At 43.5% G+C, this 104,454-nt stretch overlaps 3 protein-coding genes and 1 pseudogene across 3 annotated transcripts; 1 reads left to right on the top strand and 3 right to left on the bottom strand.

The window, feature by feature from the left end:
• Positions 1-6,305: 6,305 nt before the first annotated feature.
• Positions 6,306-7,560, bottom strand: LOC142662953 (antiviral innate immune response effector IFIT1-like; annotated as a pseudogene).
• Positions 7,561-24,699: 17,139 nt separating this feature from the next.
• LOC142663836 (interferon-induced protein with tetratricopeptide repeats 5-like) lies at positions 24,700-29,940 on the bottom strand. Its single transcript, XM_075842666.1, has 2 exons — positions 29,861-29,940; positions 24,700-27,147 (listed from the first exon to the last, which is right to left on the bottom strand). Exons 1-2 carry the CDS (start codon positions 29,863-29,865, stop codon positions 25,692-25,694), a joined length of 1,461 nt encoding a protein of 486 aa, XP_075698781.1. The 5' UTR covers positions 29,866-29,940; the 3' UTR covers positions 24,700-25,691.
• Positions 29,941-50,829: 20,889 nt separating this feature from the next.
• LOC142663835 (interferon-induced protein with tetratricopeptide repeats 5-like) lies at positions 50,830-56,647 on the bottom strand. The gene is made up of 2 exons (XM_075842665.1): positions 56,502-56,647; positions 50,830-53,002 (listed from the first exon to the last, which is right to left on the bottom strand). The coding sequence occupies exons 1-2, from the start codon at positions 56,504-56,506 to the stop codon at positions 51,556-51,558; spliced, it is 1,452 nt and encodes a 483-aa protein (XP_075698780.1). The 5' UTR covers positions 56,507-56,647; the 3' UTR covers positions 50,830-51,555.
• Positions 56,648-94,571: 37,924 nt separating this feature from the next.
• Positions 94,572-95,865, top strand: CH25H (cholesterol 25-hydroxylase). Its single transcript, XM_075842664.1, has one exon. The coding sequence runs from the start codon at positions 94,616-94,618 to the stop codon at positions 95,450-95,452; it is 837 nt and encodes a 278-aa protein (XP_075698779.1). The 5' UTR covers positions 94,572-94,615; the 3' UTR covers positions 95,453-95,865.
• Positions 95,866-104,454: the final 8,589 nt, after the last annotated feature.

The raw sequence follows: 104,454 nt of genomic DNA, 5'->3' as shown, positions 1-104,454 counted from the left end.
TACAAAAAGAAGAACGTAGTAAAATTATCTTCATGCATGACAATGCACCATCTCATGCTGCAAAGAATACCTCTGTGTCATTGGCTGCTATGGGCATAAAAGGAGAGAAACTCATGGTGTGGCCCACATGTTCTCCTGCCCTCAACCCTATTGAGAACCTTTGGAGCATCCTCAAGCAAAATAGCTATGAGGGTGGGAGGCAGTTCACATCAAAACAGAAGCTCTGGGAGGCTATTCTGACATCCTGCAAAGATATTCAAGCAGAAACTGTCCAAATACTCACAAATTCAATGGATGCAAGAATTGTGAAGGTGATATCAAAGAAGGGGTCCTATGTTAACATGTAACTTGGCCTGTAAAGTTTTTTTTGATTGAAAGAGCTTTTGATTTCTGTAAATATGACCTCCTGATGCTGCAAATTCAAAAAATTGCCATTTTAGTTCTCGTTACAACCTTTCAAATGTTTTGATCTCTGTTGTGCATAATAATGTGAAACAGAGCATTTTTAGTTTTTTACTTCTAAAAAAAAAATCTGTTATCATTAGGAGATTTGTTAGATAAAATTTGCATTAAACTCCAATGGTTGATGGCTTGAAGATTATACTGACTGTCATTTGCATTGACTATTTAGGAAAATCAGCGAAAAATAACATTTGCATAATAATTTGGAACGCGGTGTATGTATGGAGCTATTCTCTGCTACTTACCAACAAAATGAGGTGACCAGGTCTTGCTACAACCTTTTTTCATTGGTACATTTTTGATCTATGAAGTTCATCATCTAACCTTCTGTCACATGTGATATTACACAGTTTTGCATTTCCATGTCTAATTCCATATAGGTCACCTAGCGTGTTTGCTATTGCATATGTTTTCTTAAAGCACACTGCCATTCCTGAACAATTTTTCTGTGTGGCAGGACGCATTATCCTGCTGAAAGAGACCACTGCTCTTAGGGAATACCATTACCATGAAGGTGTGTACTTGGTCTGCAACAATGTTAAGGTAGGTGGTACATGAATGCCTGGACCCAGCAGGACATTGCCTACAGCATCACACTACCTTCTTCCTATAATACATCCTGGTGCCATCTCTTCCCCAGTTAAAGAGCACCTTTCACCTGCCCATACATGTGCAGCTGAGTGCAGCATGTCTTAGGCAGGGCTGCACAAACCCTGGGGCACTTTACATTTTTTTCCTACCCTCCTCCGTTATTTATATATCGGTGCCGTTATATTTGGCGACCGATATTTAAATAGCCTCCCGAACTGTCAAGGAGGGCATGTAATTGGCAAGGGGGCATGTAACATTGCTGTGACACTGTCCAATCAGCTATGGACAGTGCCATAGCAAGAGCTGGAGGGAGGTGCGCAGGTGCGCGCAGATCGGAGCTGTGCGCGCGCACGCACTCACTCTTCAGCTCTCGGCAGACAAGACTGTGTGATCTCTCGCGATAGATCACATAGTCTTGTCCTTGTCTGCCGAGAGCTGAAGAGTGAGTGAGAGCGTGCGCACACACACTCTCCCTTCTCCAGCTCTTGCTGTGGCTTTTTTATATTACCCAATGTTGTACATATCTCTGTCTTGTACCAACACTTTGTAATGCATTTCAATGTTAATCTGTATATTATACATCCTGTATTTGTTTATGGAATCTTTATATTATACTAAATTACATGTATATGTTTCTCTAGTGCCCGATGAAGGTCTCACGATCAAAACGTTGTACATATAGCCACTGGCATTACGATAAAAAAATCTAAATAAATTCACTTTACCTTTCCAAGAGTGTGCCAAATACAATTCTTTCTATTTCTTCAACTGGGTTGGAACCCTATTCTGAGCACCTGAGAAAAACTAGTGCTATCTGAACAACTCCACACTTGCTGTGGCACAGTCCGTAGCTGATTAGACAGTGTCACAGCAATGTTACACACCCCCTTGCCAATTACATGCCCCATTGACAGTTCAGGGGGTTATTTAAATATCGGGTGCAAAATATATCGCCACCGATATCTAAATAACGGAGGAGGGTAGGAAAATGTTTTAAAGAGTTGTGTAGCCCTGCCTAATACATGCTGCACTCAACTGCAAATGTGTGGGCAGGTGAAAGGTTCTCTTTAAGCGATGCACATGGTCCAGTTCCTCTGGTGGGCCCAAGCAACCTCAGTCCAAAGATGGTGATCATAGGTTATTAATATTATTACTTTATTTTTATTTTAATACACGTTAATGGAAATTTCAATTGACATGTCAGTAAATACTATTTGTATAAACATCACATTCCTATGCAAGAGCCTGACAATTATACATAAATGAGTGGCGCTAAATAGAAGCGGTCTGTTACAGATTTTGCAGAAAGTTCCTACTACTGTGTCAGACACTGATGAATGTAATGCTCCCTCCCTCTTTAAAAGGAGGTTTTCAGCAGCAGCAGCGGCAGCAGCAGCGGCAGCAGCAGGGGGATAACATAATACACAGACCGCATAGTGTAATAGAACAAAATACATACCTCAGATAACCCCTTGGTAACTGCTAATATTCATTGAATTTGCAGTAGGGGGATACATTATTCCATATATTATGAAAAGGTAATTTCACACAAAATACTGAACTGTCAGCAGTTTTGAGCCCCCAATACTGCTGAAAGTGCCATATACAGGACGGGAAGAGCAGCATAGCTACCCCTGTGGTGTTGGTCATGCAAGTTGCATCACGGAGATATCTACATTCTAATGGAAGGTAGGTGCTGAGAGATTTCAGTGAAGACAGTCCGGAGCACTGAACATGAGCACAGTCCCGAGGACTGTGTAGGTTTCACGGTCATGGTGAAATAATGAACAGCCTCCTCTTGTAGATAGTGCCACACAGCCCCCTGTAGATAGTGCCTACACACCCTCTTTGTAGATACTGCCACACAGTCCCCTGTAGATAGTGCCAAACACCCCTTATAGATACTGCCACACAGCCCCCTTGTAGATAGTGCCACACAGCCCCCTTGTAGATAGTACCACACACCCACATGTAGATAGTGTCACACACTGCCCCTTGCAAATAGTGCCAAACAGCCCCCTGTAGATAGTGCCACACAGCCCCCCTCTTGTAGACAGTGCTACACCCCCCTTGTAGATACTGCCATAATAACCCTCTAGTAGATAGTGCCAGACACCCCTCTGTAGATAGTGCCACACTCCCCCTAGTAGATAGTGGCACACACACCCCTAGTAGATAGTGCCATACCCCCTTGTAGATACTGCCACACTTACCCCCTAGTAGTTAGTGCCAGACAGCCCCACACATACACATCCTGTAGATATTGCCACACTTACCGCCTAGTAGATAGTGCCAGACAGCCCCCTTGTAGACAGTGCCACAAAGCCCCCTGTAGATAGTGCCAAACACTCGCCTTGTAGATACTGCCACACAGCCCCTTTGTAGATAGTACCACAAAGCCCGCTGTAGCTATTGCCACACAGCCCCCCTCTTGTAGACAGTGCCACACACTCCCCTTGAAGATACTGCCATACTCGCCGCCTAGTAGATAGTGCCAGACACACCCCTGTAGATCTAGCCAAACTCCCCCTAGTAGTGCAACACACATCCTTGTAGATAAAGCCACACAGCCGTCTAGTAAATAGTGCCAGACACCCCACTTGTAGATAGTGCCACACACACACCCCTGTAGATATTGCCACACTCACCCCTAGTAGATAGTGCCACACCCCCCTTGTAGATACTGCCACACTTACCCCCTAGTAGATAGTGCCAGACAGCCCTCTTGTAGATAGTGCCACACAGCCCCCTGTAGATAGTGCCAAACACCCCCTTGTAGACACTGCCACACATCCCACTTGAAGATCTAGGAGCGGAATCCTCAGCCAGAGGGTCGGCAACGCTCTGGCCAGTGATTCCGCTCCTGGAGGAGCCCCTAACGTCACTGTCCATATATGGATAGTGACATCAGGGGCTTCTCTAGGAATAGAATCCCCAGCCAGAGCGTTGCCAACGCTCTAGCCAGGAATTGCTCACCTGGAGGAGCCCCTAACGTCATTGTCCATATATGGACAGTGACATCAGAGGCTACCTCTAGGAGCGGAATCCCCGGCCAAAGTGTCTGCAACACACTGGCCGGGGCTTCCGCTTCTAGAGGGAGCCCCGGGAAGAGCGTCGGCGCCCCCTACCTTCCTGCTAGTTGTGTCTGGATCACATGACCCACCTGCCCCCCAGCTACATAGAAAAGAGGGGGTTCCATAGCAAAGATTAAAATGCTACTGCCATTTAGATGCTAATTTTTACCATCCAGGACAGAAGGGCCTCTAAGCCCTTTTTATGACCCATAGGCCAATTTCCTACCCCCTGTCGAGAGAGGACTCCTGCACAGGTTCTTTCCACCCAATAACAAATGGTATAGGATCACCCAGAACTGGTCCCGACTCTCCAAGTGCCCCATAGCATTCACATGGTTTGTCTCCATGGTATGTACGGCCCTGCAGGTTAGTTACACTGCTCTCCTCAAACTTTATATAATACTCTCATCAGTTTTGAAAGCTCAAAACTGCAGACATATACCTTTTAAATTAATTTGTTGCTTTATCCTTTGCTTGGCAAGTGTTACATGTTTTCATGAGGAAGTCTTTCATAAAATCTACTATGTTCACACACCATTTGTACAATCAAACATCTCATAAAAGTCAACTTGTATGGGATATCCCACTTATCACCAAGCTCTTATTCACGAGTAGGTTTCAGTGATTTCCATTAAAGGGGTTGTCTCATGAAGACAACGCCTGTTCATATGCCATATTGGGGTATATGGACGTCATAAAGCCGAAATAGAGAGCTGCTCTCAAAGAGTTGGTCCTGCTCTGATGGACATGAGCTGTCCACGAATTACATGGACGGCCATTCATTTGAATGGCCATCATGTAATATTACATTTCCCCTGCAGCTGCCGTGTTAACACAACCCTCATTAATTGTTTAAGAAGAGTAACCATGCAGGTACATTAGTGATCAACACAATATGGAAGATTTACTATTCAAAATGTGCTAGAATTCTATACTTTTTCCTAAAAATAAAAATATATACGCAATTCACCTTACCACAACAAAAAAGAAAGATGTTTACAACATTTTTATATCTCCTATTACCCTGTTTCAAATTTTTCTTTTCATTAGTGTACGTTCTCAGCGTTTCTTCCCTTCCTTTTCAAACTGTTTCTTCACAGCAGTGTCATGACGCATGCCGGTATATCTGGTAACAACTTCTTGCCCTATTAGCCCAGCATTCACTTCGTCCTTCTCGTGAATGCGCTTCATCTTGCCACCAATCAAATTCCTGTATTCTTAAAATACCTGCTCCTGTCTGCCGATGTTAAATCGGTCCTGCAATGATATGTCCAATCCCCTTAGCCACATCTCTCAATTTGTCCTCATTACTGTTTGCTCCCAGTGTTCCCCTGTGCCCCTGTGTCCAATTGCCATGCCCTACTTCTCATCACAGCTTCGCGCATCTCCTTTCCCGCCAGCTCAATAACCCACACTACCATCCTGTTATGCCACCATCCCCCTAAATCCCTACTCCTGTCTGCCCCAACACTCCCCTTTGCCCAATTGGCATGCCCCACTCCCCACTCCTGGGCTAGAAAGCGCTAAAAGGCTGTAATCATGCGCACCAGATACTAAAAAGACATAGCCAACGTAGGCTCCGACTCAGGGACGCGCGTGGATCAAACACGTCTCCCCTTGTTTTGATAAGGCTACAATAACCGTACACCATGTTCCAGGAGACGGTGTAGGGATTTCACTTAGCAACCAGCAAGTGCTGCTGCATTGCAGAGCGGGAAAAGCTGCAGCCATACAGGCATTGAGGATGAAATTGCACTATGATGATGGCAAAACAATAGTTCCAAAATGAACTGGTTTATAATGCACTATATGAATATGCATAAAAAAAACCTGTATTTACACTTTAAGTGAGAGCAATGGCAAGATATTTTCTACATAGTAAGCAATTCTACACCAATCCATTGTTGTTTTAGGGATTTTTCTGTATGAACATCTGTCGGGATTATGTTGCGTAGTGTCACAACCATGTAGCATAGCCCCATAGGGCATTCTGAAGAGCTATTGCAGAGCATAGCTGCCGGCCACAATAAAACAAAAAGGTGAATAATATACAGTATTAGTAATGTGATAATACTGTGATATATTGCATATTATGAGGAGAAATGCAAAAAATAACATATAAAGCTGCTTGGTATAGTTGCTATAAGCCTCCGTCACACACTAGTTTTTAGGAGAACATTACACAGAACATTCCTCATCCTCATGCTCATCTTGCTTGGTCTGCGGGGCTTGTTCGTGGTTGTCACTTTCTCTTATGTTCTCCTTTTCATCTTGGTGGATAAAGTCCAGCAATTCAAAGCAGCATTGTCTGATGGGTTCCTACGAATAATCTCTTTATCAAGGCTCTCACACTGCCCCATGGCCTATTTCCTAAAGACAGTGAGACATTTTATCTTGACGACTTCCTTGAAGTGCCTGATTGCCTCAATTTGGCTATTTCTTCTACAAAGTTCATGCTGTGCCCAAACCAAATGAAGCTCTTGTTTCTCTTCCAGTGTTACATTTTCCATTTTCATAGTTTTGTAAAGGGTTTCTTCAGCCTTTTGGTATTGATTCCCTATCCCATATATACACGCTAGTGCAATGTATGCAATCACAAAGGTGTTTTTTAATATTCCACAGCCTTTTCTAAGTGAAATATTGCTCTGGAAACTGCATCTGAAATGGCCTGTGTATAGCTCCTGGTGGACTGAAAATGTAACGCTGATCTTTTTGCACTTTCTTTTAAAGCCATCATCTTTTTCTTGTAACACATGCCAAGCTGGTGATGAAGATGACGGGATGTAGGTTTATACGTGTGGCTTCATTAAGTCATGCCTTCCCTTCTGTTAAACTTTGCAACATAGCGAAGAAGATATGAAAATTCTGCTGTTTCTCGTAGAGCTTCCTCTATAAGCTCAAGTCCTTTTTTTGATTCATTCAGATCTTGATATTTTAAACCAAGGAGGACCTTGATCACAGTGTCTTTTGGGTTTACTTTTGAAGCATGGTGCAACAGAAGAAAGGATTCATCTAGGGGCTTTTTTAGACAGTTATAGCGTTCAAGTCTATACACGCCATGAGTAAGAACAAGTGATTTGTCTGAAACGCGTAGGCCTGTTATCTCATGCATTGACCCCTTTGTATATGGACTTTTTAATATATTTGGAATAAAGTTGGAATATTTCTTCCTTTTAAACCCAGCGCTGGATCAAGTGTCTCTTTTTCTACTTTGACCTTCAAGTCTATACACAGAGATGGCATAGCTTGAATTCAGCTCTACATTTTCTAGGTTCAGCTCTAAGGCTCTTTGAAAACAATCCTTAGCTCTTTCACTTTGTCTTCCATGGAAGGTTAACAGAGAAAATCCTTGTTCACTGAATACTTCAAAGAGCAAAACATTCTGCTTAATGTGGATTTCAAATATATTGCAGATTTCTTGCACCTTCTTAGGGTATGTTCACACGGCTGAAAATATTTAGGGCTGTTTTTTTGGGCCGTAAACGCCCCAAAAAATCGGAAACAGAGCGCCTCCAAACATCTGTCCATTGATTTCAATTTTTTTAATTTTTTTTCCATTAAAGTCAATAGTTTCCGCTGTGCGCCGATTTTGTCCTTCATGCAACAGTTCTAGAGCTTCCGGTGTTTTCGTTGTTCTGCTCCTATGACAGGGCAGAGAAACAGAAACATCAAACGCAGGTGTGAACGAAGCCTTGGCATCCTCCACCTGTAGACTATAAGGGTACCTGTTTAACGAAAATGGTCATGAGAGTTCATGACGTATATGTTAAATGGATACCATTATAGCCTATGGGTGAGGGATGCCATTATTAGCCATCTGTCATAGCCTATGTTTAACGTATATGTTGGGAGCTTTGTCAAACGTAGGCCAAAAAACATGAATTGAACAGCCCCTTATTTACTTTCAACGTCTTATAACGTCTGTCCCCAATTTGAATCCAGTCATACACTAATCGGCCAAGGCATTTCACATGATCATACCTTTTTTCTTTTTTTGCAGACCTGAAACAACGCTTGTGTTTTAAAATCAGAAGCACTATGGAACTGTGTTTTTTTATCCAGCAACTTTTGAGAAACCTCTTTCCAAGGAAGCAGTGTGCAGGGTCCTTGACAATAACTAACCCCCCTACCCTTCCCAGTGCTGGTTACAGTAGTAAGTATGGTTGAAAAAAAACTAACAAGTTCAACTCATTAAACTGCAAAGTTGATCCAGGGTACGGAAAAACAAATATTACACAGTTGCCAAAGTCAGAAGTTAGAGGGAAAACAAACAGCTTCTTGTCACATGTGACATCAGAATAAATCCCTGGTCATTAACCCGTTAAGCAATCTAGTACATATAATATGTAATATAAAATACATTAAAGGGGTTGCAGACCTTTTTTAAGAACATTGCACATATTACCTATTACAACATCCCATAGTGGAGACTTTTGATGCCTCATTGCTCTTATAATAAAATCCCTTTTATATTGGGGTTAAACCTTATTTCCTCTGAATGTCTGGATGTAAAAAAAATCCCTTTGTAAATCAGGACAGTAAGGAGATGTAATTTATTGGGCCCAACATCACTATTAGGAAATTGAAGCAAAGCAGCCACCGCATATTTATTACATATTGTTATACTTACCACCCATTTACATTGGAATTTTATCAAATATGAGAAAACAAAAATCATTTATGACCAAAAATCACAATGAACACTGGAGAGGAACAATGATGAGGTGGCTATGATGACTGGTCAAAAATAGGTAAATATGTGTTGTTCTATATTCTTTCTTTTGTATCAGAATAGGTCTTAAAATTACCTAAAATCCTCCGTTATGTTCATTTGTGTGTTGACAATAACTAGTAACTGAGAAACAGACATGCCAAAGAAAAAGGCAGCCATGTTTTTCTAATCCTGTACATCTACACCATCGTATAACACCTTTACTTGACATCCTTAGGTCCAAGATTTTAACGCAGCACAGATCGAAATATTCTGTTTTATATGAGTAAAAAAACATGCAAAATTGCTCTCCAACAGATAGAAGAAAAACTGTCTTTCCAGATGTTTTGCATGTTTTCTCGCAGGTTGCATTGCCCTAACTCTACTAACTGGATCTCTACAAGTAGAATCAGTATCTTCCGAGAGGTATGAGAAAAGCAAAAGTTTTTACATTAACACATCCCATAGGGAACATATAATGTGACTTGTTAATGGTAACACTGGAAAAAACGAAACATAAACAGAAATAACATAGCCTCGAGCATTTTTCACCTATCCACTGGATAGATGAAAAATGCTAGATAGGCGGGCATCCGACCGTTGGGACACCCCCCCCCCCCCCCGATTGCCAGAAAGCTGTTCGCAGGTGTTTGAATATAGCGGAGGTCTCGGCATGTGCAGTACCGCTCTATTCAAAGTCTATGGGGCTGACAGAAAGAGCCGAGCATAGTGGATAGGTAAAAAATTCTGGAGGCTGGAATGCCCCTTCAGTAAGCTATGCACAAATAAAAAGAAACAACTACATAACAAGTTTACCTCTGCTAAATATGTATTTGGAGGCATTAACCCCTTCCCCCTGCTTGCATTCTGGGCCCTAATGACCATTTTTTCAATTTTTCCATTGTCACATTCGAAGAGCTATAGCTTTTTTATTTTTGCGTCGACATAGCTGTATACGGTCTTGTTTTTTGTGCGACAAGTTGTACTTTTTTAATAGCACCATTTTGGGGTACATATAATTTATTTATTAACCTTTATTAACTTTTTTTTGGGGGGGATAGGAGAAAACCTGAAATTTCACCACTCTTTTTTTGCGTCCTAAATCTACGTTGTTTACCGTGTGGTATGAATAACACAACAACTTTATTCCACGGGTTATTACGATTGCAAAGATATCAAATTTGTATAGATTTTGTATGTTTTACTACTTACACAGTAAAAACACTTATTTTTCAAAATTATTCGTTCTTGCGTCTCCATATTTGAAGAGCCATAACTTTTTTATTGTTCCGCCGATGCGTGAGGGCTTTTTTTTTGCGGGACGACTTGTAGTTTTTATTGGTACCATTTGAGAGTAGATGCGACTTTTTGATCACTTTTTATCACATTTTTTTAAAGTCAGGATTAACAGAAAACAGCAATTTTTTATTGTGTTTTTTTTAATAGTAAAGCATTTTGTAAGGAGAAAAAGTGGGTTTTTCATTTTTTTTTTCACATTTTTTAAAATTAACTTTATTCAACTTTTTTTTTACTTTTATACTAGTCCCATGAGGGGACTTTAATATGCGATCATCTGATCGCTATTATAATAGCTTCCCTTGAAATTTTAATACATGTTCCTGCTGACCTCTGAGAATAAATCTGTGGACTTGAGTGCGGTGTTCTGCAGCCGCTGACACTCCGTACCCCCACAATCGTCATATATTGCACTATGCTAATCATTGTCAGCTACGGACATTAATTTTTTTAATTTCTGTGTAGTCTGTCTTTTGCTACAATGGCATAATAAATTTTGTTATTTTAATCCATTTATAGTTGGAAAACAGGGCTTATGTTGCCGGCAGGCATTCCTTTGTACTGAAACATAAGAAACACCCCAAAATTGGAAACGAAACCCCTCACGGAATTCATATCAGGGTATAGTGAGCATTTTGACCCCACAGGTGTTTCATAGAATCGGGTCCTTAAAATAAAAAATTACATTTTTGAATTAAAGTTTTTTTTACTCATTAGTCACATTCAGTGGATTCCCTTTTGGAGCGGAATCCCCGGCCAGAGCGTCGGCAACACTCTAGCAAGGTATTCCGCTCCTGGAGGAGCTCCTCTGCTCGCGAGTACTCCCCAGTCATAGGGCTACTTTAAGAGATGTGCCCTGTGAGGCCCTTGACATCACTGCCCATATGTGGACAGTGATGTCAGTGGGTCCTCCAGGAGCGAATCCCGTCATATTATTTCAGATCCCAAACTCAACACATAAATTGATTTCAGACCCCAGACTCATCCTCAATATTAATTTCAGAACCGAGACTGAGATTCCCCATCACAATACTGCACACAGTTCTCCAAGTCCAGCTCAGCAGCTCGGTAAATCGGCCGTAAATCTCAGAAAAGGATGTCCAGCACAGCACTGTCACCATTCCGATGCAGACAGACTACATTTCCCCAGGCCCTGTCGCCTCCATGATCTGCACATGTATATATTAATGCCGGCCTGTAGTAACATTACTTGCAAAAAGGTACGTTAGAATCGGAATTGATTATTACCAGATTAAAAAGAAAGATCTATAATTTATACTGACATAAAGAATGATGTGTTGTGACAGGCAAATGCCAAAGAGATCAATTAATTCTAAGGTCATCATCTGAATATACAATATATGTATGGAAGAGGAGCAAACGAGGTAGGGGGATCCATGATATACATAGATCCCTAACAGATGTACAATTACTGATGCACATACAAACTGTTAATCATATAAAACAGTTGTACGACGTATTTAGTGACCGTAGATGATAGATACATCTACACTCCTCTGTAATAACCGGAAACTGAAATAGGATCTTTAACTAGATAGTGGATCCTTTATTTACTAAGATCCCATGAAGAGGTTATATTGAACACAGAGTGTAGGACACGAAAACCCTTAATGTCCCACCAAAATACATGAGTTGTGTCACATACACACTCCTAGGACAGTGTGAGGGCTGGGAGGGAGTATCCTGCCCACTGGGGTCATTGAGATCCTGCATATGGGACTGTTACATTACCTCAGGATAATAGAGTTTAATTGTGCTAAGCCAGTTGGTCCTTTTTAATAAACTTTATATCCTATTAGTCCTTTAGGAGGTCAATAAATCATATTAAATACATTACCATATTTTATATATCATGGTTGCTGGGTTATATTGGACTGCCAGTGGATATTTCCAAGATGGCGTCAGAGACACTAATGTGCAATCACAATTTTGCAAGACGTCAATATATATATATAAAAATCACCGTTGGTAAGATTGGTTCCTTTGTTTAAGATAGCGCTGCCACACCTCATACTGTATATCCAGAATGCATGCGCAGATGGCTGATATATATTCACTGCACTGAGACCGCGTGTTCTACTTACCCCCTCACATCGAATTGGTGATTGATTTGGAACACTTTTAGTTAATGCTGAAACATCTGAGCAGCATGGAATATGCTCTGTTAACCCCTTAATGACACGGCCAGTTTTCATTTTTTTATTCTTCCAAAAGCCATAACTTTTAATTTTTTCCGTCGACATATGAGGGCTTGTTTTTTTGCGGGGCAAGTTGTAGGTTTTCATAACACCATTTAATGTACAGATGCAGCCTTCTTTATCTTGACTTTAAACCCATTAAATACACAGTGGCAAGAAACTTTATCTTGACTTTTTCAATTACTTTTTAATGGCTTTTGTTATGTAATATCAAGCTGCAGCAAGTTTTCAGAGTCAAGATAAAGATGACTAAATCCGTGCAATATAATGTACTGGAAAACAAAAACCCAAAAAATTGTGGGGTTAAATGGGCAAAAAAATGTGATTACGCCATTCTTTTGTGTTTCATTTTTATGGCATTCATCGTGCGGTAAAGTACATGTCCACTTCATTGTATGGGTTGATATGATTACAGCGATACCAAATTTATATGTTTTTTTTATGTTTTACCACTTTTACAAATAAAAATCTAATTGTTAAAAAAAACAATTGTTTTGTGTCGCCATATTCTGAGAGCTATAACTATTTTTTTTTTTCAGTCAATTGAGCGCTTTTAGGTATTATTTTCTGCGGGGCGAGCTGCAGGTTTTTATTGTTAACATTGTGGGTTACATGCAACTTTTTGATTACTTCTAATTCCATTGTTTTTGGGAGCTTAGGTGACCAAACAAACAGCAATTTTAGCGATGCCAGTGATGTTAACTTTATTTTTTTTAACATTACTCTAGGGACAAAATTTGAAAAGGTTTTTTTTTTAAACTTTTAATATATTTTTTTGATACATTAAAAAACTTAATTTAACTGTTTTATTAGTCGTCCTAGGGGACTTGAACCAGCGATCGTCAGATCGCTTGCACTATATACTGCAATACTAATGTATTGCACTATAAGTATAGTGATTAATAGGCGTACAAAGATGGTAGACCTGGAGTCCTTTATTAGGGCCCCAGGTTTCCATGACAATCATCGGCACCCTACGATATCGTTGCAAGGAAAGGGGCAATGTCATGTCAGAGGGGGTGGTCCCCCTAATTCTAACGCTTTAGATGCCACGGGTGTGATTGACCACTGCATCTAAGGGTTTAAACGGCAAAATCAAAGTGATCTTTGATTCCGCCTGTTGCAGTGAGGTGTCAGATGTATTACACAGCTGACACCCGATGAGTATGGAGTGAGCTCAACTCCATACCTCCTCATAACGGCTGCATGTCGTTAAGAGGTTAATAATATACTACAGACATGGTGCCAGCTGAAATATATGAAGAACTATATGAGGGAATAATTAAAGGGATTGATATTTTATGAACATTTTTTTAGTTTTTTTTAAATATATATTGGTTGCTGAGCTACCTTCTTATATAAAAGATACCACCGCAGCACTAAATTGCCTCGAAGGCCTGACCTTGGATGACAACCATCTGTTAGTGACGGCAGATGTAGAATCTCTGTCAATACGACACTCTGATGGTCTCATGGCAGTCTCCCTGGCCCTAAGAACAAGCAAGCTAGCTGAAGACTTATGTAAGGTCTTACTTGGACTGCTTGAATTTATTCTCAAACACAATTTTTTCATTTTTAAAGATCGATTTTTCTTGCAGATTCAGGGGATTGCCATGGGAGCCACCTGTGCCCCATCTTATGCAAATCTATTTTTGGGAGCATGGGAAAGAGAGATTTTTATGGTAGATCCACTACCTCAAACAGAAAAAATTCATAACTGGATGAGGTACATAGACGATGTCCTGTTCATATGGGAAGGAACTGATGCAGAACAAAATTCCATGATGAAGAAACTTAACGATAATAACATCAATGTTAAACATACACATAAATATGGACAGGAGATCAATTTCTTAGATATCAACATTCAGATGAGTACTGCGGGTAACATTGAGACAGATGTCTTTAGAAAGGCCACAGCGGTCAACTCCTTATTACATGCAAGAAAGAATGGATGCCTCCAGCTCACCTTAATTACGACATGGATAATTTGATCTCTGCGCACGGGTCTTCGTGTCGGCACACGGGAGTAGTAGACAAAACGAGAAAAGGGTAGATCCAGCGCTGATGGAATAGTATAAAAGGAAACTTTTTCCAAGTTTTAATTCAGTAGATTAAAATAGCGATCCATGGAAGAAATATGCTGAAAAAATATTGTCCTGTATTGCCAAGATAATGAGTGAAAATAGATGGCCTACGCGTTTCGAACAATATTTTTTCAGCATATTTCTTCCATGGATCGCTATTTTAATCTACTGAATTAAAACTTGGAAAAAGTTTCCTTTTATACTCTTCCATCAGCGCTGGATCTACCCTTTTCTCGTTTTGTCCTTATTACATGCATATTCCTCACACTTGCCCTCTACTATTAGGGCTATCCCTATTGGGCAGTTTTTGAGAATGAAGAGGATGTGCTCGACATCAAACAAATTTGAGAAACAAGCTGAGGATTTGAAAACAAGATTCCAAGAAAGAGGCTTTTCAAATCGAACTATCAAGAGAGGATATCGTAGAGCCAGAGCTAAATCTAGGGGAAGTTTATTATGCCCTAATAAGAACTATGTAAAGGAAAATCCACAGATCCGTATGACAAAAACTTATCATACACAATGTTCTTTTATGGTGGAAATATTTAGGCATCATTGGCCGGTTCTTCTATCTGACTCAACACTTAAAAAAATCTACCATCAACTCCACAACTAACAGCAAGAAGAGCACAAAATCTTAAAGACCATATGGTACATAGTCATTATGTCCCTCAAGTGACCAATTTTTTCAGTACAAAATGTCCCAAATGGGAATGTTTTACGTGTGGCTCATGTAAAGCCTGTGCTAATATTGAGAGTACTTTCGATTTTGAAGACTCAACACAGCAACATACATAAAAAATGACACAATATATTTCATGTAGTTCCGCCTTCATGATCTACTATGCAATCTGTCTATGTAAGAAAATTGACATTGGTCTCACCAAGGGAATTTAGAAAAAGAGTGCGGGAACATATAAGAGACATAGAAAATGCCAAAGAAGAAAAGCTAGAGATGAGCGAACTTATCAAAAGTTCGGTTCGGCTAGTTCGCCGAATTTCACAAAAAAGTTCGGTTCGGACCGAACTAGTTCTGACCGAACCTGTCACTTACGTGCGCCGAGCATGCTACTGTCCGGGGTGCTGATAGAGTTAATGGGCTGCACTAACTCTTTCAGCAACCTTCACAGTACATGCTCGGCGCGCGGAAAATACCATTTAAATGTAATAAAAAAATAAAAATTATACGTTCGTACTTACTTTCCTCCTGTCCGGCCTCCAGCGATGACGTTTCATCCCTTTCGCCGCTGCAGCCAATCACAGGCTGTAGTGGCGGTCACGCACGTCAGGATGACGCTTCATCCCACGTGACCGCCTCTGCAGCCAATCACAGGCTGCAGCGGCGACATGAATGAAACGTCATCGCTGGAGGCCGGACAGGAGGAAAGTAAGTATGAACGTATTATTATTATTTTTTGGCATGTATGTATGTTGGCATGTATGTATGTATGTATATCTGTGCATGTATGTTTGCATGTATGTTGGCATGTATGTATATATGTGCATGTTTGTATGTATATTTGCATGTATATATTTGCATGTATGTATGTTTGCATGTATGTATTTTTGCATGTATGTTGTCATGTATGTATGTATGTTGTCATGTATGTATATATGTGCATGTGTGTATGTATATTTGTATGTATGTATGTATGTTTGCATGTATGTTTGCATGAATGTATGTATATTTGCATGTGTGTATATATATATATATGTATGTATGTTGTCATGTATGTATGTATGTATGTTGTCATGTATGTATATATGTGCATGTATGTTGGCATGTATGTATATATGTGCATGTGTGTATGTATGTATATTTGCATGTATGTATGTTGTCATGTATGTATGTATATATGTGCATGTATGTTTGCATGTATGTTGGCATGTATGTATACATGTGCATGTTTGTATGTATATTTGCATGTATATATGTTTGCATGTGTGTATGTATGTTTGCATGTATGTATGTTTGCATGTATGTATGTTGTCATGTATGTTTGTATGTATGTTGTCATGTATGTATGTATATATGTGCATGTATGTATGTTTGCATGTTTTTATTTTTGCATGTATGTTTGCATGTATGTTTATATATATGTGCATGTATGTAATTATGTTTGCATGTATTTATGTTTGCATGTATATTTGTGCATGCTTGTATATATGTATCTTTGCATGTTTGTTTGTATGTATGTATGTTTTCATGTGTGTGTGTATGCATGTATGTATGATAGTTTGCATGTATATATGTGTGTATGTTTGCATGTATGTATATTTGCATGTATATATGTGCATGCTTGTATATATGTATGTATGTTTGTATATATGTATGTATATTTGTATATATGTATGTATGGCCATGTATGATACTGTCTGCTGGCGCCCTGTATCTAAGTCAACTTCACGGCAGGCTTCTATACATGGTATAACAGTCAGTATCACACATTAAACTGAATCTAAGCCTACAACATGTTTTATTTCATTATTTTATTTTTTTACAGGTTTGGTGTTTGGACTATGTCGGTTTCGAGGACTACTTCGATGACGGTTTTTTTTCTACAATAAAATGGTTAATGAGGGTTGTGTTGGGGGTGCTTTATTTCAATAAAATATTTTATCTATATCTTTGTCTTTTCAAATTTTATTATTACCACTTTAGTAATGGCCGCTGTCTGAGTGACAACATCCATTACTAATGCGAGGCTTAGTGTTAGCCGGTGCAGAGGCTAACACTAACCACCATTATTACCCCGGTACCCAAAACCACCAGGGGTGCCGGGAAGAGCCAGGTACGATCCAGTACCCGACCATCTGTTGTGATGGTCGGGCCCTGGGGCGGCCGCAGGCTGGTATTATGAGGCTGGGAAGGGCCAAAAACAGTGGACCTTCCCACCCTTGTAATGCTAGGCTGCTGCTGCTGTGTTGTATCTGGCTGGTTATAAAAGTGGGGGGGACCCCACGTCATTTTTTTAAATTATTTATTTATTTACATTTTTTTTTAAAAAAAGACATGGGGTTCCACCCAATTTATCATAACCAGCCACATACAACACAGTGTTATTAGCCTGGGAATGGACAAAACCAGTGGCCCTTCCCACCCATGTAATGCCAGACTGCTGCGGCCTTGTATATGGCTGGTTATTAAAAATGTGGGGGACCCGTCTATTGCTAAATTTGTTAAATTCCAAAAAAAAAACGACGTGGGGGTCCCCCCCATTTTTATAACCAGCCCGATACAACACAGCAGCAGCAGCCTAGCATTACAAGGGTGGGAAGGTCCACTGTTTTTGGCCCTTCCCAGCCTCATAATACCAGCCTACGGCCGCCCCAGGGCCCGACCATCACAACAGATGGTCGGGTACTGGATCGTACCAAGCTCTTCCCGGCACCCCTGGTGGTGGTGGGTACCGGGGTAATAATGGGTGGTTAGTGCTAGCCTCTGCACCGGCTAACACTAAGTACCGCCTTAATAATGGACGCTGTCAATCAGCCAACTGCCATTATCTAGGCACTAATAAAGTTTGAAAAAAAAAACACAAAGACAATTCTTTTTTATTGAAATAAGAAATCCCCAACAAAACCCTCGTTAACCATTTTATTAAAATTTGAAAAAACGCAGATCTACGCAGTAGTCCAACGAATCGTAGATGTAGTCCAATCGGTACATCAAAATCTGCAACAACATAAAAAAACAGTTATCAATGTGAACAATACCAATACTTCTACTCACCTACACACATATATACACGCACACACAAACAAACAACCATACACAGACACACACATATATACACAAACACAACAAGATATACACACACACATAAACAGACAAACACGCACATATACACAAACTCACACATATACAAACAAAAACACACATATCCAAACACACACACACACACAGATATACACACATACACGAACACATATACACAAACACATATACAAACAAAAACACATATACCCAAACACACATATACACAAACACATATACACAAACACACCCATATATACACACAAACACACACCCATATACACATACAAAAACACACACAAACATCTACACACAAACATATACACAAATACACCCATATATACACAAACATATACACAAAACACATATACACAAACACACCCATATATACACACACACACATATAAAAACAAAAACAGACAAAGTCACATACCCAAACACACATATATACACAAACACACACATACACAAACACGGTTTCTTTTAAATGCTGCTGGGGAACCCGCTCGATCCACTATATACGGCTGCGCTACAGTGCAGCATTTAAAAGAAACAGGATCCTGACCTGTCCATAGAGTTTAAGGCAGCACAGAGTATTTCAGGAGATGAGCGTGCAGATTCAGTGCTGCTGCGAACTCTGCTCTTACCATTACGTAGCTCTCAGTCTGTTACCTCTCCTCCACTCCTGTCCTCCAGAACACCTTCACATGATTGGCAAGTCACCACGTAATGGTAAGAGCAGAGTTCACAGCAGCACAGAGTATTTCAGGAGATGAGCGTGCGGATCTTGTGCGGGGTGGTGACTTGCCAATCACGTGAAGGTGTTATTGAGGACAGGAGTGGAGGAGAGGTAACAGACTGAGCTACGTAATGGTAAGAGCAGAGTTCACAGCAGCACTGAATCTGCACGCTCCTCTCCTGAAATACTCTGTGCTGCTGTGAACTCTGTTCTTACCATTACGTAGCTCAGTCTGTTACATCTCCTCCACTCCTGTCCTCTATAACACGTTCACATGATTGGCAAGTCACCACCACGCACAAGATCCGCACGCTCATCTCCTGAAATACTCTGTGCTGCTGTGAACTCTGCTCTTACCATTACGTGGTGACTTGCCAATCATGTGAAGGTGTTCTGGAGGACAGGAGTGGAGGAGAGGTAACAGACTGAGAGCTACGTAATGGTAAGAGCAGAGTTCACAACAGCACTGAATCTGCACGCTCATCTCCTGAAATACTCTGTGCTGCCTTAAACTCTGTGGACAGGTCAGGATCCTGTTTCTTTTAAATGCTGCACTGTAGCGTAGCCTTATATAGTGGATCGAGCGGGTTCCCTAGCAGCATTTAAAAGAAACAGGATCCTGACCTGTCCACAGAGTTTAAGGCAGCACAGATTATTTCAGGAGATGAGCACGGGCAGCCGTTCGTTTTTCCGAGCCGTGCTCCCATCATGCACACGACCGTAAAAACACCCGTTATTGCGGGTCGTAATTACGACCCGCAATAACGGGCTCATAGACTTCTGTTACCCACGGGTACCTTTCCGTATTCTCACGGGAAGGTGCCCGTGCCGTTAAAAAAATAGAACATGTTCTATTTTTCTATTTTACGGGCCGTGCTGCTATAATTATAATGACAGCACGGTTCGCAAAAGCGGCCGGCTGCCCGTGGCCGGCCGGCCGTGCTCGTAATTACGAGTCGTAATTACGAGCACGGCCCGTAAAATAAAAAAAATAGAACATGTTCTATCTTTTTAACGGCACGGGCACCTTCCCGTGAGAAAACGGGAAGGTACCCGTGGCTAACAGAAGTCTATGGGCCCGCTATTTCGGGTCGTAATTACGACCAGTGATAACGGGTGTTTTTATGGTCGTGTGCATGAGGCCCCGTAATGACGGGTGGCTACATGTGTGCACCCGTCATTACGGCAGCGTTGCTAGGCGACGTCAGTAAGGGTATGTGCACACACACTAATTACGTCCGTAATTGACGGACGTATTTCGGCCGCAAGTACCGGACCGAACACCCTGCAGGGAGCCGGGCTCCTAGCATCATATTTATGTACGATGCTAGGAGTCCCTGCCTCTCCGTGGAACTACTGTCCCTTACTGAAAACATGATTACAGTACGGGACAGTTGTCCTGCAGAGAGGCAGGGACTCCTAGCATCGTACATAAGTATGATGCTAGGAGCCCGGCTCCCTGCACTGTGTTCGGTCCGGTACTTGCGGCCGAAATACGTCCGTCATTTACGGACGTAATTAGTGTGTGTGCACATACACTAAATAGTCACTGTTCAGGGTGCTGAAAGAGTTAACTGATCGGCAGTAACTGTTTCAGTACCCTGGACAGTGACTACCGATCACAGTACCTGTAAAAAAAAAGACGTTCATACTTACCGAGAACTTTCTGCTTCCTCCAGTCCGGTCTCCTGGCCGTTGCCTTGGTGACGCGTCCCTCTCGACATCCGGCCCGACATTCCTTGATGACGATGCAGCCTTGTGAGCGCTGCAGCCAATCACAGGCTGCCGCGGCCTCTGCAGCCAATCACAGGCTGCAGAGGCCTCTGCAGCCAATCACAGGCTGCCGCGTCAGAAAAGGTCGGACTGGAGGAAGAAGAGGGACTCGTCAACAAGACAACGACCGGGTACGTATGAAATGCTTTTTATTTTATTTTTAATCAGCAGCCTCTTTTCTCTATCAGTGATTGATAGAGATAAGTGGCTGCCGATTTGTATAATGTTTTTGACCGGGTTCGGTCAAAACGGGTTCGGCCGAACCCGGTGAAGTTCGGATTCGCTGCGAACCGAACTTTACCGGAAGTTCGGACCGAAACCGGGTTCGGTTGTCCCGGTTCGCTCATCTCTAAAAAGGACCTTCTCAAACTTAAAACCTTGCCCAAACACTTTAAAATGTTCCATGGGTGCAACTCAAAACAGCTTAAATTCAGAGGAATAGATATGCTACACTTGGAATCCAGAGAGGGCAATGGAGGTAAGAGATTAGCCCAAATGGAAAGCAGATGGATCCACAAACTGGCGACTTTGACCCCACGGGGACATAATGAAAGTTTTGGGTTTAATGCCTTTCTTTGATATCTTCTTTTATGGCTGAAGGCTGCTATCTGTATTTTGATTTTAACTGTTATTCTTCTTTCTAGTTTTATTTATAGATGTATCATTCTCTTTCCATCTATGGGATGTGGATATCCATTGGAATGTCGGGATTTAGAAGAACACACAAACTACAACTTCTATATATTCAGGGGCTACTGCTGTATTATCGTAGTACTATCAATTCTTGCATGTTTGCACCATTTTCACTTTTATTGTCCTATATGCATATTGATTGTGAATCCATCAGGGTAGTTATGCACAAATGTAAAGTCGATGGCACCTAAGCACTTTATCTCATGGCTAGAAACAGACCGGTAGATCTGTGGTATATGCATTATATTAATATTTAAAGTACAGTGAAGTTTACCGCTCAGACGGCACTGGTAACAGTCCAATATCATTCATTATGGGCTCTCTCCCAGAAAAATGCAGTGGACAGTCCGCAATCCAATGAGGGTGTGGATGGTAATTCTTATCCTTGTAGTTCCACCAAGCTCCTTATCGTCTCTCTCCACATTCAAAGAACTCCTGGTAGGAAAAGGATCTTATGTCTCTAATAGATTGCTCCACGCCAAGTTTAATCCATACTCACAGAAGTAACAAGAAATAAAAGCATCAAGGTAAGTAAAAATCTTTAAAATTTCTAGGCGGCACGCCAAACACTCTCGCCCGACCCTGGGTTTCGCCTTTCCGGCTTCCTCTGGGCCATCTGATGCCCCAGAGGAAGCCGGAAAGGCGAAACCCAGGGTCGGGCGAGAGTGTTTGGCGTGCCGCCTAGAAATGTTAAAGATTTTTACTTACCTTGATGCTTTTATTTCTTGTTACTTCTGTGAGTATGGATTAAACTTGGCGTGGAGCAATCTTTTTGCAGAGGGTGTTGCACTATGTGTCTTCCTTTTTCCATCTATTAGAGACATAAGATCCTTTTCCTACCAGGAGTTCTTTGAATGTGGAGAGAGACGATAAGGAGCTTGGTGGAACTACAAGGATAAGAATTACCATCCACACCCTCATTGGATTGCGGACTGTCCACTGCATTTTTCTGGGAGAGAGCCCATACTGAATGATATTGGACTGTTACCAGTGCCGTCTGAGCGGTAAACTTCACTGTACTTTATATATGTTATTTAGGGTATTTGTTGGATCATACCCAATTTAGTTTTGCCTGCTCAGGTCTGAGAGAGATTTTGTGGGTATTTGAGCCAAGAGAAACCACCATTATATTAATATTTACATTCTATGTAAACAGTGGCTGAACGGCTTTGTTATATTATTTTTGCACTATTGATTTTTAAGGAGTCTAAATTCCTATAAAATGTCCTTTTTGTTTTTATTTTTTCACTTTCCTAATGCATCTGGAGATTATTTGGCATCAGCATAATTGGTCTTGTATATCACTTTTTGTGTTTTTTTAAATTCCTTAATAATCCTTCGCTGCTATCATAGTCATGTATATGTCTAATCCTTTTGTGTTTCATGATAATTTTTCATCACTAGTTCTCATGTACTATTTCATGTATTTGCATCACTTTGACACTTATAATCGCATACATATATTTTTAGAGATAATGTCCACTCAACTACTTTTTACCTGCCCCTTGCAAGTGCGCTTATCTCTTTAGTATGGTCCCTGGTCCCGGACTGCTGCTGCAACTTTGTGGGTGTGTGTGTGAGACACACCCCTCATCACAGACTGGTCCGGACGGGTCTGTGGGTGGTGTTCTTCCGTGCGCACGCGCAGTGCGGCGGTGGTTGTGGGACATATCGGGTAATCCATCTATCGAGATAAGCGCCCGTGAAGGCAAGAGGTTCATGTGATCGTGGTTTTGTTTATTTATATTATTATTCGAATCTCACTTATGTCTTTTTAATAATTATACTTTTCTTTCACATTAATACAAATTATGATACTTTTTTATGATAATGTATACAGATGTATATATATATATTTTTTAAAAACTGCCGGCCACCGTAGTGCGCATGCTGGTTCCCATTTCAATCACTTGATCCTGATGGCTGAAATTTTGTTCCTCACATCGGGGTCATGTGGCCGGATTTGGGATCCGTCATGCGCGGCGATGGTTTGGGCCGAGCTTCATACAAGGTCATGTGATTCTTCACAACATCCGCTTATCTAAACAATTAGTACAAATACCTGTCACCTGATAACATCTATAGTTATTTCTTATTGGCCAAAAGCCCCTATATCCACTCCCTCTGTATCCTTCTAGCCACGCCTCCTGAGGAATACTTAGTGAAACGTGCGTCGAGGCGCAGTGCACTCGCAGAAATCATTGTTTGCTTTATTTTTACTCATACATGATGCCTAAATAGATGTCCGATACATTACATAGGTGCTATCACATCTAGTACTTACTGTCTGTGTTTGGAATGTTTTTTCTTATACATAGTCTCAGTTACATATCCGGCACAGACTATTGGTCTAGCTCTTTATTGTTACAGTATCAGACATATACCGTGCCTTTCCCTTCTTTTGGGTATTGATATCACACGCTTAACAAAAAACGGCTGAAAATATGGAGCAGTTTTCAAGGGAAAAGTCAATGAAAAACGGCTCCAAAAACGGCTCAAGAAGTGACATGCACTTCTTATTCTGAGGCGTTTTTTAAATTTTCTGCCACATAAAAAATGCCCCGTGGGAACGGAACGCCGTTTTTCCCATTGAAATCAATGGGCAGATGTTTACAACCCAAAAAACGTCTGAAAATAGCCCGTTTGAACATACCCTAATGATATCACCTGTGTAATACATGACCTATTGGGGGTACCTAAGGAATTGAGAAACATTGCTATAGAAATTTGGAGTTGTTCAGATAGCACGAGCTTTCTCAGTGTGCCGAATACTTTTTTTCATTGCTATAGACAGTTAATCTTTTTAAGTGTTTTAAATTTATTACTTGTAAATATTTTATACTGTAAAATTCTGTACAAGATGGTGTCACACTCTAGATTATGAACAGATTAGTTATACATTTTCAATAAGAACAACAACGATGCCTTCATATCAAACTTAAAGTAACTTTGAACAGCATTATAAGTCCAGATATACCAAGGAATATGATAAAATAATGTATTTTCACTAATACGTATTAATCATTTTAAAGACTTTATTGATATAATCAGGAAATTTATAAAAATATTTAATACATTTGTGCAAATAATGTCAAGTAAAGTGCTGTCATTGTATATTAATTATGCTCTAATACTTGACTAATTCAGTACTATAATATTTACAGATGCTATCATCTAGTAAAATTGAGCATGTCAATGTAGCAGAGCTAAGTTTACTGCTTTGTTTATATATCTATATATATCTATATATATATATATATATATATATATATATATATATATATAAAAAAAGGGTATGGATTATAGTCCTATGGAAGACAAGATGAGTTGTGTGAAAAATAGATACATGCGTTTTTCTATAGTTTAACAATCATTCGGTGATTTGACGGATGTAGCTAAAATATCTTGAACAAGATTAATAACAAATTGATGATTAAAGGAGAAGCTAAGAAGTAATTTTGTTTTTAAAAAACGAAAAAAATCATTCCTTAGCCCTCATGCACTCGATCGTAAAAATTATCAGTATTTGCAGACCATAATACGGTCCGCAAATTCGGACCCGTCCGGTTCTATTGGCCACGGACACCTTTCCGTATCGCTGCGTATAGCTGTCCGTGCTGTAGAACCGTGTCGGAAATTATAGAGCATGTCCTAATTTTAGTTTTTTATGAAAATCAGCCTGCGACCGTCGGCGGCCGGTCATGCCCACAAACGCGTTCCGTGATTACGGGCACAGCCATATGCACGAGGCCTTAGGCAGTTGTAGACATATGTTAGATATATTCTGGGTTATATTCCTTCGCTCTGGAGGTTTCTGTAGATTTTCTTTTTCAATGCATGCTCTGTGCCCTGACCATTTAGATGTCTCCCCTTTTCTCTTCCCCCTCCGCTTTCCTCCTCATGCTATTTTACTTAAACACTGAGTAAGACACTGCAGCTTCATTGCCTCCTCTCCCCTGCTTTATGAGTAGTAAGATGGATTTTTTGAAAACACATGTTCTACTGATTTGCGAAAAAAAAGGTAAAATGTAATGTAAAAAGCTTTAAAATGTAAGTGCAGTTGCACACGACCGAGCGCCACTTGGGCCGGTTCTCGGCGGCACCAGATAGTTTTGACGGACCCATTCAATTTAGCGGTTGAATCGGGTCCATGAAAACTGACCCGACTCTGCGATCCGTGGAAAGATAGGACATGTCCTATATTTCCACGGATCACGGACGGGACCCGGCCAGCACACAACGGTCATGTGCATTAGGCATTAAGATAATTCTTCTACTTCACTTGTTTTTCATATCATCAACTTCAGCTCGCAGAGATCACTCAGATATTCCTCATTGTGAGGGTCATATCTCAAGGCTTTTTCATAGCAATCAATTGCATCATTTCTTTCCCCATTAATCTTATGGAGAAAACCAAACAAAGCAAAACCCTCAGCTTCATGATTGTTGCTCATAATCTTCTTTGAAGATATATTTTTTAGAGCATTTAGAGCCTTTTCACTGAATTCTCTCTCTTCCTTTGGTGAAGTTATTTGCACACACTTTTTATAGTAGTCGATGGCTTCAGATTCAGACCTCATGTGATATTCTTTGAAACTTCCATAACTGTAATAGATCTGCTGCTTCTCCTCATCTATAAGAGTGGTGAAAGCCAAAATTTTTTGAAACGTGTTCTCTGCTTTTTGATACTCCTTTGCTTCACTATACATATTTGCTAAATCTACATATGCATACACAAATGATGTTTTATACTCCAGTACCTTTTCAAAATGAAATATGGCATTTTGGATGAGGTCATTTACTTCCTTTGAGTCCATTCGTGTGCTATACATGTTCCTGTTTCTTAACTGTTTTTTGTAAATGAAATATTTAGACCTGTAACATAGGCCAATTTGGTGATGCAGAAATCCAGAAGTTGGGATGAGACCTACTGCAGTTTCCAGGTGAGACAGGGCTTTATCTATCATACTAGCTCTCCTGTAAAACTTTGCAACATAACGGAGCAAATATGGAAGGTTTGGGGCTTGTTCTATGGCCTTTTCAATATATTTTATTCCCTCATCAGTTCTGTGTAGGTTTTGTAGTGTCAACGCAAGAAGTGCCTTCAACACGGTATCATTTGGATTCTTCTCTACCGCAAGTTTCAAAAGCCCAAGCGATTTGCATCCTGAAGCAGGACATGTTCTGTCATTGAAATTTTCCAGTCTATAGACTGTTGTTGCATATCCACTGATCCACTCAGGATCTTCAGGCTCAAGCTCCATAGCTTTCTGAAAACATTGTTTTGCTTCTTCGTAAAATTTTCCACCAAGTATTAACAGTGACCAGCCTTTTTCACCATAGATTTCAGGTATATCAGATGTAACTTTTAGTCCTTTATAAATCTGCTCTACTTTATCTATATATTTTTGAGACTCTTCGTACTGCTTTAAGTAGTAGAACACCCATGCGTAATTTCCATAAGTCACCAAATATTTTTGATCAGTCCCATCAGGATTGTTCTCATTGATCATTTCTTCTGCCTTTTCCAAATTGGCAATAGATTTTGTATTGTCGCCTTTCAGGTGCATCGCATAGGCCAGTACATTGTACACCATGTATTTGTTCTTGGTGACAAGAAATGTCAACTGGTCATACAATCTGTCTACTAATTCACCGGGGTCTGTGTTATCTAAAGTAAGTTTCCAAGTAAAGTGGCATTTAAGTTGTAGCAAACGCATCTTCAATGCCCCATTTGATGGCCCGCTGTGATAGAAAACAAGAGAGGTGGTTTGTATTTGACTAAAAAAGTGATAACATATACAAACAAAAATGTATTATGTGTTATATATTGGTTACTAGAATTCTCCGCAACATATAATATGTAACTGGAACGTTCTTTGCATTACATGGCACGGTTGAAAAAAGACATACAGTTTGTCCATATTGTATGACATTTAGCCACTATATAGTCATATAACAATGTGTCTGTAACTTTAAGATGAACATAGGAAAACAAAACAGCATATACACTACATAATAAAAGAACTAAATTAACTCCCCATCATATCTAATGAATTGCTGTGCTAGAGAGTGCACCCTGGACGTCTGCTTCATGCCAATCACTGTCCATAGATGCCACCAAACTTCTAGACATTGGTGTTAATGTGCATTTTTAATCCAGTGACAGAATTTAAATATTTTATCTTATTAGAGGTACAGACCAACACCTTTGTATTTTACATCCTGATGAAAGGCTGTCTGTCCCTGCAGCTAGAAATATGGTTCTAGAACTGACAACTTTTAGTGCACAGTCACAAATGCTCCATTTTTTTTTTGCATTTTGGCCTCTGTAGTAAATTACACCAGCAACCAGACTGTAGAGAACAATATTTGACATTCCCTTTGTGAAATTTGGCTGAAAATTGCGCTGTGTTTAGGGCCCTAAATATTTAATAGAAAACATGACTTGGGCCACTTTCACGTGCCAGTATTTTGGTCAGTCTTTCGTGTTAGTATTTGTGAGCTAAAAGCAAGAGTGGGACCTACACGGCGTAAAACTATAATGGAAAGATTGGAACGTCTTCCGTGTTTTGATCCACTCCTTAATTTGGTTCACAAATTGTGATGCAAAATACGGACTAAAATACTGCCATGTGAAAGTGGCCTAACACTTGCAGTTTTTGTGGGGATTTGCCATGTTCTTTCTTGATTAATGAGGGAAGTTGCAGCATTCGGCAAAGTTCAGACAGGGTTTTTCTTTAGCATTTTGAAACGCCACTAAAACGCCTACAAAAACGCCTGTCTGAAACTTTGTTTTAATAATGCTATTTACATGCATTTTTAGTGGCGTTTTGTAAATAATGTATTTTTGTACATGCACATACCTTCCAACCTTCAACTTTCGCAAAGAGGGGCAACAGATGCGCCGCACGTCGCAGCAATTTTTTCCCTTTTAAGTTACACCTCTAACCCTGCCCAATCCCTACCCATACACACCTGGTTCAGCCCACACAGTATCATGCTCCCATAGTGCCTCTCCACAGTATAATGCCCCAAAAGAACCCACCACACATTATAATGCCCCTATAGCTGCCCCCACACAGTATAATACCCCCATAGATGCAACCATACAGTATAAAGCCAACACAGATGCCCCAATACAGTATAATGCCCACACAGATGCCCTCATACTGCATAGTGCCCCCATAGCTGCCCCCAAACAGTATAATGTCCCCATACAGTATAATGCCCACACAGATGCCCCTATATGGTATAATGCCACATCTATGGACAGTGATGTCAGGAATTCCCTCTAGGAGCGGAATCCCCATCCAGGGCATTGGCAACATTCTGGCCAGGGATTCCGCTCCAGGAGGAGCCCCTAACGTCACTGTCCATATATGAGCAGGCACATCAGGGGCTCCCTCTATGAGCGGAAACCCCGGCCAGAGTGTCTGCAACCTTCTGGCTGGGGATTCTGCTACACGAGGAGTGAATGGCGGAGCAGGGAGCGGATAGTTTCCTGCTCTGCCATAGTATTCAATGGTATCTGCATCCTGAGGAATGGAAAATAGAAAGAATTGATCCAGCGCTGTAGGAGTGTTTAAAAAGGAACGTATTCCTAAATTTATTGGTATAAAAAAAAAACTTTGTAAAATTGGATGAACAGGCAGACTTGGTAGCAAGGCAACAGCAAGTAGTTATTGTGAGCCTACGCGTTTCAAGCACTTCACGTGCTCTTAGTCATGGCTTGACTGAATGATAGCCATGACTAGGAGCACGTGAAGTGCTTGAAACGTGTAGGCTCACAATACCTACTTGCTGTTGCCTTGCTATCAAGTCTGCCTGTTCATCCAATTTTGCAAAGTTTTTTTTTTATACCAATAAATTTAGGAATACGTTCCTTTTTAAACACCTCTACAGCGCTGGATCAATTCTTTCTATTTTCCATTTCTATCTACTGTGGACCGTTACGGAGATCCGAGCGAAGCTGGCATGTCAGGCGTTGGACTTATGAGCTGGAGGTTTCCTCCCCCTACTTTGCATCCTGAGGACTCTGATACAATTGAATGTGGAAGTTTCCGGGACAAATCTTGGACAGTAATTTGTCGGGACTGTCTCTTTAAATTCAGGACTGTCCCGGCAAATTCGGGACTGTTGGCAACTATGGCAGTGTATCCGACCCGTAGGAACCCAGCCTAAAGGTCTAAAGCAAATTGATTCACTGTGATGGACCTATCATTTCTTGAATTAATGTGGTTCTCTGTTCCTGTGTTCTTTTCAATTGGAAAATCTTTTCTCATGTAACCTGCTATAATTATGACTTAGACTGAGATTTATTTCATATACATTACACATGAAACTTGGCATTAAGTTAAACCAAGTAAAATATAAAGCATGGTACTATTAGCATCTCAAATTGCTTTACATTAGAGGTTAATAAGGGAAACATTTAGAAAAATTTGAAAGTTTTTACCTCATTCTGTCAAATTTCCTTTCAGTCTCGTCTGTGAATTGAAGAGGAAGCTTTTGAAGTATAATACAGTGATCCTGACTCCATGCTTTTATAGCCAGATTATCCTTGGGGAGGCAAGTGCCATCCTCAGTCAGGGGAGGAGAGAAGGGAGAAATGATACTACTCAATGCCAGTATAAACAGAAACAGACTAGTGATATTCCGAAGAATAGAAACTGAAACCAGCTATGTAAGTAAACAGCAGGGGCATGGCTAGGGTCTCAAAAGATCAGGGCCACAAGCCCCGAGACATATATTTACCCCCGAAAAAGAAAAAAATATTTACATACATATCGGAGATAGCATATCTATAAGAGTAAGGCTCCTATAGCTACACCGCTGGATAGAATTGGATGCATCGCAGCAGACAGTATCATACATGATAGGCTTAGATACAAGGCCCCAGCAGACAGTATCACACATAATAGGCTTAGATACATGGCCCCAGCAGGCAGTATCACACATGATAGGCTTAGATACATGGCCCCAGCAGACAGTATCACACATAATAGCATACCTCCCAACCGTCCCGGATCCGGCGGGACAGTCCCGGTTTCTCACTGCTGTCCCGCCGTCCCGGGCGGTCTGCAAAATGTCTCGCTGGGCGCTGCATCAAAACAGCTGATCGCTGCTGACTGCAGCAACGATCAGAAGAAGGCAGGAGTCTTGCGGCGGTCTTCTCACTGGGATCGATGCCGGCCCAGGAGTGGACCATTCCAGTCACCTGACCTGTCACCTGACCTCACCGTCAGGTGACTGGACTGTTCCACTACCGGGCTGGCATCGGCACCAGTGAGAACGCCGCTGCAAGACTCCTGTCTTCTTCTGACGGTGAGTGATGTCAAAGCAGAGCGGAGAGTGGCAGCAGTAGGGATGGCTACCTCTACCGCTCTCTGCTCTGGCGGCAATGTGGCACCTACAGGGGAACTGTGTGTGGAGCTATCTACTTGGGGGCTGTGTGTGTAGCTATCTACAGGGGGGCTGTGTGTGGAGCTATCTACAGGGGACTGTGTGTGGAGCTATCTACAGGGGGGCAGTGTCTGGCGAAATGTACAGCGGGGCTGTGTGTGGCGCTATCTACAGGGTGGCTGTGTGTTGCGCTATGTACAGGGGGCTGTATCTGACACTATGTAGTGGGGGGCTGTGTGTGGCGCTATCTACAAGGGGGGCTGTGTCTGGTGCTATCTAAAGGGGGGCTGTGTCTGGCCCTATCTACAGGGGGCTGTGTCTGGAGCTATCTACAGGGGGGCTGTGTCTGGAGCTATCTACAGGGGGCTGTGTGTGGCGCTATCTACAGGGGGGCTGTGTGTGGCGCTATCTACAGGGGGGCTGTGTGTGGCGCTATCTACAGGGGGCCTGTGTGTGGCGCTATCTACAGGGGGGCTGTGTGTGGCGCTATCTACAGGGGGCTGTATCTGGAGCTATATACAGGGGGGCTGTGTCTGGAGCTATGTACAGGGGGGCTGTATCTGGAGCTATCTACAGGGGGGGCTGTGTGTGGCGCTATCTACAGGGGGGCTGTGTCTGGAGCTAACTACAGGGGGCTGTGTGTGGAGCTATCTACAGGGGGGCTGTGTGTGGAGCTATCTACAGGGGGACTGTATCTGGAGCTATCTACAGGGGGGGCTGTGTGGCGCTATCTACAGGTGGCTGTATCTGGAGCTATCTACAGGGGGGCTGTGTGTGGAGCTATCTACAGGGGGCTGTGTGTGGAGCTATCTACAGGGGGGCTGTGTGTGGAGCTATCTACAGGGGGGCTGTGTCTGGCGCTATCTACAGGGGGGCTTTGTCTGACGCTATCTACAAGGGGGCTCTGCTGGATGATTTTTCCATTGACCGGTAGCAGTTACACAACTGGGAAAAAAAAATCCCCATCATGTAACTCTGTTACCTGTCAATTGAAAAGTCATCCACCACAGGGTCTCCCTCTTGACTTTCATTGTTCTCAGCCTTTTGGTTTGTCCTGCAGTTGCTGCCGTGATGAGAAAATGTTATACCCAAGTTAGGAAAAGTAACTTAAAGACGACATAACCGGATCCATAATATCTGTGATATCCAGACAGTCCAGAGATCCGCAGTGAGAATGTGCGCATGTTATTTGCAGAAGGATCTGGCCGTGATTTGATGTGTTTATGCGGGATATTGAGCGTGGTTAGGGGCGTGGCTTAAAATGTCCTTCTTTTCCGAATTCAAAAGTTGGGAGGTATGATGATAGGCTTAGATTCATGGCCCAGCAGACAGTATCACACATGATAGACTTAGGACTCATTCAGAAGAACGTGAACCTCGTCTGTGTGCTGTGCGTTGAAACAACGCACAGCACGCGCCCCATATTCAGACATGTGTGAGTTTTCACACAGCGAGTGTCCGTTGCGTGAAACTCACTGAATGTCCTACACCGTGTTCCAAATTATTATACACATTGGATTTAAGTGTCATAAACATTTAATTATTCGTTTTTCAATTAAACTCATGGATGGTATTGTGTCTTAGGTCTCTTTGGATCATTGTAATCAATCTCAGACACCTGTGATAATTAGTTTGTTAGGTGTGCTCAATCAAAGGAAAACTACTTAAGAAGGGCGTTCCACATTATTAAGCAGGCCACAGGTTTCAAGCAATATGGGAAAGAAAAAGCATCGCTCTGTTGCCGAAAAGCGTGAAATAGTGCAATACCTTGGACAAGGTATGAAAACATTGGATATTTCAAGAAAACTTAAGCGTGATCATCGTACTGTGAAAAGATTTGTGGCTGATTCAGAGCACAGACGGGTTCGTTCAGATAAAGGCATAATGAGGAAGGTTTCTGGCAGACAAATTAATAGGATTAGGATAGCAGTAGCAAACAGGTATTTGAAGCCGCTGGTGCCTCTGGAGTTCCGCGAACCTCAAGGTGTAGGATCCTCTAGGGGTTTGCAAGTGTGCATAAAGCTATTATTCGGCCACCCCTAAACAATGCTCACAAGCAGAAACGAATGCAGTGGGCTCAGAAATACATGAAGACTAATTTTCAAACTGTGTTGTTTACTGATGAGTGCCGTGCAACCCTGGATGGTCAAGATGGATGGAGTAGTGGATGGTTGGTGAATTTAGGGTCCCTGACGGTGTGAAAATGACCTCTGCAAAGTACGTAGAGTTTATGACTGACATCTTTCTTCCGTGGTACAAAAAGAAGAACCGTGCCTTCCGTAGCAAAATTATCTTCATGCATGACAATGCACCATCTCATGCTGCAAAGAATACCTCTGTGTCTTTGGCTGCTATGGGCACAAAAGGAGATAAACTCATGGTGTGGCCCCCATGTTCCCCTGACCTCAACCCTATTGAGAACATTTGGAGCATCCTCAAGCAAAATATCTATGAGGGTGGGAGGCAGTTCACATCAAAACAGAAGCTCTGGGAGGCTATTCTGACATCCTGCAAAGATATTCAAGGAGAAACTGTCCAAATACTCACAAATTCAATGGATGCAAGAATTGTGAAGGTGATATCAAAGAAGGGGTCCTATGTTAACATGTAACTTGGCCTGTTAAGTTTTTTTTTATTGAAAGATCTTTTGATTTCTGTAAATATGACCTCCTGATGCTGCAAATTCAACAAATTACCATTTTAGTTCTCTTTACAACCTTTAAAATGTTTTGATCTCTGTTGTGCATAATAATTTGAAACGGAGCATTTTGAGTTTTTTACTTCTAAAAAAAAAATCTGTTATCATTAGGAGATTTGTTCAATAAAATTTGTATTATACTCTAACGGTTGATGGCTTGAAGATTATACTGACTGTCATTTGCATTGACTATTTAGGAAAATCAGCGAAAAATAACATTTGCATAATAATTTTGAATGCGGTGTATATTGATGTGTTTTCACGCACCTAGTCGTTGAAGGGTGTGAGAAAACCATGGACAGCACACAAACGCACATTCTGGTGTTGCCAGGGTCTTAAAAGATCTGGCTGTCTGCGTTTCACGCATTAATTACACTGAAAATAAAAAGCAAAAACAACTGCTTGCAAGTGTGTGAAAAACACATGCCACACACACAGATTTGCATGCGTTTTTTACACGTGTAAATCTGTCACGCTCGTATGAATTTAGCCTTAGATACAGGGCCCCAGCAGTAGGTATCCTTGTACTAACCCTGAGGGGCAAATTTGGCATTTCTGGGGCCCCAAGCAAAGTTATAGCTTGAGGCTCTAATCAAAGACACCTGTAGAGTTCCCCACACAATGCCCCTATATATAGCGTCACAAACCCATGTATGGTTACACACACACAGTCCCCACTCTGTATCATACATGACAGGCTTAGATACATGGCCCCAGCAGACAGTATCACACATGATAGGCTGAGATACATAGCCCATGGCCCGTGTATAGTATATACAGGGGTGGGCTATCTGTGGAGCACTATATACAGGGGTGGACTATCTAGTGGAGCACTATATACAGGGGAGGACTATATGTACAGGGGTGGGCTATCTGTGAAACACTATATACAGGGGTGGACTATATGTGGAGCACTATATACAGGGGTGGGCTATATCTACAGGGGGGCTACATACAGGGGTGGGTTATCTGTGGAGCACTATATACAGGGGTGGGATATATACAGGGGTGGGCTATCTGTGGAGCACTATATACAGGGGTGGGCTATATCTACAGTGTGTGTGTGTGTGTGTGTGTGTGTGTGTGGGACACGGTGTATGGTGCTATTATAATTAGAGCTGCAATGTATGTCACTATTATATTTAGGGGTGTAGTGTGTGGTATAATGAGAACTTTATCTTTATTTATAGGTGCAGAAATGTTGAAAAAGTGAGAAGCTGAAAACATGTGAGTGGCAAACTGCAGAAATGGGCTGTGATCGGGAGAAGTCATCATAGAGGTCTGGACCGGATGGAGAAAAAGAACTAGAATCTGAGACGTCAACGGTGAGTCACTTAATGTAAATGTTTATTCTGCCTCTAATCAGCACTGTAGTCACTGTATGATCTGCAGCGAGATGATTATGATAGGATTTATTTTTTGTGAAACACCATCTCCCAGCATATCCTTATCATTGTTCAGGCCATGCTGGGAGCTGTAGTGTAAAGGATCTGCCAGACACAGCTTCTGTGTCGACGCCCATGGTTAGTCAGTCTGCACCTGCTCCTAAGTCTGATAGAGTGACTCCTTCGTCTACCACTCATGCTGGGAGGCTGAGGAGTGGGAGAGCCTATCAGAGCCTGGCCAGACGGAGCTAGCTCCCGCCCTTTGTCTATTTATACCTTCATTTGCTGCTTCTCCTTTGCCTGTGATTCTGCTTGTTTCCTGGCTCTGCTGCTGCTGCTTCTACTATTTGTCCTATGCTTCATATTGGCCCTGGCTTTACTGACTACTCTCTTGCTCTGCGTTTGGTACCTCGTACACTCCTGGTTTGACTCGGCTCGTTCACGACTCTTGTTGCTCACAGTGCTGCCGTGGGCATCTGCCCCTTTTACCTTAGCTTCTTTGTACCCTTGTCTGTCTGTCTGTCGTGCACATAGTGAGAGTAGGGACCGTCGCCCAGTTGTACGCCGTCGCCTAGGACGGGCCGTTGCAAGTAGGCAGGGACTGAGTGGCTGGTAGATTAGGGCTCACCTGTCTGTCTCCCTACCCCGCCCATTACATAATCACAGGCCCATATACCTTTTCTACCCTGGTCCCTGACACAACTATGGACCCCCTTGAGACCCTGGCTCAGCAAATGCAGGGCCTCTCCCTACAGGTCCAAGCCCTGACTCAGAGGGGCAACCTGCATGATGCTACCCTGGTAGTGCCCCCCACCTCACCTCTTGAACGCCACCTCAAGTTGCCTGACTGGTTCACAGGGGACCGGAAGACTTTTTTCTCCTTTCGGGAGAGTTGTAGGCTCTATTTCCGTCTAAAGCCCCACTTCTCAGGTTCTGAGAGCCAGCGAGTGGGTATAATTATGTCCCGGCTTCAGGACGGGCCCCAAGAATGGGCCTTCTCCTTGGCTCCCGACGCCCCTGAGCTTTCCTCTGTTGACCTTTTTTTTTCTGCTCTCGGGCTCATATATGACGAGACTGACAAGACTGCCTTTGCCCAGAGTCAGCTGGTGACCTTACGTCAGGGTAAGAGACCCGTTGAGGAGTACTGTTCGGACTTTATGAAGTGGTGTGTAGCTTCTCGGTGGAATGACCCTGCCTTGAGGTGCCAGTTTAGATTGGGTCTGTCGAACGCCCTGAAGGACCTGTTAGTTAGCTATCCCTCTTCTGACTCTCTAGATCAGGTAATGGCTTTAGCGGTACATATTGACCGGCGTCTCAGGGAACGACGACTTGAACGTTTTTGTGCCTTCTCCTCTGGCTCCCCCATGATGGCTCCCGAGGTGCCGTTGCTTCGTTCTTCCACGGAAAACTCGGATGAACCTATGCAACTCGGGGCCTCCGTGTCTCCCCAACAACGTAGAGAGTTCCGCAGGAAGAATGGTCTCTGCTTCTACTGTGGGGATGACAAGCATCAAGTGAACAACTGTCCTAGGCGTAAGAATAAGCAGCCGGAAAACTTCCGCGCCTAGGTGACCATCGGGGAGGTCGCTTGGGCGCACAGGTATTTCCCGTGAATATGAAACCTAATAAGATCTTGCTTCCCTTTCAGGTCTCTTTTGGTGGTAAGTCTGCTACCGGCAATGCCTTCGTGGATTCAGGGTCTTCTGCTAATATTATGTCTGTGGAATTTGCTATGTCTCTAGCTATGCCATTGATTGAATTGCCTAAACCTGTCCCGGTAGTGGGTATCGACTCCACTCCTCTTGCTGGTGGTTATTTTACGCAGCATACCCCTGTTTTTGAACTCCTTGTTGGCTCCATGTATTTGGAGCAGTGCTCTGTACTGGTGATGCAGGGATTATCGTCTGATTTAGTTTTAGGCCTACCCTGGTTGCAGAGGCATAATCCCACGTTTAACTGGAATACCGGGGATCTTACCAAATGGGGTAATGAATGCATGACGTCATGTTTTTCTGTTAATTTTATTTCTATCCCTGAGGAGGTGAACACTCTACCTGAGTTTATTCAGGACTTCGCTGATGTTTCTTCTAAAAAGGCCTCCGAAGTGTTACCTCCTCATAGAGAGTACGATTGCGCAATCGATTTGGTACCAGGAGCTAAGCTCCCTAAGGGTAGGATATTTAATCTCTCTTGTCCCAAACGTGAAGCCATGAGAGAGTATATCCAGGAATGCCTGGCCAAGGGTTACATTCGCCCCTCTACTTCTCCGGTAGGTGCTGGCTTCTTCTTCGTAGGGAAGAAGGATGGTGGTCTTAGGCCGTGCATCGATTACCGAAACTTGAATAAGGTCACTGTAAGGAACCAGTATCCCTTTCCTTTGATTCCTGATCTCTTCAATCAGGTTCAGGGGGCCCAATGGTTCTCTAAGTTTGATCTACGGGGGGCTTATCACCTTATCCGCATCAAAGAGGAGGATGAGTGGAAGACTGCGTTTAACACACCCGAAGGTCATTTCGAATACCTCGTCATGCCCTTTGGGTTGTGTAATGCTCCCGCGGTCTTCCAGAATTTCATAAATGAGATTTTAAGAGACTACGTGGGGGTATTTCTTGTAGTATACCTTGATGACATACTGGTGTTTTCCAAGGACTGGTCCTCCCACATTGAGCATGTCAGGAAGGTGCTCCAGGTCCTTCGGGAAAACAAACTGTTTGCTAAATCCGAAAAATGTGTGGTTGGGGTGCAAGAGATACCATTTTTGGGTCAAATCCTCACTCCTCATGAATTTCGCATGGACCCTGCCAAGGTTCAGGCTGTGGCTGAATGGGTCCAACCTGCCTCCCTGAAGGCGTTACTGTGCTTCCTGGGGTTTGCTAATTATTATAGGAGATTTATTGCTAACTTCTCGGTCATCGCTAAGCCTCTTATGGATCTCAAAAACACCGAAAAAGGCCATACTTACAAATGGACACAGCCAGGTCTGAAACGCTGATGAAGGCGAGTGAGCAGGTGCTTTAAATAATAATAGCCACTCCCACTAGTCTTGAGGGGAGTGGTATGTGGTGCATGGGATGTGTAGTAAGAAATAATAAATGAATAGTGTATGTGCAAGTGTAATAATGTGAGTGAAATATAGGGGGCAGTAATGAGTGAAGTGCCTAAAAAATAAATGAATAATGGGATGCAAGTGTGTGAAACATGGAGGAATAGTGTGTAAGTCATGAGGCGCAACGTGACTAGCCAGGTAGAAGCCTATTTGTGACGCCTTGATAATTCATAGAGCGGGCTACCCTGCTTGCTAGGCCAAACAACAACACACCATGCTCTCCCAGCATCAAAGACCTGGCTGTGTCCAAAAGAAGCGAATATAAGTAATAATGAAAAATACCTGGGGTATTAGTGATCATTTTGGCCAAAAGGACGCAAGCTCGCAATCCACGACAAGGATCCCCAGACTTGCGAGTCCCTAACTGGAGCGAAAAGCTCCTGATGTACAGACAAAACAGATAAAAACAAGGACATTTATTCAAAAACACCGAAAAAGGCCATACTTACAAATGGACACAGCCAGGTCTGAAACGCTGATGAAGGCGAGTGAGCAGGTGCTTTAAATAATAATAGCCACTCCCACTAGTCTTGAGGGGAGTGGTATGTGGTGCATGGGATGTGTAGTAAGAAATAATAAATGAATAGTGTATGTGCAAGTGTAATAATGTGAGTGAAATATAGGGGGCAGTAATGAGTGAAGTGCCTAAAAAATAAATGAATAATGGGATGCAAGTGTGTGAAACATGGAGGAATAGTGTGTAAGTCATGAGGCGCAACGTGACTAGCCAGGTAGAAGCCTATTTGTGACGCCTTGATAATTCATAGAGCGGGCTACCCTGCTTGCTAGGCCAAACAACAACACACCATGCTCTCCCAGCATCAAAGACCTGGCTGTGTCCAAAAGAAGCGAATATAAGTAATAATGAAAAATACCTGGGGTATTAGTGATCATTTTGGCCAAAAGGACGCAAGCTCGCAATCCACGACAAGGATCCCCAGACTTGCGAGTCCCTAACTGGAGCGAAAAGCTCCTGATGTACAGACAAAACAGATAAAAACAAGGACATTTATTCAAAAACACCGAAAAAGGCCATACTTACAAATGGACACAGCCAGGTCTGAAACGCTGATGAAGGCGAGTGAGCAGGTGCTTTAAATAATAATAGCCACTCCCACTAGTCTTGAGGGGAGTGGTATGTGGTGCATGGGATGTGTAGTAAGAAATAATAAATGAATAGTGTATGTGCAAGTGTAATAATGTGAGTGAAATATAGGGGGCAGTAATGAGTGAAGTGCCTAAAAAATAAATGAATAATGGGATGCAAGTGTGTGAAACATGGAGGAATAGTGTGTAAGTCATGAGGCGCAACGTGACTAGCCAGGTAGAAGCCTATTTGTGACGCCTTGATAATTCATAGAGCGGGCTACCCTGCTTGCTAGGCCAAACAACAACACACCATGCTCTCCCAGCATCAAAGACCTGGCTGTGTCCAAAAGAAGCGAATATAAGTAATAATGAAAAATACCTGGGGTATTAGTGATCATTTTGGCCAAAAGGACGCAAGCTCGCAATCCACGACAAGGATCCCCAGACTTGCGAGTCCCTAACTGGAGCGAAAAGCTCCTGATGTACAGACAAAACAGATAAAAACAAGGACATTTATTCAAAAACACCGAAAAAGGCCATACTTACAAATGGACACAGCCAGGTCTGAAACGCTGATGAAGGCGAGTGAGCAGGTGCTTTAAATAATAATAGCCACTCCCACTAGTCTTGAGGGGAGTGGTATGTGGTGCATGGGATGTGTAGTAAGAAATAATAAATGAATAGTGTATGTGCAAGTGTAATAATGTGAGTGAAATATAGGGGGCAGTAATGAGTGAAGTGCCTAAAAAATAAATGAATAATGGGATGCAAGTGTGTGAAACATGGAGGAATAGTGTGTAAGTCATGAGGCGCAACGTGACTAGCCAGGTAGAAGCCTATTTGTGACGCCTTGATAATTCATAGAGCGGGCTACCCTGCTTGCTAGGCCAAACAACAACACACCATGCTCTCCCAGCATCAAAGACCTGGCTGTGTCCAAAAGAAGCGAATATAAGTAATAATGAAAAATACCTGGGGTATTAGTGATCATTTTGGCCAAAAGGACGCAAGCTCGCAATCCACGACAAGGATCCCCAGACTTGCGAGTCCCTAACTGGAGCGAAAAGCTCCTGATGTACAGACAAAACAGATAAAAACAAGGACATTTATTCAAAAACACCGAAAAAGGCCATACTTACAAATGGACACAGCCAGGTCTGAAACGCTGATGAAGGCGAGTGAGCAGGTGCTTTAAATAATAATAGCCACTCCCACTAGTCTTGAGGGGAGTGGTATGTGGTGCATGGGATGTGTAGTAAGAAATAATAAATGAATAGTGTATGTGCAAGTGTAATAATGTGAGTGAAATATAGGGGGCAGTAATGAGTGAAGTGCCTAAAAAATAAATGAATAATGGGATGCAAGTGTGTGAAACATGGAGGAATAGTGTGTAAGTCATGAGGCGCAACGTGACTAGCCAGGTAGAAGCCTATTTGTGACGCCTTGATAATTCATAGAGCGGGCTACCCTGCTTGCTAGGCCAAACAACAACACACCATGCTCTCCCAGCATCAAAGACCTGGCTGTGTCCAAAAGAAGCGAATATAAGTAATAATGAAAAATACCTGGGGTATTAGTGATCATTTTGGCCAAAAGGACGCAAGCTCGCAATCCACGACAAGGATCCCCAGACTTGCGAGTCCCTAACTGGAGCGAAAAGCTCCTGATGTACAGACAAAACAGATAAAAACAAGGACATTTATTCAAAAACACCGAAAAAGGCCATACTTACAAATGGACACAGCCAGGTCTGAAACGCTGATGAAGGCGAGTGAGCAGGTGCTTTAAATAATAATAGCCACTCCCACTAGTCTTGAGGGGAGTGGTATGTGGTGCATGGGATGTGTAGTAAGAAATAATAAATGAATAGTGTATGTGCAAGTGTAATAATGTGAGTGAAATATAGGGGGCAGTAATGAGTGAAGTGCCTAAAAAATAAATGAATAATGGGATGCAAGTGTGTGAAACATGGAGGAATAGTGTGTAAGTCATGAGGCGCAACGTGACTAGCCAGGTAGAAGCCTATTTGTGACGCCTTGATAATTCATAGAGCGGGCTACCCTGCTTGCTAGGCCAAACAACAACACACCATGCTCTCCCAGCATCAAAGACCTGGCTGTGTCCAAAAGAAGCGAATATAAGTAATAATGAAAAATACCTGGGGTATTAGTGATCATTTTGGCCAAAAGGACGCAAGCTCGCAATCCACGACAAGGATCCCCAGACTTGCGAGTCCCTAACTGGAGCGAAAAGCTCCTGATGTACAGACAAAACAGATAAAAACAAGGACATTTATTCAAAAACACCGAAAAAGGCCATACTTACAAATGGACACAGCCAGGTCTGAAACGCTGATGAAGGCGAGTGAGCAGGTGCTTTAAATAATAATAGCCACTCCCACTAGTCTTGAGGGGAGTGGTATGTGGTGCATGGGATGTGTAGTAAGAAATAATAAATGAATAGTGTATGTGCAAGTGTAATAATGTGAGTGAAATATAGGGGGCAGTAATGAGTGAAGTGCCTAAAAAATAAATGAATAATGGGATGCAAGTGTGTGAAACATGGAGGAATAGTGTGTAAGTCATGAGGCGCAACGTGACTAGCCAGGTAGAAGCCTATTTGTGACGCCTTGATAATTCATAGAGCGGGCTACCCTGCTTGCTAGGCCAAACAACAACACACCATGCTCTCCCAGCATCAAAGACCTGGCTGTGTCCAAAAGAAGCGAATATAAGTAATAATGAAAAATACCTGGGGTATTAGTGATCATTTTGGCCAAAAGGACGCAAGCTCGCAATCCACGACAAGGATCCCCAGACTTGCGAGTCCCTAACTGGAGCGAAAAGCTCCTGATGTACAGACAAAACAGATAAAAACAAGGACATTTATTCAAAAACACCGAAAAAGGCCATACTTACAAATGGACACAGCCAGGTCTGAAACGCTGATGAAGGCGAGTGAGCAGGTGCTTTAAATAATAATAGCCACTCCCACTAGTCTTGAGGGGAGTGGTATGTGGTGCATGGGATGTGTAGTAAGAAATAATAAATGAATAGTGTATGTGCAAGTGTAATAATGTGAGTGAAATATAGGGGGCAGTAATGAGTGAAGTGCCTAAAAAATAAATGAATAATGGGATGCAAGTGTGTGAAACATGGAGGAATAGTGTGTAAGTCATGAGGCGCAACGTGACTAGCCAGGTAGAAGCCTATTTGTGACGCCTTGATAATTCATAGAGCGGGCTACCCTGCTTGCTAGGCCAAACAACAACACACCATGCTCTCCCAGCATCAAAGACCTGGCTGTGTCCAAAAGAAGCGAATATAAGTAATAATGAAAAATACCTGGGGTATTAGTGATCATTTTGGCCAAAAGGACGCAAGCTCGCAATCCACGACAAGGATCCCCAGACTTGCGAGTCCCTAACTGGAGCGAAAAGCTCCTGATGTACAGACAAAACAGATAAAAACAAGGACATTTATTCAAAAACACCGAAAAAGGCCATACTTACAAATGGACACAGCCAGGTCTGAAACGCTGATGAAGGCGAGTGAGCAGGTGCTTTAAATAATAATAGCCACTCCCACTAGTCTTGAGGGGAGTGGTATGTGGTGCATGGGATGTGTAGTAAGAAATAATAAATGAATAGTGTATGTGCAAGTGTAATAATGTGACTGAAATATAGGGGGCAGTAATGAGTGAAGTGCCTAAAAAATAAATGAATAATGGGATGCAAGTGTGTGAAACATGGAGGAATAGTGTGTAAGTCATGAGGCGCAACGTGACTAGCCAGGTAGAAGCCTATTTGTGACGCCTTGATAATTCATAGAGCGGGCTACCCTGCTTGCTAGGCCAAACAACAACACACCATGCTCTCCCAGCATCAAAGACCTGGCTGTGTCCAAAAGAAGCGAATATAAGTAATAATGAAAAATACCTGGGGTATTAGTGATCATTTTGGCCAAAAGGACGCAAGCTCGCAATCCACGACAAGGATCCCCAGACTTGCGAGTCCCTAACTGGAGCGAAAAGCTCCTGATGTACAGACAAAACAGATAAAAACAAGGACATTTATTCAAAAACACCGAAAAAGGCCATACTTACAAATGGACACAGCCAGGTCTGAAACGCTGATGAAGGCGAGTGAGCAGGTGCTTTAAATAATAATAGCCACTCCCACTAGTCTTGAGGGGAGTGGTATGTGGTGCATGGGATGTGTAGTAAGAAATAATAAATGAATAGTGTATGTGCAAGTGTAATAATGTGAGTGAAATATAGGGGGCAGTAATGAGTGAAGTGCCTAAAAAATAAATGAATAATGGGATGCAAGTGTGTGAAACATGGAGGAATAGTGTGTAAGTCATGAGGCGCAACGTGACTAGCCAGGTAGAAGCCTATTTGTGACGCCTTGATAATTCATAGAGCGGGCTACCCTGCTTGCTAGGCCAAACAACAACACACCATGCTCTCCCAGCATCAAAGACCTGGCTGTGTCCAAAAGAAGCGAATATAAGTAATAATGAAAAATACCTGGGGTATTAGTGATCATTTTGGCCAAAAGGACGCAAGCTCGCAATCCACGACAAGGATCCCCAGACTTGCGAGTCCCTAACTGGAGCGAAAAGCTCCTGATGTACAGACAAAACAGATAAAAACAAGGACATTTATTCAAAAACACCGAAAAAGGCCATACTTACAAATGGACACAGCCAGGTCTGAAACGCTGATGAAGGCGAGTGAGCAGGTGCTTTAAATAATAATAGCCACTCCCACTAGTCTTGAGGGGAGTGGTATGTGGTGCATGGGATGTGTAGTAAGAAATAATAAATGAATAGTGTATGTGCAAGTGTAATAATGTGAGTGAAATATAGGGGGCAGTAATGAGTGAAGTGCCTAAAAAATAAATGAATAATGGGATGCAAGTGTGTGAAACATGGAGGAATAGTGTGTAAGTCATGAGGCGCAACGTGACTAGCCAGGTAGAAGCCTATTTGTGACGCCTTGATAATTCATAGAGCGGGCTACCCTGCTTGCTAGGCCAAACAACAACACACCATGCTCTCCCAGCATCAAAGACCTGGCTGTGTCCAAAAGAAGCGAATATAAGTAATAATGAAAAATACCTGGGGTATTAGTGATCATTTTGGCCAAAAGGACGCAAGCTCGCAATCCACGACAAGGATCCCCAGACTTGCGAGTCCCTAACTGGAGCGAAAAGCTCCTGATGTACAGACAAAACAGATAAAAACAAGGACATTTATTCAAAAACACCGAAAAAGGCCATACTTACAAATGGACACAGCCAGGTCTGAAACGCTGATGAAGGCGAGTGAGCAGGTGCTTTAAATAATAATAGCCACTCCCACTAGTCTTGAGGGGAGTGGTATGTGGTGCATGGGATGTGTAGTAAGAAATAATAAATGAATAGTGTATGTGCAAGTGTAATAATGTGAGTGAAATATAGGGGGCAGTAATGAGTGAAGTGCCTAAAAAATAAATGAATAATGGGATGCAAGTGTGTGAAACATGGAGGAATAGTGTGTAAGTCATGAGGCGCAACGTGACTAGCCAGGTAGAAGCCTATTTGTGACGCCTTGATAATTCATCAGCGTTTCAGACCTGGCTGTGTCCATTTGTAAGTATGGCCTTTTTCGGTGTTTTTGAATAAATGTCCTTGTTTTTATCTGTTTTGTCTGTACATCAGGAGCTTTTCGCTCCAGTTAGGGACTCGCAAGTCTGGGGATCCTTGTCGTGGATTGCGAGCTTGCGTCCTTTTGGCCAAAATGATCACTAATACCCCAGGTATTTTTCATTATTACTTATATTCGCTACTTTTGGACACAGCCAGGTCTTTGATGCTGGGAGAGCATGGTGTGTTGTTGTTTGGCCTAGCAAGCAGGGTAGCCCGCTCTATGAATTATCAAGGCGTCACAAATAGGCTTCTACCTGGCTAGTCACGTTGCGCCTCATGACTTACACACTATTCCTCCATGTTTCACACACTTGCATCCCATTATTCATTTATTTTTTAGGCACTTCACTCATTACTGCCCCCTATATTTCACTCACATTATTACACTTGCACATACACTATTCATTTATTATTTCTTACTACACATCCCATGCACCACATACCACTCCCCTCAAGACTAGTGGGAGTGGCTATTATTATTTAAAGCACCTGCTCACTCGCCTTCATCAGCGTTTCAGACCTGGCTGTGTCCATTTGTAAGTATGGCCTTTTTCGGTGTTTTTGAATAAATGTCCTTGTTTTTATCTGTTTTGTCTGTACATCAGGAGCTTTTCGCTCCAGTTAGGGACTCGCAAGTCTGGGGATCCTTGTCGTGGATTGCGAGCTTGCGTCCTTTTGGCCAAAATGATCACTAATACCCCAGGTATTTTTCATTATTACTTATATTCGCTTCTTTTGGACACAGCCAGGTCTTTGATGCTGGGAGAGCATGGTGTGTTGTTGTTTGGCCTAGCAAGCAGGGTAGCCCGCTCTATGAATTATCAAGGCGTCACAAATAGGCTTCTACCTGGCTAGTCACGTTGCGCCTCATGACTTACACACTATTCCTCCATGTTTCACACACTTGCATCCCATTATTCATTTATTTTTTAGGCACTTCACTCATTACTGCCCCCTATATTTCACTCACATTATTACACTTGCACATACACTATTCATTTATTATTTCTTACTACACATCCCATGCACCACATACCACTCCCCTCAAGACTAGTGGGAGTGGCTATTATTATTTAAAGCACCTGCTCACTCGCCTTCATCAGCGTTTCAGACCTGGCTGTGTCCATTTGTAAGTATGGCCTTTTTCGGTGTTTTTGAATAAATGTCCTTGTTTTTATCTGTTTTGTCTGTACATCAGGAGCTTTTCGCTCCAGTTAGGGACTCGCAAGTCTGGGGATCCTTGTCGTGGATTGCGAGCTTGCGTCCTTTTGGCCAAAATGATCACTAATACCCCAGGTATTTTTCATTATTACTTATATTCGCTTCTTTTGGACACAGCCAGGTCTTTGATGCTGGGAGAGCATGGTGTGTTGTTGTTTGGCCTAGCAAGCAGGGTAGCCCGCTCTATGAATTATCAAGGCGTCACAAATAGGCTTCTACCTGGCTAGTCACGTTGCGCCTCATGACTTACACACTATTCCTCCATGTTTCACACACTTGCATCCCATTATTCATTTATTTTTTAGGCACTTCACTCATTACTGCCCCCTATATTTCACTCACATTATTACACTTGCACATACACTATTCATTTATTATTTCTTACTACACATCCCATGCACCACATACCACTCCCCTCAAGACTAGTGGGAGTGGCTATTATTATTTAAAGCACCTGCTCACTCGCCTTCATCAGCGTTTCAGACCTGGCTGTGTCCATTTGTAAGTATGGCCTTTTTCGGTGTTTTTGAATAAATGTCCTTGTTTTTATCTGTTTTGTCTCTTATGGATCTCACTCGCAAAGGTGCAGATCTCCTCCACTGGCCTCCTGAGGCGGTCCAGGCTTTTGAGGTCCTTAAGAAGTGCTTTATCTCGGCCCCAGTGCTGATTCTGCCTAACCAAATGGAGCCGTTCATCGTGGAGGTTGACGCCTCCGAGGTGGGAGTGGGTGCTGTCTTGTCCCAGGGTACCAGGTCCCTCACCCATCTCCGTCCCTGTGCCTACTTCTCCAGGAATTTCTCACCCACTGAGAGTAACTATGACATTGGCAACCGCGAACTCTTAGCCATTAAATGGGCATTTGAAGAGTGGTGCCACTTCCTGGAGGGGGCTAGGCACCAGGTAACGGTCCTTACCGACCACAAGAATCTGGTTTTCCTAGAATCTGCCCGGAGGCTAAACCCGAGACAAGCTCGATGGGCATTATTTTTTACTAGATTCAACTTTTTGGTCACCTATAGGGCTGGGTCTAAAAATATTAAAGCTGATGCACTGTTGCGTAGGTTCATGGCCAGCCCTCCTTCGGAGGAAGATCCTGCTTGTGTTTTGCCCCCAGGTATAATCATTTCCTCTGTTGATTCTGACTTAGTCTCCGAAATTGCGGCTGATCAAGGTTCAGCTCCCGGGAACCTTCCTGAAAACAAGCTGTTTGTTCCCCTGCCATTCCGGCTAAGGGTACTCAGGGAGAATCATGACTCTGCACTATCTGGCCATCCAGGCATCCTGGGTACCAAGCACCTCATTGCCAGAAACTGTTGGTGGCCTGGGATGCTTAAAGACGTTAAGACCTACGTCGCCGCTTGTGAAATTTGTGCTAGGTCCAAGGCTCCCAGTTCCCGACCAGCGGGCTTACTATGTTAGTTGCCCATTCCCCAGAGACCTTGGACCCATATCTCCATGGATTTTATCACCGATATGCCTCCATCTCAAGGCAAGTCGGTGGTGTGGGTTGTAGTAGACTGCTTCAGTAAGATGTGCCATTTTGTGCCCCTCAAGAAACTACCCAATGCTAAGACGTTAGCTACCTTGTTTGTCAAACACATCCTGCGTCTCCATGGGGTTCCTGTCAATATTGTTTCTGACAGAGGGGTACAATTTGTTTCATTGTTTTGGAGAGCCTTCTGTAAGAAGTTATAGATTGATCTGTCCTTCTCCTCGACCTTCCATCCTGAAACTAATGGCCAAATTGAGAGGACTAATCAGTCTCTAGAACAATATTTAAGTTGTTTTATCTCTGACTGTCAATATGATTTGGTCTCCTTCATTTCCCTCGCTGAATTTTCCCTTAATAACCGGGTCAGTAACTCGTCAGGGGTCTCCCCCTTTTTCTGTAATTTTGGGTTTAATCCACAGTTCTCCTCCATTTCACCTGGTGGTTCCAACAATCCCGAGGTAGATGTCGTTCATCGGGAACTGTGCACAGTCTGGGCCCAGGTTCAGAAGAACCTAGAGGCGTCCCAGAGCATACAAAAGACTCAGGCAGATAGTAGATGTTCTGCAAACCCCTTGTTTGTGGGCGGGGATCTGTTGTGGCTGTTTTCTAAAAATTTGCGCCTTAAAGTCCCGTCCAAAATATTTGCTCCCCGGTATATAGGGCCGTACAAGGTCATTGAAGTCCTTAACTCTGTCTCCTTCCGACTGGATTTATCCTCATCTTTTCGAATACACGACGTGTTTCATGCCTCCCCCCTGAAACGCTGCTCCCCGTCCTTGGCTCCCTCGAGGAAACCTCCAGTCCCTGTTCTCACCGCTGTAGGGGTAGAATTCGAGGTGGCCAAGATTGTGGACAGCAGGATGGTCCAAGGCTCCCTCCAGTATCTGGTCCATTGGAGAGGATACGGGCCTGAGGAGAGGACTTGGGTACCTGCCCGGGATGTTCACGCTGGGGTATTGCTCAAGAGGTTCCATCTTCGGTTCCCCAATAAGCCAGGTCCACCTAGAAAGGGTCCAGTGGCCCCTCATAAAAGTGGGGGTACTGTAAAGGATCTGCCAGACACAGCTTCTGTGTCGACGCTCATGGTTAGTCAGTCTGCACCTGCTCCTATGTTTGATAGAGTGACTCCTTCGTCTACCACTCAGGCTGGGAGGCTGAGGAGTGGGAGAGCCTGTCACAGCCTGGCCAGACGGAGCTAGCTCCAGCCCTCTTCCTATTTATACCTTCATTTCCTGCTTCTCCTTTGCCTGTGATTCTGCTTGTTTTTACTGGCTCTGCTGCTGCTGCTGCTTGTACTATTTGTCCTCTGCTTCATATTGACCCTGGCTTTACTGACTACTCTCTTGCTCTGCGTTTGGTACCTCGTACACTCCTGGTTTGACTCGGCTCGTTCACGACTCTTGTTGCTCACGGTGTTGCCGTGGGCATCTGCCCCTTTTCCCTTAGCTTCTTTGTACCCTTGTCTGTCTGTCTGTCGTGCACATAGTGAGAGTAGGGACTGTCGCCCAGTTGTACGCCGTCGCCTAGGATGGGCCGTTGCAAGTAGGCAGGGACTCAGTGGTGGGTAGATTAGGGCTCACCTGTCTGTCTCCCTACCCTGCCCATTACATGTAGTTTTACGCCGTACAAACCTGTACAGCAGGGGTTGCACTAAATTGAGCTGTATTTGTGCTGGTGCTGTATATATGTACTGAGCTTGGTTCTGGGGCTGTATTTATGTACTGAGCTTGGTTCTGGTGTTGTGTATAGAACCATATTGCTTGTAAAATGTACAAATGTTTTTATGCTCGAGTTACATAAAAAGAAATGTGGAAAAGAAATGACACGTCATTGATTGGTAGAGAAAACAAACACGGTGAGGGGGAAGGAGATGTCGGGAAAGAGGTTGGGGGGGGGGCGCCAAACCGAATCTTTGCCCCGAGTGCTGGAGAACCTAGCTACGCCTCTGATATCTGACACCATTATATATATTATATGTACTTTTAAATCCTAATTGTGATTAACGTAATTACACAGCGAATATTGTTGCACTATGTGTATGTGTTTAATACACGATCACATTGCTTTTCCCATGAGGGACATTTATGACATATCCGCCGGAATAGCAGTGAATAGCTGTGGATATATCATAAATGTCTCTCAAGGGAAAACCCCTTTAAAGCAATTTTTCATTTATATCTTCTTGGAGTGCTGCTTCAACTTGGAGTTTTTTTCGCGCCTTTACTTTTAGCTGAAAAATAATTCCTTCAGAACTCTGTACATTTCTTGCATGTGTCGTGGTTGACAGGTGTCTGCCTTTCTGCGTATATACCCTGCATGGTCAAGGACTTGTCTGCTGAACTCACAGATTGTATTGCCCAGGTAATATATTGGGCAGCCGCATGTGGCCATATAAACCACTCCCTTGGTTATACAATTTGCAAATTCTCTCTTTCTCAGATCTTTGTCCGCGGTCAGAATTCCCCGTCAGTTCTGGAAAATACTTCTTATTTTCTTGTGTTTGTTGTCAAAAGTATCTTCGCCTCTGTTGTGTTTTTGGAAATCAGGAAGTTTGTTTTGTTTTGTGCCCTGCTCGTTCTATAGTATACGTTATAATTTTATAAAAAATGATGACGTTTTGGGCTAAGCATTATCAGCAACTGTTGAAGAAGCTTTCCCACTACATTTGTAACATATCATTAGTATGCAATAAAATCCATGTGTATGTCTGACAGTGGAGGTCTGACTGCTGGTATCCCCACCAATTCCAACAACTGACAAGGGCTCTGCTCTTTCCATATCTCCCATTAACTATAATAGAGATTATATAGTGGTCACCTATCCGTTACAAACAGGGGATACGGGAAACTAAACGTAATCGGATAAAGTCAAAGGCTGCGTGTGGAGTCCTTATAATGTTGATGACTATTTCTATACAACAGTGTGCTCCCCAACACATCATGATTTAGAGAAATCCTATAGAGAGAACACCTGTGGTCATTCCTGATGAACTGACAATAAGGCTATGTTCACACGCTTAAGAAAAAACGTCTGAAAATACGGAGTTATTTTCAAGGGAAAACAGCCTTTGATTTTCAGCCGTTTTTTTAAACAACATGCGTTTTTTGCGGCGTTTTTTACGACCGTTTTTGGAGCTGTTTTTATATTGAGTCAATGAAAAACGGCTCAAGAAGTGTTTGTAGGTGTTCAGCCCCTGCATTTTTAGCCATTTTTCAGGGTGTTTACGACCCGAAGAATGGCTGAAAATAGCCCGTGTGAACATACCATAACTTTGAACAGCATTATAAGTCCAGATATACCAAGGAATATGATAAAATAATGTATTTTCACTAATACGTATTGATCATTTTAAAGACTTTATTGATATAATCAGGAAATTTATAAAAACATTTAATACATTTGTGCAAATAATGTCAAAGCGCTCTCATTGTATATTAGTTATGCTCTAATACTTGGCTAATTCAGTACTATAATATTTACAGATGCTATCATGCAGTAAAATTGAGCATGTCAATGTAGCAGAGCTAAGTTTACTGCTTTGTTTATATATCTATATCTATATATGTAATTGTATGGATTATAGTCCTATGGAAGACATGAGTTGTGTGAAAAGTAAATACATACTTTTTTCTGTAAGTTAACAATCATTCTGTGATTTGACGGATGTAGCTACAATATCTTGAATAAGATTAATAACAAATCGATGATTAAAGGAGAAGGTAAGGCGTAAATTTTTTTTTTTAAACAACTAAAAAAAAACACTCCTTAGGCCCCATGCATACGACCGTAAAAATTCCCCGTAATTGCGGACCATAATACGGTCCGCAAATACGGAGCCCCGCCCGTTTGTATTGGGTGCGGACACTTTTCCGTATCACTACGATAGTTTTGGCGGACCCATTAAATCTAGCGGGGGAATCGGGTCCATGAAATCTGACCCGACCCTCCGATCCGTAGAAAGATTGGACATGTCCTATATCTCTACGGATGACGGACGGGACCCGGCCAGCACACAACAGTCATGTGCATTAGGCATTAAGATAATTCTTCTACTTCACTTGTTTTTCATATCATCAACTTCAGCTCGCAGAGATCACTCAGATATTCCTCATTGTGAGGGTCATATCTCAAGGCTTTTTCATAGCAATCAATTGCATCATTTCTTTCCCCATTAATCTTATGGACAAAACCAAGCAAAGCAAAACCCTCAGCTTCATGATTGTTGCTCATAATCTTCTTTGAAGCAATTCTTTTTAGAGCCTTTTCACTGAATTCTCTCTCTTCCTTTGGTGAAGTTATTTGCACACACTTTTTATAGTAGTCGATGGCTTCAGATTCAGACCTCATGTGATATTCTTTGAAACTTCCATAACTGTAATAGATCTGCTGCTTCTCCTCATCTATAAGAGTGGTGAAAGCCAAAATGTTTTGAAACGTGTGCTCTGCTTTTTGATACTCCTTTGCTTCACTATACGTATTAGCTAAATCTACATATGCATACACAAATGATGTTTTATACTCCAGTACCTTTTCAAAATGAAATATGGCATTTTGGATGAGGTCATTTACTTCTTTTGAGTCCATTCGTGTGCTATACATGTTCCTGTTTCTTAACTGTTTTTTGTAAATGAAATATTTAGACCTGTAACATAGGCCAATTTGGTGATGCAGAAATCCAGAAGTTGGGGTGAGACCTACTGCAGTTTCCAGGTGAGACAGGGCTTTATCTATCATCCTAGCTCTCCTGTAAAACTTTGCAACATAACGGAGCAAATATGGAAGGTTTGGGGCTTGTTCTATGGCCTCTTCAATATATTTTATTCCCTCATCAGTTCTGTGTAGGTTTTGTAGTGTCAACGCAAGAAGTGCCTTCAACACGGCATCATTTGGATTCTTCTCTACCGCAAGCTTTAAAAGCCCAAGCGATTTGCATCCTGAAGCAGGACATGTTCTGCCATTGAAATTTTCCAGTCTATAGACTGTTGTTGCATATCCACTGATCCACTCAGGATCTTCAGGCTCAAGCTCCATAGCTTTCTGAAAACATTGTTTTGCTTCTTCGTAAAATTTTCCACCAAATTTTAACAGTGACCAGCCTTTTTCACCATAGATTTCAGGTATATCAGATGTAACTTTTAGACCTTTATAAATCTGCTCTACTTTATCTATATATTTTTGAGAATCTTCGTACTGCTTTAAGTAGTAAAACACCCATGCGTAATTTCCATAAGTCACCAAACATTTTAGATCTGTCCCATCTGGATTGTTCTCATTGATCATTTCTTCTGCCTTTTCTAAATTGGCAATAGATTTTGTATTGTCGCCTTTCAGGTGCGTCACATAGGCCAGTACATTGTACACCATGTATTTGTTCTTGGTGACAAGAAATGTCAACTGGTCATACAATCTGTCTTCTAATTCATCAAGTTCTGTGTTATTTAAAATAAGTTTCCAAGTAAAGTGGCATTTAAGTTGTAGCAAATGCATCTTCAATGCCCCATTTGATGGCCCGCTGTGATAGAAAACAAGAGAGGTGATTTGTATTTGACTAAAAAAGTGATAACATATACAAACAAAAATGTATTATGTGTTATATATAGGTTACTAGAATTCTCTGCAACATATAATATGTAACTGGAACGTTCTTTGCATTACATGGCACGGAAAAAAGACATACAGTTTGTCCATATTGCATGACATCTAGCCACTATATAGTCATATAACAATGTGTCTGTAACTTTAAGATGAACATAGGAAAACAAAAACAGCGTATACACTACATAATAAAAGGACTAAATGAACTCCCCATCATATCTAATTAATTGCTGTGCTAGAGAGTGCACCCTGGACATCTGCTTCATGCCAATCACTGTCCATAGATGCCACCAAACTTCTAGAAATGGGTGTAAAATTTTTATTCCAGTAACAGCATTTAACCCCTTAATTTTAGACGTTAATGACCTAGGCATTTTTTACGTTTTTCCATCGTCTCATTCAAAGAGCTATACACTTTTAATTTTTCTGTCGACATAGCTGTATAAGGTCTTGTTTTTTGCGGGACAAGTTGTAATTTTTAATAGCACCATTTTGGGGTACATAGAATTTATTGATTAACTTTTATTAACATTTTTTTGGGGGGGAATAGAAAAAAAAAAGCAATTTTGCCACATTTTTTTGCGTCTTAAATTTACGCCGTTTACCGTGTGGTATAAATAACACAATAACTTTATTCAGCGGGTTGTTGCGATTGCAACGATACCAAATTTGTATAGTTTTTGTATGTTTTACTACTTACACAGTGAAAACACTTTTTTTTCAAAATTATTTGTTTTTGTGTCTCCATATTTGAAGAGCCGTAACGTTTTTATTTTTTTGCCGATGCATGTGTAGGAGGGCTTTTTTTTTGTGGGACGGCTTTTAGTTTTTATCGGTACAATTCTGGAGTAGATGCGACTTTTTGATCACTTTTTATCACATTTTTTTTACGGCTGGATTCAAAGAAAACAGCAATTTTTGCAAGTTTTCTTATTTTATTTTTTACGACGTTCACCATGCGGGTTAAATAATGTAATATATTTATAGTTGGGGCCGTTACGGACGCAGCGATACCAAATATGTGTAACTTTTTTACTTCATTTTGTTTGTTAATAATAAAGCAGTTTGTAAGGGGGATAAGTGGGTTTTTCATTTTTCTTTCACTTTTTATTAAACTTTTTTACTAGTCCCACTAGGGGACTTCACTTTGCGATTATCCAATCGCATTTATAATACACTGCAATACTTCTGTATTGCAGTGTATTACTGTCTGTCCGTGTAAAACGGACAGGCATCTGATAGGACATGACTCCGGCATGACCTAGCAGGCATTCACCACAGGCAGACCTGGGGGCCTTTATTAGGCCCCCGGCTGCCATCGGAGAAACAGACACTCGGCGATCTTATCGCTGGGTGTCAGTGGGATGAGAGGGAGCTCCCTCCCTCTCTCCAAAACCACTCAGATGCGATGCACGCTATTCAGCACCGCATCTGAGGGGTTAAACGGGTGAGATCGATACTTATATCGATCTCACCCGGCAGAGCAGGGACGCCCCCAGCCCTCAGCTACCTCTGGTAGCTGAGAGCAGGGAAATTTGACAGCTCCCTGCTCTGTTTACTTATTCCGATGCCGCGACGTAAAAAGTCTATGGCATCAGAATAAGGACCGTTAGTGACCGACGTAGAAACACGATGGGCCGGTCACTGACGGGTTAAATATTTTATCTTATTAGTGGTACAGACCAACACCTTTGTATTTTACATCCTGATGAAAGGCTGTCTGTCCCTGCAGCTAGAAATATGGTTCTAGAACTGACAACTTTTAGTGCAGTCACAAATGCTAAATTTTTTTTGCATTTTGGCCTCTGTAGTAAATTACATCAGGAACCAGATTGTAGAGAACAGGATTTTACATTCCCTTCGTGAAATTTGGCTGAAAATTGCGCTGTGTTTAGGGCCCTCTATAACATGACTTGGGCCACTTTCACGTACCAGTATTTTGGTCAGTCTTTCGTGTTAGTATTTGTGAGCTAAAAGCAGGAGTGGGACCTACACAGCGTAAAACTATAATGGAAAGATTGGAACGTCTTCCGTGTTTTGATCCACTCCTTGATTTGGTTCACAAATTGTGATGCAAAATACGGACTAAAATACTGCCATGTGAAAGTGGCCTAACACTTGCAGTTTTTGTGGGGATTTGCAATGTTCTTTCTTGATTAATGAGGGAAGTTGCAGCATTCGGCAAAGTTCAGACAGGGTTTTTTCTTTAGCACTTTGAAACGCCACTAAAATGCCTACAAAAACGCCTGTCTGAAACGTTGTTTTAATAATGCTATTCACATGCATTTTTAGTGGCGTGTTGTAAATAATGTATTTTTGTACATGCACATACCTTCCAACTTTCATCTTTCGCAAAGAGGGACAACAGATGTGCCGCGCGTCGCAGCAAGTTTTTCCCTTTTAAGCCACGCCTCTAACCCTGCCCAATTCCCGCCCATACACACCTGGTTCAGCCCACACAGTATCATGCTCCCATAGTGCCTCTACACAGTATAATGCCCCCATAGAAACCACCACACAGTATAATGCCCCCATAGATGCACCCATACAGTATAATGCCCCCATAGATGCACCCATACAGTATAAAGCCAACACAGATGCCCCAATACAGCATAATGCCCACACAGAAACTCTCATACTGCATAGTGCCCCCATAGCTGCCACCAAACAGTATATTGCCCCCATACAGTATAATGCCCACACAGATGCCCCTATATGGTATAAGCCACATCTATGGACAGTGATGTCAGGGATTCCCTCTAGGAGTGGAATCCCCGGCCAGGGCATTGGCAACACTCTGGCCAGGGATTACGCTCCAGGAGGAGCCCCTAACGTCACTGTCCATATATGAGCAGGCACATCAGGGGCTCCCTCGGCCAGAGTATCTGCAACCTTCTGGCTGGGGATTCCACTACACAAGAAGTGAATGGCAGAGCAGGGAGTGGATAGTTTCCTGCTCTGCCATAGTATTCAATGGTATCTGCATCTTGAGGACTCAGATACAATTGAATATCGTAGTTGCCGGGACACATCTGGGACAGTAATTTGCCGGGACTGTCTCTTTAAATTCGGGACTGTCCCTGCAAATTCGGGACTGTTGGCAACTATGGTAGTGTACCCGACCCGTAGGAACCCAGCCTAAAGGTCTGCAGCAAATTGATTCACTGTGATGGACCTATCATTTCTTAAATTAATGTAGTTCTCTGTTCCTGTGTTCTTTTCAATTGGAAAATCTTTTCTCATGTAACCTGCTATAATTATGACTTAGACTGAGATGTCTTTCAAATACATTACACATGAAACTTGGCATTAAGTTAAACCAAGTAAAATATAAAGCATGGTAATATTAGCATCTCAAATTGCTTTACATTAGAGGTTAATAAGGAAAACATTCAGAAAAATGTGAAAGTTTTTACCTCATTCTGTCAAATTTCCTTTCAGTCTCGTCTGTGAATTGAAGAGGAAGCTTTTGAAGTATAATACAGTGATCCTGACTCCATGCTTTTATAGTCAGATAATCCTTGGGGAGGCAAGTGCCATCCTCAGTCAGGGGAGGAGAGAAGGGAGAAATGATACTACTCAATGCCAGTATAAACAGAAACAGACTAGTGATATTCCGAAGAATAGAAACTGAAACCAGCTATGTAAGTAAACAGCAGGGGCGTTGCTAGGGTCTTAATAATCTCAGTTATTTTGTGTATTCATTATCTGCATTGAACTGTTTAGCATCTTCTAGTGAAAAATATTTGTAGCCCTAATACATTGAAGTTAAATGCAGGAGGCAGTCAGAGAAAATTGATACTTTAACCCCTTCCCGACATTTGACGTATGGGTACGCCATGGAAAGCTAGTGCTTCCCGCATCCATACGCCAAATGCGTGGCACCGGCTCAGAAGCTGACATCCGGCTGTAATGGCGGGGACCGTAATTATCTTCGATCCCCGCCATTAACCCCTTAAATGCAGAGCTCAAAAGCGATTGCTGCATTTAAGGGGTTTGTAGCTCATCGGAACCCCGGCAATAAAATTGCCGGGGTTCCGGTGGCTGCAATGGCAACCGGAGGCCTAATACTGGCCTCCCGGTCTGCCTAGCATGGAAGCCGTTCAGCACCCGCCCGGTGGCGGAGCCTGAACGGCTTTCGTAGCCGCCGGCAAGATGGCGCCGGCTCAGGAGCTGAGCCGGCGTCATCAGCGGTGGATGTCAGCTGTAAGTTACAGCTGACATTCACCTGTAAGGCAGGAACCAGAGCTAGCTCCGAACCCTGCCATTAACCCCTTCGATGCAACGATCGAAAGCGATCGCTGCATCTTAGCGGTTGCTAGCAGATCGCCAGCCCTGCCATGCAATCAGGGTTGCCGACTGCTGCTATGGCAACAGGAGACACAATAGCCTCCTGCTCTGCCATTACGGAAGTCGATTAGGCACCGCCGGGAGGAGAAGCCTAATCGGCTTGCTGTCAGTGAATAACTGACAGATCTAATACATTGCACTACGTAGGTAGTGCAATGTATTAGAAAAAAAAAATCTGACAGTTGGACCTTCAAGTCCCCTAGTGGGACTTGAAAAAAAGTGTAAAAAAAAGTATAAAAAAGTGTAAAAAAAAAGGTGAAAAAAGTAAAAGTTTGAAAACATAATAAAAGTTTCAAGTAATAAAATAAAACACAATCGCCCTGTTCCCTTATCAAGTCCTTTATTATTGAAAAAAAATAATAAACCATACGTATTTGGTAACTCCGCAACCGTAATGGCCTGAGCTATAAAAATATTATATTATTTATTGCATGCGGTGAACAGCGTAAAAAAAAAACGTAAAAACTATACCAGAATTTCTGTTTTTTGGTCACTTTGCCCTACAAATATTGGAATAAAAAGTGATCAAAAAGTCGCACGTATCCAAAAATGGTACCTATAAAAACTATAGCCCGTCTTGCAAAAAAAAAGGCCTCATACAGCTCTGTCGACGAAAAAGTTAAAAAGTTATGGTTCTCACAACTTGGCGACAGAAAAAAAGTAATTTTATTGTGCAAAACATTGTAAAACGTAAAAAAGTGCCATAAATTAGGTATCGCCGGAATCGGACTGACCCGCAGAATAATGTTAACACGTAATTTATAACGCGTGGTGAATGCTGTATAAAAAAAACCAAAAAAAAACTATGCCAGAATTGCAGTTTTTTGGTCACCTGACCTCCCAAAAAAATATGATAAAAAGTGATCAAAAAGTCCCCCAAAATGGTACCAATAATAACTACTGCTCGTCCCACAAAAAGCACCTCTCATACCACTACGTCTATGAAAAAATTAAATTAGTTAAGGAAATAAAAAAATATGCAGTTTATCCTGTTTCAAGAGGCGATTTATCAATGCCCTAAAATTAAGGAACCAGGAAGGGGAGGGCCCAAACATATCTGCTGGATGCGAGGGTGCCCGTATTATACCAGGGTAACACTTCCCAGCAAAATTCCCCAAACTGCAAAGGTGCGGAGTGTGGAGCAAAAGGGGGATAAGAAATTACACCATTTATCAGTGCGACACCGGCCTGTGCAGTATTTTATTGTTTTTTTACCCCATTATTATACCACCTTCCTATGCCCCTGATATACTCTGCCCAGCTTACATGTACCCCCACAACATAAACTATAATACCAGTAATACTCAAACAAAACTACTACCAAGCAATATCCGCCCTCCAAAAGCCAAATGGCGCTCCCTCCCCTCTGAACCCTACAGCGTGCCCAAACAGCAGTTTGCTTCCATATATATGGCATCACCATACCCGGGAGTACCCTTTTAACAATTTTTGGGTGTGTGTCTCCAGTGGCACAAGCTGGGCACAACATATTTGCCACTGAAATGGCATATATATGGAAAATATTATTTTTTAATTTACACCATCCGCAGCGCAATCATTTATGGAAAAGGCCTGTGGGGTGAAAATGCTCACTACACCCCTTAATAAATGCCTTGAGGGGTGTAGTTTACAAAATGCGGTCACTTTCTTTTTATTACTTCACATCTGTGTCCTGCAATTGTGAACCAATACTTTGTAAATCGCCAAATTAGGCCTCAATTTTACGTGGTACTCTTTTGCTCCTGAGCCCTGTCAAATGTCCAGGCAAAAGATTAGGGCCACATGTAGGGTGTTTCTAAAACCGGGAAACACCGCATAATAATAAGAGAGCTGTAAAGGATCTGCCAGGCACAGCTTCTGTGTCAACGCCCATAGGTAATCAGTCTGCACCTGCTTCTATGTCTGTGAGACTGACTCCATCTTCCACCACCCAGGATGGCAGGCTTAGGAGTGGGAGATCTATATGATTATCTTTTCTATAGATATCTGCATTTGTTACCACATCACAGGATGTTTTTAGTATGGTAGCATATATATTGGATTATTCACGCAGCTCCTCCATACTCTCCTTTTTAACTGTGTGCTATATTGTTTTTATATTTTGATGGCCAATGTGTTATGTATATTTCAATAAAGTTTATTTTATATTGTCATGGTACATGACTTGTGCTATGTGTGTTTCATTTTCTGGATATACTAGTAGTCTTCACAGTCTGGTATAGGTATTGATATTTGCTTTATGATTTGTGTGGACGCATTATTGTTTGGCACATGCCAATGGTCTATACTCGTATAGGTATTCATCATTAGGAGTGGGAGAGCCTATCACAGCCTGGCCAGACGGAGCTAGCTCCCGCCCTCTGTCTATTTATACCTGCCTTTCCTGTTCCTCCTTGCTTGTGATTCTTCTCGTTTGGTTTACTGGCCCTGCTGCAGCTTCTTGAACTATTTGTCCCTGCTTGATACTGACCCTGGCTTACTGACTACTCTCCTGCTCTGCGTTTGGTACCTCGTACACTCCTGGTTTGACTCGGCTTGTTCACTACTCTCCTGCTCTGCGTTTAGTACCTCGTAGACTCCTGGTTTGACTCGGCTCGTTCACCACTCTTGTTGCTGACGGTGTTGCCGTGGGCAACTGCCCCATTTCCCTTAGCTTCTGTGTACCCTTGTCTGTTTGTCTGTCGTGCACTTATTGAGCGTAGGGACCGTCGCCCAGTTGTACCCCGTCGCCTAGGGCGGGTCGTTGCAAGTAGGCAGGGACTGAGTGGCGGGTAGATTAGGGCTCACTTGTCTGTTTCCCTACCCCCATCATTACAAGAGCTGTCTTGTTATGGTGGCACAAGCTAGGCACCACATATTGGCATATCTATGGGAAAAAAAAACATTTTCACTCTGCAACATCGAGTGCACACTAATTTCTACAAATCACCTGCGGGGTTAACATGCTCACTACACCCCTAGGTGAATGCATAGAGGAGTGTAGTTTACAAAATGTGGTCACTTCTGGGGGTTTTCCACTGTTTTGGTACCACAGGCGCCCAGAAACCAATTCAGCAAAATCTGCACTCCAAAAGCCAAGTGGCACTCCTTCCCTTCTGAGCCCTACTGTGTGCCCAAACAGCCGTTTATGACCACATATGGGGTATTGCCGTCCTCTGGAGAATTTGCTTTACAAATGTTGGGTTCTTTTTTTCCTTTATTTGTTGAGAAATTATTTTTTTTTTTTAGCTAAAGCGACATCTTATTGAAGAAAAGGGATTGTTTTTATTTTTACTGCCCAATTCTAATGAATACTATGAAACACCTGTGGGGTCAAAATGCTCACTACACCCTTAGATGAATTCTTCAAGGGTTGTAGTTTCCTAAATGGAGTACATTTTTGGGCGTTTTTTTCTGTTTTGGTCCCTCGGGGGCTTTGCAAATGCTACATGGCCTCCGCAAACCATTCCTGTTAAATTTGAGCTCCAAAAGCCAAATGGCGCTCTTTCCCTTCTGAGTCCTGCCGTGTTTCCAAAAAGCCGTTTATGACTAAATGTGGGGTATTGTTCTACTCGGGAGAAATTGCGTGACAAATTTTGCGGTGCTTTTTCTCCTTCAGTCCTTGTGGAAATGAGAAAATTAGCTAAACCTTCTTTTTCTTTGAAAAAATTTAGATTTTCATTTTCAGGGTCTACTTCCAATAATTTCTGCAAAAAAACTGTGGGGTTAAAACGCTCACTATACCCCTAGATAATTTCCACAATGGGTGTAGTTTCCAAAATGGGGTCACTTGTGGGGGCTTTGTAAATGTGACATGGCCTCAGCAAACCATTCCTGCTAAATTTGAGCTCAAAAAGCCAAATGGTGCTCTTTTCATTCTAAGCCCTGCCGTGTGTCCAAACAGCAATTTATGACCACATGTGGGGTATTGTTTTACTCGGGAGAAATTGCTTTACAAATTTTTGCGTGCATTTCCTTCTTTAGTCGTTGTGGAAATGAGAAAAAAAAATCTCTAAACCTACATTTTCTTTGAAAACATGTAGATTTTCATTTTCACTGCCTACTTCCAATAATTTCTGTAAAAAACCTGTGCGGTCAAAATGCTCACTATACCCCTAGATAATTTCCTTGAGGTGTGTAGTTCCCCAAATGGGGTCACTTTTGGGGGATTTCCAATGTTTTGGAGCCGCAAGAGCCCTTCAAACGTGACATGGTGCCTAAAATGTATTCTAATAAAAATAAGGCCCCAAAATCCTCTAGGTGCTCCTCTGCTTCTGTGGCCAGTGCTTCAGTCCGGTAGCACGCGAGGGCCACATGTGGGATATTTCCTAAAACTCAATAACCTGGGCAATAAATATTAAGTTGCATTTCTCTGGTAAAACTTTCTGTGTTACAAAAAAAAATTGATTAAAATTTATTTTTGCCAAAATATATGAAATTTGTAAATTTCACCTCTACTTCGCTTTGATTCCTGGGAAACATCTAAAGGGTTAAGAAACTTTCTAAATGCTGTTTTGAATACTTTGGAGGGGTGAAGTTTTTAAAATGGGGTGACTTTTTTGGGGGTTTCTAATATATAAAGCCCACAAAGCCACTTCACAACTAAACTGGCCCCTGTAAAAATAGCCTTTTGAAATGTTCTTGAAAATGTGAGAAATTGCTGCTAAAGTTCAAAGCTTTGTAACGTCCTAGAAAAATAAAAGGATGTTCAAAAAATGATGTCAATCTAAAGTAGACATATGGGGATGTTAATTTTGTGTGGTATAACTGCCTGTCTTACAAGCAGATACATTTAAATTGAGAAAAAAATTTTGCTAAATTTTGGTGTTTTTCACAATTAAATACTGAACGTATCGAGCAAATTTTGCCAGTAAGATAAAGTCCAATGTGTCACGAGAAAACAATCCCAGAATCGCTTGGATAGGTAAAAGCATTCCGAAGTTATTTTCACATAAAGAGAAACATGTCAGATTTGAAAAATGAGGCTCTGTCAGGAAGGTCAAAAGTGGCCAAAGCGGGAAGGAGTTAAAAACTAAAGTTTAAACTAAAGTTCGTTGTTGAAGTAACTAGATGTTTTACAGTTGCAAATTACCTAAGTTCCTATGCCGTATAATTTAGTAGCTGCTAGTGTGATAAGAGATAGGAGGAGGTGGAGAACAATGGGGGCTCACAGGCGAATAGCCGCTGAGCCAGGGACTGTTGCAGGGAAGGGGTAAGCGAGGGGTTAATAGGCTCCCTTCCCTCCTCTACTCGGTACTTGGGGTGGAGTCAGGTTAGGAGGGGGTCGTTTAGGGGAGGAGAAGGGGTGGGCTTAGAGGAAAGAAGGAAGGGATATAAGGGTGTCTTACCTGGTGTGCGGCCTCTTTCCATGATTTTTCAACCATGATGGATCATCAGGTGTCGCTGCAGGCGCTGCGCGCCACTATCGCCGCTGGAGGGAGTGACTGGCTGCAGTCCCTGCTATGGGAATCAGCTGTGTCGGTTCCTGCATCTGTGACCGGGCGTCGTCGTTCGGCTCGTGCCTCTTGTCCGCCGGTCCGGCTCTCTCTCTCCACTTCCGGCGGGGTGCGGCCGGCGGCGAGGGCTGCGAGTGCCGCAGGCGTTCCGGCCCCTTCTCCGTCGGTTGTGCTGCCTACTCCGGCGACGGGAACGGGGGTGTCGGTGGCCATTGTGGGGGATGTGGTTCCCCCGACACAAGGGACCAGGGGAGCCACGGGTGTGGTGAAACTTAGGCCCCGCCCACTAGATGGGAGAGGATTTGTGGGGCAGGCCCTGGCATAAGCCCCTATCTCGGCGGCGGCAGCTGCTTCACCAGCTGGGAGCGTGCCGCTGCTCCTGGCGTCAGAAGGCAGAGAGGTGGGGGTTTTGAAGGGGAAGGGGGGCAGTGGAGGGAAGAGTCGGGGGATGATGGCTCCTTTGAGGGGTCAGAGCTTTTCTTTTCGGGCCAGTCAGCTAGGCGGGTGGCACGTCAGGTGGTGACCCCTCCCGCTGATGTGCTGCCGGTGCTGCCTGGGCAGGCAGCGGTGGCCACAGTGTCGGCATCACACACAGGTGAAGTGTGCCGGGATCGGTCCCATAGTAGGCACAGGGCGAGTAGGGCTGGGTCGGGGCATCGCCATGTGTCCGGTCGCAGTCGGTCGCGGAGACATCGGCGTCGTCATTTTTGTCGGTATAGGCGGTCTCCATCTGATTCATCGTCATCCAGCATCTCCCGGGATAGTTGGCGGGCGGCCTGGAGCAGTAGTAGGAGTTGTCGTGCTGCGTCTGACCAGGTGACTCGGAGTCGCCGTTCCTCGGCTGCTTCTACGCCGGCTGAATTTTTTCCGTCTGTGCCTGGAGGTTCGTCTGCTGCTGGACACAGTGAGTATGCCTGCCTTCGGGCTTGGAATGCTGATAACATGTCTGCCAATGATTTATTGTCTGCTGTACAATCTCTGGTGGCAGGGGCCGTCTAGTTGCCCGTGGGACCGTCGTCGCAGGCCGTGGTTGTGAGGTCCACGGTGGAGGCGTCCACTTCTATGTCCACTCCGGCGGTCCCCGCTTTCAGAGATTCTTATTTTTGTAGTGTGTCTCCCTTGGGTGCTCATGTGTCTGATGAGGTGCGCGAGAAAATAGGGAAGAATGCTTATATTGATATTTGGTCTCTTTTGTCGGTTGATTCGTCGACGGTGGATAAGGAGCGTAGACTTGAGTGGGGTGTGTTGAGTAAGCCTATGGTCGTGCGGTCGTTTAACAATTGTGTGCAGGCCTTTGCTATTTTGGGGGGGTGTTTAGTCAGGCTCGGCCTGCGTGTGCAGGGCAGTTATTTGTGTATTTGGACACGAATTTTTGTGCGGATAAATCGCACGGCGGCTCGGCCTGGTGGCGATACGATGAGGAGTTCCGTCGGCGTCTGGCGCAGAGGCCTTCTGTGGGGTGGGATACGAAAGCGACGGATGTTTGGTTGTGCTTGATGATGGCGCAGCGGCCCTTTCAGCCCGCCGCCCCCGCCTCTTCCCCTTCCGGTGGGGGCGGGGTTGGCGGGGGGGGTTGGGGGGCTCCGTCAATCAGGAGCCTGTTGGCTCTTTAATGAAGGGCACTGTAGATTTAATGCCGTCTGTAAATTCCGGGATGAGTGCTCCTCGTGTGGAGGTACCCATGCAGCGATCCGATGCTCCCGTCCAGCGGCGGCGGTCGCCCGCCCTGCGGGTGTTGGTAGAGGGGAGGACGCCGGTGCGCATGTCCGCGATGCTCCCGTGGTTAAGCCGGTATCCCAAGATGGCGGAAGCCGCCCTGCTTAGAGTGGGTTTTTGTTTTGGGTTCTTTATTCCGTTTACTGCGCAGGCGGATCCGGTTATGTCGCGGAATTTGAAGTCGGCGGAGGAGTTTCCAGCCGCCATTAGGGAGAAGGTGGAAAAGGAAGTGGAGCTCGGCAGGATGGCCGGCCCATTTTCTGCTTTGCCCTTTCCTAATCTTCGGGTGTCGCCCCTGGGGGTGGTTCCTAAGAAGGAGCCTGGAAAGTTCCGTCTGTTTCACCATCTGTTGCATTCTAAGGGGCGGTTGGTGAATGACGGGATTGACAGTGACTTGGCGACTGTCTCGTACGTTTCGTTTGATCGGGCAGTCGATTTAGTGTGTCGGGCGGGGGCGGGAGCCCTTATGGCTAAGTCTGATATTGCGTCCGCTTTTCGGTTGTTGCCTGTTCATGCGGATTGTTTTCATCTGTTGGGCTGTGTGTTGGAGGGGTTTTTCTATTATGACATGTGTTTGCCGGTGGGTTGTTCGATTTCTTTTTCATATTTTGAGGTGTTCAGTTCATTTCTGGAATGGGCGGTGCGGGATCTCACGGGTTCTGGGTCAGTGACTCATTGCCTGGATGATTTTTTGTTTGTAGGGCCCGTTTCCTCGGGGCAGTGTCAGTTTTTGTTGAGGTCCTTTCAGTTTCTTGCTCAGCGGTTTGGGGTCCCCCTTTCTGAAGAAAAGGCGGATGGACCGGTGTCGGTGTTGTGTTTTCTGGGCAATGAAATAGATTCGGTTGCTATGGTCTTTCGCCCCCCGGCGGAGAAGGTGGTGAAATTGCATACCGCATTGGACGTGGCTTTGGCGGCGCGTAAGTTGGAGTTGCGACAGATTCAATTGTTATTGGGTTTGTTGGTCTTTGCGGGTCGTATTATGCCCATGGGGCGGGTGTTTGCAAGGAGGTTGTCCTTAGCTACAGTGGGCGTTTCGGTGCCTTCCCATCATGTTCAGATGTCTAGTTCTGTTAAAGCGGATTTGCGCGTCTGGCGCACTTTCTTGGAGGACTACAATGTGCGTACGTGTTGGAGGGCGCCTTCCATTTCCAGTGTGGACTTGGAATTGTTTACGGATGCGGCTGGTGCGGTGGGTTTTGGGGCGTTGCTGGGTTTGGCGTGGTGCGCTGAAGCTTGGCCTGATTCCTGGTGGGACAAGGGGTGGTGTGCAAATTTGACATTGTTGGAACTTTTTCACATAGTTGTCGCCTTTGAATTGTGGGGGGCGCGCCTCTCCAACAGGTCTGTGGTGTTTTGGTCGGATAATATGAGTGTTGTTTTTGCTGTTAACCAACTTACTTCCTCCTCAGGTCCGGTTTTAGCTTTGCTCCGTCATTTGGTGTTGCGTTGCTAGCAGTGTAACATCCGTTTTCGTGCTCTCCATATTCCAGGTGTTCACAATGTTGTTGCTGATGCTTTATCTCGTTTTCATTGGCAGGTTTTTTGCTCTCTTTGCCCGCAGGCGGAGCAGGAGGGGGCCAGCTGCCCGGAGTTTTTGTGGAGGCTGCTGGATCGGAGTTAGTGCCGTTGGTGAGGTCGTCCCTTGCGCCCTCTACCTGGGCGACCTACGGTAATGCGTGGAAGGAATGGTTGAGTGCTGCGGGGGATAGACTGGTGGGGGAGGACCCGGTGCTGCGGACAACTGTGACGCTGGAGTATTTAACAGCTTTGCGCGAGCGTGGTGTTTCGGGGGTGGTAGCTCAGCGGCGTCTGGCTGGGGTTGCTTTCTTTCCAAAGTTAAGGGGGTGGTCGGACGTGACCAAGTCTTTTTTTATTTAACAAGCCCTGAAGGGTTGGAAGAAGTTGGCTTCCAGGAGGGAGTCGCGTCGACCGGTGTCCTTTTCTTTATTGCAGGAACTTATAGTGCCGCTGCCATCGGTTCGTTCTTCTCCGTATGAATCTGTTTTGTTTTCAGTGGCTTTCTCGTTATGTTTTTTCAGGGCTCTGCGGATTTCGGAACTATTTCCGATTGGGGCGGCTCGTCCGGGGGGTTTGCTTTTTGAGGACGTAGTGGCCTCTTCGGTGGGGGTTCGTTTGCATATTCGTCGCTCTAAGATGAACGTGTTTGGTCGGGGTTGTTGGGTGGCGCTTCGGCCAGTCCCGGGTTCGGCTTGTCCGGTGGCGGCGGTGCCGGCTTTCTTGGGGGTGCGTAGTTCAGGGGTAAAATTTTTGTCACACTCGGATGGGCGGCCGCTTACTATGTTTCAGTTTTCTGCTATTTTCCGTAAGGCTTTGGTTCAGGTTGGTAAACCGCCAGGGGAATACGGTACTCATTCTTTCCATATTGGCGCGGCCATGATGGCCAGTGAATTGGGGTTATCGGATGCGGCTGTGAGGCGCATAGGGAGATGGAAGTCGGATTGTTTTGCTGGTTATGTTCGCCCGGATCTTATTTTGCATTTATTCAGTTTTCGTTTTAGGTTCCAGACCATCGGTGTGGATTGTCGGGCACTCCTATGTGTTCTGGGCGGAAAGGAGGGCTGTCATACGCCCTGGGGGACGATCGTTGGGCTTTGCAAGTGCCGAAGTTTATTGGAGAGGCCTCCGGGGCCTGCGCTGGTTGCAGGCACTGCCCGAAGCGGTCGACATCAGCCGGCATCGGCTGGTCCCAACTGTTTTGCTTGTACATCTGGGAGGCAATGATTTGTGTTCAGTTAGGTTGGGGGAGTTGATCTCGCTGATACAGTCAGATTTGGAAAGGTTCACTTCCTTTTTCCCCCGGTTAGTGCTAGTCTGGTTGGAAATTGTTCCTAGGTTGGTGTGGCATGGAGCACGGTACGTGAATGCCATTGAGCGGGCGAGGCGCCTCTTAAATACCAGGGTGTCTCGGTTTGTCCGAGCTAGAGGTGGGGTAGTGGTGCGTCATCGGAAGTTGGAGGGTGACAACAGAGGTTTGTTGTTGCCAGACGGGGTGCACCTGACGGACATTGGGCTAGATATTTTCCTGTCGGGGTTGCAGGATGGGGTTGAGCAAGCTCTGTTTATGTTGGGGGTCGGTAAGCCGTGTAGTTGAGGAACACACGGTCACCTGGTGGCGGTAGTAGAAGGGGATTTACCTACATGTCCTTGGTTAGGCAGGCATACAGGTTGTTTATTGACCTATGTTAAGGTCATTTAGTGTGCATATATTTTGTAAATATGTTATTTACATTTTTATTGTATTAATAAAGCTGTGGCCGATCCCCGGGTCAACCCCACTTTAAAAGAGAATTAAGTGCCGGTTGTTATTATTTGATGGGGAGAGACTAATGGGTTAGATGTTGTTTTATGCATACAGTCTCTGCTATTGTGATAAGAAATGTGATGTTGTTCTTAAAATGACTGGACACAAACATAAAATGCTCATATAGCTATTTTGTATAACAATGTACAGTAGAACAGCTTTGTGTCATTAGTAGATTGAATCAGGAAAAGTGATAAATGTAATAATGTATAAACAGACTTCACGGCCTAACCACCAGAAAGTTTTGTTTTGCACTCTGAAATCCTTGATTCTGGTATACATTCTGCCCACAGTGCAGAGTTGTTTTGTTCTGATGAAGGCATGTAAACTGGCAGAGGGAAAGACTTTAAATATGTGTATATATAAGACACCCGTTATGCTTACAGAGTTGTGCATGATTTTGGTTTTCTGTGGGAGCACAGAGGTTTCTTAAAGAGGCTCTGTCAACAGATTATAAGTGGCCTATCTCCTACATAATCTGATCGGCGCTGTAATGTAGATAACAACAGTGGTTTTTATTTTGAAAAACAATCATTTTTGAGCAAGTTATGAACAATTTTAGATTTATGCTAATTAGTTTCTTAATAGACAACTGGGCGTTTTTTACCTTTTTACCACCTGGGCGTTGTAAAGAAAAGTGTATGACGCTGACCAATCAGCGTCCTACACTCTTCTCCATTCATTTTTAGCTGTGCTTGCATCACAGCGTGATCTTGCCATAATCACGCTGTGCTGTCACATACTCCCACATTAACTTTACCGAAGTGTCTTGAGAGTCAATAGACATCGCCTCCAGCCAGGATGCAATGTCTATTCACACACCCGGCACTTCGGTAAAGTTTCTGTGGGACTTACTTACACAGCACAGCGTGATCTCGCGAGATCACGCTGTGCTGTCTTTCACCGCGTGATCTCGCGGGATCACGCTGTGCTGTGATTAAGTCCCACAGAAACTTTACCGAAGTGTCGGGAGTGTGAATATACAGGCACTTATAATCTGGTGAGAGCCTCTTTAACTTCTTGTGGGAAGGTTGTGAAGTTTAAAGACCTCATACAGGACCTCCTGGAAAAGGTAAAGCTACCTTGAGCCATAGCTGTTATCAAATGCCAGGCACATCAGCGAGCAAAAGATCCTATCACTATGGGTAATAACAGGTCAGATAAAGCAACCAAAAAGGCTGCTCTTATGCTCCTCGAAGAGTCCCAAAAAAGATGAACAAAATCTGACAATAGATACTTTATAACCTTGCAAAAACAGGCATGTCCCCAGACCCTGGCTCAGCAAATGCAGGGTCTCTCCCTACAGGTCCAAGCCCTGGATCAGAGGTGTGACCAGCGTAATGCTAACCAGGTAGTGCCCTCCACCTCACCTCTTGAACCCCACCTCAAGTTGCCTGACCGGTTCTCAGGGGACCGGAAGACTTTTTTCTCCTTTCAGGAGAGTTGTAGGCTCTATTTCAGCGAGTGGGTATAATGATGTCCCGGCTCCAGGACGGCCCCCAAGAATGGGCCTTCTCCTTGGCTCCTGACGCCCCTGAATTTTCCTCTATGACGAGACTGACAAGACTGCCTTTGCCGAGAATCAGCTGGTGACCTTACGTCAGGGTAAGAGAGCCGTTGAGGAGTTCTGTTCTGACTTTAGGAAGTGGTGTGTAGCTTCTCGGTGGAATGACCCCTGCCTTGAGGTGACAGTTTAGATTGGGTCTGTCGAACGCCCTGAAAGACCTATTAGTTAGCTATCCCTCTTCTGACTCTCTAGATCAGGTTATGGCTTTAGCGGTACGTCTTGACCGACGTCTCAGGGAACGATGACTTGAACGTTTTTGTGCCTTCTCCTCTGGCTCCCCCATGATGGCTTCCGAGGTTCCGTTGCTTCGTTCTTCCACGGAAAACTCGGATGTACCAATGCAACTCGGGGCCTCCATGTCTCCCCAACAACGTAGAGAGCTCCGCAGGAAGAATGGTCTCTGCTTCTACTGTGGGGATGACAAGCATCAAGTGAACAACTGTCCTAGGCGTAAGAATAAGCAGCCAGAAAACTTCCGCGCCTAAGTGACCATCGGGGAGGTCGCTTGGGCGCACAGGTATTTCCGGTAAATATGAAACCTAATAAGATCTTGCTTCCCTTTCAGGTCTCTTTTGAGGGTAGGTCTGCCACCGGCAGTGCCTTCATGAATTCAGGGTCTTCTGCTAATATTATGTCTGTGGAATTTGCTATGTCTCTAGCTATGCCATTGATTGATTTGCCTAAACCTGTCCCGGTAGTGGGTATCGACTCGACTCCACTTGCTAATGGTTATTTTACGCAGCATACCCCTGTTTTTGAACTCATTGTTGGCTCCATTCATTTGGAGCAGTGCTCTGTACTGGTGATGCAGGGATTATCGTCCGATTTGGTTTTAGGTCTTCCCTGGTTGCAGATGCATAATCCCACGTTTAACTGGAATACTGGGGATCCTACTAAATGGGGTAATGAATGCATGACGTCCTGTTTTTCTGTTCATTTTATTTCTCTCCCTGAGGAGGTGAATTTAGTCAGGACTTTGCTGATGTTTTTTCTAAAAAGGCCTCCGAAGTGTTACCTCCTCATAGAGAATACGATTGCGCTATCCATTTGGTACCAGGAGCTAAGCTCCCTAAAGGGTAGGATATTTAATCTCTCTTGTCCCGAACCTGAGGCTATGAGAGAATATATGCAGGAAAGCCTGGCCAAGGGTTACATTCGCCCCTCTACTTCTCCAGTAGGTGCTGGCTTCTTCTTAGTAGGGAAGAAGGATGGTGGTCTTAGGCCGTGCATCGATTACCGAAACTTGAATAAGGTCACTGTAAGGAACCAGTATCCCCTTCCTTTGATTCCTGATCTCTTCAATCAGGTTCAGGGGGCCCAATGTTTCTCTAAGTTTGATCTTCGGGGGCTTATAACCTTATCCGAGTCAGAGAAGGGGATGAGTGGAAGACTGCGTTTAACACGCCCGAAGGTCATTTTGAATACCTCGTCATGCCCTTTGGGTTGAGTAATGCTCCCGCGGTCTTCCAGAATTTCATAAATGAGATTTTAAGGGACTACCTGGGGGTATTTCTTGTAATGTACCTTGATGACATACTTGTGTTTTTAACCAAGGACTGGTCCTCCCACATTGAGCATGTCAGGAAGGTGCTCCAGGCCCTTTGGGAAAACAAACTCTTTGCTAAATCCGAAAAATGTGTGTTTGGGGTGCAGGAGATACCACTTTTGGGTCAAATCCTCACTCCTAATGAATTCCGCATGGACCCTGCCAAGGTTCAGGCTGTGGCTGAATGGGTCCAACTTGCCTCCCTGAAGGCGTTACAGTGCTTCCTGGGGTTTGCTAACTATTACAGGAGATTTATTGCTAACTTCTCGGTCATCGCTAAGCCCCTTACGGATCTTACTCGCAAAGGTGCTGATCTCCTCCACTAGCCTCCGGAGGCGGTCCAGGCTTTTGAGATCCATAAGAAGTGCATTATCTCTGCCCCAGTTCTGATTCAGCCTAACCAAATGGAGCCATTCATCGTGGAGGTTGACGCCTCCGAGGTGGGAGTGGGTGCTGTCTTGTCCCAGGGTACCAGGTCCCTGACCCATCTCCGTCCCTGTGCCTACTTCTCCAGGAAGTTCTCGCCCACTGAGAGTAACTATGACGTGGGCAACCGCGAACTCTTAGTCATTAAATGGGCATTTGAAGAGTGGCGCCACTTCTTGGAGGGGGCTAGGCACCAGGTAACGGTCCTTACCGACCACAAGAATCTGGTTTTCCGAGAATCTGCCCAGAGGCTAAACCCGAGACAAGCTCGATGGGCTTTGTTTTTTACTAGATTCAACTTTGTGGTCACCTATAGGGCTGGGTCTAAAAATATTAAAGCTGATGCACTGTCGCGTAGCTTCATGGCCAGCCCTCCTCCGGAGGAGGATCCTGCTTGTGTTTTGCCCCCAGGTATAATCATATCCTCTGTTGATTCTGACTTAGTCTCCGAAATTGCAGCTGATCAAGGAACCTTCCTGAGAACCTTCCTGAGAACAAGCTGTTTGTTCCCCTGCAATTCCGGCTAAGGGTACTCAGGGAGAATCATGACTCTGCACTATCTGGCCATCCAGGCATCCTGGGTACCAAGCACCTCATTTCTAGAACCTATTGATGGCCTGGGTTGCTTAAAGACGTTAAGGCCTACGTCGCCGCTTGTGAAATTTGTGCTAGGTCCAAGACTCCCAGGTCCCGACCAGCGGGCTTACTATGTTCTTTGCCCATTCCCCAGAGACCTTGGACCCATATCTCCATGGATTTTATTACCGATCTGCATCCATCCCAAGGCAAGTTGGTGGTGTGGGTTGTAGTAGACCGCTTCAGTAAGATGTGCCACTTTGTGCCCCTCACTACCCAATGCCAAGACGTTAGCTACCTTGTTTGTCAAACACATCCTGCGTCTCCATGGGGTTCCTGTCAATATTGTTTCTGACAGAGGGGTACAATTTGTTTCATTGTTTTGGAGAGCTTTCTGTAAGAAGTTGGAGATTGATCTGTCCTTCTCCTCGGCCTTCCATCCTGAAACTAATGGCCAAACTGAGAGGACTAATCAGTCTCTAGAACAATATTTAAGATGTTTTATCTCTGACTGTCAAGATGATTGGGTCTTCTTCATTCCCCTCGCCGAATTTTCCCTTAATAACCCGGTCAGTAACTCGTCGGGGGTCTCCCCCTTTTTCTGTAATTTTGGGTTTAATCCACGGTTCTCCTCCGTTTCACCTGGTGGTTCCAACAATCCCGAGGTAGATGTCGTTCATCGGGAACTGTGCACAGTCTGGGCCCAGGTTCAGAAGAACCTTAAGGCGTCCCAGACCATCCCAAAAACTCAGGCAGATAAAAGACGTTCTACTAACCCCTTGTTTGTGGTCGGGGATCTGGTGTGGCTATCTTCAAAAAATTTGCGCCTTAAAGTTCTGTCCAAAAAATGTGCTCCCCGGGATATAGGGCCGTACAAGGTCATTGAGGTCCTTAACCCTGTCTCCTTCCGGCTGGAGTTACCCCCGTCTTTTCAAATACACAACGTGTTCCATGCCTCCCTCCTGAAACGCTGCTCCCCGTCCTTGGCTACCTCGAGGAAACCTCCGGTCCCTGTTCTCACTCCTGAAGGGGTAGAATTCGAGGTGCCCAATATTGTGGACAGGAGGATTGTCCAAGGCTCCATCCAGTACCTGGTCCATTGGAGAGGATACGGGCCTGAGGAGAGGACTTGGGTACCCGCCCAGGATGTTCACGCCGGGTTATTGCTCAGGAAGTTCCATCTTCGGTTCCCCATCAAGCCAGGTCCACCTAGGAAGGGTCCAGTGGCCCCTCATAAAAAGGGGGGGGGGTACTGTAAAGGATTTGCCTGACACAGTTTCTGTGTCGACGCCCGTGGTTAATCAGCCTGCAGCTGTTCCTAGGTCTACTAGAGTGACTCGATCTGCTACCACTCAGGCTGGTAGGCTGAGGAGTGGGAGAACCTATCACAGCCTGGCCAGATGGTTCTAGCTCCCGCCCTTGGTCTATTTATACCTTTATTTGCTGCTTGTCCTTTGTCTGTGATTCTCTTGTTTCCTGGCTCTGCTGTTCCTGCTATTACCATTGACCTCTGCTTCATATTGACCCTGGCTTGTATGACTATTCTCCTGCTCTGCTTTTGCTACCGCGTACTCTCCTGGTTTGACTCGGTTCGTTCACTACTCTGTTGCTCACGGTGTTGACGTGGGCAACTGCCCCGCTTCGCTTTGCTTCTGTGTACCCTTGTCTGTCGTGCACATATTGAGCGTAGGGACCGTCGCCCAGTTGTATGCCGTCGCCTAGGACGGGCCGTGCAAGTAGGCAGGGACTGAGTGGCGGGTAGATTAGGGCTCACCTGTCCGTCTCCCTACGCCAACATTACATCTACTTTCTGGATCTATATATTGGTGATGGATTGTAGTTGCTAATGAGGATTTTAAGGCAATAAGTACCCCTCTTTTTTTCTGGGGATACGTGGAATGAATTATTGCAGGATAATCCTTATGCTGTAGTTTAGGTATGTTATTTTCACTTATATGTGTTTCTTGCAAACATATTACGTCACTTCCTTGTAACTCTCTCCATAGGAGTGATCGTTTGAAAGGGGAGTTAATATCCCTAACATTCAGTGATAGAAAGTTAATTCCCATTGTTGGATATATAAAGTCTGAGACTAGGAGATACATGGTCAGGCATAATCCTAACGGTCAAAACAGGGGTCTGGCAAAAACCTGAATGCATACCTTTACAAGCTTGTGATACAATACAGTCATTGTGTTTGAATATACAGGTACATAAACAAAACATTGTAACAGAAATAACATAGAATAGGAGGACTCTCAAGTCATTCAGTATCTTTCCATGAACCGATTTTTGGGGAAAGTGTTTAAGTGGAAACGTGATAAATAACAGTTTGTAACATCATCACTCAAAAAGCAAAAGATTCCTAATTGTTATAGTCAGGTCGGATCAATCCTGTACCATTCTCCATCAATTCTCGTAGGTGATCTTCTGGGAGACGCTGTTACAGGTAAACTTGTAGAGATGTTCCACAGCTTCGGCAGTGAGTATCCTTCTGTGACTGTTTTAACCATGTAAATTGTGCCATCGTGATTCATGAGTATGTTCGTCGGGTAGCCCTATCTATATGAAATGTCATTTTTCCTCAGTATTTCTGTAAACGGCGCTAATTCTCTCCTTGCTTGCAATGTGGCAGCCGATAGGTCTGTAAACAGTTTAAGTTGTTGTATGTAAGCCCTTAGACTTGACCCTGCTACTGATTCTGGAATACCCTTGAAATTTTATGTTGTTTTGTCTATCCCTGTCTTCTGAGTCAGTTCGTTTCGCTTGAATTTTACTAACTTTCTCTTCCAGAGATTTATGGGAGTCGACAAGCTCATTATGTGCAGTAGCAAAGGACACCATTTTATTCTCCACATGCGAAACTCTATCTCCCTCTTCAGATAGGGACTTTTGGAAAGGTTGTATAATACTTGAAATGTCATTATGTAAGGTGCTTCGGAGAGCGGATAGCATTTCCTTAATCATATTCTCCGATACCGCTTTGTTAGCAGTGTGAAAACTCTCAAAAGCGTCTGATGCATTTCGGACGGTAGTTAAAGACTTAGGATCATGGCTTACCTCAGATTTCTTGAGGTGACCGTCTCTGGAAGCCCTCAGGCGTATTAGCCGTTGGGCTCATAACTGTGTGGCGCGGAAAGGGTTAAGGGAGTAACATGATGGCTAGGGCGGGTAGAGTCAGGCTGGCAGCGAGCACACGAGTCTGTATGGGGACGTAGGGCTTCCGCCCCTCTGGGCGTTCTGTAGGCGGGCCGTGGGCGGGCTAACCCTCCCTCCATTGCCGGGGGTTTATAAGCCAGTAGCGGGCGGCCATCTTCCTCTTCTGGCCGTTACTTGTCCCACCCTCCCTCCCTACTCTGGGGTGTTGTGATGGTCTAACATAGTAATATAATCGTTTTAAAAATAAAATAATACAAAAAAAAACAAAGAAGGAAAATAAGACAAGTAAACCTGTTATTTTCATACGTGTAGTCTCTGACGATCGGTGCTATTTTATGCAATTTGTACTGCATTGGATGACTATTTTATGGTTATGGCTATGTTTATTGTGGAGACTGAGAAATGTTGCTAAGATTCCATGTCACAGCAGGCGGTATTTTGTTATAAAAAGAAGTGACCTACATGCCCTGCCCTAGGCAGGCTGGCATACGGGTATAAAACGGTTAATAAGTTATGTGGAAATGGGATAATAAATAAATAATAAATAAAGCTGTGGCCGACCCTCGTGTCAACCCACGTTTAAAAGGTAAATTGGTGTCGGTCTAATTATTTAGGGGATATAGGCAAACCCACCCTGGCCTGTACGCGATAGTGGTATGCGCACAGTCAGCTTCTGTTTTTGCTTAGCTGGACTAGATGATGGAGAAATCTGGGTCAAATCCAAGCTCCTTGGGCTCTGTTGTGAGATATCATCTGCATGATGTTTCAGCATCATGGAGTTGTCTCGTTGTGGCGTGCCTCGTGGGGATGCGGGCGCCATTTTGGTAATGGAGTACTTATTCCTTGTCTGTGGAAAGCGTGGTCCTAACCGGGAGGTCGGTATAATATCCGACATCTCCTCCATAGTTATAGTGAAGTCCGGAACAGTCTCCTCCAATGCGTTATGGATGTGTCTGTGGTTGACGAAGCTGGGCTCCGTGAGTTCTCACCGCCATCTTTGTAATTGTCAGGATTGTTATTTTCCATCGTAGACAGGTTTTGATCTGGCTTTGCAGCCAAATTTTTGGTGATTCTTCTCCTGCCCAGGGCCGCCATCAGGAATTTCAGGGCCCCCTACAGCTACATTTTCTGGGCCCCCCTACCGTGGCACCGCCTGTTAACGGTACTCCGTCCAGTACTATATCATGGTACCCAGGGCCGCCATCAGGGGGGGTATTAGGGGTACTGATGTGAGAGGCCCGGCCAAACCTAATTGAAAGGGGGGCCCGGCAAACTGCCGCGACTTGCCTTTGGTAGAAAAAAAACAGGCCCCGTTTTTTTCACCAAAAGAATGTCATGAGCTGCGGGCCCCCCTTTCAATTAGGTTTGGCCGGGCCTCTCACATCAGTACCCCTAATACCCCCCCTGATGGCGGCCCTGGGTAGCATGGGGGCCGTCAAACACCGCCGCCCGTGCGACCGATCACGCGCACCACGCAAACTCCCGCGCATGCGCACCGGCGACCGCCTGGAAGCGCGCACCGAATTTTGAGGCAGATTTTGACCTGCCCACACTATCTTGCCGCGTTTTTTGCCCACGGCGATTGAGGACAGCAGACAGAAAACGCAGCGAAAAATGCATTTTCTGCCTCCCATTGATTTAGATGGGAGGTCAGAGGCAGAACCGCGGCAAGAAAGGATGTGCTGCTTTTTCTTTTTTCCGCGACTGGCTCCCATTGATTTCAGATTAAATCAATGGGAGGCGGTTTTGGAAGTTTTTTGGTGCTGATTCTGACGCAGTGTCCGAGTCAATATCAAGGCCCAAAAACGTTGAACTGGGCCTTATTGTTAGGGCTTATTCAGACGAACGTGTAATACGTCCGTGAAACGTGTGTGATTTTCACGCGCCTTGCACAGACCTATGTTACTCTATGGTGCCGTGCAGACTGTCAGTGATTTTCACGCAGCGCGAGTCCGCTGCGTAAAACTCACGACATGTCCGATATTTGTGCATTGTTCGCGCATCACGCACCCATTGAAGTCAATGGGTGCGTGAAAATCACGCCCAGCACTTCCGCAGCAGTATAAACTATGAATGAAAACAGAAAAGCACCACGTGCTACAAACATACAAACAGAGTGTCATAATGATGGCGGCTGCGCGAAAATCACGCAACCGCGCATCATACGCTGCTGACACACGGAGCTGTTATGGACCTTTTGCAAGCGCAAAACGCCACGTTTTTGCGCGCGCAAAAAGCACACGCTTGTGTAAATCCGGCCTTAGGGTAGGAACACACTAGGCATGAACACTGCGGATTTTATGCAACACATTTTATTGTGGATAATCCGCAGCGTATCACAGTCGCAGCAGAGTGGATGAGGTTTGAACAAATCTCATCCACACGCTGCAAAAAATAATGGACCTGCAGTGTGACTTTTTGGCTTTTTAAGTCGCATGTCAATGTATTCTGTGGAATCGCCGCTCCTCTGTTGCAGAAATGCTGCGGTTCTGCCGCAAAAATCACAAATGAGAAAAAAAAAAAAAGCCACTTTTTTAAATTGATAAAGTTTAGACTTACCCCGGCCGTAGTCCTGGTGACGCGATCCTCTATTCTTAGCGCAGCCCCGCCTCCTGTCATGACGTTTCATCCCATGTGACTGCTGCAGCGGTCACATGGTCTACAGCGTCATCCCAGGAGGCGGGGCTACGTTCAGAAGAGAGAGATGCGTCACTTAAACTACGGCCGGGGTAAGTCTAAACTTTTTTTTCCCTGCAGGATTCCCGCAGCGGACACGCCTCACCAAACCTGCGCCACTATTTGGTGCGGTTTTGCTGGCAGAATTCCCTGCGGCTCCCAGGATAAGCTGTGTAGTTTTACTCAGCATATCCGCCTAGTGTGTCCCTTATGATGTCGCTCCTGGAGCTGCTGCCGGTCTCTAAATAGGCAGTTGGTCCAGTAGAATTTGGAATTATTTTTTTTTGTGAACCAGCTTAAAAAAATACAAAACTTTGGTGTTAGGGCCTGTTCACATCACTGTTCGCTTCCGCTCCGGGGTTCCTTCTGAGGTTTCTGTCGGGTGAACCCCGCAACGTAAAGTAAAAGTGATAGCACAGCTTCCGTTTGCATCACCATTAGCGCAGTCGACTGCGCTATTAATTCCGTCCGAAAACCAGCCGGAATGGTGACGAACGGAAACCATTAGCGATGTTTCCGTCACCATTGAGATCAATGGTGACTGAAACGGAAGCTGTGCTGTCACTTTCACTTTCCGTTGCGGGGTTCACCCGACAGAAACCTCAGAAGGAACCCCGGAACGGAAGCGAACAGTGATGTGAACAGGCCCTAACACAAAAGTTTTGTATTTTTTTAAGCTGGTTCACAAAAAAAAATAATTCCAAATTCTACTGGACCAACTGCCTATTTAGAGACCGGCAGCAGCTCCAGGAGCGACATCATAAGGGACACACTAGGCGGATATGCTGAGTAAAACTACACAGCTTATCCCGGGAGCCGCAGGGAATTCTGCCAGCAAAACCGCACCAAATAGTGGCGCAGGTTTCGTGAGGCGTGTCCGCTGCGGGAATCCTGCAGGGAAAAAAAAGGTTTAGACTTGCCCCGGCCGTAGTCCTGGTGACGCATCTCTCTCTTCTGAACGTAGCCCCGCCTCCTGGGATGACGCTGTAGACCATGTGACCGCTGCATCAGTCACATGGGATGAAACGTCATGACAGGAGGCCGAGCTGCGCTAAGAATAGAGGATCGCGTCACCAGGACTACGGCCGGGGCAAGTCTAAACTTTATCAATTTAAAAAAGTACCTTTTTTTTCTTCTCTTGTGTGATTTTTGCGGCAGAATCGCAGCATTTCCGCAACAGAGGAGCGGCGATTCCATAGAATACATTGACATGCGACTTAAAAAGCCAAAGTCACACTGCAGGTCCATTATTTTTGCAGCGTGTGGATGAGATTTGTTCAAATCTCATCCACTCTGCTGCGACTGTGATACGCTGCGGATTATCCACAATAAAATGTGTTGCATAAAATCCGCAGTGTTCATGCCTAGTGTGTTCCTACCCTAAGGCCGGATTTACACAAGCGTGTGCTTTTTGCACGCGCAAAAAACGTGGCATTTTGCGCATGCAAAAGGTCCATAACAGCTCCGTGTGTCAGCAGCGTATGATGCGCGGCTGCGTGATTTTCGCGCAGCCGCCATCATTATGACACTCTGTTTGTATGTTTGTAGCACGCGGTGCTTTTCTAATTTCATTCATAGTTTATACGGCTGCGGAAGTGCTGAGCGTGATTTTCACACACCCATTGACTTCAATGGGTGCGTGATGCGCGAACAATGCACCAATATAGGACATGTCGTGAGTTTTACGCAGCGGACACACGCTGTGTGAAAATCACTGACAGTCCGCACGGCACCATAGAGTAACATAGATCCGTACGAGGCGCGTGAAAATCACGCACGTTGCACGGACGTATTACACGTTCGTCTGAATAAGCCCTAACAATAAGGCCCAGTTCACAGAGTTTTTGGGCCTTGATATTGACTCGGACGCTGCGTCAGAATCAGCACCAAACCACTTCCAAAACCGCCTCCCATTGATTTAATCTGAAATCAATGGGAGCCAGTCGCGGAAAAAAGAAAAAGCAGCACGTCCTTTCTTGTCGCGGTTCTGCCTCTGACCTCCCATCTAAATCAATGGGAGGCAGAAAATGCATTTTTCGCTGCGTTTTTTGTCTGCTGTCCTCAATCGCCGCGAGCAAAAAACGCAGCAAAAAAACGCGGCAAGATAGTGTGGGCAGGTCAAAATCTGCCTCAAAATTCTTTAAGGAATTTTGAGGCAGATTTTTTTTTGCCTGCAAAATACTGTGTAAACAGGGCCATACATAAACAACACTTTGAGATAATTTACTCACTGTGTGTCAGAAGAGCTGCTCCCACTCCAGTCCTCTTCCGGCGATGTCTTCCAGGGGAGGTCTTCGGTCCAGACGTCCAGTCCTTCACCTCCAGCCAGGCTCCAGGTAAGTTTTGTCCATGTGTGTCCGCGGCTGCGCGCGCTTCGTTCGCGGGTGCGCGCGCGGCCGGTCGCGGGTGCGCGCGCTTCGTTTGCGGGTGCGCGCGCGGTCGATCGCGGGTGCGCGCGCGGACGGTCTCCAGTGCGGGCGTTCGTGGATGCGCGCTCGCGAGTGCGCACGCGCGGCAGTTTCATTGTGCGCGAGATCGGGTGCGCGCGCGGGCGGACGGTTTGACGGCCCCCCATGACGAGGGGAGGGGGCCCGCAGCAGCAGCAGCAGCAGCAGCTCACGACATTCTTTTGGTGAAAAAAACGGGCCCCATTGCAGGGGCCCGTTTTTTCCTACCAAAAGAATGTCGAGGCAGTTGCCGGGCCCCCCTTTCAATTAGTTTTGGCCGGGCCCCTCACACCACTACCCCTAATACCCCCCTGATGGCGGCCCTGCTCCTGCCCATATATACTTTCGTAATCAGGGGCGTAGCTAAAGGCTCATGGGCCCGGGTGCAAGAATTCAGCTTGGGCCCCCCTACCCCTCCCCAACACCACCACCACCATCATCATCAGACCCCTTCGCGCGCCTATGCCCAGACGCCTTGCCCAACAGCCCCCATAGTATAATGCCCCCACACAGTATTATGCCCCATAACGTATAATGCCCCTCCATAACAGCCCCATACTGTATAATGCTCCCCATATCAGCCCCCCATACAGTATAATTCCCCCATATCAGCCCCCCCATACAGTATAATTCCCCCATATCAGCCCCCATTCAGTATAATGCCCCACATCTTATCAGCCCCCATGCAGTATAATGCCCCCCATATGTGCATAATAGAAAAATAGCATAATTACTTACCTATCCCCGTTCCCACGCCAGGTGGAGGATCCTTCGCCTCCTCCGGTGTGTGCTATGAGTGACTCAGCGCAGGCAGGCGCGATGATGTCGCTACATCCCGCCAGCCTGTGTCGAGCCGCTCAGGGCACAGTGAATGCTGGATCAAGGAGATGTCAGCTCCTTGCTCCAGGATTGAATGGAACCGGGACCTCGGTGAGTGACTCGCGACCCCCCGGAGGTCTTCACACGAAACCCCAGGGGGACGCGACCCACAGTGTAGGGATGTCACGATACCAAAATTTGGACTTCGATACCGATACTTCGTTTACAGTAATAAAAAAAAAAAGTTCTTTCGTTTTCTAAAGGCACGAGGTGTGATGATGAATTTTCAATGTGCCTCACATTAATAGTAATTAATCCCATCATGTTTCTCAGTCATAATGGGTTAATGTGTGAGGTACATGATGGGGTTAATTACTATTAATGTGAGGCACATTGAGGTTAAATTCATCATCGCACCTTGTGCCCCACAATAAGTGATAGAAAGCATGGTTTATTTTATTTTTTTACAGTGCACACATCATAAATGACGCAGATAAATTGTTGTGCAGGTTATTACGGCCGCACCAATACCCAATATGTGTATATTTTATGTGTTGAGACTTATTTTAATGTTTATTGTAAAAAAGGTGTATGTGTATTTTTTTAATTTAACATTACTTTGTGTTTACTTTATTTTTAAACTTTAATGTACTGGCATATATCTATATTACAGTACATTAGCCTGTGTACGGATAGTACACAGGCAGTTGTTAGGACATACCTAGGTATGTCCTAACAACAGGAAATATGGTAGGACAGCCCTGGGGTCCTTCAATGGACCTGGGCTGTCTGCCCATATATGGTATGTCCCTCAATCGCGTCACAGAGATTCCTGTGATGCGATGCAGGGGCATCCCCCCTTCTCACTTTCCCCTGAATGCTGCAGTCCGCTTTGATCGCAGCATTCAGGGGAATAGCGGCGGAGATGAGAGGTTTCTCTGATCTCTGCCGTTATAGAGCGGGGCTGCGGTTGTGTAATAGAGCCATTGCTCCGCTCCTGACAGGAAGTGCGTCAGCATGAGGTCATGCGGCCGGCGCTGCACTAATGAGCGGCGGTTCAGGCGCTGAAGACAGAACATGGGGGTTTTTTGTAGCGCGCCCGCCACGTCCTGTCTTCAGTGCCGCAGATCATTAGTTCAGCACTGGCCGCATCTCTTCATCCTGACGGCGCGCACATGTCAGGACTCAGGAGCGGGGCAGTGACTGTATTACACAGCCGCAGCCCCGCTTTCATACACATGTGTACTATACTGTATTGTGTTGGATTGTGCAGTTTGCGGTGAAGAGAGCAGGGAGGGCTGTGATTTAACGCCCCCCCCTCTCCACCGCAAACAGCACAATACAACACAATACATTACAAGGCATCACAACACATTACAATACAACACATTACATCACAATACATTACAACACAACACAGACTGCAGCTTACCTGGAGTCCTCCGCACCGACTCTTCCACTCCACTGTCCGGAAGACGTGTCACGTGACAGCACGGTCACATGGTACACTAAGTGTACCATGTGACCGTAACCAGCAAGAGATTTTTTTTGGAAGCCTGCTGTATGGCAACGGGGGAATGCTTTTAATGTCGCTGGCAGGTGCTCTTTGTAGCTTGTGATGAACTGCTTTAGCGGAGCTCTTGTCTCACGCGGCCATCAGCTCCGGTGGCCAAACCATGCCCCCAATTTTGTGTTTTTTCAGCTGGAATTCCCTGTTGCCGTCAGGGTGGATACGCTGTGTACCTTTACGCAGCGTATCCGACATGTGTGATCACACTCTAGATGGGGCGGTTTCGGGGACGCACCTCAGCTGCTGTTGACCTAGTTTTGAAGAAGAAGCGGTTTATGTTATTCAATTGACATAAGACAATGATCACACACAGTTTTGGTGCAGTTATTTCAACCAAACACAGAAGTGGACACAAAAGAAGAGCGATGCATCAGCGATTTTTTTTTTATATTTATTTATTTTTCTTCCCTATGGATCCACTTTTTACTTTGTCTCAGTTTTTTTTATTACAAAGATTGCCACAAAAACTGCATCAAAACTGTGCGATCCTGGCCTAGTGCTACCGATTCCTCTTTTAAAAAAAAAATAAAATAGAAAATGAAATGTTATGAAACAGCTAAAGTGTGTATGAGTGAGTTTCCTGTCCTGCCTTAAAACACTCATCCTGTGAGATAATGCTTTAATATGGATACAGAACTCCTCAGCAGTTTTAATGTTCTTTAAATTTACAGCAGGGGGCACTGTTATTTTATTTATGTTTTCATGTTGCACAAATATACGTAGTTTTGTGTTGTTTATAGTGTTTCTTCTTTCATATTTTATCCACTAAAATCTGACTGAGAACACAGCCTGAGGTGAGGATGAATGGCATGGGTATATTTGGTATCACGTTCCACATCTAGGTGGTGCCAGGATAACAGCTCCACGTCTGTAGCAAGTAATCCATATGTTACAAAAAATGTGCAAAGTCCGGCACTCATCCAAATTTAGATATAAAACAGCATTTCAACTTGGTTAAAGCAAGTAAAAAAAAGTTGATTCCTAGGAATGACGCTTACGCGTTTAAACTGAAGAGATCTTAATCATGAGAATCTTAGGGTATGTGCACACACACTATTTACGTCCGTAATTGACGGACGTATTTCGGCCGCAAGTACCGGACCGAACACAGTGCAGGGAGCCGGGCTCCTAGCATCATACTTATGTACGATGCTAGGAGTCCCTGCCTCGCTGCAGGACAACTGTCCCGTACTGTAATCATGTTTTCAGTACGTGACAGTTGTCCTGCAGCGAGGCAGGGACTCCTAGCATCGTACATAAGTATGATGCTAGGAGCTCGGCTCCCTGCACTGTGTTCGGTCCGGTACTTGCGGCCGAAATACGTCCGTCAATTACGGACGTAACTAGTGTGTGTGCACATACCCTTACAGTCAACACTTCAGTATAATGAGCGGGACCTCACTCGAACAGGATCTCGCTCGTTTAACCCTTTTGCAATAGCAACCACGGCATCTAAGCCATTAGAATGCGATTGCAGGGTGCCGATGGTCATCATGGCAGCCTGGGGGCCTAATGAAGTCCCCCACGTCTGCCATCTTTGTATGGTTAAGCCCTGCTGGAAGCAGGACTTAAAGAGGCTCTGTCACCAGATTTTGCAACCCCTATCTGCTATTGCAGCAGATCGGCGCTGCAATGTAGATTACAGTAACGTTTTTATTTTTAAAAAACGAGCATTTTTGGCCAAGTTATGACCATTTTTGTAGTTATGCAAATGAGGCTTGCAAAAGTCCAAGTGGGTGTGTTTAAAAGTAAAAGTCCAAGTGGGCGTGTATTATGTGCGTACATCGGGGCGTTTTTAATACTTTTACTAGCTGGGCGTTGTGTATAGAAGTATCATCCACTTCTCTTCAGAACGCCCAGCTTCTGCCTGATCACGCTGTGACGTCACTCACAGGTCCTGCATCGTGTCAGACGAGCGAGGACACCGGCACCAGAGGCTACAGTTGATTCTGCAGCAGCATCAGCGTTTGCAGGTAAGTAGCTACATCGACTTACCTGCTAACGCCGATGCTGCTGCAGAATCAACTGTAGCCTCTTGTGCCGATGTGGCCGACACGATGCAGGACCTGTGAGTGACGTCACAGATCTGCACTGCCAGAAGCTGGACGTTCTGAAGAGAAGTGGATGATACTTCTCGTCAGAGCGCCCAGCTAGTAAAAGTATTAAAAACGCCCCGATGTACGCACATAATACACGCCCACTTGGACTTTTACTTTTAAACACACCCACTTGGACTTTTGCAAGCCTCATTTGCATAACTACAAAAATGGTCATAACTTGGCCAAAAATGCTAGTTTTTTAAAAATAAAAACGTTACTGTAATCTACATTGCAGCGCCTATCTGCTGCAATAGCAGATAGGGGTTGCAAAATCTGGTGACAGAGCCTCTTTAATAGGTGTCAGAATCGCGATTTACTGCAATACATTAGTGTAAGCGATCCACCAATCGTTGTAAAAACTGTTTAAACTGGGTTTTATGAAATATATATTAAAATATAAAAAAAAATATTAGTTAAAAAAACCTTTTCCCGTTTTCCCCCAAAAGCAATAAAAAAATAAATACAAATGAACGTAAATGGTATCGCCGGGTCCGTAGAATCGCCAGAATCGCTGTTTTTTGTCACCTCATCTCCCACATAAAAAAGGAATAAACAGAGATCAAAAAATCTCATGTACTCCAAAATAATACGAATAGAAACTACAGCTTGCCCTACAAAAAAGAAGCCCTCATTCCGCCAATTGACGATAAAATAAAAAAAAGTTATGGGTCTCAGAATATGGCAACACAAAACTATTTTTTTTCTTAACAATTAGTTTTTTTCTTGTACAAGAAGTGAAACATAAAACTTGGTATCGCCATAATCGTATTGACCCGATAAAATGAACATGTCGTTTTTACAACACGGTGAACACCGAAAAAATTTAATTCCCAAAAATGGAGGAATCACTGTTTTTTCCCATTCCACCCCACAAATAATTTTTTACCAGTTTCCTAGTGCATTATATGGTACAATAAATGGTGCCTTAAAAAACTACAACTTGTCCCACACAAAAAAGGCCCTCATAGGACTTTATCGATGGAAATATAAAAATGTTAGAGATTTTAGAAGGTGGGGAGGAAAAAACAAAAATTAAAATCCAAAAAATGGCTGCTGCGGGAAGGGCTTATAGGGGATTTCCAGGGAGACATAATTTTTGCGGTGGGCAGTGCACGAGCACGGAGTTATCTGAAAGGACACAAAGAAAATGGGGTGGGCATTGAGTGCTCGTGCGCTAACTGTCCCGAAAGGGGCGAGCAGCACACGAGCACGGAGGAATAGCATGAAAGCGAAGTAAATGGTGCCGGCATTGAAACATAAGCAGAGAAGGAACGGGGCAGGCATTGAGGAGACTGTGGACCAATAAGATGCCTCAAAACCAGGTCTACGTCAGAAGTCCCGGGTTTGAGGCATCCTATTGGTCCACAGCCTCCCCAATGCCCGCACCATTCATTCTTTGCTTATGCTTCAATGACTGACCTGTGTCAATACTCAGTGAGGTATCGACACAGGTCTGTCTGCATAATAACGGTTGTGCATGAGCGTGTGTCGAAGTAAAAAACCACTTGACTAAAAAGCAGAACTTCAGGCCGGCCAGACGTAGGGGAAATAGGAACAAATGTGTTCCAATTTTTGACAATTTATATTATGAAGTTTATTTAATTTAGTCATAGAGTATAAGTACAAAAATGCTGAATCCCTGGAAAACCCCTTAAACATACATCCAAAATGTGTTGTGACCAGGGCCTAATACAGTTCTGTCTGCCTGCAGCTACCACTAGGGGGAGCTGATTGCATATAGATTTATACAGCTTCCTATGTACTCAATAATAAATCCATCTTTAGTAATCGCCTATGCTCTACTTGTTAGATTTGTATAATTTAAGGTCTCATTTACATTACGTTTTGTTTTTTGTGGCTTTAAAAAAATGTACATAAAAACTGCAATTCAGTAGCGTATGTTTGACAATTACTTTCCTTTTAAGAAAATGTATACTGAATTGCGTATATGTTTTGACAGGAAGGTATTGAATAGCGTAGCAGGTAAAAACCAGTATCCATTTTTACCTGGATTTTGTTTGCTAAACACACAGTATGACAAAAGTACACTTTTGCCATATATTTGGCCCATACAAAACTATGGGTGCGATACAGGATATGATTGGATACATTTTATTTTATTTTTAAACAAACATACTGTATACTTTAAGGCTGAATGCACACAGTGCGTATTACATGCGGTTTTGCTTATTCTCCCACCTTCGTTTATGCTCACTTTAGCCAATTTAGCTTTGTGGTTAATACCTTATATCTCTGTTAATCCAGAACAGTGTTTCTCCATGTTTTTGAGCCAAGTACCCCCTACTCAAATAACATCAAAGTTCCACCAAGGATGTGATCGTGTGCTGTACTGCACTTGAAAGACACTACAGCAGGACAACGTGAGTACCCCCTAAACATATGATATGTACTCCCTGGGGAATAAGTACCACATTTTAAGAACCTAGACCTTAGAACAGGGGCGAACAACACTTCTAGTGCAAAGGCCACGTTGTCAGATTGTACCACTCCCAAGGGCAGAAATAGAACTTAAAAGTGAATTCCCATCTGAGACATTTATGGCAAATCAATAAGATATACCACATATGTCTAACGGGTGTTGGTTCAACTTTTGGTAATCCCACCTATTGGGAGAATACAGAAACAAACCACAATGGAGAGCAATATGCATGTATTGGCACAAGTCTACAGTACCTCCTCATCTCCTCCTTTCTGGAGTGCTGAACAGGAGATCACGGGACCCAAATTCTCCCAATAAAAGGGGGTCTTAGAGATGGACTCCTCATCAGATATTTGTCATTTAACTTAGTGTGTTCTGCTATACTACTCAGACAAGGATTTCTGGGTATTGAAAAGCCCTCCATTTGTTTGCCCATGGCACCCTTGCTACTCTTGGCAACTATAGGAATTATAATAAATAAATCCTATGTACATATAAAAACAGAAACCTGTAATTTGTCTTACTTTCAGACCAACAAAATGCAGTCATTCTAAAAACACTACACCAGTAGCCGGCCAGTATCACACACACAGAGTTTTTGACTGAGTTTGAGCCAAAGCCAGAAGTGGAACCGAAAGGAAGGAAAGTTATAAAGAGAAGACTGATGGATCTCCTTTCTTTTGTTTCTATTCCTGTGTTTGGCTGAAAATATTGGGGAATATTTATCAAAACTGATGCCACGGAAAAGTGGAGTAGTTGCCCATAGCAACCAATAAAATTGCCTCTTTCATTATTAAAACAGCCTCTGAGAAATGAGAGCTTGAACCTGATTAGTTGAGATAGGCAACTAGTCCACTTTTTTCTTTGCACCAGTTTTGATAAATTTCCTCCACTGAACCAAAAACGGCATCAAAACCGTGTGTGGTCCCAACCTTTGGCTGGAATCATACATAAATTGCATGTAAGGGTATGTGCACACGGTAGCTGGCTTTTACGTCTGAAAAGACAGACTGTTTTCAGGAGAAAACAGCTGCGTCGTTTCAGACGTAAAAGCTCCTCCTCGCATTTTGTGAGGCGTCTTTGACGCTCGTAAATCTTGAGCTGCTCTCCATTGACTTCAATGAAGAATGGCTCAAATTACGTTGCAAAGAATTGCCCTGCACTTCTTTGCCGAGGCAGTCATTTTACGTGTCGTCGTTTGTCAGCTGTCAAACGACGACGCGTAAATGACAGGTCGTCTGCACAGTACGTCGGCAAACCCATTCAAATGAATGGGCAGATGTTTGCCGACGTATTGTAGCCGTATTTTCAGACGTAAAACGAGGCATAATACGCCTCGTTTACTTCTGAAAATAGGTAGCGTAAACCCAGCCTAAGGCTGGATTCACATGAACGTGTATTGCGTCCGTGCGGGCCGCGTGGTTTTCACGCGCCACACACAGACCAATACAAGTCTATGGGGCAGTACAGACAGTCCGTGCTTTTTGCGCAGCGTTTGTCCGCTGCGCAAAAAGCGCGAGACGGTCAATATCTCCGCGTATTTTGCACATCACGCATCCATTGAAGTCAATGGGTGCGTGAAAACCACGCAGGTCGCACGGAAGCACTTCCGTGTGAACTGCCTTTTTCGTGCACCAGTTGTCAAAAGGATGAATGTAAACAGAAAAGCACCGCGTGCTTTTCTGTTTACAAACATCCGAATGGAGTGTCATAATGATGGCGGCTGCTCGAAAAGCACGCAGCCGCGCATCATATGATGCTGCCTCACGGAGCAGGTAAGTGGCTTTTGCGCAGGCAAAACGCCGCGTGTTTTGCGTGCACAAAAACGCCACGCACGTCTGAATCAGCCCTAACAATTCATTCTATTTAGTCTATGAAAGCTAGTTAATCACAGTGTGAATGCCAAATTTCCAGTTAACTGTAAGTCGGTAATAGCCGGGACTGAGCTTTAGTGACTCACAGAAATAATAGTGCACAGATAAGGAAAACAATCTCAATTCATCTGCAAGATCTGGTACAGCACATTTATTACTAAATACATGACTACAATTTTAAAAATCACAAAATACCATATGGATTTGGCAATTGCCTACTACTCATCCACTAACCTCACTATTCCATTATTCTGCAAGAAATGTATGATTCGGTTAAGCCTTACAATGTGCTATAGCGGCACGTTGCGAAACTATTATTAAAGAACATTAGAAAGCGGACTGATAAATATAAGTGAGTTTTTCTTGAGCTGTCAAGTTATTAAAAAAGCTGTTTCTTAGTTATATCGGTTGCTGCTGGGTAATGACCAATATGGCTGTCATTTCATCTCTCACGTGGGTTGTGGTCACTCTGTATTCTCTATAGTCCTTTGCTGCTGAATGGGAGCAGGATGTGAGTTTGTTTTGCTCTAAAGAGATACAATAAAAATGTTAATGGAGGAACCAAGGGTTGATGCATGGAGAGAGGAGAGAGAGGAGAGAGAGGAGAGAGAGGGGAGAGAGAGGAGAGAGAGATTGGGGAGAGTGGGGAGAGGGGGGAGAGGGGAGAGACGAGAGAGAGGGGAGAGAGGAGAGGGGAGAGAGGGGAGGGGAGAGAGGGGAGGGGAGAGAGGGGAGAGAGGAGAGAGAGAGAGAGGAGAGAGAGAGGGAGGAGAGAGAGAGGGGAGAGAGATTGAGGAGAGAGAGGGAGCGAGGGGAGAGAGGGGACAGAGGGGAGAGAGAGGAGAGAGAGGAGAGAGAGAGGGGAGATATTCTTTGTAGTTTTTTTTACCACTTTAGCTAAATAATGAGAGTCCCCTAATATGTTTTTTGACAACCACTTTTAAAACCTAGGAACCACATGACTTACATTTTATCTAGGCAGGTATGAATTATAGGGAGGGCAAAAGGGGTAATTGCCCAGGGGCCTCCACTACCCAAGGTCTCTGCCTCCCAGTTTCCTTCACCACTTCCCAGGCAAAATTTGGGCGTTTGAAAAGTGTTGAAGTGTTCATCCAACAATATAAAGGTTTTGTGATGTTGCAGAAGAGGTGAGAATACTGCTTTTATTTATATTTATTACTAAGGGTCAGAGCTCTATTCTCCTTGTTTAGATAACCCATATGCCTGAATGATAAACTAGAAGAAATCTGGTGGATAAGCATTTATTGCAAAACCTACATATGTACCCAAAAGAAGGAGAGAGCACCCAAACAGATATATAAATGATATCTTTATTATATATTTTATTAAGTAACAAAAAGTATCAAAAATAGTTAAAAATGAGAGAGCAAGAGGGACAAGATGGAAACAAATATGTCCAAAGACACAGAAAAATGGTACCTCTCCACGTCTATACCCAAAATCACGACCTAGTGCATATACACATATAACCAGATAATATAAGTTATAACATATCTGTTCCTAAAAATGATGTGCACAGATGGAAAACCCCCAAAGAATGAGGATATCAGGGTGGGTGCAAGCGAAGGGGTGTCTAATAAATAATAAGTGCAGGAGGATCAACTGATCCACAAAAGGATCTACCTGTACCCTAATAAGCATGCAACCAATCTATGATGCCAAGCCTTTGTTACCTAGCCCATGAGAAGAGAAAATAGCGTGTGTGTGTATATATATATATATATATATATATATATATATACATATATATATCCATCTAAAGATATAAACTCTGTGCTATACACAAGCGGGAAAATACTTGTCAAAGACCTATGAGTATAATGAAGACTGACAACATACCATTGGCCATGATGGGAGAGTCTGGGATAGGAGAAGAGAATGCACCACAAAGCACGCCTTGACGCACTTTTCGCCTATGGCTTAGTTTATTGCTATACAAATCACCCAAATTGGGGATGACAGGGGAACAAAAACATGTCAGTTAGGTAAGTATATTTGAAAAAAAATGACTAACAAATTTTTCTCCCAAATAAGCACCTTTTAGATCCTGAAAAATAACACACATTATATATTACTCAGGCCTCCACCAACCTTGATTTGGCCCTTTATCTGGGTGACCGTTTCAGTATATGTAGCTATATACAGTATACTAAAGTGGTCACAGGACATTCTCGCTTTTTTTTTTTCTATGCTGCAAAAAGGCCTTTCTAGTTTCCTTTCACTAGTGAAAGCCTAACATGTGAAAGCATAAGTGTAAAACCATGCAAAAGAAGGTTATAAATGTGAAGGAGTACAATTGATAGTTAAGGTCTATCTGTGTACATTTTAAACGTAAGTAAACTTTTAAAAAAAACTTTGGACATGTCATATTGACATGTCAGAAGTTTTGATTGGTGGGAGTCTCACTTCTCAGACCTCCACCGATCAAAACTTCTGACATGTCGCTAAAACAAAGCTGCAAAAGTGCTCGAGTGAGCGCTGTGCTGCTTAGATTCTGATTGGCTTTCCTCAGAGTGGTGTATGGGCTCAATAGTAAGTCTATGAGTATGTACACCGCTCCAAGGAAAGCCTATGGCTTCTGGCACCTCATACACACGAGCACTTCTGCCTCTTCGTTTTAGTAATCAGTGGGGGTCTCAGTGATCGAACCACTACCAATCAAAACTTCTGACATGTCACTATGACATGTCAAAAGTTTTATAAAAGTTTAGTTACCCTTTAAGGCTGGCTGAAATGAAGTATGAGTTACAAAAAACACCTTGGATTTGGAAACATGATGATAATTTTATATTTGGAGGAAGCTGCCGCAGGTAAGGGCCTGTTCACATCACCGTTGCCCTTCCGTTGAGGGGTTCCATTTGGTTAACCCCTCAATGGAAAGGCAAACTGAAACATCTGCTTCCATTTCCCTCACCAATGATCTGGAAAACCACCTATCTATTAGCACCAACATCAAATTCACTCGGACTACATTTCTTACCTACCGCCCAACCCCCAAAAAAGGATGTGTTATTCTGGTCCCATAATGCATTTGAAGCCAACTGTTACAGTACACAGATTAGCTGTAGCGTATTAGAGACCAGGCATGGGTGAATCAGCTCAGGTCATCAGATTGTCACCCAATTTTCCACAGAACCTGATCAATATATGAATATGCAATGCTCCTGCCCGGGTATCACAGAAGTTCTTTACAATTCTTTAATCTTGAAGTAATAATTGTATAATACAGGTCACCGGACAGGCCAGTCACATGTAACAGGGGAGGACCACAGTGGTGAGAGAACAGAGAGAAGGGAGGTTATACTGTGGCTGGGCGGCGGGGGCGGATTTTGGATAACACTGAAGAATCATTGTGGCTGACACTGGGGGGCCATACTGCTGTTGGCAATATGTGAACAATGATTGACACAATGTTCCCACTTCCACTTCAAAATGAGGTTCTGAAGCAGCTGAGGTGTATATTGTAAAAAAAAAAATTACTGTCTGTGGTCTTTGTATGAGATAATCTGGTCTGACGTCTGCATCTAGCAGTATGGTCTGTGGCCTGTATAGAGGATAGAAGTCTGGTCTGAGGTCTGTATAAGGGGATAGCAGTATGGTCTGGGCTCCTGTATAGAGGATAGTAGTCTGGTCTGAGGTCTGTATAAGGGGATAGCAGTATGGTCTGGGGTCTGTATCGACGATAGTCTGGTCTGGGGTCTGCATTTAGGGAGAGTTTTTTCTAGCGTCTTTAATTAGGGGAGTCTAATCTGCAGTCTGTATTTATATAAGGAGTCTGGGATCTGTATTTGTTTAGGGGGCTCGTGTCTGTTAATAGAAAAAGTGCAGCAGTTGTCCATAGCAACTATCAAATTTCACCTACCACAGCCCTGGAAAAGTACAGCTGTGATCTGATTGTTTGTGGATATTCCCTCAACCCCTGTTCATCCTACCTTCAAAAAAATTTGATAAAAAGTGATAAAACAGTCACATGTTCTCCAAAATGATACCAATAAAAACTACAAGTTGTCCCGCGAAAAAAATGCACTCATAAAGCTGCATCGGTCAAAAAATAAAAAAGTTATGGCTCTTAAAATATGGCGACAGAAAAACAAATAATTTTGAAAAAAAACGTGTTTTTACTGTGTAGAAGAAAACATAAAAAAACCTATATAAATTTGGTATGGCCGCAATCGTAACGACCAGCTGAATAAAGTTATTATATTTTTTATACCACACGGTAAACGGCGTAAAATTAAGACGCAAATAAAATGGCGAAATTTCTGTTTTTTTCCAGTACCCCACTAAAACAAGTTAATAAAATACAACTTGTCCCACACAAAAAAGTCCTTATACAGCTATGTCGACGGAAAAATGTAATTGTTATAGATCTTTGAATGCGACGACGGAAAAACAGAAAAAATTGCTCGGTCATTACGTTTTAAAATACCTTTGGTATTAAGGGGTTAAAGGCTATGTAAATCTTTGAAAACTTTGTTTTATTAAAAAAATAATAAATTGCATCATGGTGTTTAATGCAACTTTATGTTGGTTTTAATTGTTTTTTATTATATATTTTTTTACTTTTGTGAGAACAGCTTCTATGTATCCTGTCAGATCAGTAGGACTGATGGATACGGTGTACGGTGTTCGGTGCTGCGTGTGTACACGTATGATCCAGCTGTTATCGATCACATCTAAGTTCATGACTTAGATGTGATCAATAAGTGGTGCATGCTGCGTGTCAGACACATGCAGGTCCCGTTGTCACCGAAGCCTTTAGTCCCACAGACCTGACGGATATGGATTTCAGCACAAGCTCCAACTTCAATGTATCCAGGTTACATAGAAGCTGTATCTCAAGAAGTACTTTTTTTTTTCAATAAAATTCAAAAGTTGCATTAAACACCATGAAACATTGTATATATATATATATATATATATATATATATATAAATAAATAAAAGTGTTCAAAGGTTTACATAGCCTTTAAGGACATTTCTAATAGCTGTCAAGTATACGTTAAATGCAGCATAAATCTCACATCAACTCGCCATATCTATCCTCTATGTAAAATCAATGGGGAATAAAACTAAATATTCTGCTGCCAGTCTGTGTACTGTGTACTTAGCTGACTTGAAAAGCATGATGGGACCAGTAGTTCCGCAAGTGCATAATAATCTACTTTACATAAATATCAATAGCATAGTTCAGCTATCAAATATATATCCTTTAAGATCTCAACATGATTTGAACACAAACCACCGATTAGAAAAGTTACTGGCACATGTATGAAACACAGCGAACTTGATAAATTATTCCGGTCAGATTTGCAGCCTCATGTATATATAAAAAAAAAGTTTTGCTTCTAGGACGTCACTGCATTCCTTTGTAAGGGAAAGTAAGCTGGGATTTCCCTGAAGTGAAGTGCAGCTGGCAGGAGCCTGGGAGGAAGTAGGAGGACTATATATACTACACCAGCAGACCAGTTAGAGCAGATTATTCAGAATGAACGGTAGCGTGCAAGTAACACTTCCAAGCCTCTCCATCTGGAGAGAGAAGACTGAAGGCTCAGTCCTACTCCAGCCAATATGGGACTTTGTCACATCGAAAGAACATCTGGTTAGATCACCTTTCTATCCAGTTATCTTCTCATTCACAGTCTACATGTTCTTCTGTCTTCCTTACTTGGCACTGGATTCTCTCTGCCACAAAATACCTGCTTTGAAGAAATACCAAGTACAGCCGAAGTCCAGACCTTCGTTGACGATGGTGCTACACTGCCTGGCACACGCCGTTTACAGCCACTTGGTATTTATATTTCCACTGACCATTGCTTACTGGTACTGGAGACCAGTATATTTGCCACTTGTGGCACCAGAACTGCATCGATTTCTACTGGACATTGTGGTCTGTCTGTTTCTATTTGACTTCCAGTATTTTGCTTGGCACTTAACGCATCACAAGATTCCTTGGCTGTATAAAACATTTCACAAGATGCATCACAAGTACACTGCCACCTTTGTGTTGGCTACACAATATTCCAGCGCCTGGGAGATGCTGTCCCTTGGATTCTTTGCTAATGTCAGCCCCATCCTGCTGGGTTGTCATCCAATGACTGAAATGGCCATCTTCATCATCCATATCTACCTGTCTGTGGAAGATCATTGTGGTTATGACTTGCCCTGGTCCACACACAGGTTAATACCATTCGGTTTATGTGGTGGACCAAATCATCACGATCTCCATCATGAAAAGTTTGTGTCTAACTATGCACCTTACTTCACTCACTGGGACAAGCTCTTCAATACATTAGCACAAAAGACAGCGAAGAAACCGAAATAAACTTGCAACTGTATTCAGGACTAAGCCAATGGTCAGAACTTGACCTTGATTTCACTTGAGGACCAAATGGGTAGATAGACCACGCTCCATATTTGTGACTATCTCTTTAAAGATGCATGGGCAGTTGATGGCCCTGAAACCATATCTTGTGCCATCTACCTGATCTTCGTCCATCAAGGCTGAACGATCAGTAAATGCTACAGCAACTGGGCCGTGTACCATCGACCTGCTCCTTGTCCACAAAGGCTAAATAGACAGTAAATGATGCAGCAACTGAACGTTGCACTTCAAGAATGAGTAACCATGAACAGTAGGATGAACTTCATCTGCATCACATGTACATGCATCTTATATGTACAATATTTATTGAGCAAAGAACTGTTCACATCGGTAAAAAAGGACTTTTAGTATTAACCCCAAGTATTTATTTATTTATTTATTTTTTGTGTATTAGCACGATAATAATTTTATTCTATGCAGTTTAATGCATACATTCATTTCAGACTGATAATTTATGACATAGAAATGCTATATGTCATTTTGAATAACTGTAATGTGAAAAATGATGATACTAATTGTATAAAGTTATTGGTTAAATAGGACCATGCAGTAAGTTATTGTCAGTGAATAGTGGGATAAAGAATGTAAAAGGATTAAGAATATAAAAGGTAAAAGTAATTGTTGATAAACTGTTTGCGCATGTGTCATTTAGGTTGACAGTATTAGAAGTGCAGATGTAGCAGATTTGCCATTGCTTTTGTTTTCTGCATCGTGACAGCTCAAATGATATAACACATGATGACGCAAAAGAATTCTGTCAAATGACAAACTCATCTCTGCTGCATCTGTCAATACTGTGAAGGAAATAGATGAAGGAGGGGTATATTATATTTATTTATGTAAAGGGTCTACAAAGTGTCATGAGAAAGGTATCAGGAAAGTATTAGGAAAATTGTAATAAAATGTTTGATAACAATAGAAAGATACGCATGGATTAAATAATAAGAATAATTTGCTGGATAAATTATTTTTTTTGCATGAGGAAAATGTGCAGATTTAACTGGATTAAACTTTTGCGCTGAATGCAGCTGGTTGTGTTCGCTCACAATACTGGAGAAGTATGCTATATATTTTTGTGCTAGTGAAGTGTTGTAAATTATAAATGGTGCTTTTGTTACAATGTATAAATTTTATATATTTATATTGTCAATGAACAATCATTATTAAACTCAGATTTTTAAAAAAAAAAAAACCAGCTAAGATTGGACCTCTGTCTGTACATATGGGTGAAAAGTTTTGGTATTTATATTTATAAAACAGGTCATTCACTAGTATGCATGATATAATATGCATACATTGCCCTATCATTACCATTTAAAGGGGTATTCCCAGAATGGAAAATTATCACCTATCCACAGGATAGGTGATAAGTGTGATCAAGGGGGGCCCCACCACTGGGACACCAACAATCACTAGAACGGGGGTCCCAAGCCCTCGTACCTCCTCACTGCACCCCCACAGTGAGGAGGAGCTTGAGTGGAACGGGGGACGAGCATGCCCCCTGATGCTCCATTCGATGTCTCTGGAGCTGATGGAGATCACTGAGCGCTGCAGTCGGCTATCTCTGTCTGTCTCAAAGACTTTGAATGGAGAGACACCTGCATGTTCATTCTCCATTCCATTCAAAGTCCTCCTCCCTGCAGTCGTGTAGTGAGGGGAAATGGGGGATTTGGGACTTCAGTTCTAGTGATCGTTGTCCCCTACAGTATCCTGTGAATAGGTAATCATTGTCCATTATGGAAATACCCCTTTAGGAAAGGAAAGGCAAGCACCCCTCAGTTTTATCTTTTCATATTTTGTTGGCCTGTAATATGTCAGAGGGGATAGCTCAGTGGTTAAGAGCATTAAACCAGGGGCAACAGCTGCATGGACTTTGTATGTCCTCCACTATTCTTGCATGAATGTGTAAACTATGGGGAATAATAGAATAATATTAATGAAGTTGAATATATAAGATAGTTTTCAAGCAGCTGTGTTCCCGGACTTCCCCAAAAACATGCACATAGGCCAAGCGTGCATGTTGTTTCAGCAGGCAAGGGAGATAAACGACTGACAGACAGTGCTGCTACCGCTTATCTCTGGGGGAAAACCAAAAGATCAGGTACCTTTACGATCCAACCAGTATGATCCTTGATAACCCTTGGATCTGGGAACATTCAGGCTGTCCCAAAACATTCGATTTGTGACAGATCGTATCAAAATTGGTGGGATCTGCCAACAAATATCTAGTACACATATGGCCAGCGTAACTTTATTACAATGACCTTAAGTAAAAATTTAATTCGATTACTGTGACTGGCAACCAGCTGGCATTTCACTAAACAAACTGTCTTCTCTTCAATATATGCATCTGTCAAGCACACGACCATAAGGGTTTTTACTGTCCCTAAATGCGGATCCGCAAATCCAGATGCACATCCGTAGCCGTCCACAATTGTGGAAGCACCCATAGACTTCTATGGGCGAGTTCGTGACACAATAGAATAGGACATGTTCTATAGTTTGAGGATAATTTCTACAGCCCGGACACACATCCGTAAATATACTGAAAGGTTTCCATGGCCTATAGAAATGAATGGGTCCGCAATTTCATCCGTAAATACAGATTCCGTAATTACGGATGAAAACTATGGTCGTGTGCATGGGACCTAACCGTTAGGCCTTATTCACACGAACGTATAATACGTCTGTGCTATGCGCGTGATTTTCACGCGCGTTGCACGGACCTATGTTAATGAATGGGGCCGTTCAGACTGTCAGTGAATTTCACGCAGCGTATGTGCGCTCCGTGAAACTCATGACATGTCCTATATTTGCCCGTGTCTCGCGCTGCACACACCCTTTGAAGTGAATGGGTGCGTGCAAATCGCACTCGGCACACGGAAGCACTTCCGGGTGCCACGCGTGATTCGCGCAACAGTAGTACAAACAATGAATAAAACCAGAAAAGCATCATGTGCTTTTCTGTTTGTAAACATAAAACCAGAGTGTCATCATGAAGCCGGCTGCGTGAAAATCACGCAGCCACACACCATGTGCTGATGACACACGGACCTTTTGCGCACGCAAAATGCAGCGTTTTTTTGCGCGCGCAAAATGGACACGTTCGTGTGAATAACGCCTTAGACTAACATCTCTACTCTCTCAGTCATTACACTGTTTACCTGTGCTCTCAGAGCTCTCTTACTTGACAACAAAGTTATCAACAATGCTGGATCATCAGACATTTCAGTTCTCATCTCCATCTACCAACCTATTTATGATCTTCGCTCTGCCAATAATTTACTGCTAGAGAAGAGCGAAACAATTCTAAACAAATCAAATGTAATCTGAATTTCCCAAAAGTTTCAAATTCTGTAAAATCTGTAGTAATTTTGGTTCGCAGCACACAAATTGTTAAAATGGCGGCCACTGGCCGCTATTTCACATAATAGAAAAAGATATAGAGCAGAAGAGGAGATAGAAAAAAACAAAACATACTACATGGTCTGCCCTCTAGCGTCCTCCTCCTCTGCTGGCCTCCTGAGATAACATTGATTTATCCCATGTGACATGGGACAAAACTCATCATCTCATTAGACCGGCTGCTATGGAAGACCAGGGGAGGTGAGTAGGTTATTTTTTTTATTTTAGAGTTAGTATCGCAAGTACACCAATTGGCCTGATTGAATCTCTGATGTCTTCTAGGACTGATTTGCGGTGAATATATTCGGACCGACTCTAATTGGACAGCCAATTCGATAGATTGGGAAAGTCGCACATCTTTATTTACTATTCTCATCCTCCCTCATTAAATCCTCTCACTTCCGTCTGCAAACCTCCTCCCGTGCTGCAGCCACCCTAAGGAACTCACTGCTTCGAACCATTAGACTTGCTCCTAAAATTTTCGACTTTCAAGAGAACCTATCACTAGATTTTAGTCTACTAAACCATTAGCATGTTGTTAAACTGCTGGGGTTTAATGTCCTAAACTTGCCCCTCTAAAAACTGTCCGTTTAGCATTTTGTCTAAAACAAAGTTATAATACAATTTGCGCTGTATTTAAACTACCAGAGAAGAGTCTTGAGATCAGGCCAACGGTCTAATAATAATGATAATAATTTATTTATATAGCGCCAACATATTTCACAGCACTTTACAATTCAGGGGGTACATCGTACAGACAACATCAGTCTTATCTGTATCCTGCGCATGCTCAGTGCTCAGGTGAAGCCGAGGCCGATACTCCTGGACTTCTCAAGACTCCCCTCTGGTAATTTTACATACCACCCACACTGTATTGTAACTTATTGTTAGACAAAATGAGGGGCAAGTTTAGGAAGCAGTTTATCAACTAGTGGTTTAGTGCCCTAAAATCTAGTGACCTCTAGGTACCTTCTAGGCATGTTTTGAAATCTTTGTTTTCTCAAGGAGGCTTATGTTACATATCTTTTGCCTATAACCACAGTCTATGGCCTCCAGATAGCCTCACATGGTGACAGATATCTCTTCAATGTGCTATCCTCATTGCATCACTCTGCACTTGACTAAGGTATGCTTGGTATCCGCTGTACTGGGACCCTTCCACCATTATTCTTCTTAAATAACACACGACACCTAAAAATTGGCAAAAAGGCCACAGCCACACTCTCCCAGCTAGCCTTACATTTTTTTTTTTACCCTTTTAACCTCTTTCTTTTCACTACAATCAGTCCACTAACTACTGCTCCTCCAAACGACCTTGTCATGCACCCCCTGCATTACTCCTGTGTTTCTATTCCGGTGGGGGCCTACTTTATATCTGTGTTGGCTCATACTGGTTGGGTGACTGATTCATGTATATTTATTTATATTAGCTTATTGCCAATACAAAGGGCTGGTCCTTGTGTCATTTCTCTCATTATATTTAGATTGCAGACTCATATGGTCTCTCTTTTTCTAATTGTTTGTGGATGCTCACTTGTTCTCTTGTTTACTTGTAGTTGTTTGTTGCTTCCCTCAAGAGCTGCAAAATATGTTTACACTAGAAAAATGAGGCCGGGTTCACAACTGCGTTCGGGTTTCCATTGCTCTGCTACGTCATAGGAGCAAAACAATGAAAATATCGGAAGCATAGGATCCGTTGCATGACTTTAACAGTATATGTCGCATTAACTTTAGTGGGTTCCGTTGGGTCTCCAACGTGGTTTCCACCATCTTGTTGGACATAATAACGCAGCATGCTGCGCTATTTTGTCCAGCAAAGACAACGGAATCTGTGACGGAAGCCCCTAACAGAGCCTCCAATGCAGATGTGAACAGCCCCTGAAGGTTATTCTTATTACTTTTTGTAAAGTCAGGTTGACTAATTGTTGGAGCTTCCGATTTTGCATGACACCCTACATCACCTGATTCATACACCAACAATGTTCTAGGATAATGAGGACCGCACTGCTGAAAAACCTGACACTTGGAACTGGAAATTCCACTCATGAGTTCATCCTTGTAATGAAGTGATTTCCTGCATTTCACATCCTGAGTGAACATTTCCATTCAGTCAATTGTTAGCTGTCAATAATATGCAGCATCTATTTTATTTCAGGCTCTACCGGCTGTGCTGGAAAGGATGGATAATCCACAGGATCAGAACTGGATTATAGCATACATGCCGCAGCCTATTCCCAGGGAATGTTTAAGAGATCTCTTGGACTCACAAAAGAATGGGCTTTGCTCCCGGGTCTGTTCATTCTGCCAGCACAGTATCGTGTGCAAACTTGTGCAAGCACAGTGTCTATGCATGTGCAACTACACACCTTCTACCATACACACAACAGGAAAAACAGCCATTACTGAACCACAAGTGGCCCCCCAGATAAGAGGCTTTGGCTGTCATGAGTTTGTGGGGCACTGTGGCTGGCACTGTTATGGAGGCAATCTGTTTATTTAGGGTCATTTGGGGAAGCGTAAGCTGTATTTTAAAGGGCAGTACATAAGGCTAAAAAATTCTATAAGGTGCACAAAGCATTGTCACTGTGAAGTGGCTTTATTAGCTCCTGATATATATATATATATATATATATATATATATATATATATCCTATAAATGAGGACAATTAACATAGCATTGATATGAAAATATACAAAATATACTTTATTAGTGAACATATATTAGACAAAACTGAAGCATACAACGCAACATCGTGGTGTCCTACAAGGCAGGAAACATATGGGCATACAAAGAGTATATAAAATGTAGGCTACAAAGAAGTGACATCAAATACATGCTGCAAAAGTAATGGGCAGTTATGCCCGTGCATGAGATTGGAACTGGCTATAAAAAAATATATGAAATAGTAAATCAAAAATAGTATGGACGTTTGCACAATGTAGAGAACCTCAAAAAGGGGATAGAGAATTGAAGAAAGAGAAGCCAGACTTATGTAATTGATGGTATAAGCGGGGTCACTTACCCATGTTGTTACTCCTGCACCGTAGAGACACCAACCCTCCTGATATACTGGGGAGAGTATTATGCTATTGATTTCTTAAAGGTCTTTAACAGGAAGAAACATGGCTACTTTCTTCTAGAAACAACGCCACACATGTCGATGGGTTGTGTCTGGTATTGCATGAAATGTAATGCAACACACAACTTGTAGACAAAAGCAGCCAGCCATGTATTCTAATCCTGGGTTTTCCTTTCTTGAGCAGCGGTTGTCCTTTCTTAGACCCCTAATAGTAGTTTATAACCACTGCATACTGGGCACACCCTGTAAGACCTACCCTGAGCCAGTCATCTAGCCTTCACAATTTGGCCCTTGTCAAAGTCGCTTCCAACAAATCAACTTCAAGAACTGACCATACACTTGCTGCCTAATATATCTCTGTGTGTATATATATATACAATATGAAAAAGTGAAGCAAGTGTCGCACTCCCATTCTGAACTGAATATGAGGCTTTATTAACTCCGCCCTTGAAAAAAGCCAAATGAATACTTCTCACACTTGAGAGGCACAGTTCTTAAACTTGGTTCAAACTTAGTAGAGGCAGGTGAATAAAGACTGGCTAGCTCATTCTTAAGGACAGAGTCAAGGGCACTCCTCCCTGATACAGGGGCACGTCTTCTTTAAATAATCAGGCCATGGCTTGCTGCTGACTTGCTGCTCCAGTCACACTGTCTTACGTGGGGAGGCTAGTGCCTGTCACCCACCAACCACAGCTTGGCACAGTGGAGGTTCCTGCCCATCGCTCATGCTGAATACTCAACATGCAAAGAAGCTTCTGCCTGTCACCCACAACCAGCTTCTGGACACAAAGACTCTTAGGCCCTGTACTGGTGCCGCTAAGCACTACACAGCAGCTTGTTCTTCCTCAAGCATAACAGCTAGATCCTCCTCCAGCATAACACTTTATTCACAGCTTGCTAATGCCCACATACTGAACCCTAAACTAAAGGTGTTTTATGGACCAAACCCTGTCCTCACGTAGCCACGCTGGTCCCTTCCTCCCTGCTTCCTCCTGGCTGCCATCAAGATTACAAGAAAAGCCCACACTCAATTTCCATCAAAAGGCACACATAACTTTACAATAACGAGCCACCACAGTTATAACTTTTTTGTGGGTGGGATTTTGCCACAGCTTTCATTATTCCAGATGTACCAATTTTTTATTTATTTAAACCGCTATCAATCTGGAAATGGCCATAACTGGAAAACAGGTCGGCATGTACAATGACACCAACCACCGTAACAATTTTTCCGCCAGCTGGGACATTAACCCTAAACTTGCCCCTATTGTCATCAAGTGCCAAATTTATAATAAATGATGCAATGCATTTGCCTCTAATGCAATGTAAAACCTCTGTTAACACTTTGTAGACTTACAAGTTGTGCCAATAGTCAATCTCACTCTATTAAATGATTTTTAAAGAAGAACTCCTCAAAACCACAACAAAAATTCAAGGGTCAGACTCAGATTTCAGCCCCAGGATCTTAGCCAAATCCCCGTTCGATTTTTCCTCAGGAGAAATCCTCCATGTGAACATGGCCATAGAGGGAATGTGAGTATTACCGTGAATTTAGAGAATAAACCCTGTTCTATTGATTATAAAATTGCAGGACATGCTACTTGTAGTCTGGCTGAGACTACCTCTTTTCATATGCCTTATTAAGGGCTCTGTCGATATTTGCTTGAATCAAGTTCAGCACCTCTTGTTATTCCCAACTCAGACACTTATATCATATCCAGGAGCGCACCCAGAAATTGTACTTGGGGGGAGTCCCTGAACTGTCTGCTTCTGCCTCCCATCTACAATACCTGTTAGCTTCCCAGTCCCTCTCTGGCCATCTCCAGCACCAGTAGCCACAATCCATGCTTCCTCCTCTACTTCTTTTAAGATGTGGAGGCTGAGAAGGAGAGTCACTGGTGCACAGCGCCAAAGCCAGCCATACTTGTCAGGCTCTTTCTCTCTCTGTGCTGCAGTCCATACTGGTGTGCTCTTCTGGCTCTGCAGGGGTTGCTTTGACATGATGCTTCTAGGAATAAAATCTAGAAGGGGGCACAAAAAATGGTACCATACAGCCACATAAGTAGAAAATGTAGGATGGGGCACCAGACCCCATATCCGACATTAAAAGGAACTTAGGACTCAGACCACACCATTTGAAAAATTCAGACCTCAGACCAAACACCTAAACTAATATAGACCCCAGGCCAGACCCAAAAAGGAATTCAGACCTCAGACCAGACCCTTAAATAAATTCAAACCACAGACCAGACCCAAATATTAATTCAGACTTGACCTCCTAAACAAATCAGACCTCAGACCCTCTAATCAGTGTTTCTTATGCTGTCATATGAACTGCAGCCTCAGGTGGTTCACAAGAAAGAAATATATAAATAATTAAAATCTAAGACGGCCCTAGCATCCTGCAATGTACCTCCTGTGCTTTGCCTGTGTCGCTGCTACATTTGCTGCTTGTTT

Source organism: Rhinoderma darwinii, chromosome 11 (assembly GCF_050947455.1).
Source record: "Rhinoderma darwinii isolate aRhiDar2 chromosome 11, aRhiDar2.hap1, whole genome shotgun sequence".
Taxonomy (NCBI): Eukaryota; Metazoa; Chordata; class Amphibia; order Anura; family Rhinodermatidae; genus Rhinoderma; species Rhinoderma darwinii.
This window is presented reverse-complemented; position numbering and strand designations above follow the sequence as displayed.

What these genes read in the sequence shown, in the direction of transcription:
- CH25H (XM_075842664.1), top strand. Translation starts at nt 94,616, where the DNA reads ATGAACGGTAGCGTGCAAGTAACACTTCCAAGCCTCTCCATCTGGAGA.